This window comes from Anolis carolinensis, chromosome 1 (genome assembly GCF_035594765.1).
Source record: "Anolis carolinensis isolate JA03-04 chromosome 1, rAnoCar3.1.pri, whole genome shotgun sequence".
In the NCBI taxonomy this organism is placed as follows: Eukaryota; Metazoa; Chordata; class Lepidosauria; order Squamata; family Dactyloidae; genus Anolis; species Anolis carolinensis.
Window position 1 is genome coordinate 307,758,214 of NC_085841.1, and position 136,081 is coordinate 307,894,294.

General features: G+C 39.6%; 1 protein-coding gene across 2 annotated transcripts; it reads left to right on the forward strand.

Annotated features, from left to right (window-relative positions):
- The first annotated feature begins 25,352 nt into the window (after positions 1-25,352).
- On the forward strand, positions 25,353-119,435 carry smoc1 (SPARC related modular calcium binding 1). Of its 2 annotated transcripts, none has more exons than XM_008118146.3 (13): positions 25,353-25,704; positions 56,148-56,319; positions 57,362-57,474; positions 64,072-64,171; positions 65,527-65,574; positions 83,354-83,443; positions 86,650-86,730; positions 100,974-101,166; positions 101,873-101,955; positions 102,211-102,316; positions 113,438-113,685; positions 114,723-114,773; positions 116,736-119,435. In XM_008118146.3, the coding sequence occupies exons 1-13, from the start codon at positions 25,534-25,536 to the stop codon at positions 116,750-116,752; spliced, it is 1,473 nt and encodes a 490-aa protein (XP_008116353.1). In that variant the 5' UTR covers positions 25,353-25,533; the 3' UTR covers positions 116,753-119,435. The 2 variants fall into 2 exon arrangements, with proteins under 2 accessions (XP_008116353.1, XP_003225708.2); XM_003225660.4 differs by having other exon boundaries at positions 83,387-83,443.
- Positions 119,436-136,081: the final 16,646 nt, after the last annotated feature.

Consider the following 136,081-nt stretch of genomic DNA (forward strand, 5'->3'; position numbering starts at 1 on the left):
ATCAATAATAAAACCAAGAAACTATTTTAAATGAGATTACAAAACTAAACCAATTGATATAAATCTCCAATAATTTCTTTAAATACGAGCAATAAGGTAGCAATAAGGTAAAGGTAAAGGTTTTCCCCTTACATTAAGTCTACTCGTATCCGACTCTGGGGATTGGTGCTCATCTCCATTTTTAAGCTGAAGAGCCAGCCTTGTCCATAGACACCTCCATGGCCGGCATGATTGCATGAAGCGCCGTTACCTTCCTGCCAGAGCAGTACCTATTGATCTTCTTCTTTGGATGATGGGGAGGAATCTCAGAGTGGGAGCACTAGCTTGAAAATGTATTTATACTTTTACATTTTATTTATTATCTTGATTTTTTTTTAAAAAAAAGCTTAGGTAATTTAGCCTGATTCAATTTGGCATGTTTAATAACTTCACCAGGGGCTGTTGCATATACCATCACACTTGTTACATCACCAGGGCCAGTTTCCTGTGATATCGGGAAGTGGCCATCTCTAGATTGCAGGTTCTGGTTGCAATTGTATCTTCCAGTATGAACCTACATGAGAGGTTTTCATCATTTACTGAGCTTTTCTTTATGGTTTTTTTTTTCCATGTCAGGAGCGACTTGAGAAACTGCAATTTGTTTCTGGTGTGAGAGAATTGGCTGTCTGCAAGGATGTTGCCCAGGGGACGCTCGGATGTTTGATGTTTTACCATCCTTGTGGGAGGTTTCTCTCATGTCCGTGCATGGGGAGCTGGAGCTGATAGACGGGAGCTCACCCCACTCACCAGATTCAGTCAGCAGTTCTGCCAGCACAAGTGTTTAATCCACTGCACCACCAGGGGCTCCACATGTTGTGGTGATGACTAGCAAACATGTGTTCTTGGTGATGGCATTGTACAGTAGAGTCTCACTTATCCAACACTCGCTTATCCAATGTTCTGGATTATCCAACGCATTTTTGTAGTCAATGTTTTCAATATATCGTGCTATTTTGGTGCTAAATTCATAAATACAATAATTACAACATAACATTACTGCGTATTGAACTACTTTTTCTGTCAAATTTTTTGTATAACATGATGTTTTGGTGCTGAATTTGTAAAATCATAACCTAATTTGATGTTTAATAGGCTTCTCCTTAATCTCTCCTTGTTATCCAATGTATTCGCTTATCCAACGTTCTGCCGGCCCGTTTATGTTGGATAAGTGAGACTCTACTGTATTTCTGAAATATTTCCCCTCTTTCCATTTTGCAGGTATCTAAGCTCTTGCCTTTTTAACAAAAGTAAATAAGTTTTAAAATTTATCTAGGTAATTTAATTCAGCATTTTAGCATAACACGTTAGCCCTTTCCCTAGAAGTTAGGCAATTTCATGGGTAAATTGCAAAGGCACTAAGGACCTGGACCTCCCACAGCAACCGCCAGATGATGGACCCTCTAAAGGCTGCTCACATTATCCCATTTGTACTGGTAAACAACCCTATTGTTTTTCTTTGTCCCACTTTTAGAGAAACAGAGCAGCTCTGTGAGGTTTATTGCTTTGAGGCATATAATTAACAGTCTAATTTCTGATGGGGCTCTCAAGCCAACTGATATGATAAGAGATCTCAGCTATTTCTAAGGTCAAAAAACCAAGGACTCTTCATTTATTGCATATACTTCATGCTGGCCAGCAGGTTTCTTTCTGGCTGATTTGTTCTGCAGCACCCTCATGATGAAGGAATTTCTCATGACCAAAAAGCTCCCCAAAGGGTTGCTGTGAGTTTTCCGGGCTGTATGGCCATGTTCCAGAAGCATTCTCTCCTGAAGTTTCTCCCACATCTATAACAGGCATTCTCAGAGGTTGTGAGGATTTAGAGAAAGTGGATAGAAAGAGAGATGGCAGCATTGGCTTGATCATCAGTCGTCTGTGTGGCAAAATATTGAAGAGAGTTACTACCTTTGGCTTTAGGTTCAGAGAGTATTGGGGTCATTGGGGATGCTAAAGATACTGGACACTCCCCTCCCCAGCTTCATATAGCTTGTGGGCTGTGTAATTTCCACCAAGGACCTAGCACTTGGCCATGGCAGTTGGAAATCCTGGGAGTCTGGAAGCAGTACTTTCCCACATTTGCCTTATCATACTTAGATTACTACCCAAGTCCAGCCCTGGAAAGTTCCCAGAAATTCACTGGAGTCAAAACATAATGAAAATTCACCACAACATGCTTCTTCTAAGCAGAAGCAATTTGCGCTGACTAAAACATATAATTCTCCCAATGTCTGTTTTGATCGTGGGTGGATAGTGTCAGCCATTATTGCATTGCTTGAGAGCAGCTGAAATAAACTCTCTAAAATGAATACTGTTTTGATTCTCCTTTTAAAATGTAAAATAGTTTTAGTACCTCTTCTCTTGCTTTCTGAGAACTCTTACATTAATATCATGGTGACCTCCTGTCTTTTTCTATCTTCCTTCCATGTCACCCCCCCCCCCCCCCCCACAATTCTTTATTTTTCTCCCTTCCCTTTCTCACATGCTGCCTCTTCTCTTCACTTTCTTCCACTTGTCCTTCTCGCTTTTCTCTTCCCTCTTCCTTGCCTTCAATCAACGCAAGATCTCAGTCCAGATATTAGCCCCAGGGACTTCATTCCCATCTGTCTTTGACTGTTCTGAGTTATATTTCAAAGTCATTGATAATATTTTAGGAAGGACAAGACCGACTCAAAAGGACAAGATGTCATCACCTCCACTTCTAAGTAAAGAAGTGAACTGGAATAACTTGAATTTTACCTCAGTGCTCTACCGGAAGGCAGCAGGACAGCTCATTTGATCTCCAACCTAGCTGTTCAGGAATACCTCTGCAAGCATCTGTAACAGTGCTATTGATGGGAAATGCAACAACAATAAGATGAAAACACTTACGAAAATACTACATATTGGTGTGTAAGAATGGGATATTATGCTAAATAATATGCTGTTTGAAGCCTAAAGGTTTAAACACATATTAACTTATCCTGACCACACTTCATTGGAGCCGTGGTGGTTAAACCCTTGTGCCGGCTGAACTGCTGATTTGAAGGTCAGTGGTTTGAACCCGCGAGATGGGGTGAGCTCTCATCTGTCAGCCCCAGCTTCCCATGCAGGGACATAAAAGAAGCCTCCCACAGGATGCTAACACATCCTGGTGTCCCTTGGGCAATGTCTTTGTAGATGGCCAATTCTCTCACACCAGAAGCAACTTGCAATATGTTCTCAAGTCACTTTTGACATGTTAAAAAAACCTACACTGTATTCTAAAACTAAACCTTGTAAAAGGGCCATCTGGTTTTTCAGGTGCCTTGAGAGTAGAATTCACAAGGATGCCAATTTAAGGTCTTGCGTGTAGTTCAAAGTTAAAATGAGCCAAGCATTTGAATGTGTGTGCTGGCATGGGCATGGGCGAGAGACAAAGTGGATGTTATAGTAGACTCTTCCTTGTAAACAAGAAATCATGTACTGAGATTTAGGCTACTCACATATATACATCTATTTTGATGGTTCACAGAAGGCAGGAGTTGAAATTGATGATGAAGCAGGTGTGGAAGCATGAGTGTCAAAAAGAAAAGATAGTGACAGGATCCCGCTGCATACTTTCTAACACACAATCATAAAGGAAAGTCTCAATGGATGTTGGTTTTAAAAATACAGTTCTTTGCACAATGGAATTTTATGTACATTTGATCTGGATTGATTCAATACACATACTTGACAGATGACAAAGCACAGACAGAGTCTTCATATTACCTCACATTATCTTAAAGGCAGTGTTTTCCAGTTAATAGTAAGCACATTCTATCAGTCAGCCACTATATTGAAAGTCAGGTGTGCCATATGTATCAACATTACTGATGTGTGAATATGGTAGAATTTTGATTGTCTGCAAGGCAATTTAAACACCTGGAAGCTTACTTTGAAACTGTAGTATCTCATGTTGAAATTATAACAGAATGTGCCCTGATTCGTACAGATTATGAGTTTTCACACTCACTAGCTTGTCCATAACTTTTAAGATAAAGATCAGAGAAACAATAACAGCAGAACTGAATCCATTGCACACTGGGAAGGGCATAATTGTCTGAATCCATCTTGTGTTACATACAAGTTTTATATACACACATACATACTTTGGGAATTCATACAAGCCTAGTACATGTGTTGTTATCTTAGAGCCACTTACTTTTTTCCTATGTTCAAAGCGAGGTGCTCTCTGGCCAGATGTTGTGTTATCTATCTGAGATACGTCTCTTAAAATAAAAAATGAACCTTCTCCTTGTACAGCATTTAGATTCTGCTCTTCCACCAGCATACTTCTCCCCTCGGAAAAAGTCATTGCTCTGGAAGAACTGTTGTGGATGCGGAACATAATAATGTGTTGGCCTCATTTGACCAAAATAAGACCTCTGAAATGTCACCAAAATCATTTGAGAGGAAGTGGGGTGGGAGTGGGGACAAAAATAAGGTTTACATTGATTCAATACAGTTATGGCTAGGTCTCCTTCCTAATACTATTCATTGCTTGAAAACCGAATGCCTGGAAATACTATAATAAGGAGCATGTACTGTATTACATGCCTCCAGTGGCACAGTGGGTTAAACCTTGCTGACCAAAAAGTCGGAGGTTCGAATCTGGGGAGCGGAGTAAGCTCCTGCTGTTATCCCCAGCTTCTGCCATCCTAGCAGTTTGAAAACATGCAAAGGTACCATTCCGGCGGGAAGGTAACAGCGCTCCATGCAGTCATGCCGGCTACATGACCTTGAAGGTGTCTGTGGACAATGCCGGCTCTTCGGCTTAGAAATTGAGATGAGCACCAACCCCCAGATTCAGACACGATTAGTCTTAATGTCAGGGGGAAAACCTTTACATTTACTACTGTATTATAGTGACCAGTGCTGTTTGGGAATTCTGGAAGTTGTGATCCAAAACAGCACCATTTCAAATCTATGTTATGCTACTGATTAAAATTTACAATCAAGATGCATCCTGGCAAGTAAGACCTCTAGCCCATGAGACATAAAAGTACAAGACTGAGGGTTATCCTGTTGATCCGAATGCCGACCTCAAATTATGGCAATCTGGCTTTCGTTTCCTGTTATTAAAGATGGATCAAATCATTATTCTTCACAGTACCCAGAAAAGCCTGTGTCTTCATGAGTCCTGTCATCCTTCTGCACCAGGCATTTGACCTGTTATACCTGGTACATGTGGAAGCACTCTGGGGTATCTCACATCAGCCCTGCTCCTTGCCCTGAGGAGATAAGAAAAGGCTGTCATTTCCCCTCTCCCCAACATGCCCAGGATTTGAAAGGAAAACAAAGGCACCACATGTTTTGTTGTTCAAATGATAGTGTTCCCCAAGTCTTAGTTTGGGCATTATAGTCTTAGAATTTCCAAACTCAGTTTGATGCGGGTGGCATGATTTCATGCAATATCAATACATTTTCATTCCTTTATCGGTCCATCTGCAAAGTCTCCTCTATTAGGCCATTGATTTTCAAGGCTGATCTGATAACCCAGCTCGTGACATATTGGGACAACTGAAACACAACAAACATCCAGGATGTTTTGAATGGGATTGCCTGACATCCCAGAGTTCTAGTATGCAAAGGGATCTTGTAGCACCTTTGAGACTAAACAAGAGAAAGAAATCATAAGATAAGCTTTCGTTAGATGCATGATCCTTGCATCTGAGAAAGTACGCAAAATCTAAACATGTTTATGCTATAACTTCTTTCTTCTTGTAGTTGCTGTCCTTCCAGATCAGTGCTGGATCTTTGACACCTCCTCCCTATGCCTTCAAGCTAGGTTTGCATTGTTTTGCCCTTAAACTCAAGGCAGCAACCCAGGAAAGATATCCACCTCCCTCTGCTTGCTGTCAGAGCTCACACTTCAAAATGTAAACCTTCCTCCTCCACACATGGAGAGCCTATAATTACCTTTGTACTCCATTGCCAGTCACCCTCAAACCGGCATCATTACTGAACCCAGAGGAAAAGAGGAGGGGGAGAAGAAAAGAAGAGAGGGGGAGAGAGCGCCACAAAACTTAATTTAATCATGGTGCCCCATGCTCAATTTAGCAGCCACAACAGCTCAGAATGGGGTCCCTGTGCAACGGGAGGGCAATCAGCAGAGCGTCCGAGGAAAGAATTAATTGTGGATGACAATATGTAAACAGTGCCCATGAATAGGATGTGCAGGTGTGAGCCACCGGGGCCATCCCAGAGAGTTTTTCACACGAATTTCAGTTCCTTCACTGCTGACCTGCTCCCTAAAATGTGATTAGTGTCGGCATTGGGGAACCATTCAGAGTGTCAAGAGTTTGCACATATTAATAGGGGGGTGGGAATGGGGTGGGAGAGGTCTAGGAAGGGCAAAATTCCTGTTAAAGGGACAGAACACAAGAAAGAAGAGTGGATTCAGTGTGCTAATCTTTAAAGGCATCCCTATCCTTCTTGAACATTATGCTTGTCTTTTTTTCAGAGTACACAGAAGCATCTATAGAGATAAATGTATGCCTTCTTCAGCCCAAAGCAGACATCCTTGGCAGTCAATGTTGTTGAAATCAGCAAGTTAGACTCATAACTAAATGTAAGTTGTGTCTACATAACCACAGCGTGATTCCTCCATTAAACCTATCACTCCCTACATGTATAACTGTTTGGGGAAATATTTAAGATATATTGTATTGACTTAACTCTCTGCATTGCCAGCATTTTAGAATTGAGTGTGAATTTGAGGGCCGAGAAAATTGGCATGAATCCTCTTGTTAGGATGTTTTTACTTCCCACTGGTTCCCAATCTTGGGTTCCCCAATACTGCTGGATGGCAACTATCGTCATGCTGATAAAATTGGTATGGCATTATGATAATGGTAGTCCAATGATAACTGTGGGACCAAGTTAGGCAACTACTGTTTTATAGCATATCCTCTCCTATATCAGATCCCCATTTTTCTTAAATGATTTTCAAAAAAACCCACTAGAAAATATATTACAAATTTGGCTGCTCCTGATGCCAAAATAATTGAATTAAAACAAATTATTATGAAATTGACTAGGATGCAAGGATATGTAAAGGACAGTTGCTTATTACAGCTGAAACAATATATCTTGGAACACCTTAAAAACAATGAAATCATATTAGAGCATAAACCTCCATGGACTAGAACCCACTTCATCAGGTGCTTGGAGTTTATCCTTAGTTGTCAAGTGTGTGTGTGTGCGTGTGTGTACTATTTATTTCATGTATGTGTACATACAAATACAAAATAAATGCATAGATCTGAGTTAAAGTAGTAACAGAATACAAATGTGGTTTATGCCAAATCACCTACAGCTTAAATGTGTACAAAGTATCCATCATGTAGCAATTTTCGATTGTAACACAGTCATTCAGTTTCTTAGGATTACTAAATAAATCAGCCCCCATGCTGAGATATGAGACTATTGTCTCTAACCAGATCCAGGTGAATAAAACTGAACTTTTTGATAAGTTGTAATTATCAAAAATTATTGTGAAGACACTGTTGTGTGTTCAAACAAATAAGGTTAATTCAGTGGGCAATACAAATTGTTTAGTCATTAGGTGAAATACTCAGAAATTATATAACTAGGAGCCCCCAGTGGCGCAATGGAGTAAACCCTTGTGCCAGCAAGACTGCTGACCTGAAGGTTGCCGGTTTGAATCTGGGGAGAGCGTGGATGCGCTCCCTCTATCAGCTCCAGCTCCCCATGTGGGAACATGAGAGAAGCCTCCCACAAGGATGGTAAAAACACCCTGGCATTCCCTGGGCAGCATCCTTGCAGACGACCAATTTCTCATACCAGAAGTGACTTGCAGTTTCTCAAGTTGTTCCTGACATATCTATCTATCTATCTATCTATCTATCTATCTATCTATCTATCTATCTATCTATCTATCTATCTATCTATCTATCTATCTATCTATCTCTATCTCCTACCTGCCTGAAACAATAGGAAGAAAGTCTGTGATGATTGTGTGTGTGTGTGTGTGTGTGTGTGTGTGTTGTTTATTTCCATAGAAGAATAGATTCTCTGGGTTGTGAGGGATGGTAAGGGCCATCTAGTCTAACCTCTGTCATGCTAAAGTACTCCTGAAAATGCCCATCCCACCTTTGTTTAAGGACCTCCAGAGTCTTTTCTGTGGCAGTCTTGTTCTATGGTAAATAATTTCTTCCTAAGGCTTAGGTGGGATTTGATAGTCTCAGGAGCAGCAGAAGCCAAGCTTTATAATTCAGGGACAATATAAAATCAAGGACTGTTCCCAGTTACTTTTGGGAGCCCCTGCCAAAACAAGCTGAATCCCAGTCTCTAAACCAGTTTGCTTTTGTTCAGCCTATCCTTTCTACATTTTTTGCCAGCTTGTTGTTCACTTTCATCCAGAATGTCCATTTTTGAACTCAAACAAGACTCAGAGCTGTCAATAGCTTCTTGATTAAGAAAAACAACAAAATAGTTAATTTTCAACAGAACAAACTTTCCTTAAAGTAGATTGTATTACCTTAACATTTCAGAGGCAATTAACAGTCCAGCTGCTTTGTATATTAGTTTTACAAAGACCAGGATGTTTATGCTAAACCAGAACATTGAAGGTTTATGACAAGAAGAACTAGCATCATTATTTGTCTCCTATCTCATACTCACCCCATATCTATATCTATGTGTATACGTACATAAGGCTTAAATGTTGTTCTTTATTATGCAACTCGGGACATGCTAGAATAAATATGTTAGTCTTAACATTGAATTTTTCTTTTTATCATTGTCTTTGGTGCCCTTCAAAATACTATAAAGGTATCACTTGTATCTTCTGCATTTTTCTCTCAATCTCCATGACTCCATCATATTTTTTAGCTCCATCATCATTTTTGACCACGAGTATTAGGTTTGGGTCAGCTTTGTGAATGAATTTGAAAATGTACATATCAATTTCTTTATAGCTATTATGCTGCAAGTCTGAAATACTTGGGACCCAAAATATTTTGGATTTCAGATTTTTTGGAATTTTGGAATACTTGTATTTGCTTATAGGTATATGATGACATATTTTGAGATAGTACCCAAGTCTAAATATAACATTCATTTACATTTCCTATACACCTTGTATACATAGCCTAAATGTAATTTTATATGCAACATTTTTCATAATTTTGTGTATGAAACAAAGTTTGTGTACATAGGACCCCCAGAAAGCAAAGGTGTCACTATCTCAAATCCCAAATTTGGACAATGATGGATTTTGGAGTATTTTGGACATTGGAATTCTGAATAATAGATAGATACTCAACCTGTATTTTATTTTCAAATTAGGAGAAACAGTCGAGGACTGTGCTACTTCATAGAACAACTCTGTATGTATTCAGTTAAGTTTACGTTTAAGTTAAAGTTTTATTATTTATTAATTTAATTTTAGTTGTTAAGTCATAATCTGTTTTTATATGTTGGGTTATCAATTTTCATTATTATGGGTGTATTGTTGTTGTGTTTGGGCATTGAATGTTTACATTTTATGTTTGGAATCTACCCTGAGTCCCTCTGGGGAGATGGGGTGGAATATAAATAAAGTTTTTATTATATTATTATTATTAAGTTTAAGTTAGGTGTTGATCTGGGTTCCAGAAGCTTTTAATAAATGATGGTTGAAGGCATGTATGTCTAAAAATTTGTGGGTCTGAATCATATATCCACCCAGCATATAACTACCAATATATTTCATTATTGGAAAAATACATGTTGGAAATGTAAGGAACAAGATGGAATTTTCTCCAACATGTGGTGATCTTGCAAACAAACAAACAAACAAACAAATGTATCACTAGGAAGGAAGGACATAATTATATATAATTGTCTTCAACTCAAAGGATGGGAAGTCAATATAACGGGATGGGTAGGGGAAGGAAATAGCACAATTGGGAACAAACATTGTAAAAATTCAAAAATGTATATGTTTATGTATACATATATATGTGTGTAGGTTTATATTATTGTTCCTTTTATCAAATGTGCTGATTGAAACTTGAAAATATTTTTAAAAGGAATTCTCACCCACAAAGCTTTTGGGCTTCACCAAAACAGAAACTGCAGGATTACATTGGATACAGTCATGATAACTACAGTGTAATCATAGCATTATAATTTTATAATGTAGAAGGGCCCCGGTCTAGAATCTAAATGTCTTCCTCGCTGTTCTGTGCCTCTGCACCTAAAGGAACACAGTACACCAACCATGCACTGTGTTATGCAGGTGCTTGTTTAGGAGCATTGATTTGAAACCTGATGTTGTTTATTCATTCAGTTGCTTCTGACTCTTCATGACCTCATGGGCCAGCCCACACCAGAGCTCCCTGTCGGACCTGCCACCCCCAGCTTGTTCAAGGTCAAGCCAGTCATTTCAAGGATACCATCCATCCATCTTGCCCTTGGTCGGCCCCTCTTCCTTTTTCCTTCCATTTTCCCTAGCATCAGTATCTTCTCCAAGCTTTCCTGTTTTCTCATGATGTGGCCAAAGTACTTAATCTTTACCTCTAATATCCTTCCCTCCAGTGAGCAGGCAAGCTTTATTTCCTGGAGTATGGATTGGCTGGATCTTCTTGCAGTCCAAGGCACTTTCAGAATTTTGCTCCAACACCTGATACAAAAGAAAAATGGAGGATCTGGGAGTGTAGAAGAGAGGCCACCCTCCTTGTGAGCTTCTCCAGTTTTTTTAGGGTGTATTACACTAGTTTTAGTATATTGGGGCTTTGGTATCTGCTAAGATTTGGTTCCAGGATACCCCCCCCCCCCCCCAGATACCAAAAATCTGTGGATTTCAAATGCCTTTACATATAATAGCATCGTAAAATAGTGACCTTTCTATAAAATTGAAAAAGGAAAGTTTACTTTGATTGTGTGTATAATATATATATATATATATGGACAGGTGGTGGAATACATAGATGTAGAATCTGTGGATATGGAGAGATAATTTACGCTCTCCTCATTTGTTAGCTGACAGCTCTTTCTGACCCTCTAGTCCTCTGTCAAACAGAGAAAGATAAAGTGTCTCACTGTTCAGAAAAGCACATGCAAAAAGAATTGACGCAGATTCTTAATTGCACCAGTTCAGACCACTCAATAGTTCTAATTAAGGACCGTGAAAAGTAGACAAACTGTCATCTCAAACAATTAAATTACGGCATTATGACTGCATTGTATCTCCCCCTCCCTTTTGTTCAAGTGCTGTTTCTTATGTGCAAAGGAGTAATTGGGGGAAGATTAAGTAGGGCTATTGTGAACTCTGAAGGGGAAATATCCAAAAGAGAAACCATATTGTTTGGTCACAATTTAAAACGGCAAAGGCCCTTTTGCTGCCCCCTGCCCCATAACCCTGCTATTCTTTCCTTGCCTGATCTTAACACCTGCAAGCAAAGTGCATATGCTTCTCCGCTTAGAAGACATTTGGACACCACCAGCCAATCTTTGTGAAAGGGGGGGGGGGGTGTTCCGCTCTCTGCGGCTTTATTTCTGGGGGCTGCTGTCTCAACTTTTCTGTGTACCATAAATAACTCAGCAATTACATTAAATGGTTGCATATTTGTTGACTCTGGAGTGAGCAGGGAAGGGGTTATAGGTTCTTCTCCCCCCATGCTCCCTTCTCTTTCAGTGCAATTTTATATTGCTTTCCTCAGATGTTCCTTAATCCCCAAACTACCTTTCCCACAGCTTTTAGATTCACACATCTTTTGGAAATAGCTTTGCAAGTGTGGGGTTCAAGAAAGGGAGGGGAGCATTAAAATTCCTTTGATGGCACTCCCGCTCCCTGCACATCTGTTCTGTTAAGTTTCCTTGGCAGTATCTATCAATCATAAGATAAAGGTTAATATGTACCACAATAGGATATTCTAGAAAACCAGTTAGAAGCTATTTCTATTTGTAGTGAATGGTTTTGCTGTTTTTATTGTTAGGGGCAGGGGGTCAAAGTCGGGGGGGGGGCAATTTTAACAGAGTTTTTAAAAATGGAAGCAAAGCTAAAACCATGACTTGATTTCTTCCCTTTAAAAGGTTATTTATCCAACTTGTTTATTTCAGCAATTGACTTAGGCCAAGAAAAAAAAGTTAAAATGGAAAACTTTCAAAACCTCAAGCATGATTATACCTGTCGTTTTGGTTGACCACTTGTAAGCACAACATTTGGTTTTAGGTATGCTTTTGTACACAAAACAGTTGGGGCAACTTCATCCAACTCAGTTTGTTTAATGCAAGGCTTGCCAGTGTTAGTCTATGGGAACTCTTTCAAGAGCCAGCCTAAGTCCACAAACTCTCAAACCTTCTCAGCATGCATTATATGGAACTGTGTTTTTCTTCACCTGTGGCAGAAGATAATCTTTCTGAGTTGCAAAATCTGCCTTCTTTTGTCATATAAGTAATCAAAGTAACTACCTCCCTATGATTTGGAGGGCAGAGAGAAATATTCCTTTCATGAAGATAACAGAGAATGATGATCTCTTTTTATCAGTTAAATATTGGCTTTCTTGTCCATCCAATATCTGACATTGACCTGGAGATATCTAGCTGATGTCCTTCACCTAAGAAGACAGCTTCTTCCCCAAAGCAACCATATCCCCAATATCTGATTTACGGAGTCCTCCAACCATTTAGAGGAGATATGAACACAGAGCATAAGCATATAGAGAAAAGGTGTTGCAGAGATTTTTAAAACATTAAAGGATTCTTGTGATTCTGTTTTTTTTAAAACAAACAAACAAACAAACAAACAAAACAAGAGACACTAATCTCATTAGTGCTACAGTCAACCTTCTGTATCCATTCAACTATCAAGGACTTAATTTTTTTTTCTAATCACTAGAGCAAACTTTGATTTTGCCTTTTTACAGGATGTTATTTTAGTTTGCCACTGTATGTAATGAGACTTGAGCATCCACAGCTTTTGGTATCCACTCCAGCAGATAACAAGGGCCCACAGTATTAACACTGATGAGGAAGCAGAAAAATATAGATAACCTTATCACTGAACTAAGATAGATTCCAACATGAATAGTTTCTGTAGAGTAGAAGCATAGAATAATAGAGTTGGAAGGGACCTCATGAGCCATCTAGTCCAACCCCCTGCCATGCAAGAAAAGCACAATCAAAGTACCCCCAACAAATAGCCATCCAGCCTCTGTAAAAGAACTACTGGCTCTTTTGGTGAAGTTGGTACTGATATCAGGACCTAAGGAAAGATAAAACCTGTTTTATATTCGTGCGCACAACCCCCCACCTTTCCAATGATTGGCAAGTTCTGTAGCTGGAATTTATAAAAAAAATTGCATCACTTACTGGGAATTTTCTCCTCTATGCTTTTGACAGAAAAGGAATCAAATGTGTGACCATTACATACAAAGGGTATTATGAATGTACTCCTGGACACTGTCCTGCTTATGAAGGATGCTATAACATGAGTAACTAGACTTGACTTCATGGGTAGGAAATTCTATTAAGTCCAGGAGTCAACTTTTAGCCACTTTTTTTCTTTTATGGTAGTTTTTGTGGACCCCATAGTGACCTAGGGTACATCTACACTGTAGAATGAATGCAGTTTGACACCACTAATAACTGCCATGGCTCAATGCTATGGAATCCTGGGAGTTGCAATTTATTTATTTGAAATCTTTATATTCTGCCCTTCTCACCTCGAAGGGACTCAGGGTGGATCACAATGTACATATATGGCAAACATTCAATGCCATTAGACAAACAACACACAGACAGACACAGAGGTTATTTAACTTCCCAGCTTCTGGCTTTGTGAGGGGATGCTCAATTCCGGCCACAGGAGGAGCTGCTGCTTCATCATCCACTGTGATGACGAGTCCTTTTTTTTTTGATGGAGTTCTTCCTCATCCGGTGTTGTAAATCAGTTAAATTAGCCTCCCCCGCATAAGCGGTCCCTAAATTTTCCTACTTGACAGATGCAACTGTCTTTCGGATTACTTAGGTCAACAACGAGTAGGGCTATTTTTTATTTTAATTATTGGGTGCTCACTCCGACACGGGCTGGCCTCGAACTCATGACCTCTTGGTCATAGTGATTTATTGCATAGTGATTTATTGCAGCTGGCTACTAACCAGCCTGCACCCCAGTTAGTGAGGCAGAAGCACTCTTGGCCAAGAAGGCTAAAGATCTTGTAAAACTTTCAACTGCCAGGATTCCATAACATTGAGCCATGGCAGTTATTGTTGTTAAACTGCATTTATTCTACAGTGTAGATCTATCCAGGAGCAGAAACTGTACCCTTCTCTAGTTGATAGAACTATAGAACACTGCTTCTTAAACTGTGGGCGCTGACCCCAAATGGGGTCCTCTTAGCTTAATGTTGGGGGTCACAAAAATGGGGCAACAGTAAAAAGTTTTTGAATGCTACCTGTTTACACAAATCTGTTAGCAACAACATGTAGTGTTTACAGTGGACTCTACAGAAAATGCTTCAGCTATGCTCCATCAAAAGAAAAATTAGCCTATTTAGCAAGCCTTGCAAATACTGATTTATTTTCAGTAAATGTTTGGCTTTTATACATATTTTATATACATACAGTGTTCCCTTGCTACTTCGCGGGTTTTCAATTAATATTAATGTACACATTTTTGTGGTATTTTCGCTGTTTCATGGGTTTTTGCAAAGGGTTTTGGAAGGGGGAGAAAGGGAGAAATAAAGGGAGGGTAGGGAAGGGTTGGAAATTTAAAAAGGGCTATTTAGCTTCCATTCTTCTTCTCTACCTGTGTCCTGTAAAGTGCAGTAAAGTGCAGACTGCATTGTAGTAAGTGGTCTGTGGTTTGCTCTCCTCCACACATAGAATACATATAGTGTCCCTACTTTGCGGATTTTCACTTATTGCGGGTGGTCCTGGAACGTAACCCCTGCGATAAGTGAGGGAACACTGGATAATGGAGTTGTGTTAAAATGTATCAAGTGGAATGGACTAACAAATGGAAAATGTTGAAGAATCCCTGTTATAGAAGAACATACACATTCTACTTCTAGGCAACTTGAGGACAAAACTGGCCCGAGAGGAAATATCAAACTCCATGTTCTCTAAAACTGAACAGAATACAGATTAATTTGCTGGTGTCCTTACTATACATATTGATTGGCCTAAAGATTTCTTTCCTGGGCCTTCATAAATGCTATCACAGATCTGTCTACAATAACTCTGTAAGCAGGATTGTCAAGTGGAAACAGAATCCTTAACCAATGGTTTGCAAAAGCAGTGAAGAAATTTGACATCATGAGCTCAAGAAGCAAACTCTTATATTAACGAATATGTTTATTTATTTAGTAGCTCAAAGCCTCACATCTCAAATGCACACTTTAAAATGGCTCATTCACAGTGTGCAACTAGAATTACACACACACACACGTAAGCACCAGCCAAACAAAAATAATCAACGTCATTTCAACAGAAGATAGAGTTGCTCAGAGCTTCAAAAGGACACTATTTAAACAATCAGTTCCAGGATTATTCAATGAACATAACTCAGAGAAGTTACTTCTGGATGTCAGTTTCCAGAATCCCGCAGTTTAGCATGCCCTTTGGTGTTCATTGAGGATAGTCCTCCATTTAAAGCCGTTTTATATATGCTTGAAGGGCCTTGCAGTTCACATTTTGTTGAAGAATAAAAGGTAAAGGTTTTCCCCTGACGTTAAGTCCAGTTGTGACCGACTCTGGGGGGTTGGTGCTCATCTCCATTTCTAAGCCGAAGAGCCGGCATTGTCCATAGACATCTCCAAGGGCATGTGGCCGGCATGACTGCATGGAGCGCCGTTGGTTGAAGAATAAAGGATCTCAAAAGGAGAACAGGGGCTCTGAAGGTAGTGCCTGGCCAGCAGACTCAATAGGCACAGAGGCCATCTGGTCCCAGTCTAATCCTTTGTGCATATGTTTAAATTATTATTTCCAAATGTGCACCTATAAATGTAATTCAGTGTGTCTTTTGGGTGACTCTTTTGAGTGATGCATTTGCTTTTGTAGTGGTAAAGTGTGCCAATGTGAAAATGATCACATCTTAAATGAACTACATCTTAATATTCTTCTTAAAAGGACAGTTAATGTTAGATGGCACCATCAATACTAGAGGCAGACTGCAGCTCCCACCATTCTTCACCATAGCCTATGTTGGCTAAGGCTCATGGGACGTGCACTCCCAACATCATTTGCAATCCTGTTTTAAAATGTGTAATCTCTCTTTTTCTCTTCATTTGATCCCAAGGCACAAGCATTCACAAATGTGACATTTGTAATCAAACACCTTTATACTTTGTTTAAAGCCAGCATGGGTGTAATGGTTTGAGTGCTGGATGAGAATGCTCACTGACCAAGGTTTCATGCTAAGCCATGGAAAAGTACTATGTAACTTAGGTCAAGTCACACTTTCTCAACTAAGACAAAGGCAAAGGCAAACCCCCTCTGAATGAATCTTGCTAAGAAAATCCTGTGATAGGTTCACTTTAGGGTTTTCACAGAAGCCCCCTTAAGATCTCACCCTTAAGAAACAGAGTTGTCTCAAGATGGAATGCACTTGACTTACAATGCAGCTGGTTTTAAATAAAAAAGGAAATACAGGATAGTGTGGCTGGGCCAGGCTCCAAGGCTGCAAATACATTCCAGGATAGCGGTGGTGGGTGCTCGCTGGAGTTGGTGGGATGGAGGGCATAAGGTCATAAATGAAATGAAAACTAGGAAGCATTTTCAATGGTTTGCCTGTCAGTTGTGAATTGGAAACTCTGAATACAACTTGATGAAAGCATTGCCCTTAATCACATTATGAATTATTTGTCTTCCAGTGGCAAGTCATACATTCAGTTGATGAATATCAGGGGAAACCTTGCCTTTGTCTGTACTTCACCAGTGTTCAATCCAGGTAGATAGTTATTTCTGTAGGCAGATTCAATCTTCCCTTCATAAAACCACCTGCTGCAAGGAAGTCAAAGACAGCAATCAGCATCTTGTTATGAGCTTTTCAATTTCCTCCAAGGTGTCAAGCCCTCTGTTTGTAACTCTAAAGCAGCCTTTCAACTTGATAATTATGTCTTTTGATCTATAGTTCCATGCAATGGGTATGCAGTAAAATGCATCCGGTGGGGAAGAATTACCGTACTTCCAGTCAAAAAATTCTGGAGGTCTTCAGTTGCTCATGCTGGTTTCTTTCTTGTTGCACAGTTACAGAAACTTGATACCACTTCAACTGCTATTACTCAGTTTTATGGAATCCTATGATTTATAGTTTCATGTGGTAAATAAAGCAATTGCATTGAAGAACAACAGTTCTCTTGTATTGTATGTTTAACAGAGGAATAGAATAATTATAAGAAGGAATAGCTGTTCTTATCTCTAGAGATCAGTCCCCTCTGCTGCTCTTCTAGTCACTATGTAACCCTTTAAGAGAGAAAAAGTGGTATACTATAATACGAACAACAACAACCACTACCTTTAAAGCTATTGATAGTAAATGCAACAGTTTTGTCTTTGTCTGCGGCAGCTCTTTTGGGCATTGCCTATTTAATGACCACGTTTGTTATAACTCAAAATCTTTGGAAATTGGGGTATGTATTGGTGTGAATTCCTGTGCTATGGTTATAGCTGGGGAAAGATCTACCGTACTTTCCCTAATTTGGTGTAGCACAGTACAGAAACGAATAGGCACATACATCTCTGAAATCAGGACTGGCCAAGGGTATTTTGCAGCCTAAATGGGAGAACCAATTTCCCCTGTCACTGTCCAGTTAAGATGTTTGGCGCACAAGGCCAACCATGTTTTTAAGGACCTGAAACAGAAAGTACCACAAATATTTCTCCTCATCCGTGGCAGTAAAGGCATAACAATAATATACTAAATAAATAACAATTAGCTGTCCTTACAAGGCATCCGAAATCAGCTGCCTGGGGCAACCATCTCTCTGTCTGTTATTCAAATGTTGGGTAAGTTTTATGTGTTTATTTTGACTTTCTTTGGTTGTTCTGTTATGGCTTTTAAAACTGTAAATCAGTCCAAAAACTAAAGAAATCAAGTTCTCCCTAACATGAAGTCTGAGCTCTGAAGATGTCCTAGCCTATTACATTTCTATTACACAGAAGACTTTCCAGAACAAATACAGCAATCCTAACTCCAGCTATAGAATGAAGCCACCAATGGGTAAAAATGTTGCCTATTAAATATCTATTACACCACTGTTAAAGGCACAGGAAGCTATGAAAGTATTATGATCCAAAGAAGGCAGAGCCACCAGTTGATATCTGGCAAGCAGGGAGTTAAGTTCCAATTGTGAACCGAAAAAGCAGAGCTGGAGAGTGCAGAACCAATCAGAATCTTAATTAAAAAAGTCGAGAAGAGAAATACTATAATAGCCATGAGGAACAGAAAAGTTAAAGCCTTAATTTCTTAATGTTGGGGTCTGTTGTGGTATAGTATATTTTGTTTTTAAAATGCTTTTCATGATTAGCCTATAAAAAGCCTCAAGAATGTGGATTTTGGTGTAGAAACTAGTGGCTCAAGGCCCTTTAAACAACTTACAGCTTTTATTAGTTTCTGTGTAGATTTAAAAGAAAAACTAGTAAATTAAAACCAAGTCCATGGAAAGAGGCCTTTACCTTCTGACTTTTCGGTGCTGGTACTTCACTTCTGGGAACACATGTGTCAAATGCATAGAGGATGATTATGGTCAAAAATCCTTTCTGATCCTTGGATATTGGCTGATGAAGGGCGATGACAACATTAACAGTGTAAATGCTTAAGGGAAAAGTAAAAAGGAGACACTCACTCCCAGTGGACAGATCCTAACTAAATATTTCTCGTATGTTCCCAAGTTACAATCATTAATACAGCATTCCTATTTTGATTCATTGATAAGCATACGTGATTTTAATGCAGCTCACTACCCTAGATTACTAGTATACCGTACTTTTTAATAAACTTCTTTAAATTCCAGTAATGGTTCATCCACATGATAAAATTTCAAACACAGAAGTTTGCACAAATTGTTACTTTCAAGTATCTTGTGCAAATCTTGCAAAAGAACCTTGTAATCATTTTGCAGCTACAATCACAACCACTTATGCTACTTAATTTCCAAGGAATTCCATTCATTGATGCGTTTACCAACAATGGATAGTATTAATGAGTCTTATGTAGGTAGAAATCTGAGGCTGATGATTTCCACAAAGTCTTGCAGAGAATGGATGGCAAAAGAAAGAGAAAAACACATTTTCTCAGGTATTTTCTAAATGAGTCTCTATAGAATTGCCCTTGTCTTATACATGAAGTCGACTTATATACAAGCATATATGGTCATTTATATTGAGCGCATAGGGCGGTAATATCCTAGATTGGATAGTATATCCTCTCTTCCACCCTGTCTTTAAATTATTCTGATGTATGATGTCCTGTCTTCATCTTATGCAAAGTTTTAAGTGTGGCAGCCTGATCTATACTACAGCCTAAGTATAGCTCATTCAATGTGACAATTGCATCCAAGATTGCCCACAATGCATTCATTATGCATGAGAAAGCTAAGGGATAACCCAATGTTTCAAAAAAGCTATAAATAGGAGGTCCCAATGTGTCTTACTTTTTAAAATGGTGATAACAACTGTGACAAGATGCAAAGGGAAATCTTCAACTCCTGTCTTTTCATAGTGCTGTAGTTCCAGTTCAATTGACTTACTATCAACACATCTTTAAAAACCCTGATATTTTTTTTGTGTCAAATCTAGTTTGCCTCCAGATTTGCTCCATATTATATATGTGTGTGTGTGTGTGTGTGTGTGTGTGTGTGTGTGTGTATATATATATATATATATATATATATATATATATAAAAAAATGTTCTGACCATTTCTGCCTTAAAGTAAACAGCGAAACTAAACACCCAAAACCCACAAAACATGGCCACAAAAGACATGGTCATCCCTGCTGTGTTTAGACATCAAAAAATGAAGAAAAATAAAGTCCTAATTGGAGGGAGAAGAATAATTGTTTTTTCCCATTGCTGCCAGTTAGAAGGCTAAGCTCCACCCACTTTGTCTCCTAGCAACCCACTCAGCCATTTAATGGCGCACAGGGCCTCTTCAATCAGGCCTCTTCCACACTGCCTATAAAATACAGACTATCTGATTTGAACTGGATTATATGGCAGTGTAGACTCAAGGCCCTTCCACACAGCTATATTACCCATTTATAATCTTTTATTATCTGCTTTGAACTGGATTATCTGGAGTCCACACTGCCATATAATCCACTTCAGTGTTCATTTTATACAGTTGTGTAGAAGGAGCCTCACATAATCCAGTTCTAAGCAGATAATATAAGATTATAAATATACAGTAGAGTCTCACTTATCCAACATAAACACCCCGGCAGAATGTTGGATAAGCAAATATGTTGGATAATAAGAAGGGATTAAGAAAAAGTCTATTAAACATCAAATTACGTTATGATTTTACAAATTAAGCACCAAAACATCATGTTATACAACAAATTTGACAGAAAAAGTAGTTCAATGCATGGTGATGCTATGTAGTAATTACTGTATTTATGAATTTAACACCAAAACATCACAATGTATTGAAAACATTGACTACAGAAACATTGACTACTAAAAGGCCGACTGCGTTGGATAATCCAGAACATTGGATAAGCGAATGTTGGATAAGTGAGACTCTACCGTAATATGAAATACTTACTGTGGTATAATAATACAGAACAATATAATCTCTAAAACCAGGACAGTAAATAAAGAGCAACACTCTGAAAGCAGGGAAATTGGGAATTCCAGAAAGGAAACACTCAGGGCCAGCTAACACTTCCCAACAAAGGATTCCCCCAGGCAGGAAGCAAACAGGATTTGAAGCTGCAAGGCCATTAAATGCTAATCAAGGTGCCTAATTGCAGCATTCATACCTGCCACACTGAGACTATTCATTGCTATTCAAACTGGCCAACCAAGGATTCTGCAAGGTAGAAAGCGGCCAGGCTTTCAAGCAGCAAGGCTATTCAGTGCTATTCAACCTGGCCAACCAAGATTTCCCCTAGATAGAAAACCCCCAAGCTCTCCACAAAGCTACTCTGTCTCATACAACCAGGCCTAGAAAGGATGCCTTATGTAGAAAGCGGCCAGGCTTTTAAGCTGCAAGACTATTCAGTGCAGTTCAAGCTGGCCAAACAAGGATTCCCCTACTAAGGAAGGAGTCAGGCTTCAAAGCGGCTCTTTGCTTGCGGGTGCTACTCCAGCTACTCCAGAAAACGGCCAGGTTTTAAGGCTGCAAGGCTATTCACTGTTATTCCACCTGGCCAACAAATGATTCCCATAAGCCACAGCAACACGTGGCCGGGCAAAGCTATATATTCACACAGAAGAGCAAAACAAGTGTATTTATTACCAGTGGTAAACTATGATGTGTAGGTATTCGTCATAACAGCATGCACAGCTATGACCCCCAAGGGGAGTCCAAACTGTAGACACCCAATGTAGACCCAGTTGTTGCAGTTTTATATTTCCAACAGTAAGTTTTTTAAAAAAGAAAGCTAATGTATCTTAACTGCCAGTCAAAAGCCAAAATACCAATAGATGTTTTATAATACAATAGGCTTGGCTTATATAGTAATACAGCAGGCCTTTGCTAACTCCTGGAGTTTGGATCCATGACTTAACCCCTCACCACCACCCTGTGTATCAAAATCCATGGGTAATCTAGTCACATTATAGACAGTAGCATAGTAATATAATGTCCCTGATATAAAATGGCAAAATATGGTTTGCCAATTGTATATTGTGGCAGATAAAATCCCTTTCCCTTTTAGGTTTGCTGTGAAGATTGCAACCAAAATCACAGGAAACAGGAAAGTGTGGATGGAGGTGGCAAATACCATTCTTCTTACTTGTTTGAAAAAAAAAATACTCGGGATGTTTGACCTTGCAGGTACTGGCTCTGCTATGCAGTTAGCAGACATGACAAGAGACAGGTAAACTGCATGTTATTTTAAACACTGAAAGTAATCACCCAAAAAGCATCCAGCTTTTTATAAATGCATGTGCATGTTTTATATGAGAACCCCTCTTCATGTTTTCCTTAGCATTTGTAACACTTTCCTTAGCTTTTATCAACTAAGATGGAGCCCCTAGCGGCACAATGGGTGCAGGGACATGACAGAAGCCTCTCAAAGGGATGGTAAAATATCAAACATCTGGGTGTCCCCTGGGCAACGTCCTTGCAGACAGTTAATTCTCTCACACCAGAAGTGACTTGCAGTTTCTCCAGACAAACAAACAAACAAAAAATCAACGATTATTACTTGTTTTTCTTGAACAACTCTATGAAGCCTAGGAGTACAGCTCTTAATTATCACTTCACTGTCTTTGTGCTATAAATCACTTCTAAGTGTTTGCCAGTAAAAAAAATGAGAAGCTACCAGATTGATCTGCTTAATTCAGATCAGGATGTGAAATTCACTATTGTGTCGTGCTGATTCTTTCATCTCACTAATTACACATCTCAATGCAGCATTTATTACAAACCATTTCTCAAATGTCTCATCAGTTAATTAATAAAAGGCAGGAAGCCTTCTTAAAAATCTCAATTTGGCATCCCTGTGATAATTCATTTCTAGGTTGTAAGGGAGAGAAAGTTGTCTTTTTCCTGTCAAGGACTTTTCCCTTCAGGGTTCACTACAGAGTCTACCCTATTATTAGGTGAATGATGCAGCCACTTCAGGCAGTAGGTTTTGGGGTGCCATGAAAGATCAGCCAATGCTTTTTCATGCATTGCTGCTGCCTTTCATACTGCCAGGAATAATGTGGGTATTTGTGCTTCATGTACCCCAATAACATGGCTAGCTTGAGTACATAAGGGCAAAGGTAAAGGTTTTCCCCTGATATGAAGTCTAGTTGTTTCCATCTCTGTGGGTTGATGCTCATCTCCATTTCTAAGCCGATAAGCCGATGTTGTCCATAGATGCTTCCAAGGTCATGTGGCCAGCATAACAGCATGGAGTGCTGTTATCTTGCTGCTGCAGCAGTACCTGTTGATCTGTTCACATTTGCATATTTTTGAACTGCAAGGTTGGCAGACGCTGGGGCTAACAGCAGGAGCTCACCCCACTCCTTAGATTTGAACTGCTGACCTTTTGGTCAGCAAGTTTAGCAGCTCAAAGGTTTAACCTGTTGCACCACCGGAGGCTCCATACGCACCTTGACTTTTGAGATTCCATTTGAGAAGAAGCAATGTATAGAGATGTCAAAATTGCAAGAAGAAAAATCAAGAAGTTAAAATATGCAAATAACATCATATTACTTGCAAACTTAGAACAGTTATGATGAAAATTAATTGGGTGGTGGTGGAGGAGGAGGGAAATGTAGGATTATGGCTAAAAGTTAAGAGAACAAAAATAAAGATCACTGTAATTGGTTGGGAAATTGTGCTCAAAGAGTTGTCACCAGAGGCTGTGCTTCAGACTGGAAGGGATATTCTGTCCCAAAACTGATACTTTTCAATATTTTTATCAATTATTTAGGATGGGGTGGAGGGAATCCATATCAAATTTCCAGATTATACAAACCTGGGAGGGATAGCAAACACATTGAAAGACAGGAAACCAAATTCAAAAGGACCTCGATAAATTAGAAAATTGGGCTGAAATTAATAAAATCAAACTCAACAGAGACATATGAAAAATTCTACACTTAGGGCCCTTTCACACAGCCCTATATTCCAGAATATCAAGGCAGAAAATCCTATATTATCTGAGTGTAGACACAGACAACCCAGTTCAAAGCAGATATTATGGGATTTTCTGCCTTAATATTCTGGGATATAGGGCTGTGTGGAAGGGGCTGTAAACCACAAAAAGTAAATACACAGATATAGGATGGTGGAATAATTGGTTTAGCAGTACTACATGTAAAAAAGATCTTGGGATTATTGTTGGTCATAAATTAAGCACAAACCACCAATGTGGTGTTGCACAATGCTATGTTAGCCTGTATTAATAGAACCATAGTTTCCAAGTCAAGGGTAGTAATAGTCCCAGTATAGGATTGTTGTATGTTATCCGGGCTGTATGGCCATGTTCCAGAAGTATTCTCTCCTGACGTTTCGCCCACATCTATGGTAGGCATCCTCAGAGGTTGTGAGTCCCAGTATATTCTGCACTGGCTACCTGGCCTTATCTAGAGTCCTGTGTTCAGGTCTAAGAACCTCATTTAAATGGAACACAAGCAAGATGGGGTGGGTTCAGAGAAGGGCAACAAGGATATTAAAAGGTATGGAGAACTAAACATATAAGAAGAACTTAAAGGAGCCAGGCATGTTCAGCTTGGTGAAGGGAAGACTGAGGCTGACAAAGGGGGTTGGACTGGATGAGCCTTGTAGCCTCTTCCAACTCTATTGAGTCTATGACATGATTGTACTTTTATAAATACCCCAAGAGCTGCCTCAAAGTTGGCAGATTTGTTCTCTGTTGCCTCTGAGAGCAGAACTAGGTCTAATAACTTTAAATTACAAGAGAACTGATTTTTATTAGACATTAGAAGGAACTTCTTGACAGTAAGAGCAGTTTGGCAATGGGGCCAATAGCCTAAAGAGGTGGTGGAGTCTCCTTCTCTAGATGTCTTCTGGTACATGCTGGACAGCTCATTCCTAGGTAAAGGTAAAGAAGTAAGTCTAGTCGTGCTGACTCTGGGGGTTGGTGCTCATCTCCGTTTCTAAGCCGTGTCCGCAGACACCTCCAAGGTCATGTGGCCAGCATGACTGCATGGAGCGCCTTTACCTTCCCGCAGACGCGGTACTTATTGATCTACTCATATTTGCGTGTTTTCGAACTGCTAGGTTGGCAGAAGCTGGGGCTATTTCCGGGCTGTATGGCCATGCTCCAGAAGTATTCTCTCCTGACGTTTCGCCCACATCTATGGCAGGCATCCTCAGAGGTTGTGAGGTATATATCACACAAGCTCTGAGGCATATACCTCACAACCTCTGAGAATGCCTGCCATAGATGTGGGCGAAACGTCAGGAGAGAATACTTCTGGAGCATGGCCATACAGCCCAGAAAACACACAACAACCCTACATTAGAACTAATTGTCAAAAAGCTGCTCTGGCTTCAAATTACAGCTGGGGAGAAATAGTTTATCCCAGCTTCAGGGAGGCCAGCCGGTGCGCGCGCCCCCTTCCCTTCTCCCTCGCGCGCCTGTGCGCCTGTCCGTCAATCCTCTTGACCCCGCCTCCCGGCGCTGCCGGCTTTATAAGCGGGGGATCCTTCCCTTCAATGGATAGAGTTGGGAGCAATTAACCTGTTGCAGCTGGAGAGGGCAGAGCGCGCCCGGGTTTGGGAGGCGAGAGCGGGAGGGAAGCAAGCCGGCAGGCAGGCAGGCAGGCAGGCAGGCAGGCAGGCAGGCAGGCAGGCGCTGGGGAGAGCTGCCTCGCGCGAGGGTCTCGCCCTCTCGCCGCCTTTAATGTTCATTATTATATGTCTCTAAGAAAGAGCGAGCGAGAGGGGAGCTCCACTCCTGGCCCTGCCTCCCAGAGACAAGCCGAGCCCCGTTGGCGGCATCCTCCCGGGAGCATGGCTCCTCGCCTGCTCTTCCTGCTGCTGGTGGCGTTGCCTCAGGTCCATCCTCACAGAGCGACGGGACCCCGGGTGAGTCCAGGGGCCCTGCTGCCTCGTGTTTCCCAAGGGAAGGGTTGCATCAGGGCGACAGGGATGCTTGAGGCTTCGAAAAGTCTTCTTTATCGTTTTACTAACTTGGGTACCCCGCGGTGCCCGAGTTATTGGAAGAGAACATTGTTTGTTTTGGGGTAAAGTATTCGGTATTATGGGTCTGGTAATGTGTAACGCTATTTATTAGGGAAAACTCACTCTTTACTTTTGTTTTTTTTTATTAATGCTGTCATTGGAAAATGCATAAGGATGTGGGTGAATTACAATTCCCAGAATTGTATGTCAATCCTTCTCAAACTCCGTCTGTATCCAGAGTTGGCCATGTTGGGTCTGTGTTTGGTCCAGATCCGAGGTTGGATGGGTTCAGTGCTCTCTGGATAAGGGTGAACTACAACTCCTAGATCCTAGGTGAATCACCCCCAAACTAGACCTGTATGCACAGTTGACCATGTTGGGTGTGTGTGACAAGTTTGATCCAGATATGAAGTCGGCTGCATTCAGTGCTCTTTGTACAAAATGCATAAGGGTGTGGATTAACTGCAATGGACATCATGCCACGTTCGCCCTGAGAAACTCCATCACTACTTAAAGTGTGATATGTTGGGCAAGTTTGCTCTGGATGTATCATCAGTGGGGTCCAGTGTGCTCTCTGGCTGTAGGGTAAACTACAACTCCCACGATGGTAAGTCAGTCTCCTCAAACCCCACCAGTAGGTCCCATGGGGGTTCTTTGTGCCAAGTTTGGTCCAGGTACATCATCGGTGGAGGTCACAGTTTCCCTGGTTGTGGGTGAACTACAACTCCCAGAAAGGAAGGTCAGTTCCTCCCTAACCCCTCCAGTAATCAAATTTGGTATGTGTGCCAAATTTGGTCCAGATCCATCGGTGTTTGGGTTCACAGTGCTCTCTGGATGTAGGTGAACTACAAGTCACCCAAATCAAGGTGAATTTTCCCCAAAGACTTCCAGTATTTTTTTGCTAGTCATGCAGGCTCTGTGTGCCAAGTTTGGTCCAATGCCATCTTTGGTGGAGTTCAGAGTGCTCATTGATTGCAGGTGAACTATACAGCCCAGTACCTACAACTCCAAAATGTTCAGGCCAATTCCCCTCAAAACCTACCAGTATTCAAATTTGGGCATATTGGGTATGCATAACAAGTTTGATCCAGAGCCATAATTGTTTGGGCTCATAGTGTGCTTTGGATGTAGATGAACAAAAACTATAAATCCTTCCAAAGACCTCCAGTATTATTATTTTTTGGTCATGGGACTTCTGTGTGTCAAGTTAGTTCCAGGTCCATTGTTGGTGGAGTTCAGAGTTCTGGGATTGCAGGTGAACTATACATCCCAGGCTTTACAACTCCTATAAATCATGGTGAATTCTCACCAAACCTCTCTAGTATGTTCAGTTGCTGATCATTTCCTCTGTTTGCTGTGTGGCATAGAAAAGAATAGGAAAGGTTTATGGGAGAGACAGTGGGCAGGGTCATGCAAATTTCACACCAATGGAGCGAGCCAGAAGCACTTGGATATCTGTGATGGAGGAAAAACAGAAAATCTAGGATGAAATTGTCCCTGTATGAAAGTTTTCACTTGGGTGGTGGGCAGTATGGTGTTTGTGGAGGACATTGGAAGGGCCCTTGGACATGTTCATGGTGTTCTCTATAACCTGCAATGTCATTGGAGGGAGGGACATTGGTGTCTCCTGAGTAGTGGGAGCTATAGCTATTTGTGGAAGTGGGAACTTGTTTGTGTAAGTGGACACCCAGCCACACACATATATACATATATATATTCACTTTTATTATGTGTATAGATTTGCCCTTTCACAAGTGACACCACTTGCTAAATCTACTCCTTGCTCAGGGATATGCCTTTAACCCTCCTAAGGGTGCATCTATTCTACACTGTAGAATTAATGCAGTTTGGCTCCCTTTGAATCTCCATGGCTCAAGGCTATGCAATGATGAAAATGAGTTTTCTACAGTCCTCTTCGCCAAAGAGTGCTGGTGCCTCTCCATACTACAACTCCCATCTTCCCATAGCACTAAACTATGGCAGTTCGAGTGATGTCATGCTGCATGAATCCTAATTCAATGTGGATACATTTTGTGCAGCCCTTGGTTTTTGGAGTGGGTGGTTGCTTGGTTGGTGTGTGTCCTTAAGCCGGGCTTTTAATGGGGGCGACGTGTCACCCAGGATCAAAGCCTGGTCCCAGTTTGTGAGGCTCCCCTTCTGGCGTGAAGGACCATCTGGCCAGGAGTCACTAGGCAGGCCCTTGTGAAGTTTGTGTCAGGTGCAGGGACCACGTCGCTGCTGGAGCTCTTTCCCTTTTATGTTCCAAAAAGGGGAATTAAATGAATCCCTTGGTTTTGAAAAACGAAATCCCCTCCTGTTACGACCCCAACGCCTTGAGTCCAGGCTTGTAAGGATTGGGTTTAAAGCCCCGCAAAGATTCCTGGTGGGAGAGAAGCTTGGCTTTTTATGGCAGGTGATTATGTTTCAAAGAAGCCTTGTACCTTAGGCGGGCGGAATGGCCCTCCTTCCACAAGTTTTAAGGTTGTGCAGTATTTAGTTGGAGATAAGTCTCATTAAACTTTGTGGTGCTTACCTCTGAGTAAACAGGGATCAAATTAAGCTCATAGTAACTACAGTAGAGTCTCATTTATCCAAGACTTGCTTATCCAAGCCTCTGGATAATCCAAGCCATTTTTGTAGTCAATGTTTTCCATACATCGTGATATTTTGGTGCTAAATTCATAAATACAGTAATTACAACATAACATTACTGCGTATTGAATTACTTTTTCTCTCAAATTTGTTGTATAACATGAAGTTTTGGTGCTTAATTTGTAAAATCATAACCTAATTTGATGTTTAATAGGCTTTTCCTTAATCCTGCCTTATTATCCAAGATACTCGCTTATCCAAGCTTCTGCCGGCCTGTTTAGCTTGGATAAGTGAGACTCTACTGTAGTCTCACCCTCTTATAGCTATACAGGCAGTCTCCAAGTTACAAACAAGATAGGTTCTGCAGATTTGTTCTTAAGGTGAATTTATTTATAAGTCGGAACAGGCACATTTTTGAGGTGTAACTCCTATTGGACTTTTGGATTATGACCTGTTAGGATCACAACCTAATAGGGATTATGACCTATTATGATCATAACTATTGAGTAGCAGTGTTTCAGGAAGTGTTCCTTTAGTTCAGTGGTTCCCAACTTTTTTTTGACCAGGGACCACTTTGACCAGGGCCCACACTCCAGTATTAGTACCAAAAGGGTTACGAATCAGTTGTTGGTCAACTTTAGATTCGGTTTGGATATTTGGGGTGCTAATTCAGAAATTGCATTGGATAGACCACATCAGCTCTATTTCTGATACAGAACATATGTCATCCAGTAATTACAATCTGCTTGCCCACAGAACACCATATTTAATAATCTAGAGCTGATGTGGACTATCCAATGCAATTTTCTGAATGAAATTTTGTGTTTGCCAATGGGAGCTAATAATAATTGCTTTGGGGGACTAAACAGGATCTTACAAAGGGCTGCTTTCCCATTACAACTGATGTGTGGCAATGGGAGCTGGCGCTGGCGGTGGTGGCGGTGGTGGTGGTGGTGCTGCTGCTGCTGCTCCTCCTCCTCCTCCTCCTCCTCCTCCTCCTCCTCCTCCTCCTCCTCCTTCCTTTCGGGGACTAAACAGGGTCTTACAAAGGGCTGCTTTCCCATTACAACTGATGTGTGGCAATGGGAGCTAATAATATTTTCCCCTCATGTCTCATGGACCTTATTTTAGATATCGCTGCCCACAGGTTGGGAACCACTGCTTTAATTTATTGGGTAATGAATGATCATTGGCCATGTAAATATCTTGTTTCTATTCCACACTGTCAGCAGGCAAAGATTCAAGTAGATTTTTTAAAATAACATGTTTGTTTTATTCATAACTTCATTTATTTAATTATTCAGGTGGATTTCTTGTCAGGTTAAACTTTAAAATGTTTCTGTTTGTGTCTTTGACTTACAGTCTTTAACAGTCTCTTTAAAACAATATTGCTCTGCACAGCTCTCTATCATAACAGTCTACTTCCAAGGGACTCAAGCCTTAACTGACATTCTAACTTCTAACACTGGCTTCTGTACTCAAACAGACTTAAGCCTCAACTGTCATCCTTTTAAAACTGGCATTCTAAACAGTCATATGGTCTGCAGCCCCTCCCACTGCTTCAACTACATAGAGCTAAGAAAACTGCAAACCATATATAGATATAGATATAGATATAGATACACACACACACACACACACACACACACACACACATATACATACACAATTTGAATATCACAGGGAGGGGTTAACACACCTGTGATGTTTGTTTTGCTCTCTGTGCCCTTGTTCAGAAGATTTCACCACACTTTCTATCCTTGTGATAATTGAATTTTGAAAAATTTGGCTTGGTGAGGATACAAGGATGGGTGAAAAAGCTTCAATGGAGACACCTATAGGCCACGATAACTCTCCCAGGAGTGAATTTCCCTTCCCAGGGGTAGAATCTCTCACTTGTTGTTGTTTCACCCCTGTTCTTTACTATGAGTTATTTGTAAGTTGGATGTTTGTAACCTAGGGACTCTCTGTATAAGGATTAGAGATGAGAAAATTACATGTATCTGATTCCTTTGCTGGAGATATATACAGGATATTTCTGAATGATGGATATAACTTCAGAGCAGTATGTTTTGTGATGGCAATTTGTTAAAATTATGCTAAATGGTACAAATGCGTGATCTAGGACCCTTCTACAATACCATATAATACAGATTATCAAAGCAGATAATCCACATTATTTGCTTTGAACTTGGATTATATGAGTCTACACTGCCATATAATCCAGTTCAAAGTAGATAATCTGGATTTTATATGGCAGCGTAAGAAGGGGCCTTAGTTTTACTTACCATTTTGAGCCAGAAACAAATCTAAAAAATAACTGCCAGTGGAGAAGACCTCATTGGGACTTATGTTGCAGTGACACCATCTTGCAAATGACTGAAGCTAGGTGCTGTTTGTATATCTAGCGGTAATCATTAGAAACTTTATGCCCCACCTTTCCAAGTGGTATGGGTTTTATTCATGGGCATTTTGCAGTTGTAGAGCTACAGTGATTTCAAATCAGGCCCATCGTTTTGAAACACTCTGTATACATACTAAATCTAATGGCCCACCCAAATTTGGAAAACCGGGGAGCGATTGTGACAGAGGAAAGGGATCATCACAGGTAGAATCCTAAAGCAGCCCTTTCAGTTTTCAAGAATATGATGTGATGAGAATAAAATGCACCCTTCACGCTTGCTGTGCTTTCTAGGCATTTCTCTGAGCAGATGTGTAGCACAACAACTAAAAATGTGGTTGGTTGGATCCAGTTCATGACATATATCTTTGGGATTCATGGATTTCAAAGGCAGCTGAAAATTGACTTTTCTTCTTTTGTTCATCCAATGAGAGCTTTTACCCAACCCCCTCTCTATACCCAGGATGATTCCCTAGCTATTCTGATAGATTATGATGCTATCACCTCCAGTTATGTTTATCCAAAAGTATCTATAGCCTGCTATAGAACAGCTATACACTATTCAGAATTTGAATACTGAAGGTAATGCTTTACAACCTGAATGTCTATAAATATTTGTATCCATAAGGGTCATGTTTTGTGGTTCCTGAAGATTTAGTTAGGAAGAGTTGAACTGGAAAAGTAGAAAACATGGATGGCAGCCCATATAAACCACACAGGCTTGTCTTTCAAACCAGATCAATGTAGACCATTTTTATCACTTAGTCACTTACGATCCATTCCTCAGTTTTCAGGTGGATCACAACATCTTTTCTAATTGCCTCCATTCATATCTATTTTGAGCATGAGTTGACCAGTGTACCATTGTACTGCCATGCTCGTGATTCACATTATATGCCATATGTAATTTTGCAAACTTGGAAGGGCCATTAGATTTAGTGCACATAAAAATGGTTTCAAAAATGGCCTGAGGCCATTTTAATATGTGTACTAAATCTAATGGTCCATCCAAGCTTAGAAAATCTGGGGAACAGTTGTGACAGGAAAAAGGTAGAAGTACCCAGTTGTATTGCACTGATGGTGAACATCATAGATTACTGGGTGAACACTGAGACAACCCTTTTAATTTTCAGGAATGTGGTGTGATGATAGAAAAGTGCATTCTTCACTCTAGCAGTACTTTCTAGCCCTTTCACCAGGCAAATGTGTAGCATCAGCAACTTAAAATGTCCCAGGTTGGATCCAATGCACACCATAAATTCTTGCGATTCATAGATTCATAAGGGAGCTGAATGCTGGCATTTCCTCTTTGAGTTCATGCTTTTAGCAAAAAACTTTACTATATACCCAGGATATTTCTCTCACCATCTTGATAGATTATGATGGTGGCAACTCCATTTGGATATTTAAAGTGATGCATTAGATCTTGAATATAAGTATTTCCATCCATAGGGCTCAAGTGTTGTAGTATGTGAGGATTTTAATCAGGAACATTTGAACTAGATAGAAGTGGAACCCATGAATATAAACTGCACATACTTGTCTATCAAACCAAATCCATGTAAACCATTTTTGTATGTGTACTAAATCTAATGGCCCATCCAAGTTTAGAGGGAAAGGGTAGAAGCTCCCAGTTGTCCTGCACTGGTACAACTGGGTGACCAGTCACTAGTAGTTTACTGGGTGAGTAATAAGACAACCCTTCTAATTTTCAAGAATGTGTTGAGAAAAAATCACCCTTTTCAATCAAGGTGTACTTTCTAGCTGTTTCTCTGAGCAGATGTGTATTAACAGCATCTCAGAATGTGGTAATTGGCTCCAATGCATGTCATAAATCCTTAGGATTCATGGATTTCAAAGGGAGGTGCAAACTTTTAAGAAAAAAACCATTCTACACCCAAGATGCTTCTCTAGCAATTTTGCTAGGTGTGGTGATGGTAACTCCATTTGGATAAAGTAATGCATTCGGCCTTGAATGTCTAAGTATTCATATCTATAGGGCTCAAATGTTGTGGCATCTGAGGATTTTAATTAGGAACAGTTGAGCTGGAAAGAAGTGGAACGCACGGATGCCAGCCCATATAAACTACACAGGCTTGTCTATCAAACCAAATCCATGTAGACCATTTTTATATACTTGACTTTACAAGCCTCTCTAATTGCTCCCTGCACTGTATCTTTTTGGGGAATAGAAACTATTTCAAGAGCTTGCTCCCATGTCCAATGAAAAGCAGCTGCTGCTTTGTCACCTTCTTGCTACACTGATTCAATAAATGTTATATTCAGGTGGCATTTAAATTCAAGGTTCTTTCCCCTATTGGCTTGCAGTGAAACTTATGTCCCCTATCTTTGTAAAAGAAGATCTATGTCCGTTAAAACTCTTTTACATGCTTACGCATCAGTGTAAAACTGTGGATTTAATGGATGTTTAACTCGTAAATCCCATCTCCTCCTGCTTCCCAAGTGATTTGTTTGAAAGGTATGGGGCTTTTATTTTTGCCTACTGGTTTGTTAGCATGTTGAAACTCAAAGGGGGTTATCCTATTTGATACACTTTCCCCCTGATGATTTGACTTTGCCAATAAAGCTGTCACTAGTATACTTTATGCTATGCTTTATGCTGCTATCAGCATAACAAAAACACCGTTTGAATAATTCATTTGTGGGCCTTTTTTGTGGTATAGCTCATTCACACTGCTCACAGTTTTCTCTGATCCTGTTATAAGATCTGCAAGAAGAAAGATCGAAAATATCTGACTTGCCAAATTAGATCCTCTTCAGGAATTGCATCCCACTTTTTTTTTAATGCGGAGGGAGCCCCACATGAAGCCAGTGCTGGAACGCAGAATAGCAACAGCTATGATTTGGGCAAATGAGTCCATAGAAGTGTACCATTCTTTAATTTTTTCGCATGTGTTATTGTTAATACAGTGGTGATACTGCCTCACCTCTGGGTCTCACAAATGTTATAATCTTTCTTTGTACATGGATATTGAAGTTTTGGCTGAAGAAATCGCCTAACAGCTGGGCTAATATAAGAGTGTATATTTAAAATCCAGGACGTTGTTTGACTAAGAAGCTTCTTTAGAAGATCAATAGTCTCATATCTCTTGTTAACCTCTCATTCATTTGAAAGAAGCTATTTTGTTATTTTGCATATGGTGGCAAGATGTCAAAACCCAGCTCCCACAGAAGCAGTTGGATCCTTTCTGGATTTTCCTCTTGTCAGCTCAAAAAATAACCCTCACTTGGGGTGATTCCACCATAAATGTAGCAAAGTGCTAGAAGAAACTTACCTGTGGTGAGCCAGGATAAGCTTCCATTCAACTGGATGGCACAGGATTGCAGAGTCACAACTTTAGGTTCAAAATATTTATTGAGGTAAAAAGAAATCCATTCTAGATAGGAAAGGTCTTGGAGCTATCTGGCTTACTAATATCATCTTCTAAGAAGGTAAAAAGGATAAAAGTATTAAATGTTCATGCAGCTACATTTTTCCCGGAGAGAGGAAAAATGTATCCTCACTTGAAGGAAGAAAGGGCAGAGAGAAAACAATGGAGGATGCCCTCATGACCAAAACTCCAGGGCAATAAAAATAGCTCTAAAGAGGAAGTAACCTCATACCTCAAAGAAATTCCATTGCTACATCTTCAAAGGGGAGGAGATAGAAAGCAAGAAAGAAGAGTAAAGACAAAAACCTCTTCTGGAAGTAAAGAAAGCATGCATAGGAATGTGGGGAGAGGGAATCCCTTACTCTAATCCTGTTTTCCTCTCTAGTTATTCATTGAGGTCTGGAAACTTGATGACACAAAAGACTTGTGTAGTTCAGGGATGAAACCCTACAATATCTAGATTGCTTTTTCTAGTAGTTAAGACATTACCTGCTAAGATATATTGTTCAGGAGCATGTTTTCTTTTATAGGAATGTTGCCTTTAAAATATGTATTTATTAATCAAGCAATATAGTTCAAGTTGTTGAATAGGATAGCCAGCCTGAGCCTTTTAAAACCATAAAATCTTGTAAAATACAATGAACGAGGCAGGATGTTTGCATGATAAAAGCCTACTTTGGAGGTGCCTCATGTTAGAAAAAAGTTATGTTGACAGAACTCTTTTGCAAGAAGATAGCCGTCTAAGTTCACAAAAGGCAAATATTTGTATAAATCTCCCATTTCTCCAATTTTATCTTTTAAAAAACCTTTGATAGTAGTTTTTGCCATGATTTTGAAATACAGTATCATGTTTAGGTCAAGCTAGAAAGTGGAATCTACTCAGTGATGGTAAAGCTATGCTTCTAAATTGGATATGGCTAGCACACAGAAAACCCAGATGTTCCATTATCGGTTTCAAGGGTTAACTGTTCTTGGAGATAAGAATTCAGGGAACTTCTGCCTGTGTATCAGTCAGGAAAGCAAAATGGTGGAATTAATCACACTTGAATTCAGTTATTCCTCCCTGCTCCCTTTACCTATTGTACCAGATTGTTCATTTACATTTTGGAGAGTTCTCCTATGCTTTCCACCAAGTTATCCTTGTTGTTCGTATTTTCCCACAGTACAGTCAAAGCTTTTAAAGGTAATCTGAGCATAAGATGGAAGTATAAGATAGGCCGCAGCATGGGATGGATGAGTAGGTTTGGCACTGTTTCTCTGGAGCTCTTTTGTGTGACAGTTTGTAGTGGTGGAGAACTGGGGTGAAAGCAGCTTCCCTGGTCCTGTATTGGAACTGACATATATACTTTATGTCCCGAAGAGTGACATGGTCCAGCTGACAGTATTGGGATTCAAAATATGCTGGGGTAGAAAGGATTCTGAAACCACCCCATCATCCAGCAAGGGACAAAGTATTTTATTTAATGGAAGTACTTCTTGATTATATTTTTGTATCATCTTTCTGAAACCATTTAGAACAAGTAAGTAATTGGACAAAAGTGTACTTCAACAGAAAAAGTAACATAAAACCCATGTCCTTACAAAAGATTTCTCTCTGTTTCGGATGAGAACTGCTAGACGTTGATTCCTTTAAAAGAGGGTATAGAGAACAATAGTACCACCTGCCATTGGAGGTGTTTTCACATGTCACTGTAAAGAATGTCAAGATGAAGACCTTCACTGCAGTATTTACTGTTATAGTGCTGGTTTCAACTTTCAAATTGAATGCACCTGATATTTGCGATCCTTTTTTCTATGAACAGCAAACCTCTCTCCTTTATTCTGTACTTCCATTAGTTTGTTAGAAAAACAATATTGTCCTTCCAAAACAATTGTATTTTTTCTTCATAAATTCTTAATATGTGTAAAGTAGAGGGAGGGCAGGTGACGCTACTCTCATGATGCGTCTTCCATAATTCAAGACTCATTCTCCTTTCCTAATCTGGGAAAAGATGTCATTCTTCTATCCCTTTCAGAAGTGATACTTATCAGAGAGGCATATGGTCTTTCCTTTGCAGACATTTGTTATCCCTTTTTTTGGCTAAAAAAGGGTGTGTGCCTAAGCCACCTAATTTCCTTCCTTTTGACTATGGCACCTCCTTTCGGATATGGTGCTTCATGCGGTTGAGTCCAAACGCACTGGGTTGAAGAAAGCTGGTATTGTCATTCTTTTCAACCTAGTGTTTTCAGACTCAGCTAAATGAAGCACCATAGCTGGAAAGAAATAGATGGTAGGTGAACGGAGGCAGAGGCATAGGTGAAACTGCTGATTTCAAGACACATGGAAAAGGAAGCCTGGAATCTTTCTTCCGCTAGCTAGATGGCTGTCTTCCTCTGCTGGCTACACTGTATACAGGTCATCTGCCTGCAGTACATTGGGGCCATGATTTATGACTGCAAGTATTATGCAATGAAAGTAAAATGCCATGGGGGGGGGGGGCAAAAAGGTAGTGCGATTATTACACAGTGGAGACTATTTTTACACAGTGAAAACTGGGCATGTCTGCACTGAGATGCTATCCTGCTGAGCTTTAAATTCTGGAAGTTTTAATGGTTTTATCTTAAAATAAGTATGGTTTGAGACTGTACTTTAAATTACTGGCTCTGAAGAAATACAGTAAATGTTCAGTTGTTGCTGAATGCCATGATCTTTTGGAACTCCTGTAGGAATAATGTAATTTTTCTTTCAAGTGTCAATTTTACTGTCCAAAGGCTTCAACTCTCTGCCATACATCTATAACCAGTTTTATTTTTCTAATCATTCTGTGAAAGTGGATTCATTCATAATGCTAACTTACAGAAAGCCAATGTTTTATGTTAAAGAAGAAATTACAATATTTCATTGATTTAAAGATGCTATAAGATGCCCTCTAATTTCAGCACCACCGTAAACACACACACACACACACACACACACACACACACATGTATATGTTTTTAATACACACACACACATATATAGATTCACTCTGGTTCATCTTAGAATTGATGAAATACGATAACTCACAATCATGCTGAGAGTGGGATTCACATGAGCCCAAAGGTAGGGAGCCCCCTGGCTTGCTAAAAGCCATTGGCCTGCCACACACATTATTCAAGTGTCCATGAAGGCAGAGCTGATAGGAATAAGGCCCTGAGAACATCTGGAGGGTTGGAGGCTCCCCTCTGAACTTAGTATTATAATGTCAGTGTTCCTAGATCTTTTTGCTCATGCTAAATTAAGCTGACCCACTGAGTGATATTTACACAAGCATTAACTTGCTATTCATCGGTTGATCAAATATATTCACTCTGGCTAAGACTAAAATTGGATTTAGGAGCCCCTGATGGTGCAGCGAGCTAAATCGCTGAGCTGCTGCACTTGCTGACTGAAAGGTCAGTGGTTCGAATCCAGGGAGTGGGGTGAACTCCCACTGTTAGCCCCAGCTTCTGCCAACCTGGCAGTTTGAAAACATTCAAATGTGAGTAGATCAATAGGGTACCGCTCTGGCTGGAAGGTAATGGCACTCCTTGCAATCACACCAACGCCGTCTACAGACAACGCTGGTTCTTTGGCTTAGAAATGGAGATGAGCACCAATCCCCAGAATTGGACATGACTAGACTTAATGTCAAGGGAAAAACTTTACCTTTACCTATGTCTTTCTAGTTATGGGCTAGATTTGTTACAGCTTTTGATGCAGTGGTATATAATTGGCCCTCCATATCCATGGATTCTGCATCCACAGCTCCCCTTGCCCCCAAAAGCAAATCTTGCCATTTTATTTAAGGGACACTGTTTTACTATATCATAGTATATAATGAGATTTGAGTATCCATAGATTTTGGTATTTGTGAGGGATCCTGGAACCAAAGCCCAATAGATACCAAATGAATATTATTTTTAAATGCAGTGAATTTTTAGAGGTAGGCAAGGGGCTTATGAACTGGTGGGAGAACAGGGATAGCATTATGTTCCTGCATAATGTTTTGTTGTATGGGAGTTGCAACAGAGGTGTGCTATATAACAAATAAATTGGGATTTCTCTTATTTTTCTTTTCTCTAATATTCATTCTTAATCAGGAGACCAAGCTATTTCACTTTTTAGGGCATTAGGGGAAAACAGACTTATTTTGCAAGTACTACTGAATCTTAACTAGCTCTCAGTGCAAAGGCATAACAGTTTTTCTGCATCTAGTGCAGTGATTCCCAAAGTAGGTGCTATCGCCCCCTGGTGGGCCCTGCAGAGATCCAGGGTGGTGGTGATGGCACCTATTAGGACACGGGGGCGGGGCCAGGGGAGGGGCGTGGCTTCTTCCCAAGAGCCCGAGACAGGGCTGAGAATCTATACCTCTCCTGAGGCGCTTGTTGAGACACAGAGGGCGGAGCTAGGGAAGGGGGCGGGGCCTCCTTCCAAGACAGGGCTGAGCCTCTATACCTCTCCTGAGAGGCCTTTTAGAACTAAAGGGTGGGGCTGGGGCAGGGCAGGGGTGGGGCCTCTTCCCAAGAGCGTGAGACAGGCCTGAGCCTCTGTATACCTCCCCTGAGGAGCTTGTTAGAACATGGGGGTGGGGTATAGAGGTTCAACCCCGTCAGGCACTTGGGAAGAGGCCCCGCCCCCTCCTCTAGCCCCACCCCCTGTGTCCTGGCAGGCGCCACAGGACAGGGATAGAAGCTCAGCCTTGCCTCAGAGTGCATAACTCTGCCCATCCCAGTCCTGGACGCTCATTTGTGGCCCCGCCCATCTCCCCTCACAGCCCTGCATCTTGGACTAGGGGAGAGGCTCAGCCCCACCCCCTTGAGCAGGAGCCACACCCACCCCTATAATCCACGCCCCCCTTTCCAGGGGGTGCTGAGTAATATTTTTACTGGAAAGGGGGCGGTAGGCCAAATAGTTTGGGAACCACTGATCTAGTGCCTAACACTGTAACAAGAATTTAGAGAAGGCTTAGCTGAACAATATTCAAGAAGCCAATGCTGTAAGGTTGAAGACTGCTATGCCTAACTACACAAGGCAGAGAACATGTTCTTGGTAAATACATTACATTTATTAATTTGTAAATCCTCCTGTTGTTTTAGTGTGTTAATAGTAATTAATTTTATTTCTTACTCATTTCTTCTCAAGGCTTGAGGTGAGAGATAACATTTTACAAGGACTAGTTTTTCTGGATACAGATTTTGGAACTATAGCCCCTCCCCTCACATCCACCTGAAGAAAGCAGAAGTAATACTATCTCCTAAACCTGTACCGAAGCTGCTCATTATGTGGGAGGGGTGCTGCCTGGATTAAGGTAGCTACAAACTACATGTTAGGCATTTTTAGTGAGATCTTAAGTGTTTCGAAAGGCACATCAATTCTGCTTATCACCTCCCAGCCCAGTAGGGTTCCCAAGGTGAAGCAACTAGAGATAACTCTAAAATAGATCAAAAACTACTATTAAACTGTCTTCACAAACACTCTTAAGCCATGGGGATGAAAAACAATATGTAAATGAAGCCCTGCTGCCTCCTGGAAACTCACTATGAACAGAACCTTGGGAAGAATTTCTACACCTAGAGAGTAGTTCCAGGAAATGTACTCGCTCACCAAGCTAGTCTCTCAATATGATGGGACATACAACAAGGCTTTAGCTAAGAATTGCAAACTTCAAGCAGGCTCATATATGATGAGGTGGTCTTTCAGATATCCATTTAGGGCTTTGCAGAACAAACAGACCTTGAATTAGCTTGGAAGCAGCATAGGTGGCATAAGACTGGTGATAATATATTGTTATACAAGTATAGTAAATATTTTCTCTTAACACTATAAAGAGCAGAAACCTTGGATAATCTTTGAACTGTGCACATCTGCAAGTTTTATTTCTGCAGGAGTAAGCACCTTCTCCCTGTGCAGTGATGTATGCCTAGGGGTATGTCTGCTCCCACTTTCCTTCAAGGCTTTCATCATTGCCTCAACTTGTGTGTCTGCTGTCAAAATATCATGTGCCAAAATGTGCTCTGGAGACCTACACGTGAATTTTCTGTTCCATGAAATTAATGTTAATTTCTGTTAAGCAAAAGTTTACATATAGTGTCAACAAAAGCAAAGGATAAATGCCGTAGCAGAACACACACATTCGCTATACTGAAATGAGTCTTTCCATGCATGCTAGTTTGTGAGCATGGAATTTCCTTGCTTAACTGTTCCCAAACTTAGTCTGAATGTTTATATGTGAAAAGGAGTTGCATGTATTTCTTCCATTATAGTATATATAATATATTAAACAGCATGGATAGGTGTGTTGAGAATTTGAGTGTGTTTGTTTTAAAAATGTTTTGAACGTAACCTTTCTAACAAGTTTCTTGATCCCAGTTGTGATGGAAATGTTTTGCTTTGGCATATTGAATAAACAAATGCATTTCCTCCTGCTCATGGCCCATAGGACTACCTATACAAGAAAAAAATCCTGACAGAGAGCCAACGCGAAGGTTTTAGGTATAACAAGCAACAGATGAGGATAGCAGGAGAAATGGATTGTCTTGCAGCTTGGTTTCAGGAAATGCATTAAAAATTAGACAGTTGTTAATAAGACATATCCATCATATGAATGAGACTGTCTTTTAAGATACATATTTTTCTTTGTTTGCTATTGAAATGAAGCAGTGGACTGCAAATTTTCTGTAGGACATAATTAAAGGGTCATCCTTTTAATAATCTACACAGGATCGCAATTTTCGGTTCTTATAATTTTCACTCCAGTATCCTAAAACTCAACATCTTCACAGTGGCTTCTTGTCTTGGTCTAATAACAGCCTTATCACACTGGGACTGTAACGTGGGCAGCCCGGTTCTTTTGTTGTGAGCAGAATTCTGGGAAAGGTAGTTTGGGAAGGCAAGGACCTCTGTAGCAGAGTATTCAAAAGGTCCCACCCTAAACTACCTTTCCCAGAATTCTGCTTGCACCAGAAGAACAGGACTGCCCACATTAAAGCCCCAGTGTGATTAAAGGGGTTGGTGCTGTCCCATTATCTGAGCAGAGACCACCATGGGATGGTAGAGAGAAAAGAATTGTCCAATTTATGGGAGTGAAGGGTGGGTTTGAAGGAGGAAAACAATTTTCCCCTTTTTTCCTGTTATTCCCCCCCCCCCCCCCCACCCATATCCCCATTGTGAAAACACCCCTCATTTGTGATATGGGAAGGCGATGGGAATGACCAGAGAAAATGGGGAAAATGGTTTTCCTCCAACCCCCCCCCCCCCCCCCCCATAAATTGGACAATCCTTCTCTCTCTTGCACCCCATGGTGGAACAGTACCCAAGGGTTAGTCAAAATGCAATGCCTATGCTACCTACCTGAATCCCAGCTTTAGAAGAGAAGTGGGTTATAAATGAAGTGACAGACCATTTTGCCTTACCAATATTACACAGAATTCCTGCATCTATGCAGGGATGGGAATTGTGCAGTCCTCCAGATATTGCTGGACTGCACTCCTAGGGGTCCTAGTCATTAGTAATGATTACTGTTAGCTGCAGTTCAGAAACATCTGAAAGATTCACACTTCCTAAGCTTATTGGTAAACTGGCTGGGATTTCTGGGAGTTGTAGGCGAAAACACCTGGGGACCCACAGGTTGAGAACCACTGATCTAGATCCTTCATGTAGACATAGCCATCTTTTCCCTATCCTTCTGTCTAGAACTCTTTTTTTTTCACCACCCTAACTCCATTCCCTATTCTTTAGGCCACTACTTATTGTGTACCTCTTTCCTTACTTCTGCAGACACCTAATCCCTTGTTCATTTGCCCTCGCTCCCCTCTCTCTGTCTTGCCATTTAATCAAAAGTTTGTAAACAACAATTTTGAAAACTGAACTCTGAAAAGTTCATTTTAGGAAGTGCTTGTAGATATGGATTATGTAATTTGAGAAACGTCAAGCTGTAGAATAGGATTAGCAATTTAGCATGAAGAGGGGAAAATGACTTGGGCTTCTAAGTTTTCAGAATACCTTTGGGAGTTTTTTTTTTTTGAAATGCAGCAATTTCTGATGAAACACCTTTGAATGAAAGTGCTAGCTTTTGTAAAAGGATGATTTTTAATTTATAATTTTATATGGTGTCTTTACCACTTACTAGTTTTGCAGCTTGATTATTTGAAATTGCTGTGGCCAGCTAGAACTACCTGCCATTAATGATGATTTCTTTAATTCAACAAACTGTTGCTGTTTTGAAGAAGTGAATCAAAGTCTACTTCAGAGGCACTCAGTGCAGAATTCTAAATGAGTCATAGCAGCTGTTCAAGTTTATATGGTCAGCTTAGGCACTTTGATTTTAAACATCTTTCATAAAATGAATTTTATTTTGAAGTACATAAATTTCAGGCTGCATTAAAACAGGTGACATCACTAGCATTCACTGATGGCATCAGCGTTCCCCTACAGCCTTTACTTACTGTTAAGGATTCAAAGATTAGTTGATTTTAAAAATAATTTAGTTCCAGTTGTAGTTAGAAGCCTTAAAAGTAGTTCATGGCCTCTTAATAAGGCTTCAAAATGGTAAAAATAACACAAATGCACAAAAAAAATTAATTAGAGATTCACATAGAAAATTTTAAACATAACTTTATTTAAAGTTATTATAAAATTGCATATTTTTTGTCTAACTGTAGTTCAACACTCAAACCATCACGCTGGACCCTTGCTACTGGAAATGAATTAATTACAAATAACTACCTATTTCTAGTTATCACCAAGCTCTGTAAGGTTTGTGTTTGGGTTCTCATGTATCCAGTTGAATTGCATTATTTCAAATAGACAAAGAGTGAAACTGGATCTTTGCAGGGATGTGTCATTCTTGATCTGTCATTCTTGATATGATACAGCTCCTCTTTGGAGGAAGCATAATATAAGGTAGCATGATAAATTAAAATGTTTTAATACGTATTCATCTAGTCAGCAAGAGTTTTAGATTGACTATTTGTACTGAAAGGCTTGGTGATGACCAGCAAAATCAACTGAGAAGAATGCTGGGGATCCAAACTCTGGAGTAGCATCTGGAGGACCATGCTGTTCTCACTTGGGCTCAGGACTGTGAGACTTTTTTTCTTGGAAGATTTATGGAGTTGGTAAACTTAGGATACAAAAAAGGGGGGTAATCCCCCCAAATCCCCCAAGATTCATAAGGGACATGCATTCCTCTTCATTTGGTTCGACCCTACCCTGCTTTTTAATGTCCCTCACTCAACAGAAACTTTAGTGAAGTTCGTGATGCATCATGTGTTCTGCCATTGTGCTGCCAAAATGCAGATACTTAGGATTTGCCTCCCAGTACTTGAACTCTTCAAAATGACATAAAATGACACTTAAGATCAAAATTAAGCACATGTGCAGACACATTATAGTGATTTCACCTAGGACTGTGGTTAAGAGATCCGTGCCCAGTGACCATCCACTAAGCCAGATCAGCTAGGACAGAGAAACAAGTTCTCCAGATTGAAGGCAAGCCACAGAGGTTTATTACGATTTGGCCAAAAAAGATGCAAGTACAAGCAATTTGCTTCAAAGGGTACAAGTATAAATTCACAAAAATACATTCAGAATTCCTGTTCCCTCCCAGATTGGCTGAAAAATAGGCAGGCTAGGATCTGTTCTTGGATTGCTTGGGGGTTCCCTTGATGTCACAGCCTGTAAGAAATTTCCATGGTGGGACGAATGACAGCTGTTGATTGGTCAGTTCAAGGAACCAATCCATTGCAGAGACACCTCTTGGGAGGGCACGGTCCATGAGGAAATAGTGGGGTGGATATGCTGATGAGTCCCTGATTAACTCAAGTGTCCAGTTCCATGAGATGAAAGTGCAAGACCCAAAAGACAAAGGTGATGATTTCAGTCAATCAAGGGTTTGGCTGCAGGCATAGAGCATTAATGAATACATATTTATTAAGCTTCCTCTTCAGCAGGAGTGGCAAAATGTCAGCCTCAAGTTAAATAGACAAACATCCTGAAACAAAGAGGATAATCTATCTACATTCACATACAAAGAATCTGATAGCTATCTGGTTTGGGAAAGAGCTGGAGGGATCCTGGCCATCATCTCCTTTCCCAAGGGATTATGGAAATTGGGGGGCACAGAGAGGTGGGTGTCTTCAAAAGACATTTTGATACACACATTTGATTTAGTTTATGTACTTCATATTGGTAGGAATTGACACAATACATAAAATATACAAATTATACAGAAATAATCAAATTGATACATTTTATTAAAAGGTTAGATATGATAGCATTTGAAGGGACAGCTGCTGCTAGGTCCATTCTGGAACATATAGCACTATGGCATTTCTCAACTTGGGGTCTGGAAAATGTTTTAATAAAAAAAGAAAAATATATTTTCTTGCAGCCTCTTGATGAACTATTTATCTTCTGTGTGTAGGGGAAGCAGTGGCTTGACAACATGAGGAAAATGTACAGGTGTGATGTAGTTACATGTATGCATTATATTTACATGCTACTTTATACTTTCTGGGAGCCTCCAGTGGCTCAGTGTGTTAAAGCGCTGAGCTGCTGAACTTGCAGACCGAAAGGTCCCAGGTTCAAACCCGGGGAGCGGAGTGAGCGCCTGCTGTTAACTCCAGCTTCTGCCAACCCAACAGTTTGAAAACATGCAAATGTGAGTAGATCAATAGGTACCGCTCCGGTGGGAAGGTAACGGCATTCCATGCAGTCATGCCAGCCACATGACCTTGGAGGTGTCTACGACAATGCCGGCTCTTCGGCTTAGAAATAGAGATGAGCACCAACCCCCAGAGTCAGACACGACTGGACTTAATGTCAGGGGAAACCTTTACCTTTTTTTATATACTTTCTGTGGAAAAAATTATGTGGAGATCCTCATAAAGTTGTTTAAAGTACATTTTCTCTGTAGCAGGAACCATTTATATATTGACACTAGCTGTGCCCGGCCACGCGTTGCTGTGGCAAAGTGGTGGTGGTATTGGTTAAAAATGGTTGTGTAATTTTTATTTGATGTTATTTGTATTTTTTAATTAATTTTATTGTAAGTTATCTTTTTATTTATTATATTTTATTATTTTCTTGTATTATTTTTAGTTATTTTCTGTTATTATAGTATTTTATTGTATTGATTTTTTAGTGTTTTTAATTATTTTTAGTGTTTTTAATTATTTTTTATTGGGTTGCTAGGAGACCAAGTTGGAGAAGCTTAGCCTTCTAACTGGCAGCAATTGGATAAAAGCAATTATTCCTCTCTCTCTAATTAGGACTTTATTTTTTTTTCTTTTTGTTGTATCAACCTAGAGGCGTGGATGATGGGTTGTGTTGTCAAATTTCGAGGTTGGGGGGCCTGTAGTTTTGTTGTTTTGTGGGTCACCGTGATGCCATCACTCTTTTATATATATAGATGATGTGTTGTGAATTAGGATGGAGATTAATAGGATTCAAAAGGAATGAATGTTATAACATTCTTCTAAAATTGAGAGTGGTAGACAAGATGACGTGTAGCCTTTTTATTAATCCACCAACAAATTAAAATAATTGAAAACCATAATGGGAATTATGTCTTGCAACTTCCAGTTGTGATGGAAAACATGATGTAGTCTGTAGGGGCAGCACAAAAGGATATCCCTTTTTACAGTTACCCATCCCTTTTTAGACTTTTGTGGTACACATTTGTTTTTAAACCCCTCACTGATATAAGGTTTTAGGGAATTAGGCACATGATTGATTCAGTGGATGGGAGACCCTCTATATTCTTTATTTTGGATTTTGTGATGTTGCAGTTTGCTAAGATTTCTTTAGGCTCAAATGTTGTTCTCAAAGGAAGAAACTGAATCAAAGGGTAGATTCTATAGCAATTGAAAATCTGTTTGCACTCTCAGGAGAGGGAAAACTCTGGATATCGCTTTGCTTACAATCATACCTTTTTTGTCATTCTCCCATCTTTTTAAATCCTTGCCAACTTTTAAACTATGAATTTCAAAGTGCAGAACTGGACTTATCTGCTGTGCTATTTGCCTTGAAAAGCTGGGGTTGTAAAGGACATAGATTTTCCTCACTTCTTCCCAGAAGGACTACGGTGACCACAAGAGTCAAACTCAATTTTTGTCTCATCCACAAAGCAATAAATATTCCGTTGGTGGTCCCCTGTACAAAATGTAAAACATGTGCCGCACTGTTACCTTTGTGCAAGCTTGAATAGGCAGTGTTTAGTGTGAGCGCAGTGCAATGAGCAAGCTATGTAGCATTTCAAAATATTTCCTTTACTAGCAGAGGATATATGGCCTCCTAAATCATGTTTTGGCTGGAGACAGATTTTATGCATTCTTGGCACATTGTTCTTTGCCATCCTAAACTTAGGGAAAGCCTTCCCCCCAAGCCATCCCATTTACCCTCTTTTGAATATTGGGATTCTAATCCCAGGATATGTAGTGAGTACCACGAACAGATAAAATACAATTCCTCTGAAAGAGAGGGAAAATTCTCTTATACCTTTGCTCTGTGGAAAGCTGGCTGATGCTGCCCCAAAACTGGAATCTGTCAAGCACAACAAAAACTAGAGAGGAAAAGGATTGCTGCAAAGGCCCCTTTCCTGTCCCATCAGTGGAAAGTAACACACTGTTTAAATACCACTTTTGGCTAAATCAAAAGCAATGAATAATTCTACTAATAATAGGAGACGGTCTTCTCTGTGGTGGCACCCCAGTTGTGGAATATGTTCCTCTTTAGAGACTTTTGGCACCAAGTTAAACATGGCTTTTTACATTGTTTGTTATATTGTTTTATAAATGACATCATTTAATGTTTTAGAATATAACTTATTTTTTGTTTAAATTGATTTTATTGTATGCCATCCTGAGATCCTTGGAGGTATGGGTAGGGCTGTAAATATTTTGGGATGGATGAATAAACTGTGTGAAAACAGATACCCCCAAAGCAGTTCCACTGAGAAACTTGCCTTTAATTGTTGTTGTTATGTGCCTCCAGGCCAACTCAAACTCATACCCACCCAGTCATAGGGTTTTCTTGTCACGATTACAGTAATTCAGAGGAAGTTTGCCATTGACAGTTTTAATGATGAATTTTAAACTTGCATCTTATGTTTAATCTTTGTTTTGTGCATTTTAATATGTATTTTGGAAATCTGTAGTAATATGTATATTTTAAAGAATATTTTTAGATGAATGTGTGTTTTAGCACCATTGTAACCCATCTCAAGCCATGAGGAGAGGTGGGCAAGAAATAATAATAATAATAATAATAATAATAATAATAATAATAATAATAATAATTTTTATTGTTGTTTTCTTCTAAGGGTGAGACTGGATGACTAGCCGATAGTAAGGAATGCTGGAAGTCACATTGGGAACACTCCCCTTTGGGCACACTGGCACAGGTGTACATAACAATAAATAGCTGATGCAGTGAATGTGAAACTACAATAACTGCTTGGATAGAAGTGTAAAGATCTGCCTTTTACCTTTCAATCATGTCGCCTCATGTTTTTCTTTGGTAGAGATGAACTGCACAGGTTAAATGGACAGCATTAATAATCTACACTAGGCCCCATCTATTGGTGCACCTGAAATTTATGTTTCTGCTATTGACTCAGAGTTTGGAAATAAAGTACTTGCAACATACAGTATCACTTGTGGCACATGCGTGGGGAAGAGTGTTAAAATTTTAGCAGTCTTGATATTTTAAAATTTTTACATAACTGGATACATCATTTTTATTAATAGCATTTACTCATTATTTTCAAAAGCTGATGGAAGGGAGATCATGATTAAAGGTATTATTGGTCATTTTTCTATTCTTCCCCTTGTGTATATGTGCTTTTGGTTTTTTTATATAAAAAGGGAAACAAAGACTTTCTAATTTAATAGGAACAATTAGGTTATTTTTAATTAATAAGTGAATTCTAGTGTGTTTCTGAGAGAGGTGTTCCAGGTTCTGTTTTGGCTTCACATTTTAAGTTTCATGCAGAAACCAGAAATGTTTACTTTAGTAAATAGCAGTTTTGCATAGGTAGGTAGTTTCTGTGTATCTCAGGGTGTAGGACATGCGTAGTATTTCCAAGACAAGGATCTTGTAAATGTCATAACATTACACAAACACAGCCTTATGGCTCAACTACTTTCTTACATGTTTATTTTAGATGTTTACATAATATTTTTGAGGTAAGAACAGCAGTAGCTGGATTTTGTAAAAATGGTTGGACAAACTTTCCTGAAACTGTCTGGTCAGAACCAGGATAAAATCATTGATCTCACTGAAATATAAGACCAATTTAAAAGTTTCAGGAAAAGACAGCAAGGCTAGCAGTGGACAGGCAGACCTCTTTGGGGAGAACATTCAAAGGTAGCACAGAAGATGCGTTACAGCGAGAGATTAGAAAATGGCTTTTTAAAAGTAGTTGGAGTTGTTGTCCCTAGTGGTTAGGTAGTTAGCCCCAATAATTAGGTAAAACCTATTTGTCCCCAGTAGTTAGATAGCCCTAGTAATAAACATTTCATTTAAAAGAGTTCCCATTTTTTAAAAGGAACATATCCTGGTTATCAAAAGTTACTCAAATAAATACATTTTGGTTATTTCAAGTAACACCTTACTACAGCAACACTGGGAACAATTTGAGTCAGTTCAGGCAATCCCCAAGTTGGGAACAAGATATGTTCTGTAGGTTTGTTCTTAAGTTGGATTTGTACATAAGTCGGAACAGGTACATTTTAAAGTGTCTTTAGCCAGATAGATCAATAGATATGCAAGCAAGCTTTGGATAGCATAGGGGAGGCTTAACACCCCTGTGGTGTTTGCTTTGTTGTCTGTGCCCCTGTTCAGAAGATCTCACCTCACTTTCTGTCCCTGTGATAATTCAGTTTTGAAAAATTGGCATGTCGTGGAAGCAAGGATTGGTGAGAAAGCTTCAGTTGAGACACTTTCCCCCCATGATAACTCTTTCAGGAGTAAATTTCATTTCAGAGGAGTAGGTTTTTCTCACTTCCTATTTTCTCAATCCTATTCTTAACTATCAGTCATTTGTAAATTGAATGTTTGTGACACAGGATTGCCTGTATAGTCAAAATGTAAGATTTACTATTATCTATGGTTTCAGAAATCCACAGAATCTCTGGTAACATATCTCCAGTGGGTAAGGGTGTCATACATTTAAAGAAGATAGCTGTCAAGGTGATGTGAGAGGACATCATAGATCCACTTCACTGTAGCTAAGGAGGTCTAGACAACCTATGGGTGCTATCTCCAGTGATGGAAAAGGGAAGGATTGGCTCCTGATCAATGAATATGATATGTGTTTTCAACTTTCCATTTCATGGATTAGGTGTATAGCCACATGGTGCAAGTATAGCATTTTGATGCCTTTTCAACTGTCCATTTTCAGATTAGAATGTTTCAGAATTTTGTAGGATGAGGCCAAGGATGGCCCTTGTAGTCTTTTCCAACTCTGATTCTATAAAGTTGTTTGAAAGTGCTGTGATTGTGTAATATCAACACACATTAATTCTAGCATATGATTTTTTTCAACACTGAGTATTGGTTTTAGTAGACCCTTGGTACACATGAACTTTGTTATATACTTTACCTTCTCTTAGGGTACATCTATACTGTACAGCTTAACACTACTGGGATTTGTAGTATAGTGCAACACCAGCACTTTTTGGCAGAGAAAGCTAAAGAGCTTGTAAAACTCCAACTCCCATTATTCCATCATATTGAGCCATGGGATTTGAAGTGGTATCGAACTGCATTAATTCCTATAGTTTAAAAGCACTTTCACGTTGTGTGCAATAATTTAAGAACAAAAGGAAGGACTGGTATTCAGAGTTGTGCAATCTGTGCCTGACACATAATCTCTTTTATAATCTGCAATTTCCAATAAAAATGGTATTTTGTACTACAAATAAAAATTGGAGCAAATAAATGCATTTAGTGAAATGATTTTAAGTTACTTTTCAGTTAAAAAGACTTCTAGAGTATAACAATATAAAAATATAGCAGTGTCGAGAATGAAGCCAATTCTGTTAATGAAAAATGTTTTAATTTTAATTATTGATATAAAGAAAACATTAACAACCTGCTGAGATATGTATTTGGGCTTACTATCTGATAAGGTCCCTGGGATTCAGTCCTAACTAATGTAATAGGAATGATCTCTAAATAAACATGAAAAAGATGAAACTCTCATAAACATACTGTATTTGTATCTTATGGTTTGTGTAATAGTCTGAGGGAGATACTTAATAGCATTGAATTAGGATAAACTGCCAAACACAGTAATTAAACTTCAAACACTGTTACTTATTTTGCAGTAATATACTGTATGTGCTTAGAGTTTGTTTCAGTTTTCTCTTTGTTTCTGGTTTCATTTTCACCAAGTTGAGTTGGGAAACTATTTGTTTAGACAGTAGTAATGTCACACAACAGCAAACTGTAGCCTTGCCAGTACTATCACTGCATGTTCATCGCCTGCTATCTATTTCATTGCAGTGCCTTTTGGGAAGGAGTTGCATGTGACTGTATTATGTAGCTAATGTGCTAATAACCAATATAAATCATCAAAATAACAGTAACTGTCACCACTTTATTTATAGTCTGCATTTTTCCCAAACTGGGACTCAAGATGACTCACCTTGACAGAAAATCACACTAAAAATGTGTTTCATGAGGACTAAGTTTCAAGAGGATCAATGTTACAAAACAGGCCTATGAATTCTTTCAAAATGTTTTGATTTAACCTTATAACTAATTCATGTAGTAGAGGCAGTGGAAGATGGTGGATTCATGGTCTATGTGGCAGTAAAAATGCTCTTTGTTTTCACCGAAATTTAAAGGAACAATGTAAAATGTGAAACCTGTTCAGATACATTGGTTTCAGTATCTTGGACAACTCCTTTCAAGTGTGGACCAAAACCTAGATGTCATTCATTCATGCCAGTAGAAGTACCAGCCCTCAGTGTTAGAGATTCAGAAAATGCTGATTATGGAATTCCATCAGAAGCTACCTAAGGTTGTATTAATCTAAAATACCTGTAGATTATTATACTTAGGTACCACTGAGCCTGGAAAGATCTGTGAAGTCTTCCAAAATAGAAAGCATGCCTGGAAATTTCTGCTTGTATATACTGTATCTGTCAAGAGTCAGACGCCAATTAGCGAACAAAAATAGAGTTTATTCAGCAGATAAGCCAAAAAGTAATGTTAACACAGAAAAAACCTTGAAACACTTCACTATCAGTGCTACAAGGGCAGTTCAAACAAAAATATAATTCAGCAACACAAGCAGGTAAAAACAAAGCTAAACAAACTTAGTGCAAACTGCACTTTCTGAGTCCAAGCCCTGCCAGCCGGCTCTGTAGTTTTCAAAGGAACAGTTTCCAAAAGAAAACACCAAATTGGTCAGGAAACAAACAAACAAACCAAGAATGCAGTAGACTGCTTCCACAATGTGGATAAGGCCGAAGGCTCCAAAAGGATGGTGAAAAGACGTCGTCCGGGATTCCAAGGTCAGGTCAGGAGATAACAGCGGTGTCCAAAGAGCAAGCCAGGAGTCAAAAGCCGATAGTAGTCATCAATCACAGGGCAAAGGCAGTAGCAAGGTCAAATTCCGATTCAAGGTCTGAAGAGGGTGCAGTCATCCAAAACAGGTCCACGATAAGACACAGCGAGAGCCAAGCTAGGTGATAACAGCAGATTCAAATCATAGTCCAAGTCCAGTCTTCATGGAAACACAGAGATCCCAATGGCGCCTCAGCAACACCTTGCCACACGCAAAGTGCAGTGGCCAAACATTCCTATTTTATTCCCCTTCCTCCTGGGTGACCAAACACTCACACCCAAACACCAGGTGTCCCAAATCTACTCAGAGTCTGAGCTCCACACAGCTAGAGCTCTTGGATCTGGAGTACCTAGAAATTCGTCGGAGTCCCAATCATCCTGCCCACACTTAGCCCCATGAACACTTAAAGAACCATCCTCCCTTCTCCAAGCATCCCAATTGGGATCAGCTCCTGCAGAAACCCCAGGTTCAGAAGTATCCATAGACCCCAAATCCCCAGACATCTCCGGTGGCTGTGCCCATTCAGTGCCCGCTTCCCCAGCCACCACCTGTTCCTCAGCATCCATCTCCCCATCTGAATCTTCCTCAGAAGATCCCCCATATAGCTCTCTAAGTCGCTTCCTGCACAACTCCTCCAGTGAACCCTCATCACGAGGGTTTTTTCTTCCTCTTCGAATTCCATCCCCATCAACCATAATCCCCGAAGGCGCAGTCACAACAGTATGTACATACAAATACTGGGTCAGTTTATCATGATGCCACCTTTCTGTTGAAACAAGGACTGAAGGAAAGAATATGTGAATACTGAAAAAGCAGTCAGTTACAGTTTCTCAAAGGATGAGTATGGCCGTAAAGCAACAGAATTGGAATAAGTATACTTTGATACACTTTATTCTTCTCCTTTTGCATCAAGAATCTCAACCTTTGAAAAGAGCACAGAACTACCTTATATGAGAACACAGATGGCTTTAAAATATATATGACTTAATATTTTGGAAGTTGCTGTAAGTCCTGCACACTGTTTGCAGTGAGAACATTTGAAGAAAAAGAAATCCAATGGGATTTCTTTGTTTTTCTCTTTTCCTAACTTACTTTTTCCTTTATGAATGATATTGATCTACATCTGTTTTCTGCAGGGAGGCCTTTTTAAAGCACTAATTGCTGTTTCATTTAAGCTGGTACAAACTGTTCAATTGTATGTTATGATGTACACAAGTAGGAAGTGGCAATAGGTGACCACTATACCTATTTTCCTTTTTAGGGACAGGACGTTTCTTTCCCAGACCAGATTCAAAAAGTGGTTCCAGCTGTTGAGCAGCTGCAAATGATCTGCTTTTTCTCTCAGACCTTTAAAGTTCTTTAACCAGTGTTTGTTGTTTTTGTCAGCAGTGGTGCTGAGGTGTGGAGAGACAGAGCAGATGCACTTGGTTCGCAAATTTAGCTTTATTCTGACCTCTCTTATCTCACTTCTACTGTCTTCTCCAGGTCAGAGGAGGAGGGAATTAGTCTGGGAAATGGCTGTAAAAGTGCACCTGTGTAAATGCACGTTCAAATAGGAAGGGGGTTGAGGCAATTGCTTGACTGGAGTACTTCAGAAAGACTTCCTCTCCTCTATCAATCACACAAGGATTTGTGTGTTTAGAACATAAAATGGACTGCAGTAAAATTTCCACATTACACGTGTTGCTATCTGGAATTTAATGCTGCATTATAATGGTGTTCAAAGCTCTTGATACTGTATTATAGGAGTGACCTATTCTGTTTTTTTCATGAAATAATTAACTCTTTTTGGTACACTCCCTTCTCTCCTTTTATGTGCAATTTTTTTTGAAAAAAAATCCCAAACAGAACATGTAGAGTTGCATTCCAAAATGTAGGTATAGAACCTAATCCTAAAACATTCCATACTGCCCTCTATTTGGTCTGTTGCTGTTGCTGTCGTTGTGGCTTTGTGCCTTCAATTCATTTCTGGCTTATGACATCCCTCATATCATAGGTTTTCTTGGAAGAATTTTTTCAGAGTGCATTTGCCCTGAACTTCCTTTCTGGCTGAGAGAGTGTGATTTGTTCATGGTCACCATGGATTTCCACAGCCAAGTGTCTCCCAGTGTCCCAGTCCAACACTCAAACCACTACTACATGGTGGGTTATACTCTACTGATCCCTACAACATCTGCTTCTAACCTAGAATTGTCCATCCATGAATTAAAAAAACCCCTAAATAAATCAGAACTGGGGTAAGTGTGGCTCTCCAAATTTTGTTGGACTGCAGTTTCCTTCATACCTAGGTAACAAAAACAATTTTATTGTGTCAGAAGAGACTTGAGAACATACTGCAAGTCACTTCTGGTGTGAGAGAATTGGCAATCTACAGAGACGTTGCCCAGGAGGTGCTCAGATGTGTTACCTGCTGGGAGATTTCTCATGTCCCCGCAAGTTAGAATTGACAGATGGGAGCTCACCCCATCTCGTGGATTTGAACCTTCAGGTCAGCAGTTCAGCTGGCACAAGGATTTAACCCATTACAAAGCAATAAAAGCTCCGAAATGTTTTCGAGCACTTTGTTCCCCTTCCTAAATAAATTACAGCTTTCATTTTTGCTTGTGTTACCAACAATATTATTCAACAATACTGAAGTCCTAGATATTTCAACACCAGTCTAAACTACTAATGAAACATTGTCATCCTAGTAAATAGAAATACAGATTGAGTCTCCCTTACCCAGAAATCTGGAAACCCCAAACTTTTTGCTACCAGCTCGCCAATTCCATCATTAGAGAAAGAGCTAGTTACATGTTCAGCACCCGCAATGGTGTCATGTGATGTGGGACAAGTGTTCTAGAAATGGGCTACGAGGGTGAGCACAGAGTTACCCCATTAGCTGCCATCTGTATTCAGCCCAGAGAGAATAAAAAAGATCCATACTGGTGGGGTTAAGAAATTTCCTCCCCTTTCCCAGCTTCTTTGCTAAAAGGATTGATAGTGTGCTGATGGCCAGGGAAGCATCTGTGATGTCTGCTTTTTTTGCAGGGACCTTGTGTAAGCTGCATCCTTCTCCCCTTCCCCCTCATCAGGGCTCCTTTCAGAGAAATGGAGTGGGCCTTTTCCTCCATCCCTCATTCACTATGTATATGCATATACAATTATTCCAAAATCCAAAGAAAAAAAATGAAATATGAAAAAGATCTAGTCCCACATATTTTGGATAAGGGAAAGTCAACCTTTAATTTATATACTGATAAATCAAGAAACTGCATTTGGTTTACAGATTAAAAATCAATCATACATCTTTTGGAGAACTGATGTTATGAAAAATGACTCTGTGGTTTAATTCTCAACATATCCAAATTTTCCAATGGGATATTCACATTGGTTTATAGGGAATTTTATTTAAAGGGGGGGGGGGAGACCTCTACTTCTGGCCAATGTATGGAGTGTGTTTATATAGGCAAGCTGCAGAGGCTTAGATCAAATATAGCAACAGAGAACAAAAACATAATCAAGGTCTAAGTCTAAGCGTGGGCCTCGTGTGTCTCCTGTCAGCTCGTGTTTGCAGATTCTTTTTCCAAAGGAGTTTGTTGACATATAGAATAATTTGATTTTAATTCTGTGGAGCATACTTTTTAAAATAAGTTAAATGGGATAAAGGATATTTAGTCTAACCTGCCAAGATGCATACTTTAGATATGTGAGTTTCAGACTGTTAAAAACCAGGCCAGCAAGCCCTGGAACCTTTGGCATTGTTTTTAGCTGTTATACTTGGAGAATCTTTAAAACAAAATCTAGGCAACTCTTACAACAAGTTGATTAAAGCAGTGGCTCAAGCTTCTCGTGTGAGGCATTAGTTTTCCAAATGCTGCTCTTTTGAGGCACTTCTAACATGAATTTGTTTAGACTCTGGAGAAATCAATACAACAGTAAAAGCAAATGCTCCCACTTTATCGGACAATTTGCTTTTTGGTATCTGCAGAGAGCATGTGACTGTTTCTAAATGTACATCCTTCAAATTTGCTGGGCTACAATGCCCACCATTTCCAGCCAGCCCTGACAATAATTGTCCAGGTTGGGGATGATGGTAGTCATAGTCTGACACAACTGAAAGTTGCCAGGTCTTTGAAGGATGCATGAGTTGATAATGTCTCCATTAGTATAATTAGTGTATCTTGCTTGAGGATCAAAAAGTCTTTTCTTCATGACGGAATGCCTTCCTTTATCCATTGGTTATATGTGGATCTAAAGTTGTTGTTGAGCTTTAGAAAGGGATGATATTATATGCAAACATTAGCACAGAGGCCAAAATATTGTAAATAGAAATAATTAAAGCTTATCTCTTTAAAATTCTATGGATAGTGGCTAAAATTTTCCTTTTCTCACTTTCTTTAGTTTTTAATAAGTGATCGTGACAGAGATCCACAGTGCAACCTCCACTGCTCCAGATCTCCAACCAAGCCCCTCTGTGCCTCCGATGGCAGGACGTATGAGTCAACCTGTGATTATCAGAGAGCAAAGTGCAGGGATGCAAACCTGAGCATAGCTCATCGAGGCCGATGCAAAGGTAAGGGAATGAATGGTGGATCCTTTGGGACAAGAATATGTCATGTATTTCTTGAATGAAGAAGCTGCTTCTGGCATTGAACAAGGTAAGTGCTTTAGAAATGCAAACTATTGCTTTAGAAGAATTGTGTGGCCCCCTGAATGTTATTGAATACCTAGCATGCCTACCAGATTAACCTTAGTTGTTAGGAGATGCAGTTTGACAAGATTTGGAGGGCTGCACATTTTTCATTTAGATGTATTTATCAAATAAAAAGCCAGTGACAGCAGACTGAGAATATTGGTAATATGCAAGTGGAGGTGGGGGCAGTAGCATTGAAAAGTATTTTCCTTCTTAAGTGGAACACATCATTATGTTCATGTGAGCCATGGAGAATTTCCCTGATGCCTTTGGAGATATGCCCCCACCATAATTGTTTGTATTGTGCTTAGAGATGTAAAATTCTGGAAATATGCAAGCCATGGAGATTTTTTTTGGGGGGGGGGTCGGGGGTGGGGGAGAGAAGTTTGAACAAATGGAAAAATGTTTCCGAAGATATTACAAATTGAATGTTATTCTGTTACATTAGGAAAACGAAAGGAATTATGTATAATTTTTATGCAAAGAGAACTTGTAGCAGCTTAGAAAGTCACTGAGAGAACAACGCTGGCAGCATAAATTTATGTAGACTAAGTCCACTTCCTCAGATGTATAATTTGTCATAAAATTATCATGCTTAGTAGTTGAAAAGTACAGTTTATTCAGAAAACTATTACAAATGCAATGTACTTTTTAAGATTTCTATTTTTGCTTTTAATAATAGAGGTACACAGTCCTGAATGGACTGAATGGAGAGGAACCCCCTTGGTTTTGGTTACTTTATCAGGGAAAACCTCCCTCACAGGCAGGAATTATTGTTCGTACAAATAATATGTTACAAGAAAATAACACTTTGAAGGGTTTCCCTATAGACATTTTCACAACATTCTCATACATTGGTAAGATTTTTTTCCCCATTGCTTTTATTACTTAAATTTCATTAGTTTTTCCTCACTTATCCCAGATGCTGGTCAAAGTAAATGCAGATTAGAAAGAGCTCAGGCATTGGATCAAGCAAAGAAGCCACAAGAAGCAGTCTTCATTCCAGAGTGCGGTGAGGATGGATCATTCACCCAAGTAAGGTCTTCATCAGTGCTTGGACTGAGCACTCCTATATAGACATTTGTAAACAATTCTAAAAGGTACAGTGAAAAAATTCATATGGGGGCAGTGTGAGAAAGCTTACGATGGTGCCTTCAGGAGAAAGGTAATAGATAAATGTTCTGTGTACTGGTCGCTTCATATGTAATAGGATGTGCGATCGATTAATAAAAGTTACAAAAATAATTACAAAACAGTGGGGGTATGCACTGGCATTTAGTTTCTAAAGTATAGTTAGTGAAAATTTCTTTACTATAACAAGAATAATGACATTTTGTTACTATTTTGTTATAGTAATTACTTTAATTGGCGAAACTTCAGGGGCTCCTTTCTCCCTCATTTTTAAAGCCACTGTGTTAAAGAGGTATTTTTATTATTATCTGAAAATATACATATGAATATAAGGACCTTTTAAAACACCTTGTTTAAAGCAATATAAAAGTCAAAATGGAATTGCGAACAGATTGGCATCTTTTCTTATATTTTGTAAATGTTAATTTAAAGTATATCATTGCTTGCCCCTTCTGCTGCAGCAACTGGAAAGTGTAATAATATGGCCTTTAAAAACAACAATGATGGCTTTTGAGAACTATGGTTTGGCTTAGTTGAGAATGCTCAACTTTATCAGTACAATGTAAATTCCACCTAAGAGCAAACATATAGTAATTTTTGTAACTCTCTATTACAAAATGTATTTAGAAACTACAATATAGAAATTACCTGGATAAATTAGATTGAACACATACTAATAAAACAGCCACTCTGCTCACTGTTTTATCTTTTTATAATTCCTTGGTTTTTCCAGGTTTTCTCCTTGGTTATACTTTTATTCTAAGATAGATTGCAAAAATGGAGATTTATTCAATTATATTAATCCTATTATAGTAAAGTAAACTTAATCAACAGAACAGCACCTTATTCATACCAAGATGTGATTTTGACTGTAATAATCTGAGACATAATATGCACACTAACCTATTTCCTAACGTATGCTTGAAATTCTCTCCTGTGTATATCAGTAAGTTTCACAAGTATGAGACTCTATGGTTCTCTTCCTTGATGAATTTATATGTATGTATGTACTGTTGCAAATCTACTGCTGTTCAGTAGTTCTGCTGAGAATTCCTTAATTACAGTGGCTTCCAAAAAAGAATTGTTTTTCCTTCTTGTGGCAAATGTTTCACTGAAAGCAAAATGAATGTTTTTCTTTCCAAACCCTCCTCCCCTCTTGCTATTGAAAGAGCCTGGGCAGATGTTTTTCTTTCATTTCTTATCACTGGAAGTGATTCTTATCAGAAACCTTGCATGAATGGAAGACAATGTGGCTCTTGAGCATCAGTACCCCCTCTTTTTATGTTTGCTTGTGGAAGAACTGCAACGTATGAATGTTTTAACACCTTTCTAAAATGAAAATGACTTCTATATAAACTATAGTCCTTCTATGGTATCTTCAATAGATAGCAACAAGTATAAAACTTATTTCTGTTTCATACAACTGAGAACACCCTCTTGATGACAGCATAAATCAAGCAACTGAGGAGGATGACTAAAATGATCAAGGCTCTGGAGAACAAGCCCTACGAGGAGTGGCTGAAAGAGCTGGGGATGTTTAGCCTACAGAAGAGCAGGCTGAGAGGAGACATGATAGTCATGTATAAATACAGTAGAGTCTCACTTACCCAACATAAACGGGCTGGCAGAACATTGGATAAGCAAAAATGTTGGATAATAAGGAGGATTAAGGAAAAGCCTATTAAACATCAAATTATGTTATGATTTTACAAATTAACCCAAAACACCATACTTCACAACAAATGGATAGAAAAAGCAGTTCAGTACATGATAACGTTATGTAATAATTACTGAATTTATGAATTTAGCACCAAAATTTTACAATTTATTGAAAAATTGACTACAAAAACATTGACTACTAAAAGGCAAACTGTGTTGGATAAAACAGAACCTTGGACAAGCGAAGCTTGGATAAACGAGAGACTACTGTATATGAGGGGAAGTCTTAGGGAGGAGGGAACAACTTGTTTTCTACTGCCCTGGAAACTAGGACTCGGAACAATGGCTTCAAACTACAGGAAAGGAGATTCTACCTGAACATCAGAAAGAACTTCCTCACAGTGAGAGCTGTTTGGCAGTGGAACTCTCTGCCCCAGACTGTGGTGGAGGCTCCTTCTTTGGAGGCTTTTAAGCAGAGGCTGGATGGCCATCTGTCGGAGGTGCTTTGAATTAGATTTCCTGCTTCTTGGCAGGGGGTTGGATGGCCCATGAGGTCTCTTCCAACTCTATGGTTCTATGATTCTATTCTTTCTGGCTTATGACCTATTTGTTTTTACTTTCTCATCCTCTGTTCCCCTCTCTATTTTTTTCTTTCTCTCTTCAGTTCCCCACACTTCCATTTCCCCCTCCATTTATCTCAGTTGTGTCAATTCTTTCCTATGCTCATCTCCCTAGGGAACAGCCATTTGTTTGCTCTCTGCTCACAACCACATGCCTTATCTGTTGGTGTCATCCAATTTGAACTCTGCCCACTCTTATCTACTTGCCATAACCCATTAGAACCCCATTCTCTCTTTCAGCCTTTCAGTGAGGATGCAAGCAAGGCCTGTGTAGTCAGTGTATGTGAGGATAGAATGGAAAGAGACATTACAAACTTTTAAATTCGTAACAGCAAAGTGAGGGACGCAGAGAGCCTGGGAGGTCTGTGTGAGCACACTGCTCCTATTAGTACTGAGTTAGAGACTTTTATAAAGACTCAGGATGGAATCCTCAGCAACCCATCTGATTCTCCATTCACTGTTGGCTGCCAATATTACACATCTATATCACTCAGTGGTATAAACATGCCCTCAGCTTCCTTCTAATAGGATAACAACTGTCATATTTTGAGCTATGAGGAGCTACACAAGAGCCCAGTGCAAGGAAATGAGGATTGGGATGACTGCATTACCGCCTGGGCTCTTGTCAGCATCATGCTGAGCCAGATGATTAATCCAGACTAGTTCCTGCTTTTCCCATACATACACAATTCTGTGTTTTCGCTTCTCCAGAAGATGGAGTGGAAACAAATCACCCCTTGATTTTTCTCTGTCAAATTATAATGGACAATCCTGCCAGCTTGTTAAGATGTTTATGTAGTCCTTTGAAACTTCATTCTGGCATCTTCAGTGAGGAATTGAACAGACCCCAACAAAGCTCCCATTCTCCCAGAGGAGCATGCCAGTGGCTACAGTTTTAATGTTTTCATATTCTAATGATTTTTATGGATGCAGGAATTTATTCAAGGGCCCAGTGTCTGAAGTGTTGGCTTTTGTTCTGTTTCACACACTGTAATTGATGTGTCTGACATGGGGGAGAGGGATGTAATAGCATTTCTAATTAATTTGGGGAATGGTGACAGAGCAGTTCTGTTGTACAAATCTTTCTTACTATTTTGTCATTTTGAGCAAGAAATTTTGATGTGTTTTCATCCAATCCAAATTTGATATAAAAGAAAAAGTAACGTAACTTCTTATGGAACAGAGTGGTCATGTTTGGCTTTCTGTATAAAAATGTATGTAGAAACCTTGCTAGCTATTTTAAAAAGTGCTTATGTAGTACAGTGGTTACAACAGTGAACTAGGAGCTATAGTGGATCTGTTTCAATTCAGCCACAAAGATGGCTTTAAGCAGGGCACTCTTTACCTATCTATAATGTGATGTTGATTTATTTATGGTATTTATGGTTATGAAAAGACATTCACTTTTTTGCTTATCAGTTTTAATTCTCTGGGTATGTAATTGTCCTGTGGCAATAAAGTCAAATAAATGTAATATATTTAATCATTCGGGCACTTAGGGAATGTTTTGTACTATTTCTAGTTATTCTGAATACGGGATGAAATTGGGGATTTGGATATGGGGAAGAAATAAAGGCAATAAGGACATAATTGATAAAAATGTTGATGATGTGCTGCAATATTAGTTGAATGGGGTGGTGTGATCTATAAAACTTAAGAACTTGAAAGCAGAATCCTATGCATGCCTACATAAAAAAAATTGTCTTGGGTTCAGTGGGACTTGCTCTTAGGAGTTGTGTTCTAATTTCTTAGATTTATTTAGATTCCTTTCTAATCTCAAGGACTTTTTGAGATGACAAAGAAAGTTCCAATGAGAAGGGACTGTTAATACAATGTACCCCCAAGATCAGTGTGTGTATGCATTTGAAGGGCATTTGTGTCTGGGAAGCTCTGGAAAAAGATAAGAAGCATTGTGAATCTCTTTCAGATGCAGTAGCATATTCAATTTCAGAGATGTTTATTTGGAGGGGAGAAAGACTGTATTTCAGTGGTGGCTGAGTCCAAAGGCAAAAGAGTGAGATAAAAGATGCTAGCATATTTCAGACTAAATACCTTATTGGAAGTAACTGACAATAAGAGCGGCATTTCAATGTTTTGAAATTGGAATGGGAAAAGACAGCACAAAAGCAAGACAACTGTTGAATTATAATATTAAGAGCAAAGAGGGAGTCCCTGGGATTGGATTGGGACCAAAGGAGGGCTGAATTTGTTCCCTACCACCTTATATTCCATGCCTCTGGCTTTGACTTGAAGAGTCTTGGCAGCTTATTAAGAAATTGAACCTATCTACACATCATGCTTTTCACATTGTCATCAAAAGACCTGTTCCTGTCCTCCAAAGCTGCTGATACCCCTCTACAAACAATAATGGTCTTTTGAACATACCATTATATACTGATATTGGTGATTTGATGATAAACTGTTAATTATTAGAATGATATTTATAGTTTAACAAGAAAATTAGTCAATTAGAGTGCACATCAGACATTTCCCTTGTTTGTTTTATTATCTACTAGTTTGAGTACCCAGTGATACCTGCGTTATTTGAAAAAGATATTGTTTGTTTTTGGATGTCATGAATGGCCCCATTAGAAATTGGTGCGGATCCATGGCTGATGGCTGGTGAAGGTACTGCAAATCCCATCTCTCATGGTTGATCCTCCCCAAACCTCACCAGGAAGTAAGGTGTGGGTCTGTGACACATGGGGGGGGGGGGGTCTGTGTTTGGTACAGGTTCGTCATTTGTGGTGGTCACAGTAGACTTTGGAAGTGGGACCCAATCGGAAAGCAGAGAGAAGCATCGCCACACCGCCACTCACAAACGTACATACATACATACATACATACATACAGACATTTACTTTTATTAGATATAGATAGAAGATTTATTTGAATTCCACCTTTCTTCTAAAGTTTCTTTGGCCACCTTTACTATCTGTAGAGTATGATTTGCATGTAGATGTTAACAAACTACTCCCCATCGAAGTACTTGACTTTAAGTGGCCAAGGATCTGACTCAGTAGAAGGCAATTTCATGTGGCGGTAGGTTTTTCCATTGCTAATGTTCTTCATAATATCTCATTCATATGGATTTTATTAGCTGCTCCAGTGAAGGATTTAACCAAAGTATAATAGTTTAAATTAATCCATCATGTCCAGGAGATTTATTACTTCAACTTTTTATGCTCTTAGTTTATTTTGATAATAATCACAGAGTCAATATTCTGTTTATCTTTATTTCATAATTATTCTAATCTAATATTTATCAAAAGGATCCTTTTTACTAATTGTTCAATTATTTCTTTATTAGAGAAGGTGTCCTCCACTATTTCCACAAACATTCATGTGTGGTTTGACAAGGTTAGGGAATTAGTGTGCAGAACTGTAGCACAGCTTTTGATATAACAAGGGAGCTGTCCAACCAAGATGTCACATGGATCTTTGCAGAAGTAAGCACTGCAACAGCAACAGAGGTTTGTAGTTCTTTATAGTGATCAACCTCCCACTAGTGTCAGTAAGGTCCTGATCTTGAGCACTTCCTAAATTTGTTCTCGCTTCCTGAGTAATGCCTGATGTCACTAAGTCCTCCTTCTATTTGGACTCATCAGCTCTCTGCTTCTGAAGTCTTGTGGATGATTGAACACAAGTACATTGTTTTTTTAAAGTGAAAGATTAACTCATTATAAATGTTCACAAATCAGTTTCAACTTTGGAGAATATAGAAGCACTCAATGCACAATGGCAAGCAGTCAGTACAATGTGAACTATAGTCAGTAGAATCTCGTGAAACAGGTAAAATATAAGTCATGTCTGATATTTTAACCACATTTTAATTTTTTCCCCAAATAGATTAGTTAGGATAAGGGTTTTTTTTGACATATCATGCATTAATTATATAATCATGCATACAAAGGGAAAATAGTACAACTGGTAGTATCAAAAAGCATGCTGCAGCATAAATAGCAGCTGAAATACCTTTTTCTTGACTATAAACACTGTTTTCAATTATTACTTAGATGTGGTTAAATAATTTAAAATTAATGGAAAAAAACTTATTTTATCTGTAAATATTTATTTTCTTAACAAGATGATCCCTCTGCTGGCATACAAGTTCTCATGCTCTCTTTAGCTATTGCACACACACACACATACACACACACGTGTATGTGAAGCTGAATTCTGAGAAATGAGTGACTAGTAAGCTTTGTCTTTTCCCAAACAGGTGCAGTGCCATACCTATACTGGATATTGCTGGTGTGTAACTCCAGATGGCAAACCCATCAGTGGTTCTTCTGTACAGAACAAAACTCCTGTATGTTCAGGTACTAAGGGATAAGAAATGGTTTGTTTGCTTGTTTGTTTTGATGCAGAAATATTGTTGATGGTGGTAGAGGGAAACCAGCATTTTGATTTTTATTTCAAAAAAATTCTGATTGTACCCTTGTAACTCAAAATTAGCTTTTTCCCATGGGAATCTGAAGAGGCCATAACTGCTCCATCTTGTGGTCAGATAATTTTCAGTTCTGTTTGAGAGCTGTCCTTTAATTCCTTCTGTTTTTTTAAATGCTGCAAATGCATCTGGCCATTAGATGAAAAGGGGGAAATAAAATAACACAATGAATTTGCTCAGAATTTGGCTGAGACCAAGTTTTTAATTATAATTCTCATTATTGGATACCTGGTACAGGTGACTCGGCATTTTGTGGCACATAGCTCTTGGAACATCAGGGTGAGGATATTTTCAAATATAGCCTTTTGATTCTGTTCTAGGGTTTATCTATACCATAGAACATATGCTGCTTGAGACCACTTTAACTGCCATGGTTCAATGTTATGGAATCATGGGAGTTGTAGATGGCGAGGCACCAGAAAATGTTGACAGTGAAGTCTAAAAACCTTGTAAAACGTCAGCTCCCGGGATTCTATAGCATTGAACTATGGCAGTTAAACCATGCATGAATTCTATCATGTAGATACACCCTTAGTAGTATTTTCATCCTTAGAGACAAAATGAAGGTTCATTTGATTTATTGCTTGTCATAAGTTGGTTAGAATATTTCTGGATTTCCTCCCAGAAATAATTAGGAATAAAATAAGTTATATGGCTTTAGGTTTCCCCAGGCCTCAGAAATTACTTTCAGTGGCAGATAGTCAACAGGGAGCTGGTCTTCTGTCCAAACCTGAAATAATTTTTCATCATTCTGTTTGACCCAAAGAAATTCTGTAGGAGAATTCCACGGTGGGTGTTGGACAGAGAGCCAACCGTCTACTCTTCCTGTCCTATCAATGTCAAAATGTGCACACCTCTATATCAAACATTCATGCAGCATTCAGTTCTTCCACCCTAATGCATTGAGTCTTGCATTTCTAACTTTTCCATCAGGTCACACACACAGCCTTCATATGTGTGAGCACTCCTTTCTCTCTACCTTCTTCTTGCAATGAGTAACCTTATTTATCTAAAATTGTATCCAGAAAATGATTGGTCCAATACAATGCTGACGGGGAAAGCAGCAACAGATTTGAAGACTGAATGTGTGTGTAGGGACACTTGTCTGGATACTATTTTAGAACATGGTATCTGAGATACCCTGGACTGACTTTGAGGGCGTGTCTGTGAATATTTTGCACTTGTAGTCTCCTCAGCTACAAAGCTGTTTGTTTCCTTTTTTTTAAGGTTCTGTAACTGACCGACCAGTAGGACAGGGTAATTCAGGGAGAAAAGGTGAGTGGTGTTTTATGCTCTTTATGCTCTAAGGTAGTGGTTCTCAACCTGTGGGTCCCCAGATGTTTTGGCCTTCAGCTCCCAGAAATTCTAACAGCTGGTAAACTGGCTCGGATTTCTGGGAGTTGCAGGCCAAAACACCTGGGGAACCACAGGTTGAGAACCATTGCTCTAAAGGTTTGTTGGATTTGCTTACAGTTGTTCTTGAGCAATGTTGGATCTTTTCTCAACAATTTAAAGCAGTGGTTATCAGCCTGTGGGTCCCCAGGTGTTTTGCCCTACAATTCCCAGAAACCTCAGCTAGTTTACCAGCTGTTAGGATTTCTGGGAGTTGAAGACCAAAACATATGGAGCCTACAGGTTGAGAGCCACTGATCTAAAGGGTAGGAAATTTCAAGTGGCAAATGCTGCTTTCAAAGGGTGGCTGTTACATCTGACTGGGAAAACCATGATGGATAGGCCAGGAGAAACCGAGGATGGAAGCCCAGGCTATGATGGAGAAGCAGTGGCACTTCCAAGACTCTCTGCCCCAGAGGATGAAGATATAGCCACTTGCCTCTAGATACTGCATTTTTCTAGTAATAATAACATTTGCAACTATGCTTGATAGTTGTAATAGTTTATGACGAGTTCCAGTGGTTGCTCTGGTGTTCTGCTTAATTGTAGGCTAGCCACAAATTACTTGTAAAAACCAAAAGGGACCTTTTAATCTAGGTAACAGTGAGCCTCAGAGGGGCAATCTGATTGTTGGAATTGAAGTCATTTGGGAAATAAAATTCTTGAAAAGATGTAACATTAGTCTAATCTATCAAGGCAACATTTCTTGTGTTAAACACCATATCATGAGCATTGCCTATTTATCATGCCTTTCAGCCTCTTGAATGATTCTCTCACAAAGATGTGTTACAAATGCACAAAGCAGTGTGTGATCCCTCCTGCTGATCTGTCACAAGTTATTACGAATTATATATGAATCCAAAAGATTCTAATCTGCTATTGAATCACAAGGAGGTTCTTTAGACTGAAGAAATAAAGTGATGTTTTGCTTAAGTAGGAAAAAGTACTTTTGGGCTTAAAATTCCCCTATGTGATTTATTAATTCTCATGTTCATTCTTTTGTAAGAAGTGTATTATTGACTGCAGAAAAATTAGTATTAATTTCCTCATGTCCTTTCAGTTACTGAGCTGATTAAACATTAACCTGATTTTTAGCTGTATTGTATTATTTGTCTCACTGGGGGAAGAAATCATTCTATTTCAGGTTGAGTCTCCTGCCATTTTGTAATTTGCCTTGTAAAAAATAAAATGCTTATACTGCCTCATCAGCAGAATCGGTTCAACTCTGTGATGAAACATTCATCGCCCTGGAAGTGCAAACTACAATTGGGGTTTATAGAACTTCTTGCTCATTCATCTGCAGTCTTGGATTAACCACTTATGACCTTTAATCCTTCTTGTATATGGTTGATGCAAAGCAGAGCAGCTCAGCTCTTTTTTGCCATGTGCTGAATGGTGAATTGACAGAAGCTTGACAGTATTTTTATGTCTGTCTCCATGCTTTTGGCAGTGCCCTTTCATTGAACTTTCCCATTTGTTTGCCAGGCTATCAGTCCTGAAAATTAATTGTCATGTTTTTCCCCCCCACATAGTATTTTTAACCACTTTCTCTCCTTGTATATAGTTAATAAAGATAGTCCACACGTCTGTGTTAATCTCAAACGGGAGCCGGAGCAGTGAAGTTTAAGGTTCCTTCTCTTATATGTTCCATCCTATACTCTCCAATGGAGCATAATGGATTCTCTGAGGCTGGCTTAGAGAGAATGTGATGCTCTTACCCTTTGATAATTGTACTGTGATTGCTGCTTGTATTTCCGAAGATTACTTCTAATTTTTTTTTGCTTTGTGTCAGTCCATTTATAAGTTTGCTGAACCATTCATAGTGATTCTGTGAGTTTAAAATGGTGTTAATTATTTTCAACACTTTTCTTAGTTTCAATGTTGGACTTTGTCCTCAGGGTGATGACCTGCCTTGAACTCTGAGTTTGCTTTGAACACTGTATTTGCTCTATTCTCAGTTCTGTTCTCCCATGCCTTGTCCATTTATCAACTCATCCTCCATTCCCTAATATGACAGGTCACTGTGCTTTCTTCCCTGTTTTATCTAGATTTCACCACATCTTCTAATATGTTGCTTTGCTTCATCTTACTTTTGGTTTTTTGAGTTCGGGCTGTGTTTCTTGCCTGATCATAGACATCATTTAATAACTGTCTTTCTGAATTTTACTTGCTGTTAAAACATTTTTTCCCTATTCTTGACTGGTGTTTTGTTTTATTATGTATTAAGTTTTACCATCATTGATCAAAATTTTTGAATCTAGCACATACAAAGTGTAACAAGTATCCCTCTGTTTCATGATGGGAACCTAAGAAGGGGTCTTGTTTTTCTCTCTCGTCTAGGTGAATCAGGTCATTGTGCAATCTGTATGGCAGGGTTAACTGACATTCCTTCAAATAGAATGTTTGTAAATATTGAGATAGAGAGCTGGGACAATTTATACAGGATTTTAAAAACAAAATGTGGAGAGGAAACAGGTGCATGCTTCAGGCATGAAAATATCCACTCAGTGGGAATCTAGCAATCCACCTTTGCGGAGGCTAGCAAATTCCAAAGGTTCCAGAGTCGCTGGATAATCCTTTTGGCTACATCTGGAGAGACGTTTCACAAAAGGAATTGTGTATTAAACTGAAATGTGATATGTTAATTCTTTCTCCCCAGGGGTTCTATGCCAAGGTGAGATCACTCATTCTCCCCTGGATTAAACAAATCTACCAGCAATTCCAAAGATGCAGTTAGAAAATTCAGTCATAATGTGTCATCATGTCTCAGATACCTTATGCCAAAGTGAATATTAAAATTTGAGGTGCCATAGGACTTTTGATCTGTTAGTATCTGAAATAGGTGTTATTGCTGTGTGCCTTCAAGTAATTTCCAACTTAGGTTTGTTTTAGGACCATCTTATCACAGGATTTTCTTGGCCCAACTTGCTCCAAAGAGTTTTGCTTTTTGCCTTCCTCTGGGACAGAAAATATGACTTAGCCAAGGTTTCTACATCTCAGCAGGGATTCAAATCCTACTCGAGTCCTAGTCTAACACTCAAACTGCTGAACCACATTGGGTCGAACTTAGGCATATCCCTTCTAAATCTCTTTTTCTGTAGTTTGAATCCAATGCTTTTCTGGAGCAGCAAAAAACAAACCGGCTCTGTCTTCAATATGGCATTTTACCAAATATTTAAACATAGCTATCATGACATTAACTTTCTCCAAGCTAAACATACCCATCTCCCCAAGCCATTCATTAAAGGGCATGTTTTCCAGATATTTAAACATTTTGGTTGTCCTTTTCTGGATGTCAATATTATTTTTGAATTAGGGTAACTAGAACTAGAGACAGTATTTCAGGTGCTGTTTGACAAAAGCAGAACAGAGTGATACTGTTACTTTCCTTGATCTTGGCACTATACTCCTATTGGCTTTTTTCTGTTACTGCAGCACATTGTTGACTGTTGACACCTTGTGGCCTACTAAAATTCCTAGATACCTTTCACATGTATTGTTTCAAAGCCAACTGTCATTCATTCTATATCTATGCATTTTATTTTTTTCTGCTGGTGTAATATTTTACATTTCTCCTTGTTGAAATTTATTTTTCTTGTTTTTGTAAGCATGATTGACTTATAATGCTGCTTCTCCTACCCTGTTTGGTCTATTTCTGAAATAGGTTTTCGTCCTATGTTACTCCATTCCAATCATGAAACTCATTTCACCAGGTTTCAGCCATGCCTAATATATCATATTTGCTTTGTGTTTTAAGAGTTCAAGTCCATCTTGTTTATTTCCTATGTTCTGTGTATTAGTGCAGAGACACAGAAGGTCATGGGCAATTTCTCTTAGTGGCTTATTTAAGACCCCTCCTCTCCATTATTGTATCCTTGCAGTTCTCTCATTCAGTTCTCTCTATCAGGATATCATCTCTAACACTTGATGAACTTTTTTCTCAAAATTTCTGTCCTCCTCCCACACATTACTCAATTAATACCCGGGGTATAGTTTTTATCCAAATAGTTTGTCTTAAAAAAAACAAAAGATGCTTACAATTATTTAAAGAAGAGTTTATTCACTTCCAAGTAAAAAGACCTTTATGTTCTCCATCTTTAGTCCAAGCAGTGGTAACTATATGAGACTATCCATGAGATGTCTGTGATAGTCGTCAGTAATACATATCCTATTCATATGTGGAAAACTAATGAAAATAATTGACTTGTATTATCTTCTTCCCTTTATTTCTTTCCTCTTTAAATTGTCATGGATGTGGCATGAGACATCTTCCGAGGATGAGATGCTTCATCTCATTGAGGTCCTCTTTATCTCCCAGTTACTCTGTTGCAATGTGACAGTTTCTCTTTTGTATTTTTGTTGTTTTGTTTTTCAACAAATTAGATCAAATTAATAACTGTGAACCTAAGCTGTTGCTACCAGTTGAGCCCCATGTAGTTTTTCTCTCTCCATTTAGGAGAAATGTTATGTTGAAAGAAGTAATCTAATTATGTCCATGCGGATTTCAGCCTGTGCTTTTCAGTCTGCTACTCTTCCCTCCCTCTATTTTCACTCCATCCTGGGTTTCTCCTTCCCCCACATGCAATACAGACATAGTTGACGAGGTGTCCATTCTCTTCTCTGAGGAAATGAAAAGGCATATTGTAAGCCCCAAACTCAGTCTGGTTGTCAGCCAGGAATTAGTTTTCTAAAGGAGAGAGGTGGGGGAGGGAGGAGGGCTGAAAAGAGAAAGTACACTTTGCAAAAGTTTTGCCTAGGTTCACTGCACATGGCTGAAGATGTAAAGGGGGTATTATGGCTCCTAAGCATGCAGGTGTCAGAAGGAAGGCAGATTGTGTGTCTGGGAGGAATTAGGCAAAAAATTTGGACTATTTATTTAATCCTCTAGAGCAGCCCTTTTTCTCTTCTGTTTTTCTTTTTGTGTTGAACAGACTGCTTTACAGGGGGCACGTGTGGTAATTAACACATGCAGCTGTAGGGCTTCAACCATATGGTTGAATTTCAAATGGCCATTGATCTGGGAAACTTGCTGCCATCCCAGCCCCCACCCTGCATCCAGAAGCCTTGAAGATGTGAGGGAAGTTTTATGGAAAGACTTTACTTAAGAGAGAGACTGTGGTGCTGAGGGGAGATTAGCTTAAAGGCATAGGGTGTTCTCTAACGTAACTTTTACTGCATTCATCTACTGAAAACTCACAATAAATAAAAAAAATGAGGTTTTAAAAATGTATTCATTATTGGCTGTGTCTAAATAAGGCATATAGGGTTTGCTTACGTTAAAACAATGCCTATTGAACACTAATAATTTTACTGATGCCAACCATGTTTAGTCTTTTGCTGACCCAACTCTTCTTGCAAATGAGGAACCTCAAGGGGCAGAGTATGAAGAAGAAAAGCTATGACCTTGAGTGGGATAGGCTGGGGTACAGAACCTCTGAAGTTTGTACTGACATTAAGAGTCCACATCTGCTGAAACACTGGGATACTGCAAGAATAAGCCACGAGAGTAAAGACAAAGATCCACCCCAGAAGAAAACTGTTCTTACCCTACATCAAGGAAACCACTGACTGCATAGGGAAACTGATGAAGAAACACAGCCTACAAACAATATACAGACCCACCAAAAAATTCAACAGATGCTACATTCAGGGAAGGATAAGAGAGATCCTCTAACCACTTCAGGAGTCTACCGTATACCGTGCAGCCATGGACAAGTCTACATAGGAACCACCAAATACAGTGCCCAAACATGAATCAAAGAAAATGAAAGGCACTGCAGACTAGTTTATTTTTATTTATTTATTTACATCACTTTTACCCCGCCTTTCTCCCTGAGGGGACTCAAAGCGGCTTACAATAAATAGGCAAAAATTCAATGGCTAAAAACAATATAAAAACAACAATTCATATAAAACAATCTACAAAACAACAATTCATATAAAACAGGTTCAACCAGAGAAGTCAGCTATAGCAGATCACTCGATGAACCAACCTGGACACAGAATATTATTTGAGAATACAAAAACGCTGGACCACTCTGACAAACATCATGCTAAGACTACACAGAGAAGCCATTGAAATCCACAAGCTTGTGGACAATTTCAACACAAAGGGGGAAACCATGAAAATGAACAAAATCTGGTTACCAATATTAAAAAACACCAGAATCAAGACAGTAAATAAATAGCACCACTCAGAAACAGGGGAATTCCAGAAAGCAAACAATCAAGTGCCAGTTAACATCTCCCAAACAAAGTTAACATCTCCCAAACATCTCCAGGCACAACAGTGAGGCTACCTCTATGCAAATACCCTCACTGATTGACTTTGCAGCTACAAGTCTACTCAATGCTAATCAAGCTTGCTAATTGCAACATTCATACTTGCTTCAAACAGACAAGGATTCTTTCTCCCACCCTGGACATTTCAGATATATATATATACACACACACACACACACACACATATATACACATACACACACACACACACTCTCCACTGGCCTTATTTCCAACAGACCTCTGAAGATGCCAGACGCAGATGCAGGCGAAACATCAGGACAGAATACTACTGAAACATGGCCATACAGTCTGAAAAACTCACAGCAACCCAACACTGGGGTACTTCGTTTCAAAAATCATGAACAACGTGTATGGGATAACCGAGAGATGGTGACAGGAATGAGGTCAAGAAATGTTTGTATCAGCGTCTCTTTAGTAATCCCTTTTGCCTTTCATTAAAGGAAGACCACCAGTGCCTATTCAATTCTGGGCACTATGGCTTTCAAAGACCGGTGGGTATTCTGAATGAGGAATGTGAAAAGTGTTCTCTTGGTTTTAAATTGGGAAGTATATAGAGATGCTGTGCTAAGCAAGACAATATAGGTTGAGTATTGCTTATCCAAAATTCTTGAGCTCAAAAGCATTTTGATTTTTTTCAGATTTTGAAATATATCTGTATTGGCATATGCATGCATAAGGAGATATCCTGGAGATGAGATTCAAGTTGCAGACAATTTTATGGTCCAGAAGGTAGAAGAGGCAACAAGGGGATTGGCTACTCTTGATCTAATCTTAACAAATGTGGAAAACCTGATCAATACAGTACAATTGTCGAATCTTTAGGGGCAAGTGACCATATGCTCCTGCAGTTTGCGATACAAAGGAAGGCTGAAACTAACACAAGTCAAACACGCATTCTGGACTTTAAGAGAGCTGACTTCCAAAAAATGAAGGAAATACTGAGCGGCATTCCATGGATGCCAATATTAAAAAACAAGGGAGTTAAGGATGGATGGGAGTTTTTTAAAAGTGAAATACTCAAGGCGCAAATGCAAACAGTGCCAACAAAGAAAAAAAAAATAAGACAAGTGCGAAGAAGCCAGAATGGATGTCCAAAGAACTTCTAACTGGGCTAAGGCTCAAAAGAGACATGCACAAGAAGTGGAAAAGGGGAGAAATCACCAAAGAAGAATTCAAACGTATAGCCAACTCCTGTAGGGAAAAGGTTTGCAAGGCTAAAGCGCAAAATGAGCTCAGGCTTGCCAGGGACATTAAAAACAACAACCAAAAAAGGCTTTTTTGCCTATGTTGGTAGAAAAAGGAAGAACAAGGAGGCAATAGGGCCTCTGCGAAGAGAAGATGGGGTGATGGTGACAGTGGACAGGGAAAAGGCAGAACTACTTAATGTCTTCTTTGCCTCGGTCTTCTCACAAAAAGAAAGCCATCTTCAACCTCAGCAACATGGAATGGACAAAGGATTGGGGAAAATCCAACCCCAAATAGGGAAACAAGTTGTCCAGGAACACCTGGCTGCTCTAAACGAATTCAATTCCCCAGGGCCAGATCAGTTACATCCAAGAGTATAGAAGGAACTAGCTGAGGTTATTTCAGAACCACTGGCAATTATCTTCGAGAGTTCTTGAAGAACAGGAGAAGTCCCAGCAGATTGGAGGAGGGCGAATGTGATCCCTATCTTCAAGAAGGAAAAAGAGAACGACCCAAACAATTACCGTCCGGTCAGCCTCACATCGATACCAGGCAAGATCCTGGAAAAGATCATTAAGGAAGTGGTCTGCGAACATCTAGAAACAAATGCGGTCATTGCTAACAGCCAGCACGGATTTACCAAAAACAAGTCATGCCAGACTTATCTGATCTCTTTTTTCGATAGAGTTATGAGTTGGGTTGATACAGGGAACGCTGTGGATGTAGCCTTCCTGGATTTCAGTAAGGCCCTCGACAAAGTTCCTGACGACCTTCTGGCAAACAAACTAGTAAAATGTGGGCTAGACAAAACTACGGTTAGGTGGATCTGTAATTGGCTAAGCGAACGAACCCAAAGGGTGCTCTCTAATGCGTCGTCTTCATCTTGGAAAGAAGTGACGAGTGGAGTGCCGCAGGGTTCTGTCCTGGGCCCGGTTCTGTTCAACATCTTTATTAACAACTTAGACGAAGGGTTAGAAGGCACGATCACCAAGTTTGCAGATGACACCAAACTGGGAGGGATAGCCAACACTCCAGAAGAAAGAAGCAGAATTCAAAACGATATTAACAGACTAGAGAGATGGGCCGAAATTAACAAAATGAAGTTCAGCAGGGACAAATGCAAGATACTTCACTTCAGCAGAAAAAATGGAAATCAAAGATACAGAATGGGGGACGCCTGGCTTGACAGCAGTACGTGTGAAAAAGATCTTGGAGTCCCCGTGGACGACAAGTTAAATATGAGCCTACAATGTGATGTGGCTGCTAAAAACGCCAATGGGATTCTGGCCTGCATAAATAGGGGTATAGCATCTAGATCCAGGGAAGTCATGCTACTCCTCTATTCTGCCTTGGTCAGACCACACCTGGAATACTGTGTCTAATTCTGAGCAGTTGAAGGGAGATGTTGACAAGCTGGAAAGCGTCCAGAGGAGGACAACTAAAATGATCAAGGGTCTGGAGAACAAGCCCTATGAGGAGCGGCTTAAAGAACTGGGCATGTTTAGCCTGCAGAAGAGAAGGCTGAGAGGAGACATGATAGCCATGTACAAATACGTGAAGGGAAGTCATAGGGAGGAGAAAGCAAGCTTGTTTTCTGCTGCCCTGCAGACTAGGATGCAGAACAATAGCTTCAAACTACAGGAAAGGAGATTCCACCTGAACGTCAGGAAGAATTTCCTAACTGTGAGAGCTGTTCGGCAGTGGAACTCTCTGCCCCGGACTGTGGTGGACGCTCCTTCTTTGGAGGCTTTTAAGCAGAGGCTGGATGGCCATCTGTCGGGGGTGCTCTGAATGCGATTTCCTGCTTCTTGGCAGGGGGTTGGACTGGATGGCCCATGAGGTCTCTTCCAACTCTATGGTTCTATGATTCTATTCTATGATTCTGTAAGCCTAAACACAAAATTTATTTTTTATATATGCACCTTGAAGGTAATTTTATATTGCATTTTAAAATAATTTTGTACATGAAACAAAGTTTGTGAACACTGAACCATCAGAAAGCGAAGATGTCATCGCGTTTGAAGGAGTTTGGAGTGTTCTGGATTTGGGAATTCTAGCTAAGGGGTGCTCAAACTGCAGTCCAACATACTACTTCTTAATGAAATCCCCAGAGAGCACCTATCATACACCCACAGATGTTGCCTATTTGGGGGAGGAAGAACAACTTCATGGCTGTTGTTAATTGTCTGACTTGAACAAGGTGCTTCTATTTTTATGTTACAAACCAAGAATAGGTGTAGGAAGTTGTTAGTGTGATACGTTGAGGTATACATAAACCTGAAATACATTTTCTATCATTTTAGGATTTAATATGAGAGGTGTTCGGCTCTCCAATTATGAATATTTTGTACTTTGAAACTCTAACAGAACAAGTTTGTGTGCAAAAAAAGCAGCAATCCAGAGTTGGCCATGTAACTAATTTACTAAAATGACCCCAAATGTGGTGGTGGTTTAGTAACATATGAGAGCAGAGGCAAACATAGCACTAAACTGAAAAATGTCCCTTACCTTGATAGCAACAAAACAGAACTTTCCACTGTCCCATTGAAAGCTGTCATGATCAGGAGAAAAAAATAGTCATAAATGATGTACAGAAGATTATCCGCAAACAACTTTTACAGATTGTTGCTTTATACATGATGCTACACATTCGTCTGAGCACAGCCATCACGAAATTCTGATTTGGCTTGTTGATGCTGACACTGCAGTGGTACCAGTATTTGTGGAACAGGAGTGGTTACTAAAGACTAAACTGTGGATATGATGTGGAACTGCCAAGAATTTTTAGTATCGTTTTCGCTTTTCCTTGTTTCCCTCTACTTTCTGGAAGCAGGAGTTTGGCAACACCCAACTCTTAAGAAGGGAATCTTCTCTCCCTTGTAGCATGCTGGCAAGACAGAGTACCACAGGTAGCCACCAGAAGTGGCCACGCCTCTCTGAGACTTAATTTTGCCAGCATGCAAAAACAGAAAACACAGGGGCAAACATCTATGTGATAAGGCCCTAAGAACTTGGTTTCAAAATAAAGTCACACAGGCCCGGCCCAACACGGCACGCTGGCCACGCCCCCGCGTTGGGCGCCACCTTCCCAGGGGCGCTATTGAGCCCCTGGGAGGCGGGGCCACACCTGGCGGAGGCGGGGCCGTGTGACACGGAGGCGTGGCCAGGTCTGGCCTCACCTCCCACGGGGCGCGCAATGGCGCAGCCAGGCCAGGGCGCACCCTGCGGGAGGCGGGAACAGCCACGCCTCCCACGGCGCGCACCCGCTGCAGCGGGAGTCCTTTCAGGCTGCGGCCTGGAAGAACTCCTGCCGCAGCTTGGCTGCACCACGGCGCACCCCGCGGGAGGCGGGGCCACGTCTGGCCCCACCTCCTGCACCGCACACCCTGGCCCCACCTCCCACGCCGCCCGGCGTGGGAGGCGGGGTTAGGGCATGGGAGGCGGGGCCAGTCCTGGCCACGCCTCCTGCGGCGCAGGGGAGGGGGCGCAAAAAAATATTTGCGTACCCCTTTGAATTTCCTCGGGCCGGTCCTGAAGTCACAATACTGCAGAGATCCCAATCCTTTTTAGTTTGGCATGCCTACCTGGACTTGTTGTGTCAAGAAACTTAAGTATGGTACACAAGTTAGAATTTCAAAAACTAAAACCACAGAAGGTAAACAGATGAGACTTTATGAAGCAAGTAACTCATTTTATTTATTTAAATGATTATATTGTACCTTATATCAAAATTTCTTTGAGTGGCATACAATGAAATAAGTTTATACTACAGTACTTTCCCCCATACCCATGGAAATAAATTTCTGTCAAAATGCAAAACCATAAATAAAAGTAAATTCTGTTGAAATGAATAACCTCTAGTGGGAGTACTGTATACCATAGAATTATGCTGGAAGACCTAGAAATGCTTAGAGATAATGCATTTTTTTGTACATTGGTAAGTGAAACTATGGGTATTGCGCCCACAGATATGTAGGTCCTACTCAATTTAAAAAGGGGCCTCTGGTGGCACAGAGTGTTAAAGCGCTGAGCTGCTGAACTTGCGGACCAAAATGTGCCAGGTTCAAATCCCGGGAGCTGAATGAGACCCTGCTGTTAGCCCCAGCTCCTGCCAACCTAGCAGTTTGAAAACATGCAAATGTGAGTAGATTAATAGGTACCGCTCCGGCGGGAAGGTAACGGCACTCCATGCAGTCATGCCGGCCACATGACCTTTGAGGTGTCTATGGACAACGCCGGCTCTTCGGCTTAGAAATGGAGATGAGCACCAACCCCCAGAGTCAGTCACGACTGGACTTAACATCAGGGGAAACCTTTACCTTACTCAATTTAAAATTTTAAAATAGTAAAAGATTATGTTAAGAATCTGAAAATATACTAAGCATTATAATTTAAAACATGTTAAAATAATTTAACATCATGTGCATAGACATCGGCTTCATTAGAATCCAAAAACAAATGTTTCTACTGTCTGTACCAATTGGGTCTTTCAAAGAAGGATATTCAACAATCAAGGCACCAGGAAAGAGATATTCCTGTGTTCTCTCACAGTGCTACTCCTACTGGATTGTCTCTAGTAGATCTAAATTGCCATGTAGTGTGCATTACAGTCATCTAATTGGGAGACAGCCAATCTATGAACCCCTATGACCAGGTTATTCCTGTCCAGGAAAGACTATAGGTGGTGGATTAAACAAAATTGACCTTGGAGTCCATTTGAATATCTAGTGGCAAAGACGGATCTCAAACTACATACCAGATACCTCAGGAGGGAGTGTCTCCCATCCAGCTAACATCCTTTTCTTACCCAATTCTTTCACCTGGGATTTGCCAGTTTACAAGATTTTTATCTTATCTCAATTCGTTTATAGTGTATTTCTTTTACTCAGCCTAGTGCACCATCCAAGTGCTGATGCAGCCCATATCCAGTTTCTGCTGACTCTGAATAACAAGAAAAGCAGAGCTGAGTGTAATCAACATACTGATAGCACTCAATTCCCAGACTAATTCTTACACAGCAACTTTATATTAGCAACTTGTGAAGCAGGATGGAACCTCCAATGTAATGGTTAATGGGAAACCCCTCCTCTGAACCTGTCCTATAAGATACGTGGATCAATTGTGTCAAAAGCCTCTGAAAAATCCAGGAAGTATTAGAGTAGTACTTTCTCTGTCACATGGAGTTATGTTGGCACCCTGCGCTAAAATCAGATGGAAATTACACTAGATGATATGTTTCCTTCAAGAACAACTGACGGTACAATAGCCATAGCATTCATAAGCACTTTGTAGCAATGGGGTGACAGTTCCCACTTATCCTAGGAGGTCCTCTTCAGAAGAGAGCAGCACATGACCTCTATAGTAAAGAGTGCAATTTGAAAGCAGCAGGCACTACCTGCTGACAAGAGGCATTTAGTACTCTTTGGATCCACCTAATTGGTTCACTCTTATAGTCCAGATTATATTATCCAAGAAAGGCAGGGATCAAGCTTACCAGTGGGTGGGATGGGGCAAGTACCTTGTCTTCATTATCAGGGTGCCTCATTTGGCTTTCCTGACTAGAGTCTAAACATCTGTAATGCAGTCTTATTCTTTCCCTACTGTTTTCTACCTTACCAAAGAATATCCATGTGATAATTCACCCTTGGGAGCTGGATGATTCAGATGAAAAGAAGGAGACAGAATGCCAGGAAGTTGTAGCTCTTGATAACAATGATCTCTTGAGAGTCAGAAGAGTTGTAGGCAGTCAGACGCCTTGCTCCTCAGCAGGGCTGGCAGACATTGAAGACATAGAAGACAGACCCATGTCATTTGTTGAATGATAGGGAGAAAAACACAGACCACAGGGGCTATTAAATAGGCGATACTGACCTACTTAGACACCTGTGTGCTGCCAGCAATCTTCCAGCAATCCTTGGTAACCTGAAACAAACCCATGTGACCATCTTACTGAAGATAGAACATGGGAAAACTGATGTGCAAAATTTCTGTCATAAAGAGCAATATCTCTAGTTTGCATTTTTGGTGAGCAATTTATATAAATCCAAATGAAATTTGGGAACAGGTTTGTCTTTTGACATCTCTTCCTAGACACAAAACAAAAGATAAGCCGTGAATCACACTTGTTACAGTTATTCAAAGTTATCAGATTATCTCTTAGCATTAAAAAAGGATATCCTCTCAATGTGCCATGCAGTTTAAAGGTGTATAAATCAATATAAGCACTACAGTTGGTCTTTAATGGAATTCGGTTTTGTTGATGCAGAGATGTGCTCTGTACCAGGATTTCAAGAATCAAGGTTTTCAGAGCAGTACTAGAGAAGAAACCCAGAAGCTGTGGGTCCTTTTGGCATATTCTTTTGAAGGAACTGCTACCGGGAAAAGAGAGTGCTTTGTCTGTGGTCAGAATAAACTCTTTGTACACACAGACAATTAACTCTTCAAGTAACTTGCCAGGCTCTTTAAAGCCACTACACTCCTCTTCTTGTCTATCTTGAGCTCTATTCAGATACTTAAGCACACCATTTTTGTTTTGTTTATTATTGCGAGGGGGAGTCCTTCACAGGAATAGCTGGAGCGGATCAACATTGTCCTCATGATGGCATTTATCTCCAGCCGGCAATGAATGTGTCAAAAAGCCAAACAGAAGAGGCTTTGAATCGTGTCATCAGGGGTCGAAGTGACTTCCAGCTGCCTGCTCATGGGACATCCTTTCTTACACACCAAAGAATTGTGTTGTCTATTGCAGAAGCACTCTCACCAGCTATGTTGGTTCACAAGCCCTTTGAAGCAATGAGGAATAGTTTCCCCACCTCCTTCCTTCTAGCACACCTGCAGGAATGATATTAGGGGATAGAGGAGAGTGGATGACTTTACTCCAGAAGCTCCCATTTGTATATGCATGACGATTCTTTAGGCATATTGTTGTAATTAACATAAGCAGTATTTGTAGAAAACAGCCATAGTTTACTTCAGAGATGTTCAATTCTCAGCTTTAGAGCTCATGACAGTCTTGAATGTTGAAGCATTTCAATTTTAATCCAACTTTTTCATGTTTAGAGCCTTTCTCAGACTCTCTTTGGGACTGAAGTCGTGGAGGCTTGACATCTATATAGCAAGGTGATATAACATAAAGCAGATCTCATTTATCAAAAAGCTCATTGATTAGAATTCACATTACCTCTTTCTGTCATCACACATCACTTTAATTCCCATGTAACTAGCTAAATCATGATTTTATTTGCATTTTAAAAACATTATCCAAGTGGTCTGTTTCACATTTATTTGCAACCTAGGCACAAGAGTAAAGTGAATAAAACTGGAAGCATCAAACTTAAATGCACAAAGGTTGAGCATACTTTGTCCAGAATCCTCAGTTGACCAGAACATAAACAAATAAAACTCTCAAGTAATCGGCAAAAAATAAATAAAAACGTTTGTACAGATCAAAAACTATTTCATGATTATATTCCAATTCTTTCACTTTTTTCATTGAGCATTGTATGTAGCCATGGCATTTATATTTTCTCCTCCTGTATAAAACACAGATCATTTGTAGTACTTTACTTTCTTGATCCGTTTCATGTAACATGAGATACTTGTCATGTATACTCAAACTGATCCGCTTAATAATCCAAAGTACTACAAGTGACCCATGCAGAACTAAAAGTGAGTGTTTTATTCAAGCCAAGATAATTCAACATGCTATCAAAATGAAAGCTGGAAATGATAGTTATTATGGCTGTTGCACTACAACTAGGCAGCACAATAAAATATTCAAAAGTTCTGCAGTGTTACTTCCTTGGAATTATTGAAACAGGGCATATGTGTTTAATATGTACATTGCTATACTGTTGTTAAAATATGAGGATTTAAAATGTGATTATGTTTACAATATTCAATGATAGTTGGCCCATAGAACCCTGCAAGAGATACATTTCCATCTCATTAATGCAAAGGGGAAAGTTCATCTGAATGGTTTTTGGAGCTATGAAGCAGTTATGAAGATAAGGTTTGTGAATAGCAACACTACACTCCCCCGGGCCGTGGTGGAGGCTCCTTCTTTGGAGGCTTTTAAGCAGAGGCTGGATGGCCATCTGTCGGGGGTGCTTTGAATGCGATTTCCTGCTTCTTAGCGGGGGGTTGGACTAGATGGCCTTTGAGGTCTCTTCCAACTCTACTATTCTATGATTCTATGATTCTATGAAAGGATCGTGGTTCTGTTCTTCTACTCACTATCTGTTTTCCAGCTGTAGTTTTTAATGTGTCAATCTTACTGTGGAGAAGGTTTGTTTCATTGAAGCCTTCTTTGGGTGGGAATCTTCAGAAACTTGTAGGAACTCATCATTTGTTAATAACCTGAAAGATAGGACTATTGTTTGGCAAAGAGCATGGAATGATTTCCCCCCCGCAAAACACTGGCCAATGTAGTTGATTTCATTAGGGCTGAAATGTAATTGGCTTTCATTGTATCTGCAACATTCATCTTCTTATTCAATTGGTTAATTGGTTTTTGTTTCTCACATGTATCAAAGTTCTAAAATTTAAGCTTGGATTGTCATATCATGTGCCCTGCTGAATGTTTATAGCACTATAAAATACTGCTAGAATACTTCAATCATATTTTATCATTGATCTATCTATTCTTTTAATGGAGATGCCCATGAGCTGAATAAGGCAATGATGTTACTTCCCCCATTTCTGAGAACAACAGCAAAAAAAGAAGTATTTTTAGGATTACTCCATCTGGAAATTCAACATTGCAAATTACTGGACCTAATTCCTGTTTTAAATTCTGCATAACATTGCAACATCATTCTACTATGGTTTTGTAACTGAGATTTTCTTTCTATTCTATATATCTTGTGGTAGGGCATGAGGACACAGAGCATGTGACAAGGTATTTAAAGCCACGTCTACTGTATTTATGCAGTAAAAATACTACCAAACTCATATCATGACATTGGAATGTTTCATGCCCTACTGAGCTAGCCGGGCATTGCCTGCTCCCTGATCATTCTTCCATTTTTTTACTGTATATAAGGGAAAGGAGGACAAAAATGGCAGTTCTAGATGTCTGAAGAGGGCACTTGAAATCTGGAACAAAAGATAGATACAAATGTTTATTATCTGGAACTCTCTGCACAGTGGGATAACCAGGCCTTAATTCTAGGCATCTGTGCACTACAGCACCACCAGGGCATGACTCATTTGCTCTATTATGTGACCAGATTTCAACAAAGACTATTTTTCTAAATTGGTTTAATTTGTTTGGGATTTTACTTGGTTCAAGCTTTTATTAGACATATTTCACTGTTGTCTTTGGATGTAGAAAATTTCTGAACAAGGGAAGGCAATATGATCGTGTTTCTTCTCAAGATTCTTCTATTACAGCTATGTTGGTATTAGAGATCTGCCAATGTAAACAATATAAATAATATACTGTAGTCATGATTGTGGTCTACTTTCTTTGCAGTTAATTGTGATGCCAGAATCCCTGCTGATGGGTTTCAGAAAATTAAGATTTTTCAAACAAAGGGAATACTTGGAAGGCCTATAACTTTGCAAACATTCTTGGATCCAATTTCTTTCCTCATTATTTATATGGTAGCCTTGTGCTGAGCTTCCATGAGTTCAGTTTATAGTGCAGTGGGCTGGGAATGGACCTGTCAGTGAACCAACACTTCTTGAGATTGTGACACTGCATTTCTCCAAAGCTTCAAGATGTGAATTATGCTACATGGCAGTATGGTTTCCACACCAATAAAATAAAATGAAACAGAAACATAACCACCAGATTCAAATTCGCTTTCAACTAGGAGGACCATACTGTATGAGATATGTTCATTTGATATGAAATGCAGTTATTCCTTTCACCCAGATGCTCCATCCACTTGTACTTCAACAATAAATCAGGGAAGAGATAATGTTATTTGGTTTTGGTGTGATGAATATGAGAGCTGTCAAAAGCCTAATTCTAAGAATGATTGTAATATTTTGAATGCATTATTTATGTCTAAGCAAAACTCATTATGTATATTTTATTATACCTTCTGGTTCTTGTCTGTCTCTTTCTATGTGTTATCTTCTTTCTGATGGACTTGGCCGGGCCATGTAAACCCCCAATCATTCAAAAGTACTGGAGAGTAGATAGTATTTACCTCGATAATGGTAGTTTCTTTTCGATTCTTTTTAACTCTCAATTCAGATGATGGTTCAAAACCAACACCTACCATGGAGACCCAACCTGTTTTTGATGGAGAAGGTAAGAAAGTACCTTTGATTTTTCCCTTTGTATCTTAATTTATGTTGGTATTTATTCATTTAAAACATTAATCATTTTTGTCTATTATGACTTCCAAACTGATGATGCTATTCCATTTAAAAAAATAAGGAGCCTCTGGTGGCTCAGTGGGTTAAACCCTTGTGCTGGCAGGACTATTGACTTGAAGGTTGGGTTGCTGACCTGAAGGTTGCCAGTTTGAATACAACTCGGGGAAAGTGTAGATGAGCTCCCTCTATCAGCTTCAGCTCCATGCGGGACATGAGAGAAGCCTCCCACAAAGATGGTAAAAACATCAAAACATCTGGGCGGCCCCTGGGCAGCTTCCTTGCAGACAGCCAATTCTCTTACACCAGAAGCAACTTGGAGTTTCTCAAGTCACTCCTGACATGGGGCAGTGGGGAGGGATAAAAATGATTAGCTCTTGACATGATTCTAAATCAGTATATACTACACGAGTAAAACTCTGAAATAGCCTGTGCTTTTAGGAGACAATAAGCATATTCCCACTTTTTTTTGTCTTTTTGTGTATAATTTAACCTGACAACATTATCAAATATGAGGATCATCTTCTACAGTTTTGCGCTAAAGGCAATAATATCTTGTAATACATAATATCTTGTAACTTGTTTAATCATTTTTTAAATTATTGAATGTATTGGTCCTTATGGAACACCTGTACAGTATTAGTATTGCTTATTTTAGGTTAGTGATCAAATATCAAAACACATGATCCAATTTGGGGCTGACTTAATGAAATGAACCAGAACTATATGGCAGAACAATGAAATTACCATTTCACTATGTAAGGATCTGAAATCTGCACCAAATATTCTTACTATATAGTCATCATCCACATTCATTTACTTTGAGTGACCCTTAGCATCAGTATATAGAATCACAGAATTAGAAAAGACTGCAAGGGCCATCCAGTCCAACCACCAGACAGCACAGAAACAAGAGTACACAGGGTAGATGTAAAATAAGGAGAATTACCATTGTTTTAGTTTCATTAGCTGGATTATACAGATGTATGACACTGTGCTTCTGGCACTAGAGTAGTCATTAAAATCGTTTTGCTTTCAGTCACTTTAGCTGAAGGGTGAAAATCACGCAGCCCCTCTAGTTGATGCTGAACCGTATCTCATCTCATTTCCTCCCATTAAGTGTGTTGACGAGGATCAATGGGAGGTATAATTTAACAACGTGTGGATGGGTACATGCTTGCCATCTCTGTTCTAGTGTTTTGATATCTGTATTGATCAAAAAGAAAAAAAAATGCCAGTCTTACAAAATTATTTGGGGCAGCTGTTCAGGTTGAGATTGCTAGAGTGCACATTCAAACTTTGCTGATTTAAATGACTATGATGCATCATCCCATGTTGTATAGAAAGTTGCCTATGACATAGCAACAGCTAACTTCACTGTGTTGCTTTGGGATTAACCAGCTTTAAAAATTGACATGAAGTTTGTAGCTAAGTAGGTTCCTGAATTAAATTTTTCACTATGTATTTGATAGTTGAACATATCTGTTGAGCTGAAGGGCTTCTAAGGTGACAAATTTTTCAAAAATAATCTATTTTGTTCAGTCATCCCATGGGAACAGAATTAATAGGTAGAATAACTTATCTAAACTAGTTCTGCAGTATCTATACTGCCACTATCATCATATTTTGGGCTTGTTTTCTCAAGGTAACACCTACTGAACCCCAAGGCATTTCCCTAATCTACCCCCTCCCCCCCCCCCCCAGATGTGTTGGATGATAACTCCCTGAGAAGGACCGAATAATTCTAAATAATATTTTACTTTTCACTCTAGAGAACTAAAAAGTGTTTTGATATTCAGATGTTATTCTGTTTCTCTCCCTAGTACTTTTCATACCTTAAGAAAAGTAAAGCAAAGGTTCCATCATATGACATCTTTGTTATGGGATGGATTTTAAAGGTTCAGCCAATGATAACTTTATTTAAAGTAACCATGCCTGAGAATATTTTTGATTTTAGTTGCATTTGTTTGTTAGGTGTCGGTCACTATGAACTACTGGAGAGGCAAATTGATCCAAAATTAGTTCAAGTGAATGTGTGTACACTTCCATCTTAATAGAATGCCCAAGGAAACTTTGCAGAACTTTTGGAAGATTTTTTTTTTTTAGTATTGTTTGCATACATTTTTTTCTACCTCTGGACCACATAGTGTCAGAAGAACGCTAGTAATTCAAGTCTTGGGATGCAGAAGTGGATATTTGGGTTTCATTACACACATTTGCATGTAATGTGGAATTGGACTGACTTCTGCATGAAATAAACATTTTTGTCTAAGGCCCATCTGCACTGCCACATAACACAGTTTCATAATGCAGTTTAACTGTATTGAACTGCATTATATGAGTACACTGCCATATAATGCAGTTCAATTCAGTTAAACTGCTTTATGAAACTGCATTATATGGCAGTGTAGATGGTGCCTAGGAAATACTGTTGGAAAATGCCAGTCAGCCACATCAGATAGTTTGAGAAATAATTGTTTAGCACTTTGCTATATTCAATGCAGAGCAGTTAAATTAATTTCTTACGATGGTAGGCTCAGATCTTACCTGGCAAAAACTGCTTGGCTGAATCTGTTAGGACATCCTTAGAACTCCAAGGTATTCTTTAAAAATGCCCCTTTACCTGTTATAGGGAAATCAGCACTCCTTTCACAGTCCTTGACAAAGCAAGGAGATTAGTCCAGTTTTTACATCATTCGAGGAATCCTTGAAAGATCCCATTCTGAGATTTTCCTCCCTTTCTTTTTAAAAGCTTTGATGACATTGGGCCTTACGCCATTGCCACTTGCTGCCCAGACATCTTCAAGGGAAGCAAAGTAGTGCTGAGACCAAGGACAAGAAATGTAGTTGTTGTTCACAGCCATCAAGTTGACTCTGACTTATAGCAAGCCTATTAATGAGAGACATTTAAGTGAATGCTATCATCAACTCTGGTCTTGCAGACTCAAGGCTGTGACTTCCTTGATTGAGTCTCTATATATATTTATCTGTAATGAGAGCTTCCTCTTTCCTAACTGCCTTCTACTTTACAGAGGAGTTAGAACTTCGTTGAGAAAAGTTTATTAATAAAACTGTCATTCTGTTTAACACATTCTTTTATGAACATGCATTCTTCTTAAAATGCCTGTCTTTACTTTCCAGAAATCACAGCTCCCACACTTTGGATTAAGCACTTGGTCATCAAGGATTCCAAACTGAACAGCTCTAGTATGAAAAATTCAGGTAATGCTTGATTTGGAAAAAGGAGAAAGATACTGAAGTTTTACTTCTATACCACTTGGTTATTTTTAATTAGTAATGACAGATCTGGAAGTATGGAATGACTATGTAAAGGCCTGAACTATGATTATGGATGGCGTGATTTCTTATGTATTGTAATGTTTTTAATTGTGTAATATGTCTTTTTAATCTAATTTAATTTAAATGTCTGTATGAAATCTTTTAAGGTATTTAATAATTGCCTGTTTGTAAGTTGCCTTGAGTCCTCTCCAGGGTAGAGAAAGGTGGGGTAGAAATAGAGTAAATAAATAAATAATATTACAGTTACTTTTGAACTGAAGTCAGTGCTGGAACAGTACTACCCTGTTCCATTTTAAAAACATAAATACATTATATTAAGCTTTTATTTCCCATTCTTTCTATAGGTTTTCTATTGTTAGCTTTTATGATCTGATTTAGTTGAGAGATTCCTTTTCACGCAGACAGAAAAGCTGCCAGGTTACATGTGATGGACAGTTGCCTTGGCTTAACTAAACTAAACTATATGCTGAGCATGTTAAACCTATACTCAGTAATCTTCCATCTATTATGAGATAAGATCATGTTTAATGCCTCAACATTCTTTATGTTACTTCATTCCTGATTCTGCTGGTATAGTGATTCTTGAATGTGCGACAAATAGAAGCTCACAGTTCTTGGAGTTGGATTAAAAATTAAAAATAGTAGAAACCTTTGTTATGTAAAGTAATTTTGCATTTGGCAGAGAAACAACACAGAAAAGCTGTTGACATCCACAAGCATGTGGACAATTTCAGCAGAAAAGAAAACCATGAAAATGAACAAAAACTGGTTACCAATATTAAAAAAAACACCAGAATCAAGATAGTAAATAAAGAACACCACTCAGAAACAGGGGAATCCAGACAGCAAACAATTAAATGCCAGTTAACACCTTCCAAAAAAAGGATGCCCCCAGGCAGTTACAGCCAGGCTTTGCAGCTGCAAGGCTACTTAATGCTAATCAAGCTGGCTAATTGCAACATCCACACTTGCTTTAAACAGGCAAGGGTTCTTTCTCCCAACCTGGACATTCCATACACACACACACACACACATACCTCACTTGCCTTATTCCCACAGACCTCTGAACAAACCTTTGAGGATGCCTACCATAAATGCAGGCAAAATGTCAGGAGAGAATGCTACTGGAGTATGACCATACAGCCCAAAAAACTCACAGCAACCCAAGCTTTAGTTTCCTGTTAGATTTCATCATTTCCCCCCTTTTTCAAGCAAACTAGTTAATTTTGTAGCTGTAAGTCAAGTTTTATTGTTTGTTTTTTGCTTTTTCTATCTCTACAGGGAAAAACTAGATCTAGATTTATTTTGCTATTCTTTCTCAGGAGTTTCATAGAATAATATGTTTTAGGTATAAAATATATTGATTCACATTTGCCATATTCTTCAAAGGAAATGACTGTTTGTTTCTAATAGTATGAAGCATTGATTTAGGATCTCATCACACGAAGTTGCCCAACAAAAGCGACAACAGGAATTCTCCAGGCAACATGGCAAATCTGGGGGCAGCAGGGGTATCCGTCCCTCTGTGCCTACGGGGGAAAGCATCGCTGCCTAACTTCCCCTTATGCTTGCTGGCAATGAGAATATGGGAAATCTACTTTGTTCTTATTGCTCTGTACTACACTTTCACCAGTTCAGGAACAGATCCCTATTGGAAGTAGCTCTACATCATTTGATGGGATCCGGTGGGTTCCATCCCCGAACTGTGGTGAAAATGTCATAGGACGGGTAAATTTGCTCATATAATGAAGTCCTAAATCATCTGAATGTATAAATACTGATCCTTCTCCCAGAAGAATTTTTGAGTTTCCAGTTGATCATATTGTAAAAGATGCCTCACACATTTGCACAGTGACATTCACTATTATTATACATTATTGGACTAGACTCAAGTGTCACCTGATAAATCCTATTTGTTGACCAAGTAAGATCTTGCAGGGTGTGCCTCACCTTGGGAAAATGAGCATTGCTCTCTGATTCTTCTTAGCAGAATAGTCAGCTCTGGCCATCTGTCAGGAATGCTTTGATTGTGCTTTTCCTGCATGGTAGGGGGTTTGATGGGCCATGTGGGCTCTTCTAACTCTATGATTCTATGAACTCTTGAAATGTAACATGTTGATGTCAGAATTCAGGATGGATCTTTTTGTTCGGATAGACCAGTGGTTCTCAATCTGGGGTCCCCAGATATCTTTGGCCTACAACTCCCAAAAATCCCAGCCAGTTTACCAGCTGTTACGATTTCTGGGAATGGTAAATGATGTTAAATAGAAGTTCTTACATCCACCTGTGAATCAACATCACCCTGCAGGGTAATGATGTGCCACTCAGCTTTGTAGAACAATTAACAGAAACTTTACTGAATTCAAAATGGTCAAACAGTGCAGTTGTATTTACAATAGTCTCTCTGATTGCTTACAGAGAACAGTAGGAATAAATAGTCATTTTAAAGTCCATAAAATTGTCTCAGCGCCTTAGAAATAACAGGGCCTCTGAGAGCCAGCAGCCATCTTCTCTCCTGGCTGTTTCCAGTCAGCATACAAACACTTACTATGAGGTAAAAACCTGCTCAAACCAGTTCCCCAGTAGCATGGCAGAGAAACTGACCAATCAGATTCCTAGCCGTTCGCAGGCTCAGCCAACCAGCTTCTTACACGTACTTTTCCAGTTAACCCATCCATAATGGTGTCTTTACAAACCCCAACAAAATTCAGGGAGTGGGAGCTGGAATGGTAGTGGTCTGATCATATACAAATGGTACATAATTTCTGTTGGTTTCTCAATACCTTGAAGTACAGAAGTTACTTTTTGGACAGATCTAATTTAAAAGCCAAAATCTGAAAAGGTTGTGATGTACTACATGAAATAAAATCTCAGGAAAAGCACATATTCAGCAAGGGCTGCTTCACTTCCAAGTCTTTGCCCTGGTCTTTTCTACTATGAAATTATTCAGTTTTGGATAAAGAGATGCTCCAACCATGTAGTCATTCTACACTGTCAACCTTTTAAGAAAACCACAAGGTGATGTAATGAGTAGATAGATGGAAACATAAACAGTTCTGGGAAAGCCAGAAGTTGAAGTCAAGTAAATACAGTGAGTAGAAGTTTGTACATGACGTTATTTGAAAAGAGGAATGAGTAATCTATTAACAGGTGAGGCAGGCTTGTATGTGTTTGTCTTTTTCAACAGCAACAAAATCAACCCAGCCTTGGTGTTTATTTCTAAAAGCTGTCTCTTGGACTAATGCCAATACTGTAGCACTTGCCTGCATTCTGTCCTGCTACCTAGAAATTATCTGGACACCTTCGACAGGTGGAAAGTTTCATTATAATGTGAAATAACTGCACAGAATTCAGTTTTATGACTCCTTGTGTAGAGGTTCAAAATGTTCAGTCACCTTACATTTTATTTACTGTCAGATGTGTCTGCCTAAGAAAACTAAAGAAAGGTTCACAGGATGCCATTGTTTGTGAAACTCAGTGTAGGAGAACCAGTCTAAGAACAGCCTTTTCCAATCTGGTGTCACTTAGATGTTGAACTGCAGCTTCCATCCAGGATGACAAGAGAAGTTTCCCAAAATACTTGGACAGCACTAGATTGAAGAAAAGACACACTAAATTATTTGTTTCTTTGTTGTATTCAATGATTACATTTTCCCAGGTCCTTTTCAGTTACTCCCCAGAACTGCATTGTTAAATCAAACTCATTCCATCCACAAAGTTGGCATATGAAAATAAGAAATGTAAGTTATAGCCATTATATGCTCAGGCCATGGGTCTGATTTGTTTTATCAAGCAATTTACTGAATAAATTATAGTAGTTTTTTCCAGATTAACTCCTTTAGTGCAGCTAGTTAAAGGTTGAGCAGCCGAGGTAACAATTATCTGTACAAGTGGAATGGTCTTTCTGTTCATTTTGTTAGAACAGTTTGCTTTTGTTTCAGAGCGAGGGAATTGAGCACCACAGGGGAGGACACATTGACGCTTGTGTATGGGGAGCCTTATGGGGAGCCAGCACACCAAAGGGCTCCATGCTTGCAAAGCACTCACAAGTTCTTTTTAAAATCAAGCACAGCTAACATATTGGTGAAGTTCCATACAGCTTTTAAGAAAATAAAGCAAGCGAGATCATATGTACATGAAGCCCCAAGCCATTTGAATGTGATCTCTTTCCCATCAAGGAGGTTATACTGTATCCCTAAACCTCAAATAGATTACCTATTAGAGCAGTTTCATTACTAGGGCCTGAAATTTGCATGTGGATATTCTCCCCCCCCCCCCCCCCCCAAAAACTCACAAAAATACGAAGAGGAGCAGGAATAAAATCTACAAAAAGAATGGTTATTGAAGTCCAAAGATAAGGAACAAATGGTAAAAGGAGAGTTGTATTTTCAGTATATCGGACAGCATATTTTAATTGTACTAATCTGATCATTTGAATGTATGCTGTTTTTTGTTTTTCACAAAAACAAATTTAAGAAGTACAGTGGAAAGTATTGGTGTTTATTCTGTAGTGTTCATCCTTTCGATTATAGGGGAATGATCTTAACATATTCCTCTTTGAAGTAGGTATGTACACAACTCACAGGTGGGAATCTATTTTTCAGGTGTTGGTTTTCTACAGCAAAGCCATACTTCTTCATGAATTTTAGCTGATTCCAGTTAGACTGCTGTTCCTTCCATTAAAATTCTACGTGATTCATTCACATGCCTATTTTATGCATGGAGACACTGGCTTTAGAATGTTTATTTAAAACATTTATATGTCGCTCTTCTCACCCCAAAGGAGATTCAGGGCAGAGCGCAACGTATATATGGCAAACATTCAATGTTGGAACATAAAATAAATTATAAATATACATAAACACTAAAATCAGTTATCTACACTTTAAAATCGGTTGTTTAAATCATCCCAGGTTAGCCATACCAAATCCTGGTCAGCAGGGTAAAGTTTCCTATTGTTGCCTTATTGCACTGTCTCAAAGGCTTGGTCCCACAGTCACGTTTTTACCATCTTTCTGAAGGACAAGAGGGAGGGGACTAATCTAATATTACCAGGGAGGGAGTTCCATAGCTGAGGGCCAATCACTGAGAAGGCCCTCTCTGTCGTCCCTGCCAATCACGCCTGTTATGGTGGCGGGACCAAGATCAGGGCCTCCCCGGAAGATCTTAATCTTCACAGTGGTTTATAGAGGGAGATGCATTTGGACAGGTAGATGGGGCTGGGGCCGTTTAGGGCTTTGAAGGCAAAGCCAGCACTTTGAATTGTGCTTAGTAGCAGGCTGGCAACCAGTGGAGCTGATGCAACATGGGAGTTGTATGCTCCGTGTATGCTGCCCTAGTTATTAACCTGGCTGCTTTGGACTATTTGAAGCTTCCCCATGTAGAGCACATTGGCAATAGTCTATCCTAGATGAAACGAAAGCATGGACCACCATAGCCAAGTCTAAGGTATGGGTGCAACTGGCGCACAAGTTTTTTTTTTTAAAAAAACCTAGCCACCGCCGAAATCTGAGGTTCCAGGCTCAGCAATGAGTCCAGGAGGACTCCCAAGTTGTTAACATTCATGTTCACATGAATGTTCACATTTTTTGCACTTGCATGTTTTAATTTTAGAAGTGATAATTGTTTGGTGCAAATGGGCTGAGATGAAAAGAATGGCACCACTTTCTTGTACATATATGTGTTGCTAGAGTGAAAATATTGTATTAAAAGTACTGTATACAGATTTCTTTGGATCATAGAAATTAAAAGCTTGATATTGCAAATTCATATTCTAGGAAAAAATTAAAATACATAATCATATTATATGTAAACATTACTTGTAAGCAGATTTATTGCAAGCATGGGAGATTTTGGAATGGATGCCAGAATTTTAACTGCAAGAGATGGAAAAGTGGTATTTGAACCATTAAAATGGTGACAAATATAATTTTCAATTAGAAGTGGTGTCGTTTATCATCAGAAACTGCAAGATTTAAATTGACTTGTCTGAAGGCAAGGTATGGTTGAAGTAAGGGGAAGGAGTGATGGAAGGCCTAAGCCCTTCCAGACATCTAGCAAACAAAATAATGAATAATATGCAATTGGGAACCAGTTAATCTAACCTTATGAAAAGGTGCAAAGTATACAACTGGGAAAAATAACACCATATAATAATCGTAGAGCAATCATAGGTGCTAACACCATATGCAGCTAGACAAATAAATGAGGTTCACTCCTGCTGCCATGTGATAAATCATTCACAAAGAATCCAGTCTCTCCCCTGCCTTTAAAGAAAGAAAACAAATGACTCCAAGCACAAAGTCATAACAGCATCCCGCACAGCTGTGGCTGAGGCACATAAGGGCAGGAGTGGGGGGAAAGAGAGGAGGAAGAAGCAAGGTGACCAGGGAGCAAGCTGTCATGAAACGTTAGACAGAAATGTCAAAGCACTTCATTGGGAGCCCCTGGATTGCCACCGGGGTTAGGATAAAAATTAAAAGGGTCAAATTCCTTGGCCACTGTGGGTATAGTCTACTTCATTTCAGCAGTGGTAAACTTGTTGCAAGAGAAGTTCTGGAACTCACGTCTTTATGGAAATAATACTTTCTCACCTGGGAGCTTTTGTTTTCTTCTCTGCCACAGATGTGTGAGTGGGCTGTGTATTCATATGATGGGACAAAGGCACGGTTCCTTCCTATATGCTAAGATATAGTTTTGGAGCTGAGGCTTGTCTGAAGCCAAGCCCACACCATTAATTAATAGTGGTGTGCATTTGTATGAATTTGCAATCTGTTTTGTTTTGCTTCATTCATTTTGGCTCATTTTAGTTTTCGTCTCCGCTTCTGAAAATGGGGCGCCTCTCTAAATGGGATTTTCATCTCGTGTCCGTAAAAAACAAAAAATTTCCGACCATTGGGAGAAAATATTTATAGTTCTCCTAAGGGCCAGTTTTAGAGATAGAATGAAGGTTTGAATAGGGGCAGGAGGCCAAAAATGTATTTGCTTTCAAAATATATGTAATCTATAGCAAATAATAAGACTATCCTATTGCATTTGTTCTCTATACAGCCCACAGGAAAGGGAGGACCAAGCCATAGGCAAAAGAGATAGGAAGAAATAGTAGTTTTTCCAAGGGCCAGTTATATAGAGAGAGACAGGTTTGATTTCTAAACAGAGAAGGGAAGCCCAACAATTTCTTCCCTTTGAAAAATATTTCTTTTTTTAAAAAACCAATAGGGGGAGGGAGAAGGGTTGTTTTTTTACACAAAATATAAAGAAGAAAAGCCCCACACGCACTCCCCAGCCAAACCCACTCCTACCCTACCAACTCAAAAATCCCAGCCCCTTCCTTTTAAAGAAAAAGTGCCAAGCAGCCAGGCAAAAAATAAAACCCAAATCTTTGTCCAGTGCCCAGTGTCCTCTCCAGCAAAGCAAGGAAGCAGCAAGGCAAGGCAAGGCAAGGCAATCAGCAAGCCAAGCCAAGTGGAGAGAGAGAGCAAGCCAGCCAGCCCACCAGCATCCAGCAGCAGCAGCAAAGGACGCAACCGCAATGGCCACTTTAGTCCCCCCCCCCCAATATACCCTCCCTGTCCAGTCTACAACACTGTTTCCTTGGCCTCCAATTGGCCAAGGATCACCTTCTCCCACCTCCTTCTCTGACGCATGAAGAAGTTTGCAGGAGTGGATGCCACACGACCCGAAAACGAAAGCAAAGCACGGTGTTTATGCAGCTTTCTCTTCCGTGTTGCCTTTTGTTTCATCTAAAAATTGCATCTTTCATTTCATGTATCCAAATGGATGGTACGAAACAAAGACATGAACTAAATAGATGAAACAAATACCGCACACAATACTATTAATTAACTAGGTCTCTAAAGGCAGGTAGTGCTAAGTATGTTTACTGAAGAGTATTGTATATTGAAACAGCTCAAAGAAACTTACATAATGAACATCCACTTGGGAAAATAAAATTTCGTTCTTCACTGTGCCCCATACTTTATGCATACTTAAATTCATTCTGGAGCCAAACATGGTCAAATGGAACACTGAGTAAGAACATTTTACATTGCAATATTTTGTTGTAAGCACATGCATGTGCATCTGAATAAGTGTTCCCTCGCTACTTTGCGGTTCGCTTTTCACGGACTTTCTGTTTCGTGGGAAAGTTTATTATTTATTTATTTACCCCATTGCTGCTGCTTCTCCTCCTCAAGGCTTTCCCCTTGCTTCGGCCCTGCCATGTCGCTCTGGCTGCCTCTGCCAGGGAAGAAGGAACGCGGGACTCGTGGAGGACTCTGCCCCTTCTTCTGAGTCCTCCATGTTTCCTGGCATGGCCGGGTGGAGTGGTGGCAGAAGAGGAGTCTGGCCACCTCTTCCAGGCTCTTTTGCCGCTGTTGCAGCCCGCCGTCCCTCCCTCACTCACTCACTGAGCGGAGTGGCGTTCCTTCTTCCCTGGCAGAAGCAGCCAGAGCCACATGGCAGGGCTGAAGCAAGGGGGCAGCCCTGAGGAGCAGAAGCAGCAGCAATGGGGTAAACAATGTATTAAAATTAAAATAGCGTCCCTACTTTGCGGATTTCCACTTAATCCAGGTGGTCCTGAAACGTAACCCCCGTGATAAGTGGGGAACATTATATATATAAACATGATTCTGGTAAATGCCTTACTTTACTTACATTTGTGATATAAGTATGAGCTTTCCCTGTCCATTATTAATGGGTATAGAAAAAAAGTATTACCGATACTTCAATACTTTTCTACCCCACCGTTTGGGGATTTCTACTTAGAGCTTTTATCACTGTGGGATTTTGGTGGAAGTGAAGTACCCTTTCTGTATTAGTAACAGTACAGATTTATTCTCGAGGATTCCTAATAGGGTTTGAGCAGACTGGGCCAGAACCAGTTGAAAAGTCTGTAATTTACCCTTAGGTTACAGTAGTGAAAAGGGTGCTGTTAAAGGACATCAGACACCTTCCCCCTATAAATCAGTATATGATATGATATAGTGTATCAAGAATTAGTTGGACCTTTGTGGAAAGAAATATTGCTATTTAACACTAAAACAGAATATGCATTAGGTGGTATTCTTCATATCTTTTATGCTATAACGCTTTTGGAGACTGGCTGAAATGGGCTTGTAATACTGTGTTGTGCTGGTATTATGGTTTGCATGTAATGTTTTAATAAATTTTAATGTGTAATGTGTAAGCAATTGCTTCTTTTTACATAAATTCTATACAGCACTCACCGCCCCCATATGCAGGACCAGTATCCGTCATCCATCATTTCCTTTAATCAAATTTGACAAAATATGTCATTTCTGGGCATTTTCTAGGCCTTCCATCATGACTCTGTAGTATTCTGGGGCTAAAAGTCCTTCATTTCAATAGGATTCACCATTACCTGTGGTTTTACATATGCATACAAAGTTCAGTAATGTAACTTCCTCAGCTGCCCCCCAAAAAACAAAAGCCTTGGAGGTGCCAGTAAGAAAATGTGCCCCTATGGTTAATGAAGACAACATCCATACAATTCCCTGTAAATTCCTACTTGTCCAAGAAACTGAGATTTTTTTTTCAAAATCAGCTACTCTTGTTTAATATTTAACATTCTCAAATTCATTTCCAACTTTGCTCAGAATAATAGAGAACAACATACATCTTGTATTCCTTGCAAGTTTGGACTTTATATTGACTTCTCCTAATAGATCATGGTTTGAAGTTTCATTGTATTACATTCATACAATTAGTAGAAGTTGATAGAATTCATCAGTGAGTAAATATTATCTAAAATACAAACTGAAAGCCCAAATCTCAAACAAAATCAAGATCCAGAAATGTATTGTTTTACATGATTTACAAACAGTAATTGTTCTCTCGTGGCTTTTGGAAGAGGGACAAAAATTAAATGCAGTTAAATTTTTAGAAACATGTAGGTGGTAATCTGGGAGTTTTTTAAAAAAATCAGCTTTCAAAAGGAAGTGTTTGAGTGATTGCTATGCAGCCCTAGAGGGTATGTCATGAGAAGAGCAGATCCTCTCCTACAAGAGCAGTGAGGATAGACACTTAAGAATATATTCTTCCCAATGTTTGCACAGCTGGTGTTGGGCTCCCATTGTAAAAAGGAGGTTTTGCCTCCCTCATTTGATGCTTGCACGGTTTGTAGGCTTGCAGGAAAATACCTGTTTCTCAAACTGAATGGAAGGCCTGTCAGTCTTCATGTTCTTTGGAGAGAAGGCAAGGACTATTTATACTGCACCAGAAAGAATATTAAACTGTTTCTGATGTGTTTTTGCTTTGACATTATAAATCTCCATTGTTGAATGTGCGAATTTTGCCATTTCACACCTGAAATACTATTGTCAAAAAAGAATATTTTAGTGTTTAAGGTAGAAAAGTGTTTTACCCAAAGCTGAAAAACAAACTAGGTAATGTAGAAACTGCCTTAAACATTGCCATTTGAGATGGGCTACCTTAGTATTTCAAGTTGTTTCAAGATACATTGGTCAGCAGTTAGGCCATCATGAAGCCATCAGATATAGTACACCCTCTGTACCCCTGATACCAGTACCTATGGTTTCACCTGCCCACATCCAACAAACTTGTCTATGTCCTTCTATGGCATCCTTCAACCAGATGTTACCTATAGTTGCTCTGGGAAACCTAGCAAATTATTAGAGAGGACACCTCTCTAGGAATTTTCTAGGTCTTGCAAGATGACTGTGGTAACGAATGGAGGAAGTAATTCCTTATAATAGGGCTTGCTATTACTCACAGTTTTTTGTTTCCACAGTAGTTCAGGAATGTCTCCCCAAGGGTTGTGCTCTAGTCTACTTCTCTTAAACTATGGATGCATATGTGCCTTTAGGTCTGCTGTGAACTTATGGTAACCCCATGAATGACATAGGGTTTTCCTAGGCAATACTCAGGGTGGTTGCCAGTTCTTCATTGTGAAAAGTAGTCCACAGCACCTAATATTCATTGGTGGTCCACCATCCAGATACTAACTAGTGTGACCCTGCTTTGCTTCCAACATCAGATAGAATCTGATGCCTTTAGACTTCATTTTAAATTATAGTAACTACTTATTGTTACATCTGGATGTAAGTATTAGTATTGGATGTAAGTATTAGAGAAGGGGAGGCCCTTCTCTCGCTCCCACCACCCTCACAGTCACGGTTGGTGGGGACGAGAGAGAGGGCCTTCTCCGTCGTGGCCCCCCGGCTTTGGAACTCTCTACCTAGAGAGATCAGGCAGGCCCCTACCCTCCTCTCCTTCCGGAAGAGCTTAAAAACCTGGCTGATTCAAAAGGCCTTCGATGTTTAGTTGTTGATGGATTGATCTATCTGTCCATTCCATAATAGTCCCATTGTTGTTGTCTTGCCATTTTATACCGCACTTTATCGTCCAACTGTGAAATTTCCTTTTCCCATTTCGTATCACTCTGCATTTCGCCTGGGATCTACGAATTAGTCTCCTGTTTTTAACACTGTATCCTGCTTGTTGATTTTAATGATTGTTTTTATTGATGTTGATGTTTTTTACTGGGATAATTGTTTTATTGCTTTGTTACTGTTTTGTTTGTTTTATCGGGCCTGGCCCCATGTAAGCCACCCCGAGTCCCTTCGAGGAGATGGGGCGGGGTATAAAAATAAAGTTATTATTATTATTATTATTGCAATTTTAATGAAATGTAAATTATGGTCCCTAATTTCTCATTGGATTTCCTCAGCAGTCTGAGGAGCATGAAGTTTGGTTTATTGAGTTTCATCACATCACATAAGCAAGTAGATACCTCCTTTTAAAAAATTAAAAATAAAACCAATTAACATATCAAATAAAACCATGCATCTTTGCTAAAGATTGCTCTTTGAAAATCTTTTAAAACATAAGCCACCCCAAGTAAAAATATATAAATAAGGAATGCATCCATATTAATACTCCTGATTTTTTAAGTATTTTCAACCATAGTATTATCCTAAATGACCTAGACAGGATGGATTGATGCTAAATAAATCCCAGACTGCTGGGTACACATGTGTATGTTTGTGTATTAGCTGTGGTTTTGATTTGCTTTGGACAGTAGAGAGTACCTATCCATCATAGATGTATCCTTTGATAAACATGAGGTATACACTTTAGGCTGCATGAGCCTGATACACTGTGGATACATCTCTATGAATGAAAGTATATATTTCTCAAAAAGATCTTTGTAGGAAAAATATAATTCACAAATAAGCCACATGTATTGAGGGGTTGACTTTATATATTACCCGGTGGCGTCAAAGGGGCTCATTCAATTGCACTGGGCATAGAAACAGGTTAGTGTTTTGGGCTGAGTAACTCTGACAGAAAGGAGATTGCTAGCAGTCATCTTTTTTCTCATTATCTCTTCCAAAAAAATGCCATCAAGAATTTTAATCTCTCCAGAGGCATTTGTCCTTCATTCGGCTGCAGTTTGGGGTTGGCAGACTTGGTGATCTGCTTTCTTGGGGGCTGTCAAAAGTCAATGCAAAATGGGATAATGTGACAGCGCAGTTCTTTTAAAAATGGTCTCAGCTGTGCTTTTTTGGCTACGTTGTCACTCCGCAACTCTTTCCCTCCATCTGTTCTGTACGTTGGAATTGTTCTCTCTTCATAGTACAGGAATCTACAATTAATATTCATTTAGATTCAAATTTCTGTTCTTTCACTTTTTCTTATCAAAATCTCAATTTTCCTAAATAATAGTTTGTTTAAAAAATTCACACTGACATTGATCATTTTTCTTTTTACAAAACTCTCTGGATGAGTATATACACAGAAGAGGAGATCTCCCCATACCAGTGAATAGATGTACCACACATTTACAGTGCATCACTAAATATTATTTTTAATGTTTTTGAGAACTGTTTGCACCAATTGTGTGCATTTATTGGTCATTTCTATATCATGGAAAAAGCAAGCTGTATTAGACTGAAACCACCATCAGTTATAGGCAGCAGAGCAATGTAATGGTATGGGATGATGGAACTTGAAATCTGACAACATCTGGAGAGCCAAAGTTTTCCTACCTCTTGCCATATTACAAGGGCTTTTTTTTCATGTCAAGAGCAACTTGAGAAACTGCAAGTCGCTTCTGGTGTGAGAGAATTGGCCATCTGCAAGAACGTTGCCCAGGGGACGCCCAGATATTTTGATGTTTTACCATCCTTGTGGGAGGCATCTCTCATGTCCCTGCATTGGGAACTGGAGTTGACAGAGGGAGATCATCTGAACTCTCCCCAGATTCAAACCAGCAACCTTCAGGTCAGCAACCCAACCTTCAGGTCAGCAGTCCTGCTGGCATAAGGATTTAACCCATTTTTGCCACCGGGGCTCCTTATTATAAGGGTATCTACAAGCAAAAAGCCCTTTAATTCATTGTTTACTTGTGCCCTCAAGTATTTTTTGACTGTTGGCAACTGTGAAGTGAACCTATCACAGGTTTTCTTGTTTAGAGGGGCTTTCACTGAGGTTTAGAGAATCCAGGGTCATTCAGTGGGTTTCCATGGGATTAAAACCTTGGCCTCCCGAGTCCTAGTCCAACACTCAAACCACTACACCACATTGGCCCTCTATTATTTATTCAGTTTATTAAAATATTTATATCCTGCTCTGTATTCTGAGTGTTTATGAAATTGTTTGGGCAACTTAAAACAATTAAACACTTTAAAACTGTAGCAATAATTAAACAATCTAAAGGCATATTGAAATATTTATCAGTTTAAAGGGAACTGAAACAGTGCCAAATCACAAAAATTATTCTGCCTGGCACTTTTTCTCCAATTCTTTTGACCCAAATCGGGATTTTAATATTATTGTGTATATTGACTTTTATGACTGTTTTTAATCATGTTGAAGTTTTACTGCTCGGTTTAATGTTTTATCTGATTTGTGCTGTCGTGTCTGGGCATGGCCCCATGTAAGCCGCCCCGAGTCCCTCCGGGGAGATGGGGCGGGATATAAGAATAAAATTATTATTATTATTATTATTACAGTCATGTAAATGCCTGAAATTTTGGGTTGTCCATAGACCTACGTTATTGGGCGTATATAGGCGTGTACACTAGAATTCAAATAGAGAGTTCAGTCCAATAGGCAGTATGGGAGAAGAGGGCCTCTTTTTATGTCATGGATAGTGATATCTAGATATCTTTTTTTTCCAGAGAAAGTTAACTCGTGTGACCAAGAGAGGCAAAGTGCTCTTGAAGAGGCCAGGCAGAATCCCCGGGAAGGGATTGTTATTCCTGAATGTGCTCCTGGAGGACTGTACAAGCCAGTGCAGTGTCACCAGTCTACTGGATATTGCTGGTGCGTTCTAGTAGACACAGGTCGACCTCTACCTGGTACTTCCACCCGGTAAGAACCATTTCCTTTCCATTTTCCCTCTAAAACAAGTGAAGTAAGTTGTGATATGAGAGAAAGGATACACCTCACTATTTTATGTGTCACGACGTTCCATATGCTCTTCTATCCCCCACATACATATAATTACTTTCCAATGTGTAAGGGTATTTTTCTGTTTCTGTAATACATACATTCACCCTTACTAGAGACGATCTATAGCTCACACAGGGCAATGCCACGGAACCAAATTCTGTACTTCCCTCCTTGTTCTCTGTTAGTTGTCTAGAGCTGGCCCTAGTGAAAAGACCTAGGTAACCAGTGTTAGCACCAATGGCACAACCAAGGCTCTCACCTTGTGTCATATATGTAAAACTGATAACAGAAAGGGACAAAAAAACAAAGCACTGCTGACCCTGTGTTTTGTACTAGCACTAAGACAGGGCTCTCAAAGGATGAATGTTCAGGTGGGTGGACTCCTTACTTTTAATGAGTTCATTGAGGTCTCCCCAACAGCCACTTATTAGTCGAACTGTTTAAGCTTAGTTGTTGACTTCTTCAAGTAACTGGGAAGTATGCTACGTGAAGATGTCATACCCTTAACCAAGGGGGATGTACAAATTTACTATGTCCAGTTGAGGTCCAGTGGGAAAGAGGAGTGTGAGAACTCTTGAAATTCCATATGAACAATGAACTGTTTTTTCATCTCTTCCTCCTCTAGCTATGAGACCCCAGTGTGTGAAAGTGATGCCCGATCAAAGACTGCAGAAATTGATGACCCATTCAAAGACAGAGAACTTCCAGGTTAGTCAGGAGAACTGTGTCTTATTCTATCTAAGTGGATTTGTCTTGCAACAAAATCCAAAATGAATAAAAGTGGGGAGAAAATGTTGGTAGGATTGGGGAGTGGGGTCCCAGATGGAGTTTAGCTCACCTGCAGCAACAGCAGTCATCCAAACAAAATGTGGCAACTCAGTAGACCACAGACATGACCCAGAAAGAAAAGGAACTGTTTTTGCATATCATTTGATCAAACGAAGCTTCTCTTCTTTTCTTCAGGCTGTCCAGAAGGGAAAAAAGTGGAATTTATTACCAGTTTACTGGATGCTCTCACCACAGACATGGTACAGGCCATTAACTCGGCAGCACCTGCTGGAGGCGGGAGGTGAGTTTTGAAAGGCATTCAGGCTGAACAGAAGCAGGGAAGGACAACTTTTGTATATACATCTAGTTTTTATTATGAACAGTGAGTAATTCCAGTAAAGTAATGCACAAGTAACATTTATCTTCTAAATTATGTCATAGGAAAACAAAATGGTCATACTGATTCATGCATCCAAGTGTCTGAAAACTTTCATGCCCTGTTTGTGTTGTGAAATTGATCATCTCATGCTATTTTAAGACCAAAGTAGGACAGGGATGTGCAATTATACTGGTTTTGTTTATTTATTCAACTTCCTAATAGTCCTGCTTTAAAAAAGCCAAAATGTTATTGTTCCTATTGTAGTTGTTGTTGCGTGCCTTCAAGAAATTTCCAACCTATGGGAATTTTAAGGTGAAGCTATTGTAGGGTTTTCTTGAGATTCGTTCAGAGGGGATTTGCCTTTGCTTTCCTTTGAGGCTATGAGAGAGTATGGCTTGCCCGAGATCATCTAGTACAGTGGTTCTCAACTGGAGGGTCCCCAGATGTTTTGGCCTTCATCTCCCAGAAATCCTAACAGCTGGTAAACTGGATGGGATTTCTAGGAGTTGTAGGCCAAAACACTTGGGGACTACTGATCAAGTGGGTTTCCATGGCTGATTTGAACCCTCTCATAGGCCAACGCCAAACCAATACATCATGTAGCCTAATGCGAGGCAAGGTACATGGATGTAAAAGAAAATGTAATACGGATTAATTAAATATGTCTATAATAACAGAGAGCAGCCAAAAGCATAATTTGAAAGTGCAGAAAAAATATAAGCAAAACATTTTAGAAAATTTTAAAATAATACTAAAGATAAGAACACTCTCTCCAATGTAGGTTTAGGATACATTTGTGTAGTAGAGACCATGGTAATACAAATGTTTGGAAAAAGCAATGAGTTCTTTGTCTAGTGTCCATTAAAAATCAACAAAGTAGAGATTGGCTAGATTTCCATAATTCAGGTAGCAATCATTGTCTGCTCACAAGTAGCTACTTACTATTGCTCAATATACAGGGAGCCTGAAGAAAGGACTTTGATGATGATCTTACATATCAAAACCTTGAGATATTGTGGTTCTAGGCCACAAAGGGCTGTTTCAGCTATAAAGCGAGCCGTTCTCTTTACGTGAAAAGTAACAGGAAAAGGATAACTGCAAAACCTGCCCTTTCCTCCCTTGATCTCGTTGCATTATCTTGTTCTAAGCATTCCCCCCCCCCCCCCCCCCGTTCTTAGTTCACTTCTAAGTACTTCTAGCTAGACTGAAAGAAAACTGGTTGAAGCAGTGGAACACAGTGAGCTAAACTAGAGGAAGAGAATAGACTTCTTTTTGTTCCATATGAGTTTCTTTTCATGTAGAATCATTGATGTTTGTACTGAATACATTGGTGGAACTGTCACATTGACTTTGACTTTTTGAGTTGGTTCAGACAAAACTTCATCACTTTGCCTCATCCATAGAAGCTTATAGGGACTTCAGATAACATTACTTCAGAAAACCCAGCAGGTAGAGCAATGCTAATTTGTTTGTATGATGCCTGTCCACTTATTAAACCTTTACTTTGAAAAAGGAAAAGGAAGCTAAATTCCCATGGGTAGTTTTGCACAGCTTGATCATATGTGTATTGATTCATTGGTGTTTACCATCAGGTTGATGTATATAGTATTGGAATTGGTGACCCTTGACCTTGAATAGGAATAATAAGAGCCAGAATGTGTAATGTGAAAGGAATACCTCTGACTAAAATTAGTTAAGAAGTCAAGTGCAAGGCCTCAACACATTCAGTAAATGAAGGAGGGGTCCCTTTTGTGTATGTGTGTGATTTATATGGGAAAATTTAATCAGTTTAAAGTTTTTGTCCTTAGGGTACTACTATGTCATGATTCAAAAGCTAGCAAAGTATTAGGTTTTAGGTAAAGGTTTTCCCCTGACGATAAGTCCAGTCGTGACCAACTCTGGGGGTTGGTGCTCATCTCCATTTCTAACCTGAAGAGCCGGTGTTGTCCATAGACACCTCCAAGGTCATGTGGCCGGCATGACTGCATGGAGCGCCATTACCTTCCCGCCGGAGCGGTACCTATTGATCTACTCACATTTACATGTTTTCGAACTGCTAGGTTGGCAGGAGCTGGGGCTAACAGCAGGCGCTCATTCCACTTCCAGGATTTGAACCTGGCACCTTTTGGTCTGCAAGTTCAGCAGCTCAGTGCTTTTAACGCACTGTGCCACCAGGGGCACCAGGTTTTAAAGATTATTAAAGTGAGGCCACAATTCTTACTCGGAAATGGAATTCAGATATTTTATCTTTCTGCAGCATTCAATCTGTAATGGCTTATTTACTCATGCAGATCACCTTAATTGAGGACATTGGGCAAGCATTTAAGACAGTCTTAAATCCTGTTTTTCCTGCTAGCATATCATGAAGAGAAAAAATTGGAGCATGGTGAAGAATAAGCAATATGACCTTTAGTTTCTCTTAAGACAAATATTTTCTGGGAATATTTGATATATTATTTTATACAGGCTTGACATCTTCAGTGGCCTCTATCTGATTTCTGCCTTGTTAAACACACTGGTTGCTGAATATCTACTAATGGAATATTTTGCATTCCATTGGTACACCAGAATGTTCAATAGGCAAGAATAACAAGTATGTCTGCACAGCTGATAAACACTCTTAATTTAAGAAATAAAAAACCAAAACTACTATAAGAGGTCATGGTTGTTTTTCTGGGAGGTCCTTTGTGAGGCATTTTAGAGAGTGGGTCGCACTGCCCGGGAGAGGAAATGGCATGTGATGCCACATCAGTGAGAAAGTGTAGCCCCCTCCCTCTTTTTCGAGACCTTCCCTGTTTGCCTGATGCAGGAAAACTCCTACAAGCCAATCTTACAAACTTCTACTCATTCTTACCTCCTTCATTTCATAATCATCCTTTATTTATTCATTTGATAAGCCTTTTTGTTTAAAAAATTCAAAGGTCTTTGTCTTTCACTTCCCGTTCTCCCACCTCTGTCCAACATCTTAGGTGCTGTCCCACAACCTGTTCTGTCCAACATCTTAGGTGCTTCAATGTTCAGGAGATACCACTGCTCCTGAACTGTTGGTGGTGGAGTGACCAGGACCTAAAAGATTTGGTAACCATACCTTAGTGGCAGTGTTAGGAGCTTAGGCGTTTTTGCAAGGCTATAAAGTAGCCCAGGGAAGGAGAAGAAAGTAGTTAGAGAAGGTGGTTCCTTGGGTTTTGGAGCTTTTGAGACTCAGCAGACTCTTTCTTCCTCCAATGACTTCCTAGACACTCAGCTATTTTGGACTCTTTCCCCACCCATTAACCTCTAAATAGGATAATTTCACAGTAATCAAAGCCTGTTTCAGTTCTCTCTCCCCCCCCCCCCCATGCCTAGGCCCCCTATCTTCACCTCATATCAATAACAGCTTTAGGGCTTTGAATAATCCTCTAAATCAGGAACTTCCCTTTAAAGAGGATTTATTGTTAGAGACTTAACACTCTTGAAGCCACACAAATTGCGAAGCAACTTTGAAAAAAAAATTAAAGCCTTCCACTGTATCACAAGGAAAAATAGTGTGCATGTCTATTTCCTCTCCCCTTTACCTCCAGTGGCTATTTCTACATCCACTGGCAAATGTAGAAGTAGATGATTATTGTAAGGACAGGTTATTCAATTTTGATCTTCTACAATTGCTGTCCAAAGCCTTGGACCAGCTGCATAAGCTGCCCCTCGATTGTTAACCTCTGACTCTTAGGGTTGTGTTATATATTTTTTCCAGTCAACATGGGGTTTCCATTGAAGAGTGTTCAGAAAGTTCATCTGGTCTGAAGAGCTGCAGTTGGAATGTTCAGACAGTTTACAGGAAACATACAATTCCCTTGTAGCAACTGCTACACTGGTTGCCAATCTGGGTCAATTCAAAGTATTAATCTACTGTATAAATCCCTGTTTTAAATTAGTATTTTTCTGTTGATTGTGTTCAATGCTTTTCAAATTTTGGATTTCAGATTTTTTTAAGCTTTATTGTTTTAATGTTCAGTGTAAGCTGCCTTGACCCATAAGGGGGAAATGGGATACAAATTAATTAAATAGATAAAATCATAGTCAAAACTGGAGATGGAGCCAGCAAATACTGCTCTCATTGATATGATGTCGCATGTCCCTCTGCTGGCATCCTTCAGTTGTTTAAGTTTCAATCATGTGCCATATTCATTACAATGTTTGTCTCTTGATTTTCATGTGCCTTTTATAATTTGTAATTTTACTGTAACAGCAAAGAATAGAAATTGAGTGGTGCAGTGATGACGGAAGCCTTTTAAGTACAGTTGTTCATGTAAGTCCAACACCTTTTACTCCCTCAAGGATGCTCAGCTATCGGCTTCTGTTGATTTAATTTATAGAATAATTTTATATATGTACATGGAAGGTTTATATAGCATGGTGATTCTTCCAAGAACATGCATTGACCATTCCATACTAGAAGAGAGTTATCATATTTATTCAAATCTAATGTTCACTTTTTTTGGCTAAATTACATAGCTAACAAGGGAGGTGTACTTGCATGCATGAACCTGCTTTCACCCCTCCATCAAGCTTAGGCTAGCAAATTCTCCTGCCTCAGCCTGATAGAGGGGCATGGCTTCCGAACTTGCCTCATTGACGAGGCTTTGGTTTTCTCGTGAATGAGACCTTAGTTGGAAAGCCACCACCCGTCCATCTGGCTGAGACTGGAGAGTTTGCCAGCCTCAGCCTAACGGAGGGGCACAGCTTCTCCTTGCCTGTCAGCCATTCTGAGGCAAAAAGCAGAAAAGCTGACAGGTAAGGCTGTGTCAACAACAAATCTTTTTTTGCAATCATAACTTCAGAATTGAGGTGTGCATTACAATCAATGGCACATTATTCTCGAGTAGATACGATAATGACATTCAGAATAATTTCTTCCTGTTCTTTGTTGAAGAAAAGATGGGTTGTCATATTTCCACCACAAGTTGGCTGTCTCTTCTCTGAAACGTGTGGAAGGTCTGGAGAAGACCTTGCCAGTTGGAGATCATAGGGATGTGCTTCAAACACATTCTATTGAAAGCATTTCTATATTGCCTCCCAGCCCATAAGGGCTCCTAAGGCGATGGACAAATAAAATCAATTAAAACAATACAAAGATAAAACATTTTAAACCATATTAAGACGCTCTTTAAATTCTCCCAAAAGCTTTTTAAAACTAATCACAAAAAACAGTTTTTAAACAATTAGACCCCCTCTTGGCATGTATCTGTTTGGTGGTGTTTTTCCACAAGCACATATAGGTACTTTGTTTTAGACAAATAAAACTTCTCAGTACATGATCAATATGTGCATTATTAACCTTTCCTCAAATATCTGAGTAATTTCTAGATTTTCTTCAGACATTTCCAGTTGTTTCCTTTGCTAACATTATAATTCATGTCTGTGCTACCCTTATAGCATGGTCAAATAAACCTATGCATCACAGTTTTGCAGCAATATAGGATTTCTTTTTGGCTTTTTTTCCTGAACAGCTATTTTGTCTAACTCATATGTCAGCTTTTGTGGGTATGGAGAGGTGACAGGAGATTTGGCCTGGTTGGCACATGCCATAGTTACATCATGTCTGGCTTATGACAAATGCAGCGACAGGGCTGCTTTTGAAAACTCCAGTTGATCCTGAATGCTCTGGCTTGGATATTAATTGGGGCCACATATAGGATTCACAGATTTGCTTATTGGAACAGTGGCACTGGCATCCAGTTTGTTTCTGGGCCTAATTAATGGTGAAATATCTGATGGCGTAGACAGTCTATGAAAGCTTGTGCTATGGGATTCTTTCTTTTAATTTGTCTTATTTGTGTTAATTTCTTCCTAATGCTTCAGGAGCCTTGGATTTCGCAGTGATTGCTGTAGTTTCTCTTGCACCCTGGGTGAAAGTGGTTGCAATTCAGCTGTGAAGGCCATTGCTTGCAGTATGGTTTGCAAATTCACATTAGTATTCCTTGCAGCCCCCTTTGGTTGAAATTGGATTGATGTAAAATGAAATGCAGTAAGCCCTCTACTTTCACAGGACATCCACAAAAATTGAACAATTACAATTTTTTAAAAATTAACCTAAGAGAATATCTATCTATAAATTTCTTTTCAGTGTAATTCTGTGGTCAACCTCTTCTGGAAGTTGACCATGGAATCATACTGGAGGGACCTACAAATGCCTACAGAAGTGTCTATTTGGGAATCTCTAGATGAGAGGTTCCCAAACTTATTTGGCCTACTGCCCCCTTTTCAGAAAAAAAATTACTCAGTCCCCCCCCCCCCCCCCCTGGAAATTGACCTTCTTTAAGAGAACAAACAGAAAAATGCAGTGATAAATTTGCATTCTTTTATGTATCTATATTTCTACCTAAAACCCTCAATATAGTAAAGAAAGATGATGTCGTATTTTTTTGTTATTAGAATACTGCTCATAACAACAGGTAGATAGCAGTAGTTGTGTAAGATGGCAAAAGACAAATAAACTAAAATATTAATGAAATAAATTAGGTTTTGTTCTTTTCTCTTTGCATATATATATATGATATTAAATTGTCAAATATCAAACTACATGCACATTTTCCTGCTGATGTGGGCTGGAGTTCCCGATAATGCACAACACTCTTGCCTGCTAACACCTGCTTGTTAAGACCTGTCAGTGGACCACTGATTGGTTTTAACTTGCAATTTGTGTCTGTATTTGGAAAGTAAAGTAATCACTATGACTTTAACCCTATGACACACAACTCTATGTTAACTCCATGTTACTAAGTTTTTTAAAAAAAAATCTCTTTTTTTGTGTTTCCACCATCCTCTCATTTTTATTAAATGGCCCCCTATTGCCCCTCATGCTACTACTGCTCCCTGGATCCTTCCAGTGCCCCCCAGGGGGGTAATATTGCCTACTTTGGATAAGACGATTCTAGCTCCTTCAGGGTGACTCTACAGTCAAGATTTGGCAGAAGCTGACCACAGACTTTCGTTGGAGTACCTAGAGATTCCTAGGGATAACACATTAATCAAACCCACAAAGGTGAAACCCAGATTGTTCTGGTTTTCTAACATGGTAGAGCTCTCTTAGCATGAGAACTCTAACAGACAGAAATCAAGATTCATGCCACAGAAGTCAGTACTTCAATAGCCTACAGGCCAGATACTCCCAGGTCTGCATGTGTATATTATTTTTTGCTATCCCAGCAAAAAGGAGAAAAATACTAACTTTTGCCTACTCCCTTTCTTGTCAAAATGATGACACAACTAATCATAGAGGAGGTGACATTTTCTAGTACATTCAGTTTCCTAATTCTTTTTTGTGAATAGTTTTTATGTACAGCTTTAAAAGAGCTACTGGTTTTGCTCTGATGTGGTAAAAAGCAGGACCTTTAGATTTCTCGTGCTATTACTTAATTTATTGTATTTTACTATGTGGTAAAAGACAAGAACACTAATCTTTCTGAACAAATTTACTGTACTTTTCCTGCAGCACTTGCAATTTGGAAGATCTTTCATGTGGCTCATATTTAGAGATGATGTCCTGCAGGGAGGCAGTAAGCTAGTAAGAAGCTGACATTGTATTTTTCTCCTCTTCCTTTTTTTAAAAAAAATGATTTTGCTGAGAATAAGGCAATTGTCTAAAGTTTCTGGTTCAAAATACTGACTATGTGCACCTAAAATGTGCTAAGATAGATTCTTTCTTGATCTGATGTACATTGTGAATGTGCTGCTTTTTGAAAAGATGTGTTACAAAAAGACATGCAAAGAAACAATCTTGATTTCAAGTTAATCTATGACATTTCTTACATTAATTTTCTACTATTTTACAAAGAAGAAGGGCCGTTGCCAGTATTACTCACTTCCATCTGTTGCTTGAATTATTTGTAAAGTCCTAGGTGCAGTTCAAAGGGCACTTCAACAATTTCAGTACAGAAACAGCCCGGATCTCAACGGAACTTGCTTGTCTGTTGATAGTGGAGTTGAAATGTTATTACCTGGTGCTTTCGTGCTCTTTGTCCCCAACCCTCATATGTCCAAGAAGGGGAATGGCATCTGTCTGTACTGAGATTCCTCCAGACCATCTTAAGTGACAATAGAAGGAACATTTGAGACAAAATGTAGATTTGAGACACTGTCACTTTTCTTCTGTATGATATTTAACATCTTTGCCTAATGAAGAAGCCCATGAAGTTTTGAAAGCTTGCATGGTGTATTTTGTGCTTTGTAGCTGGCCCAATAAAAGTACCACTGTTTGTGGATTTTGTATTTTGTTGCATTTTGCTGAATGGCCAACATGGCTACCGCTGAATAAATTTCAGAACAGTATCTCATGGATCTATGACACTGGATCCATGAAGTGCTTGATTAACTCTTAGGATCTTTTCATACATAAATTTCACATGTTATACAATTCCTTATTTCCCTCTTAAGGTATTCGGGCTGTGGTGCAGGCTGTTGAGCAACCAGCTGCAACAAATCACTCTGACCAAGAGGTCATGAGTTCTTGGCCAGCTCGGTGCCCCGTGTTTGTCTTGTCTTTTTTCTATGTTAAGGCATTGAATGTTTGCCTTATATGTGTAATGTGATCCACCCTGAGTCCCCTTCGGGGTGAGAAGGGCGGAATATAAATACTGTAAATAAATAAATAAATAAATATTCAAGATGTATCAGTATACAAAACAATCTTATAACACTTTAGAGACTAAGAGAATGGAGTTTTCTTAGACCAAGGATGCATTAATACTATAGTGTTAATGTAGTTTGACACCCACCTTAACTGCCATGGCTCAAAGCTATGGAATCGTGAGAATTATAGTTTTACAAGGTCTTTAGCCTTCTATGCCAAGAAGTGCTGGTACCTCACCAAACTACAAATCCCAGGATTCCATAGCATTGGTTCATGGCAATTAAAGTAGTGCCAAGCTGCATTAATTCTACAGTGTAGTAGATACACCTTCCACTTGCTTCCTGATGTAGAATCAGCCCCCAAAATCTTATGCTACCAACATGGTATTCCTTTAATCCCTAAGGTTGTAAGATCCCTTCTATAGCAGTTCTCAAGACAGATCTGATTCCTGTTTTCATGCATTTGGTATTCACAAGGGAGGAAAGAAACGATTAAATCTGTAGTATGTTGGAGCCACTTAGCTTTTGGTTACAGCATATCTTTCAAGCACCTTTCTTTGCTGACAACATCTAATTCACAACAAACAGGAGCCAAAGACATTATTTCAATACACAGCCCTACCACGCAAACAGTATCTGTTGTCTGAACCCTAGTGATGTAATGGCATTCATTCCGTTACTTGATCAGTTTTCTTTTTCAGTTGTTGTATTAGTTTTGGTTGAGGTTATATAATTCAATACTGGTTTGTTTATTTGTTTTTACTTCAATGCTAGTTTTAAAACTTCAAAATGTAATCTCTTTATATGCACAGTCAGTTGGCAAAGTATGAGAAGTATGAAAGCTAATATCCCATTAAATATACAGTGATTTGGACATAGTGACCTTTGTCCTGATCATTTTCTACTATACTTTAATTTTATTTGAAAAGCTTTAAGAATGAAATGTAACATCACTGCATATTTCCACCTATTAAGCAATTTTAATCTATCCACTTTCTTTCTTTTTTGTTTTTGTTTTCATAACACTTTGCCATTCTGCAGGACTGAAGAATTTTCTGCCAACCCTCCAGTAATTATGTTTTCTCCCCCAGAAACTGACTGTGGTTATTTTCTTGAACTTCTTTGAAATATTCTAGCATCTGTAGGGGCACTTATCATTTGGGGTGCTAGTTAAGGCCAGAAAATCTGCTAGTTAAGGCCAGAAAAGATATATTCACTTCCAGTCACTTCCAGATGATATTTGTCTTTTCTAATTGATTTTTTCCCATTTCTGAAAAGTTATAAAAAAAGGTTTAACAGTTTTTTCTAGAACCAGATACCTGATATTGACATCTGTTAAGAACAAAGGTGTTTAGTGAGCTGGCAGCAAGGGTGGGCAGAAATATAAGAACAATAATAATGATATTATATGATGATTATATAACAGTCATTATGAACAACCACCCAGAGGACATTAGAACTGATGAGAAAGCAATTGGAAATATTATGAAATTGGGATTTTGTGCCTCTGGGAAAAGAAGTCAATTATGATTCTACATAATAGCAATAGATGACCTAGGGAGCAATTCCATAAAACCAAAACATCTGAAATAAAACTGCTGTAGTTAGGACCCACAATAGCATAATTGCAAAAAGTGACACTACTTTGAATGTGCCACAATATCTAACAGATTCCTAGGTTCTGGAATAAAATCTGAACCCTTAATGGTATGGTCTGCTAAACATTGTACAGTAAGTCAGTGTGTGGGGCATATGTTCCCTGAAGTACCAAAAAATGTGGATAATTTGGAACACCATTAAAATAAATGATTTTTGGCCACAGCCTAACATAGTGTTGCAGTGAGTGTCCTAGGACCTCTCACATGGAGGTCCCAAATGTGGTCGACATTGGGGGGATTCACCAGGCAGTGTGGCAAATCTGTGGGGCAGTGAGGGAAACCTTCACCCCATGACTCGCATGGCCCACATTTTTGCTTTCAGTATCACCCGGGATAAAGCATTGCCTCCTGGCTTCCCCCTTTGCTGGCGCCATTCTAAGCAATGACAACATGGAAAGTGTCCCATGTTCTCTGGGCTTCATCCTAGGATGCTTCCAGGATGAAGCCAGGATGGAGCCTTGCCCTGCATTGTGTGAGGGGCTCTGGCAGTCTCCGTCCTGGCAGCGTCCTGGAAGCATTTTAGGATGGAGTCAGAAGACAATGTGATGAGGTTCCCAAGAGAGTCCTAGAGAGGAATACACTGTAGACATTTGCTAAGTCCTCCAGTGTATTATATTCAGGGGAAGCATACCATAGAATCATTCTAGAGAACCGAACAAATGTCTAGAGAGACTATTTCTCCCCAGGGGCAGATAAGTTAAATTTATGGGGGTGTTACTGTATATGCATATGTGAGTCAACATCCACGTTAAAATCTATGAATTTTCTCATTTTCAAGATTCTCAGAACCTGATCCCAGTCACACCCTGGAGGAGCGAGTAGTGCATTGGTATTTCAGTCAGCTAGACAACAATAACAGCAATGACATCAACAAAAGGGAGATGAAGCCTTTCAAGCGCTATGTGAAGAAGAAAGCCAAGCCCAAAAAATGTACACGGCGCTTTGCTGACTACTGTGATCTTAACAAGGACAAGTCAATTTCACTACAAGAACTGAAGGGTTGCTTGGGTGTTGGAAAGGAAGGAGGTAACACTTTTGTAAACTGAATTAATAACAATTTCCAAAGTAATTTAACAAATTAGTCTAATTTAGTCATTAAAGTTGTATTCTTTTGTTAGGCTATTATGCTCCGTAATTATGTCATCAGTGTTTAGGATGGGCAAAACCATTTATCCTGGCCTCTAAAATAAAATATTTTAATCAGAGAAAAATCCAATTTAAAACGTGTTTGCCTTTTCCCTAATAATATTCAGTAAACTATTAACAGTAACAGCCATTCTGAGTCTCCTTGTGGAGAGAAGAAGTGGGGTATAAAAAATAATAATAGTGACAACAACAACAGTATTTTCTCATTTTTCACTTAGGACCTTATCAAATGGCTCTTTGTAAAATGGGGGACAGTGGGGGAAATTGTGAGGCAGAGTAGGGAATCATTTTGCTGTGTTTCCTACCGCTGGAGTTTGTGCCATCCCTTCCCATGAGTTTCCTTGTTGTTCCCCGCTTCCTCTTTGGCTGTTTTCTATGAGGAGTTGGGTGTACACCTACTTCCTCTGGGCTCCTCTGCTGCAATGCTGCCAACATGGAGCCCCAAGGAGTCCCGCTGAAAGTAGCCCTGCGTCATGTGATGGCTCCAGGGAACTCTGTGTCAATAGTGAAGAGAAGCAGGAAGAAGACCTTCTCACCCTGCATGTGATGAAGTTGTAAAACACATTGTTATCTGAAACTGACATTTTAAAATGTTTTAAATGCTCATTCTATAGGTTTTCTTTCCGTTATTATAGTTAACAAAAACCTTCAGTCTCCAACATGTCATACAGGAAATTAGTTTGGGGATATTATTTTCCTTAAATGTATCTTGTTATGGAGCAAAATATTCCTTGAATGCAGAGGTCTGCCCAGTCTGATCAGAAGAATATAAACTTTCCATCTTCCCTTTTATCTACCTTCTGATTGCAAGACATCAGTTATCATCAATGCAAATCAATCTTGCTACTTTCCTAAGTTTGAGGCTTTCATAATACTTCAGATCAACTAGATTTAAAATACTCTTTTATATTTTGCAGGTAGCACTGTCCATTTCCCCCATGGAAAAAGACAAGGTGCTAATCCTTTCAGTAAGTAGCTTCTATAATTTCATTTCTGTCATCTTGATTAACTGTTATGGACATCATGAATTTTCTTGGAATAGTAACAAGAGCTATTCAGCAGTGTAACAGGCTACTTTAGATGGTGGTGGGCTCTCCTGTATTTTCAGATGATCATTTTCAAGGATTCCTTAGTTATGGTTTTAAGTTGGACAAGATGGCATTAATATGCTTAAGGCCCTAGATCCTATCTGATCTTGGGAGTTAAGCAGGGTCAGCCCTGGTTAGTACTGGAACGGAAAGAGGAAGGAAAGGAAATCCTTGCTTAAGAATACCCCATAGGTGACTTGAAGACACATAAACACAGAAATTGCTATTAGTATTCCTTCTATCTCTACAGCCCTGATTATATGATTCAGTTCCAAATTACAGAACATAGTTCAGCTAACTATACACAGTACCTAAAGTTGTATGTCTTGGAGTTTACTTCATGAGGGGGAGAGGATGGATTTCATTCCAATTTTCCTTCAAATGGTACTTGATTTAGTGAAAGGCCACATTAATCTAAGGAATATAGTGTTTAACTGTTAAAAGTGGAAAGAATGAAATAAAGTGTAAAGTGTGAGTGTTGGCATAAAATAAGAGTTAAAGATTCAGCTGTATGCCGTTCTGTTCTAATGAACCTAATAAACTCCATTTTGACAATAGTCGACATCTCACCCATAGCCTATATTGTTTTGTTGAGCTCTGCAGTTTCTACTAAACGTTATCTGTCTTGGTCAGTGCTAAGAGAAGTCTGGACTTGGTTGGGCTTGGTTGTTTCTTTGGCCAAAGTTATTGTTTGGTGTCCATTTGCCCTCCTGCTTGGCTTCAGACTCATTGTGGCTTTATGCCTTACCTGGGGGAAAAAGTAGGGTGTTTAAGTCCTATCCTACAGAAGTACATAAGTAATTTGCACTTATCTGCACAAAAATAATGTCCATCAGAACCAAAAGAACATGTTCAACTTCGTGAAAAATTAAGGACACTGCCTAATATAGGGTACAGGGAGTTGGTTTTACTAGAAAATGAGCCAGTTTTGCTTATGTTTATGTTGACAAGCCAGGCAAGACAGACTTCTTGTACATGGTAAGTCAGATTTATTACTGGGATGATCTGTGTATTTTAATGTCCTTTAGGGGTCTGCAGATATATTTTAAAAGCATTAACTCTCCAATAATTGCCTCACTAATATATTTTGCCAAATTCATACAGTCATTTTATTTTATTAATTTATTAAAAAGTAAAATAAATTTTACTTATTTAAAAGGGAAGCCTCCCACAAGGATGGTAAAACATCAAACATCCAGAATCCCTTTGGTAACATCCTTGCGGACGGCCAATTCTCTCACACCAGAAGCGATTTGCAGTTTCTCAAGTTGCTCCTGACACGGGGAAAATAAACTTATTTAAAATACTTACATTTTAATGGGGTGGAAATAACTAATATAATAAATTCAATTCTTGTGCTGAAAACAGAAAAAAAACAGTGATAAAATCACTCCCAGGGAACAAAGTAGCCTACCCAGCAGATCTTAATACAGGTTGAGTATCCCTCAGGTGAAATGCTTGGGAACAGAAGTGTTTTGAATGTCAGATTTTATCACTTTTTGGAATGCCTACATTTGCAGAGTTAGGAATTTGTCTGTATTAAATGCAAAACAGAAATGGAATATTATAGAGAAGCATTCTTTAAACAGGTTCTGTGTGTATATGTGTTTGTGTGTTTTCAAAATTATGGTTCATTTGCATTAACATAGTTGGTTTCAAGTGGTTGGCACTTATTGTGAAAACATAGGAATCATTTGTTTCTTTGTCAGGTAACGATTAATGGGGAACTTTGTTGACCCTTGTTAATTACTTTCAAAAAGATTTTAATTGAAAATTTCACCTTTTGTTTCTCCTTTCCTACAAACTGTCCATGTTCGACACCCTATCCCTCCACAACTTTAGTTGGACGCCTTGTCTAAAAAACTGAAGAGAAACTGCAAGGGAGGAAGGACCGAACACATTGCCATCTGAAAACACTCATGTGGGACTGGCAGTATGCAACATAGCAGAAGTAGCAGCCACAACATTTTGCACTTTTTAATGAAAAAAATAATTGAAGAAGGGTGAAAGTGGTCTATTTTTAATGCCATTATCTAGTACCTTGGAGAAGAAAAGAAAACAGGAGAACATTACATCTGAGAAAGAAAGAAAACTGAACAGCTACTGATGATTTAAATTCTGGGGATTGCTTGGACTTGAAATATGTTTAATATACTGTATATAAATGTAAATTGTACAGTGCCCTTGTATGGGCCTTAGTGTAACTATTTCGTTCCTGTCTAGTACTTTATCTTAGACTGATGGGGCACCACAGATTCTGAGATCCAGGAATACATTCATTTCTACAGCTATTCAAAAATTTAACCTAAATCAATTTCTTTTGACAGCCAGCATCATCACTGTATTATCTTCCATTCAGCCTCTTATTTGAGCAGCATGCTCCCCCCCCCTCACTAAAACTGCTTTTTAGGCCCAACCACAATCAATTTTCTGTTAGTTTCAGTTAAGGATGGGGTAGGTAGTTCAATGAAGCGGTCACCTTTGTAGGCAGTACATTTGTCACATTGAATGAATGCAACAACAGGTGCTAGTTTTATGAATCTATTTCTGAACACATAGTAGGAAGTCCATGTTGAACATCATCATTAGTCCAATGACCACTTGACTCTGCATGGATTACCACACATCTTTACTTTTTGAAATCATCACCAGTGCTTACAGTACTACTGGCATATAAGGCGGTAGTGAATGTCGTCTGAAACCAATTCTGTGTGTCTCTGATTCTTATCTGTAAAGAATTACATCAACTTTGAAATGGAAATGGAAAAGAAAACTGATGGAAATTTATTTCAGCAGTCAAGTAAACTGTATAAGCCTGGATAAGAATACCTAAAGTCATTATACAATTGTAGCACTTTGGTACAACTTTTACCATAACTGCTATGATTCAACCCTATAGAATACCTTGATTTGCAGTTTGGTGAGGTGAGCTCTATTGCTGTAATTCAGGAAAGTAGAGAATTCTAAGGACCTTTCCAAACTACCAATCCCAGGATTGCATGATCTGAACCCATGGCAAATAATATTGCTTTATGCTTCCAAATAGTTTTTTTTACTTATGGCAACTATAAGACGAACCTACATATTGCAAGCCTTTTTGGCAAGACTTATTCAGAGGGGTTTGCCATTTGTTTCTTCTAAGGTTGAGAGTGTGTGATGCGTCCAAGGTTACCCAGTAGTTGTCCATGGCTGAAGGAAATTTTGTACCCTGTCTCCGGATTTGTAGTCCAATGCTCAAACTGCTACACCATGTAGGCTCTCTCCATGTCACTTAGGGTCCTTCCAGACAAGCCCTTTATCCCAGGATCTGATCCCAGGTTTTATGCTTTAATCTGGGTTATATGAGTCTGCACTGCCAGATAATCTGGGATAAACAGAAAACCTGGAATCAGATCCTGAGGTATAGGGGCTGTCTGGAAAGGCTCTTAGTAATACCAAAGTGCTGCGATAGCGCAATGTGGATACACTCTTACTTAAAAAAAAACCCTACCCATTATAGACAGTACACCTGACAAATACCAAGTCACTACACTCAGGCCCCTTCCAGACAGCTGAATAAAATCCCACATTTTCTGCTTTGAACTGGAATATATGGCAGTGTGGACTTACATGACCAAGTTCAAAGCAGATATTGTGGGATTTTCTGCCTTGATATTCTGGGATATAGGGTTGTCTGGAAGGCTCCCAGTGTGGTGCCCCTTCAGTTCTGGTTGACCACTCATCTCCCATCTTTCTAGTTAGCTGTGTTTCTGGACTGCCAAGGGGCAAAGTCAGAATCACACCTGGAAAGCCATGTTGCTTGAAGTATTCTGGAAGCTGTAGTCCAAACAGGCAACGTTTCCATGCTCTGCCATAAGTTAGTGAAACACAGGATGCAAGGACTGCTTTATTGAGTAGCACTTTTATGTAAAAACCCTTGCGTCTAAATTTGGTGGCAGTGATCAGCAGGCCATAGTAACAGTTTTGTGAAATAAACCCCACTCGTGGTGATATCATGCTGCTGTGAAGCAGGGCTGCATTATATCTCAGAGGGTATATCCTGATAGGATAGATATATTCTATTTTGGCCACACGTTCAGTGATGGCTTTTCCCTTTTTGATGAATATCTCCATTTTGTTGGTCTTGGCTCCTTAAATGTTCAGAAGACGCAAGTCTGCATTGTACAAATAAATGATTCCTTGGATTCTAGATTGGTGGGAGTGGGAACTTCTAAGTAGGTAGAAGTTCAAAACTGCCAAAAATATTTTTCTTAAAATCTGTGCCAAATTTCTTTTCTACAAGCATATTGTAAAGTGAACCTTTGTCTTATGGAACAGCAGCACCCACTGCTGGCTTCTTTAGCAAATCGCATACAGTGTATGTGCCTTCTTTTTACATTCTTCTCTGCATATTCCTTTCTTCTCTCTTTTTTAAAATACATGACATCCTTTGTATATATTCCAGTTACTTGGTTTTAGTATAATGTGTAAAAAGTCTACTTTCTCCCTCTGACACTATTGTAGAAATGAAGAACAATTCATAAAGGACCTGGTAAAAATTCACTGTATTTATGTACTCTTCCCACTTATCCCTAAGACGTTTTCCAGCTTAAACATATTTTCTGCAACAACAGTGAACAAAAAGCCATGGCTTGTTCCATTGTTTACATCAAGGTGTTGTTTACATCAAAACCCTTACATGCAACTATCATGTATACCTTGAGTAAAAGCAGTGCTGCTTTAGATTAATATTTACTCACAACCCAATCTTGCTCACAAGTCAATCTTTCTCACAAAAACTAACAGGAGAGAGCATTCCAGGAGTATCTACTCCCAGTTGTTGCCTTCTTGCTTCTGGTTATTCGACACATTAGAAAAATATTAGGACCTATGCCATGAGTGTAAATGTGCTCTTGTTGGATTAAGTCAAGGCTGCTCTATCCTGTAATTCTGTTTTCAACAAACAAAAGAAGATGCTGCTGTATATATTTGTAAGCAGGGCATATAGCATCAAGCAGCCTTCATTTGTTGTTTATCCACACAAGTAATCAACTGCCATCAACCTGCCATGATGTTTTGATCTCAAATTGTAACTCATGTTCTGCTAGGTTTCCAAACAGGAGGATTGGGGTTGCCAAGTCAGGGGTATCCAGGTTAAGATTTCATGACAAAACCCTAAGATCTGGGGTGTCCCGTTATGATATTTCAAGGGATAGGTCATGGTGAAATCATAATATATCAAGCATCAAGTACAGTTGAAATAAAAAGTTTACGTCTGAAAAGTTAGGTACATTATATTCATATTCCTTTTAAGACACTTTTGTTCCCTTCAGATTCCTCTCCTTTGCAGTTATGATAGAGTCATAGAGTTGGATGAAACCACCAGGGCCATCTAGTCCAACTCCATGCCATGCAGGAACATAGAATCAAAGCACCCTTGACAGATGACCATCTAGTCTCTGCATAAAAACCCTCAGCAGTGAGTCCCACTGTTAACATCAAGAGGTTCTTCCTAATGTTTACATGGAATCTTTTTCCTCTACAATTTGACTTGATAAGGTTCAGGCCTTGGACATTCTGGAGCAGATGCTTGGTTGGTGTTGAATCCACTGTACATAAAAATTGTATTTGCACACAAAACCTGTGGCGTGGGTACACCAGAAATTATGGGCTTATTCACTTTGTATCACTTTCCACAATATTTTTTCACTCTAGGTATAATATATTTCTTCTTCATGGTCTCTGTGAAATCACACATATGGCTCTTTTGCGAAGGTGCAAGACAACTCAGATTTCATAGCTTTAAGAAACTCCTGATGGTAGCCCTGCCCATCCTGCCCTGGAGGATATAGCGATCAGATGGGGCTAGTACCTCAGTTTTTTTGTCCACATTGTTAGCAGCAGCAAGGACTTTCTCTTAGATAAATCACCTTATTAAGTGTTTGATTCTTCTGCAGCTTTCTTTTCGTATTGATCTTTGGTAGTTTGACTTATTTTCAGTTATTCCTGCTTGATGGGTTTTTCCCCTGTGCTTGACTTTCACTGACTACTACTATGAATACACCAAGTTTGGGACTTATTCCTTCCCTGTATTTCTCTTACCTGCTTTCTATCATGATGTCTACATTTTTAAAGGAATGTGTGGCATGTGGAGGAAGGTTTTCAGACACTGGTGGTCACTCAATGTGTCTACTCTGCTTGGGGGAGGCTCATGTGATGAAGATGTTGCCAAACTTTCACCCCCAAGCATGGAAGAATCAAGAAGCATGCCTTAAAATGCTCCTCTATGAGCTGGTACTTACGCTTTGCCTTCCTGGCCAAAGGAACCTTTGTGCCTTCAGACTACACCCCTTCTGCCCCTACAGCAGGAGGTACAGGCCTTGCTCCAGAAAGACACAATGTGTCAGAATATCTCAGATGTTCCTTGTTTCTCGAATCAAAAGGTGTAATGGAAAGACAGTGGCCTTCATCCGATCCTGAACTTCTGCGGGTTTAATCATTACATTAAACCATGCAACCTCAATATAGTGAAATTGCCTATCATTCTGCCGTTGCTCAAGTAGGGGGCTTGATTTGCAATGGGACTTCTGGAAGAGGCTTAATTTCATATTTCTATCAGGCCTCAGCAATAATGTTGATGGGTTCCTTGTGGCTAACTTTAAATCTCAGCTCTAGGCTCACCTTGCATCCACCTTGTCTCTTCCCAGAGACTTGACTTGGTTGTCAACCACAAGACGTCCACTCTCATGCTGACTCAACACACCCGTTTCATGAGACCATGTTGGAGTCCATCAAGGAAAAGGCCGACCTTCTGGAGACCCATTTTCTGGCCTTGCAATTGGCACTCCTGTAAGCATCAGTATTTTGCTATGTTCCTGCCGAAGCATACATTCCATTTTGGGCCATATGGCATTGGCCATCACTATCACTCCCTTCATGAGGATCCACTTGCAAACAGGTTCTTGGGAGCATTCAGTGCTGTCTGTGACAGCCCAAACACAGTGCTGTCTCTCCCTCCCAAGCTCATGCAATCCCTTGACTGGGGGTTGCACTGCACCAACGTCTGCAGTGGAGTACAGTTTTTAGCAGGTACAGCCCTCTTGAACTCTGAAGACATACTCTTCCCCATATGGATGGGGAATGCATATGGACCACCTGATGGTCCAGGAACTGACAACTAATCAATTATCTTGAGTTGCTTGTGGTGCAGAAGGTGCCTTGGGCATCTGAGGATTCCCTGATGGGCCAGGTGGTTCAGTTGTTGTAAGACAATACAACCACCACGTTCTACATCAACAATCAAGGAGGGATGCAGTCCCTCAGTCTATTCAGATCTGGACTGGGTGCATCCCACAAAGAGTTTGCCCTAGTGCACTCCATCTCCCCGGAGAGGAAAATGTTTGGCAGGTTCCTTGAGCAGGACTCTGGCCCCCGTCCAGGAGTGGCAACTGTACCCGCAGCAGACTCAGCTCATTTTTCACCACTGGGGAATTCCACGAGCGGACATCTTTGCTTCCTCCCTCCACACTCACTATCCCCTGTTCTGTACCCACCGCCACCTGCAAATAAGTTGCACATATTTGCACAATGCCTTTCTCTTCACATGGTGGCTGGAGCTCCTCTATGTTTTTCATTCTACACTGTTAATAGCGCAAATTTCTGACTTGCCAGGCTGAGCGGGTTCATCATCTTGACCTTCCATCTCATGATGGGGAAACTCTGGCCACTCAGGGCCTCTCACCATCTGTAGTGTGTATAATCGCTGACACTCAAAAGGACTCTACAAAGTGTTCTTATGCCTATAACTGGAGACATTCTCTTCTTTCTCACAGAAGGCCTGTGATCCTTTCACCGCACTTATGCCCATAGTCCTTGATTTTTTCTCTCTCACTATCAGAGCAAGGACTCTCCTTTCCCTTTTTGAAATGTTATCTTGCAGCCCTCTCTTGGCATGGCATTTGTCCTATTTTCGGGGCTCCCTCATTCAGCTCTTCCTCAAGGGCTTGAGACCATTCACCCACTGGCACATCCAGCATGGGGTTTGGAGCTCATCTTGTCCAAACTATCGAAACCCCATTTTGAGCTCATGGTATCAGCAGGGCTTTCCCACCTTTCCTGGAAAATGACATTTCTTCTTGCCATCATATCAGCACACTGGACCAGTGAGTTTTGTGCTCTTTGTGCAGATCACCCTTATATTTGTTTCCATAGGATAAGGTGGTTCTCCAAACCAATATTGCCTTTCTAGCCAAGGTGATTTCCCAGTTTCATATGTGTCAGGATGTTGTTTTACTGGCTTTTCCAGACCACGAAGAAGAAATATATTATACCTAGAATGAAAAATATTTTCTTAAAGCTATAGAGAATTCTGAGCTGTCTAGCACATGTGCACAAGATCCATATGTGCGAATTTCACAGATGATCACTCGAAGAAATATGGTTACAGGTAAGCAACCCAACCTTCTCTTTCTTGCTCAATGATGGCTGCTGGTATTATTTAGTTTTAGTATTTTATTTACTTCTGCTTTTAATGGCTGCTTCACACAGCCCTTTTTAGTTGCTCAGGAGAAAAGGGTAAGCATAACATCACAGACATATTCACGTGGAAACAATTCACATGGAAATCAGATATTTGTTAATCTGCTCTTGAGAGACAAACTGGTGGGGTGGACATTTATAATCAAGATCATTAATGTACAGCAAGGCAGATATCAGGCAGTGGCTTACCATTTGAATTAGCTGATTATACTCACCCCGGATATCTTTCGTAATAAAAAATGGGAGACTTTTGAAGAAATGCTGTCAGTGATCAAATACAGATGTTAAAATGTGCCAATGTTGTGAAGTAGCCACTAACATTTAAATAGTCGAGGAAACCAAATTGGAGTGGAAGGCACTTAGTTCCAACTTTTACTCAACCTTTCAACAGAGGACCGTATCAGACGGGTAGAGGTACAGTGGGGAGAACCATCGGGCTTTGTTCCCTCTTGTCAGGGTCTGTGTTCTTTCTTCCCACGTTGTTTCCCCCTCTGTCCCTGCTCCCTCTTTGCCTCCTCTTCCCTTCCCTTTGGGCTCTGCTGCCTCCACGGAGTCCTGCTGGAAATAGCCATGTGTCAGGTGATGGGTTTCATGGGACTCAGTGCTGGAAGTGAGGAGAAGACGCTGCTCTCCCTGCATCTGATAAGGTCCTTAGTTCCATTGAAATCCACAGGACAAGCTGTCAGGACTCTGCAGTTTCTCTTATCTATCTTTTTAGGCCTGTTATAAAGGCATGAGGCCAACTGGCACATTGTGAATTTGGAAAAATAAGCCCTTTATATGATGGGAATCTAACTGTGACTTCCAGTGCCTCCAAATCGATCTACATTTGAAACTGCATTATTCTAGAATAAATGGGAAAGGAACTTTATTCTCTGTAGGTGGCACTGTTTGCTCTCTTGTTAAACTAATATCATTGGAGCCCATTAGAAAATTTGGAAAATGTATTGTTGAAGGCTTTCATGGCCAGAATCACAGGGTTGTTGTGTGTTTTCCGGGCTGTATGGCCATGTTCCAGAAGCATTCTCTCCTGACATTTCACCCACATCTATAGCAGACATTCTCAGAGGTTGTGAGGTATACCTGAGGATGCCTGCCAGAGATGTGGGTGAAATGTCAGGAGAAAATACTTTGGAAACATGGCCATACAGCCCGGAAAAAACACAACAAATTTTGAAAAATTATCCCAGCCATACTGCATCAGAAAGGAAGCTAGAGAGGGAGAATCTGCTGTATTTGCCAAGTTAGGAAAATGAAAGATATAAACGATGCCCCAGTTTAGTTGTAAGAAAGTCCCACTGCCATGAAGCAAAATGTCAGTTTTTGTGTCTTTAACATGCATAGCTTTGAATGAAACTAATGCATAACTGTCTCAGCTTTAGAGGAAGGCAATGGCAAATGTCTTCTGGTAAATCTTGTCAACAAAATCTTGGCCTTAGGATTGCCAAAAGTTGGAAAAGGACTTAGAGGCACACGACAATAATAACAATACTTCACGATTAACATGTATCGGAATACAGCTGTTTTCAAAAAAATAGTAATAATAGCATTTCAATACAAAAGGGAGGTGTGTGTGAGTGTGGTGAATCTAGCAGCACTTTTAAAGATGGCTTTATTATAGTATGGGCTTTCCTGGATTTCGAACCACTTCTTTAGATGCAATCATGCAGTATTCAGACCCCAGGTATTTAAGCATAATTGCTTTAGTTATAAAGGTGGAACCAGAGTGTGACAGGATACAAAAAGATGTAAATTGTGCCCATAATCATGGCTTGTTGAAATACTTTTGGTTTGAATATTCTACTTCATCTGTGCACCTGGAGAAGTGGCCTGAAATCCACAAAAGTTCATGCTGAGATAACTAGTTATTCTAAAAGGTGCTGCTAGATTGCCTTGTTTGCCTGATATTGGATTGGAGTGACCATACTTTTTCAGGTCTAATGCATTGTTTTTCAGACAGCAGGGGATGCTGGCACAGATACTTAGGAAATTACCTAATGTAGCTTATTTCAGGTTAAATCCCCTCCCCACCTTTCCTTTCCTTTTCTTTTCTTGCCATGGTGGTTTCATAATAAAATGATTTCATGTGATGACCTTTCCTCCCAAGACTTTCTAGGCCCCCCATAAGGTGAAACCTTGCCACGGCCAATTTAATTGAAAATGAAGCTTTTATCAGGATGTCAGTCTCAGCTCTCCTTATCCTCCCCCTCCCTTGCAAGGGCACATTTCAAAGAGAGATCACTATGAGAAAATGAAGATGGTTGATGCAAAGGCAGTAAAAGGGGTCCTATCGCAAAGCTTTTGTGCAAACATTTTACGTGTTAATAATCCAAAACACCAAAGAAAATTCTTGGTCTTTTAATTTAAAAAGGTCGCATATTCAGCTCAAATATGCTTTGTTTATTGGTTTTTACATTGTCATTTGAGGCTGCTTTTTGAATGTTGTGCATCAACAGCATTACCGTAAGAAGTCATGGCATGGGCATATAACAATGTCAGGACAACATTTAATTTAATCTCAACTTTCAATGACAAAAGAGCAATAAGGCAGAAAAAATAAGCAAAAAGAAGGCAGTTATCTATTAAAGAAATAATGTTGGATTCCTCAGCCGTATTCATAGGTTGTAATCCTTTGACTATCTAGTACTTGAAAGCGCAAAGGGCACAGTTTTAGCAGTTATATTTAAAGTCCTACATGGTTTGGGGCCCAGATTTCTATAGGATAACCTCTTCCTGTATAATCTGCCCTGTAAACTCAGGTCCTTTGAAGGACATTTGTTTCAGCCAGCCAGGCTTAGGATAATAAAGGTCACCTGGAGGATGTTTTCTTCAACCTCCCCTAGACTATGGAAAGTCCTGCCAGAAGGGATTCAGCATATGAATACACTATCTGAATTATAAATCATGGTATTAATAATAATAATTCACATACAACAAATCCTTCCTTCATTATTGTGTGAAAAGTCAATGCACACCCCAGCCTAAACCCAATTCAAGGAGACCCACAGAATTAATAGTAATCCCAGCTACATTGGTTCCATTGATTCAGTTTGAACTATGGGGAATTATCATTAAAAGCATCACATGCTAATTTAGATCCCTCACCACCCTAAATGATTTAGCTGAATACAAATTTTCAGACTAAATACTTGCAGAGAAGGCGGCTTTTTTTCACTGCATGTATGGCCACCTTATAAGAGCAAGGATATTATCTATATTGTGTCTTAGATATAAATTGGGGTTCTTGTTTCAGCTTACTGGGACTACTTGCATCAGTCAACTCTTGATTCCATCTATTGGCTAGGCTTCAACAGGAGTGTCAGTAGATACCAACCATAAACCCTCTAAACCTATCTGGAACCCTTACAGATACCTTACCTTAGTCCAGGCATGTCCAAAGTCCAGCCTGGGGCCCAATTGTAGCCCCTGTTCAAATTTCCAGTGGCCCTGTCTCTCCAGGCTTCCTTCCCTCCCTTTCTTGGTTTCCTTCCTCTATTTGTTCCTTCCTTCTTATTTATTTATTTATTTATTTACAGTATTTATATTCCGCCCTTCTCACCCCGAAGGGGACTCAGGGCGGATTACAATGAACACATATATGGCAAACATTCAATGCCAACAGACAAACAACATACATTAGACAGACTCAGAGGCATTTTTAACATTTTTCCAGCTTCACGATTCTGGCCACAGGGGGAGCTGTTGCTTCACCGTCCAGTAGTGGCTGTACTTCCGCATTCCTTTCCTCGTGTTTTGCTGGCAGTTTTATGGTGTTGTAAATTAGCCTCCCGCATAAAGCGTCCCTAAATTTCCCTAATTGACAGGTGCAACTGTCTTTCGGGGCTGCATAGGTCAACAGCAAGCTGGGGCTATTAATGGCCAGAGGCTTAACCCAACCCGGGCTTCGAACTCATGACCTCTCGGTCAGTAGTGATTTATAGCAGCTGGTTACTAGCCAGCTGCGCCACAGCCAGGCCCCTTCTTGGGGATCAGGGCCCCGGAAAAGGTGAGTTCCTTGTTGCTGCCCCAACACCTCCCTGACTTGAAGACCCACAACAACAATAATCCAAATCAACTTGACTCTTTCATCAGCCAAAAGCAGGCCCACACTTCCCACTGAAAGTCTGGTATGTTTACATTGGTTACAATTGTTCTTCCTTTTGTATATTGTATTGTTCTTTCATGGGTCTATTTGCCACTACAAATAAGACATATGCAGTGTTTTTTTTTTCAAATTATAATCTGGCCTTGCAACAGGTTGAGGAATTGTGAACTGACCCTTGGCTTAAAAAGTTTGGACACCCCTGCCTTAGGACAAACCATTTCAATAGGTCCACCAGCCCTGCAGGGACAGATAGCAACCGTGATGCTAACTCTGATCAGGAAATGATCTGTCCATGACAATGACTGCATTATATGGTCAGTGTAGACCCATGTAATGGATCTGACGTTATATGGCAGTGTAGATCCATCCAGTGCTGAGGTTTTAATCACCTTTGCCCATAGGTCCATATGCTTAGAACTGAAAAGAGTATCATGGGTATTACATGCTGAATGTGTGAGTTCTGAGGCCATTGGGATAGGCCCATGTTGATTAACTATGCCATGAACTGCCAAGCTGTACCTGGCCTCAAATTGAAGTAATCCAAGACCAAAAGTCTGGGCGACTCCAAGACCAGTTCTGTGATCTTGGCCAGTGAATCTGATAGGCAGTTGGTCACAAGTATATTCCTGGTCTTCAGACTCAGGTATACACAATAGGTGTGATTCAGTTCCCTAACAGATAAGGTAAGGGTTTTTGGGTGGTTTGGTTCACTCTCCAAGCTACCTGGTTGGCAGGGCAAGTGGAAGGTATGACAGGTGTTAAGTATCTCTTTCTCCTTCCTTTGTAATGATACCTTGTTCTGCCATTGCCGTATCTCCCTCAACCTTGGACAGCTCATAGTGCTGCCTCATTTCTTTTGAATACAATGGACAAGTAAAACAAACTTCACCATAAGAATAAATAGAATATACATAGTTTACTGAAACAATGTATCAGTCACAAGACAACGATTCCAAAATTGTACACACCAAGTTTTTAAAGCTGAATAGTTGCCCAGTCCAGTATAACTCGACTCATACTAAAATGAACCCTTGCAGCCAACTGAATGGTGCTAGGTTGTGCTTTCACCAGTGAATAGTCTTACAACTGCCATTCCCACTGATAGCTGGTTTATGAAAATGATTTTGAATATTATATAAAAATATCTAGTCAAGTCAACTCATGGGATTCATGTTTTGTTGATTGTTTGTGGATATAAGAATGTATAAACTTTATTATCTCAAATACAGTAGAATCACATTGACTAGCATGAAACCGGAGACACATACTTCATTTTGGGTTCAGACCAAAATGAAGAGGACATTTACACACTGCATTTGGATTTCATGTGTATTCAGATTAGAAATAGAGTTTTGTGGAGGGATTTGAAGGAAAAGAGAGCAGTCTTTTAAAAATTCATTTTTCTTGACATAATGAATTCAGGAGCATGAATCTCAAATATAGTTTATTCCTGTCAAACATTGACTTCTCCTAAGCTGCCAGAGGATGTTTCTCCTGTTCAACCTGGTCACTGTGCCCTCTATGTGGTATTTAAGGAAACAGGAAAATATTGACATTTAAGTGACATTAGCCATGTAGCTTCTAATACAATTTGAGACGGTGATTTCTTGTTTATACCGTTGAAAGAAAGCTGGGGTCTCTGCACACAAGGATACACCACCCAACATAAATTTAGACATGGTTCTGAGAGCACAGGGGACCTCCAGCAATTCAATGGCAAGAGAAAAATAAAAGTCCAGGCTGCTGCTAGGCTGCTGGCTCCCAGCCATGTCAGGAAAAAATACAGCATGTAGCTCTCTCACATCTTTCCTTCCTTAATGGATTACCTGTGGCAAGAAGAAAGATGAAAGCAACCGTGGGGGAAATGCAGGAGACTTTGCAAAAGGAAGGTAATATCTGAACCTCCATAATATTCTGTCAACGAGACCCAATAGGTGCTTCACTTTGAAGCAATAGAGAGTTCTGCACCAGTTTGAACTCGGCAATCAGACGAATAAAGATGCTGAGCAAATAAAATGCTTTCCACCCACTACATTAAGCTTGGCAACTATGTTCCTCTAGTGTCACGGCTTTTAAAATAATAATGTTAAAGAGCTCTCACACAAAGCCAGGAAGCATGGAATGTGCATTCACTGCCATTCTGTTGCCATCATCATTTCTTACTGTGTTTCCAACTTTTATCCAGGCTGGGCCAAAGGACTATTATACAGTGTTTGCAGTCTAGTATCTTCTGGAGTTCTACAGGATGCCTATCATTGGGTAAAAAGGAGCTGAAGGCTACAGGTGTCTAATATCTGTAGAAACATTGGAATATATATCTATCCACAATGGTGTGTATGCAGAAGGATCCTCCTTTGGAGTGCATCTACATTGTAGAATTAATGCACTTTGACACCACTTCAATGGTCATATTTCAATGCTATGGAATCTTGGGAGTTGGAGTTTTACAGGGTCTTCAGCCTTCTCTGCCAGACTGGTGGTGTCTCAGCAAACTACAACTCCTAGGATGCCATAGCACTTATCCAGGGAAATTAAAGTGGCATCAAACTGCATTCATTCTACAGTGCAGAATAGATGTACCCTTGATTACAGTGGGAGAAGTCATAGAATCATTGTGTTGGAAGAGACCTCATGGGCCATCCAGTCCAGCCCCCTGCCAAGAAGCAGGAAAATCACATTCAAAACACCCCTGACAGTTAGCCATCCAGCCTCTGCTTAAAAGCCTCCAAAGACGGAGCCTCCACCACACTCTGTCGCAGAGAGTTCTACTGCTGAACTCTCAGTGAGGAAGTTCTTCCTGATGTTCAGGTGGAATCTCCTTTCCTGTAGTTTGAAGCCATTGTTCCACATCCTAGTCTCCCAATGACTTTCCCTCACATATTTATACATGGCTATCTTGTCTCCTTTCAGCTTGCTCTTCTGCAGGCTAAACATGTCTAGTTCTTTAAGCAGCTCCTCATAGGGTTTGTTCTCCAGACCCTTGATCCTTTGTGTTGCCCTCCTCTGGACACATTCCAGCTTGTCAACATCTTCCTTAAATTGCGATGCTCAGTATTCCAGGTGTGGTCTGACCAAGGCAGAATAGAAGGGTAACATGACTTCCCTGGATCTAAACACTAGACTCCTATTGATGCAGGCCAATATCCCACTGGCTTTTTTAGCTGCCGCATCACATTGTTGGCTCATGTTTAACTTGTTGTCCACAAGGACTCCAATATCTTTTTCACATGTACTGCTGTCGAGCTAGGCGTCTCCCATTCTGTTATTGGAAGTCAAGCTCTTCCATTAAAACAGGAGTCCAGTGTAGCAATATAATCTGGTTAATATACTGTGATACTACTTCACATGAAGTTATTTCCAAATGGTTTCTGTTGTGTAAAAGAAACCCCTTCCTGACTTTCTGTGCCTGATTCTCTAAATTTCCAGGGCCGATTCCTGGAAATAATAATCTGAAACATGCCGCTGGGCTTGGAAAAAGCACTCCTTCTTCATTTTTACTGCTGAGTAAGTTGTTTCTTGAGCTCAAACTCTAGCACTGACTTTTTTTAAGAAAAAAAATCTGATTCTGTGGATGCCTTCTCTATAGAGTGATGTGGTAGCTTTGCTTTTAGGGATGTCCCTAAAACATGAGGCTTTCTTACTTCACAGGTAAATTCTCCCTTGATCTGTTTCTGATCACACTTTAATTTTACATAGGTTTTCACACTTGCTTCTGGTGAAGGGACTCCTTGCTGTCATCGGTGTGAGAGCACACTGGGATAAGAGAGAGAAACATGGCTCTCACAGGGCTTGGCATCTGAACCCTTTCTCCATTGTGTAATGCATTTGAATTGTTAATTGGCTAACTTATTGAGTGGATAGTGTGCCCTCTGCTCTTTCTACTTTCTTATTTAAGTATCATTCAGAACAGGATAGAAAGAGTCTTTCCCCCATTAATTTAATGGTAGAACTTGGAACATCATATTGGAAAATGTATATGTTCTTAATTAGCTCTTTTCTACTCAGGGAAGCCATTGATGTTGCTCATCCTATTTGAGAATTATATAATAGTAACATATTACTTATTACTTACAATTCATAAAATATGGGCAGTCAACAAATTTTTCAATAGTAAATTATTTTACAAAGCCTTTTTACCAACTCAGCCTCCCTTTGCCCTCATTCTCTGAATGATACTGGGTGTTTGATTGCTTTTTGTAGCACTGGTTGGTGGAAGATGACACAGAGTGGAATAAATGGAGACTTTCAGTTTTAGGTTGTGGTATGGCTACAGCAAACAATGCAATAAAGCTTGAGTTGAGAAAGAGCAGGGTTCAGCACTGGGCAATCCTTCTGTAGTTTTGTGTGCCACCGGCAAAGTAAACAAAGAGAAAATTTGATCTAGAGAGAAAAGTGAGGTACAAACAATGAAGATGATGATGGTAGTGGTGGTGGTGGTAATAAATAGCAGCTACTTGCAGAATCTCTTATTGAACATGTGTGAACAGCAAAAAATAAAATAAAAAATGAGTGAGTAGATAAGTCTGTCTCACCAACAACCCTCAGCATATTTTTTTTTACAAGTATCAATCTCTAAAAGTGCATCTACACTGCAGAAGTAATACATTTAATTGCCATGGCTCAATACTATAGGATCAAGGGAGATGTAGTTTTATAACCCTTTCTCCTCCCCCCAAAGAATGCTGCTGCCTCACCAAACTACAAATCCCAGGATTATATAACATTGAGCCATGGTAGTTAAAGTGGTGTCAAACTGCATTAATTCTACAGTGTAGATACACTGGTCACAAAAATGGAAATCATTTGGTGAGTAACATAAATCATCCTTTGATAGATTTTTGAAAAAAAATGTTCAATTGGTCTCCATAAGGTTCAAAATATATTTTTTATTGACTTGACCTACTTGGTTCATTGCCTATATTGTTAGTTTTGAATAAAACATTTGCTGAAACTTGTTCAACTACTTTTCTTTTTTGTGGCATAGCAAACTATCCCTATAATTTTTGCTCAGGGATCAAAATTTCAGTTATAGAAGTAATACTCAGGAATATATCAGTCCTGTTAGCTGATGTACACATGCAATACACAACAATTTGACACCCCAAAAAGCAGCACTTTAGGCATATATAAACCTTACTTATAAGTGAAGTTGATCTCATTTCTTTCAGTGGGTTTGGAATTCACTTTGCACATCTTGTTTCCCCAAAACCTAGCTAGCTGTGGACCCACAAATGTTAAAATGTTTCTTACTCTTACAGAGGTTGTTCAAAGGTAGGATAGTTCACAATATGGCTGACAAAATAAAAGTAGGTGGCTTCCAGGACCCATATGACATCATGATCAACTAGGATTGCAAGCTGAACATGGCTAGCTGCAGAGATGGCATTCATGTGGTTCTTGGACTGGTAGTCCATCAACTCTAAGCAATATTGCCAACAGTGAGGTATTCTGAGTGTTGAAGTTTAACATCTATATTAGTGGTTCGCAAACTTTAGTCCTCCAGGTCTTGGTCTTCAGCTCCCAGAATTCTTACATATTGGTCACTGAAACTTCTGGGAGTTGACATTCAAAACACCAGAGGAGCAAGGTTTGGGAATCACTGGTCTAGAAGACTGCATGAGATGTATCCAAAAACTAGTCTAAGGTGGGCAAATGCAACACTCCCAATGCTTGTTTAGTGCAGTTCCCATTATCACTCACCATTGGCAATGCTGGCTAGGGATGATGGGGGTTGCAGGCTGAAAATATTTGGAGAGCCATGTACACCCATTCTGGTCTTAGGAAAAATAGAGAAAGAGAGAAAGGGAGAGAGAAAGCAAGAAAAACTGAAAATGAACAGAAGAGAAAGAGAGAAAGAGAGAGAGAAAGCAAGAAAAATTGAAAATGAACAGAAATCGTTTGCTGCACTTCATCTAATGTTAGGCATTTGCATGTTGAACAACATGTCAAAAATGTTATCCGCAGAGCTGCTTTCATCCTTCCATCTGTTTAATAACATAAACTAGTCATTCCCAGGCAACCATGAGTAAGGATTTAAATGAACATTTGTTAGGCTGTGATTGCTTGAATCCCATCCCACAGTGGCTCTTGGGGCTGGCGCTAGCATCTGGCATCCTTGCTGAGTCTCAGTTTTCTGGCCTTCAAAAATGTAGAGCTTGAGGAAATGATTCTTTGTATTACAAATCCCAGAATTCCCCAGCCAATACAGTCTGTTACCATCCTTCTTTTTAAAAATATTCTGGTGTACCGAAGGGTTGCCAGATTGGATTCAGGACAGGGCTCCTGTGACTTTAATCTTTAACAGACCTTCAAGTAGTACTATAAAGTTCTGCCAATCAGCACAAAGGTGCCTGTCATCCTTCAAATCATAACTTTTAGATGTAACCATCTTTTCCCAACATGGCAAGGGGCATGGAGGAATAACCATGTATTTTCTTCATGCTGGTGCGTAGCTAGTTTTGGTGTGATTTCTTATCAGAATGTGCATTTGTTGCTCCTGAATATGTGAGATAACTGTCCACTCCCCCTCTGCAAAAATCATGAATCAACAGCTTTCTGCTTCCATGCAACAAACAAACCACTGAATTGCTTCTAGTGTCTGAAAGTCCCAAAGAAAGTCTCTTTTCCAGCATTGGTTTAAAATTGCAGGAAAGAAGATTCCACCCGAACATTAGGAAGAACTTCCTAACTGTAAAAACTGGTCAGCAGTGGAACTCTCTGCCTCCAAGTGTGGTGGACGTTCCTTCCTTGGAGGCTTTGAAACAAAGGCTGGAAGGCCATCTGTTGAGGGTGCTTTGATTGTGTTTTTCCTGCATGGCAGGGACTAGATGGCCCATGTGGTCCCTTCCAACTCTATGATTTTATGATTCTAATGCTATTCTTCTAAAGGATATTGGGTTGCTGTGAGTTTTCCAGGCTGTATGGCCATGTTCCAGAAGCATTATCTCCTGATGTTTCATCAGGAGAGAATGTTTATGGAACATTGCCATATAGCCTGGAAAGCTCACAGCAACCCAATGGCCATACAGCCGGGAAAATTCACAGCAACCCAGTGATTCCGGTCATGGAAGCCTTTGACAACACTAGGGATATTGACTGAGGGTAGACACATGCAGAATAACTAGGCTACAATAAATCTGCAGTCTAGGGACCTAGAGATTCCTAGAGAGGTGTTCTCTCGGGTAAAATAATACTAATTTCTTTATTTCTTGTTTTTCACTTTCATGCGGGTCCTGTGTCCATAACTTCAGCAAATATGGAAGGCTTATTGTAACTAGGCTTAAATACCAGGGGCTTGAATGCTGTATCAACACATTCAAAGAAGCAGACTGAAATGCAGGAAAGCTCATGTCAAAATAAAATAATCTTAAAAGGCGCTGCAAGATTCACCCCGCTCTACTTTACTTTCCATATGGAAACACTGATATGACTTTTATCTGCAAATAGCAAGTTGTTGAAAGAGTCTAACATAATTGCACTTACATGTTTCTTGTACCCTTATAAAAACAAGTTATCACAGAGTTTACAAAAGTTATTTTGTTTTGGACTACAGCTCTTGGAACATCACCTTGGTGCTTACGCTAGTTGGCTAAGGGATTCTGGACACTGAAGTCCACAAACTAACTTTCCGAGCTCTGTGTACCTACTCTTTATTCAATTTTCACTTTTAATTGAGTTGCGGTTGTCTGTAAACACCATGCTTTGTGGCAAGCTAGCTGCCTCTGGCATTGCGTGCAAAATGACGACTGAAATTAAAAACTTTCCTATCAATCTGGTCATTTTTATGCATTGGTACTGACAAGAGACTTCCAGCAGGTGTGCCTTCCCACAGCCAGGCTGGGCTCAAATAGGCAATAGAAGGAAGTTTTTCTTTTCTTTTGTGCTACGCGAATGCAGAAAAAAAGGTTAGCTGTGTCACAGCAAACTGAACCACACCATTTCCTAATTGAATTAATTCAAGTAAGCTCTTCCTGCTTAGAAAGAAAGGGCACAACTATTTCAGGTGAACAACAAAAGTGAAGCAATGCTTCTGGCTAGAACCGTGCTGGGAAAGGATTAAGGAGGGAGAGTGGAAGCTGCACCCAACTGAGTGGTTTTTTTTAAAAAAATGAGTGTCTACATGACCAAGTTCCTGTTTGTATTTGGTGTTGTTGCACTTAAAGTCACAAAATCCTACCTTGGAATTTCATGTGTCTGTATCTTTGAGTGAAGCTTGATTGCTTACGTGTCTCGTCCTTCTTTAGACGAGATGTATAAGGAAGAGAATGAGGATCACAGATTGGTCTTAGTAATCACATTGGAGGCAGGTTGTCCCCAGAGGATGGTACATCCCCAATAGTGTGAAAGTGATAAATGTTAAAGTGTGGATACTTATAAATGATAGTCAACAGAGGCATGTCTATGAGTGTCCCAAAACACAGACAGTCATGTTAATCTGTATTAAGAAACCATTTTCATCTCTTCTTGGAGAGGTTCTTTTGTAAAGATAATGGGTCTTACTTGCCTATTCATACCTGAATCCCTGAAAATACACTATTATATGTTCACAATGTATTTATATGGTTGC

Coding starts and splice junctions, on each gene's coding strand:
- smoc1 (XM_008118146.3), top strand. CDS start 25,534: ATGTCTCTAAGAAAGAGCGAGCGAGAGGGGAGCTCCACTCCTGGCCCT. Junction 57,475..64,071: donor AGGATGGATCATTCACCCAA/GTAAGGTCTTCA, acceptor TTTCCCAAACAG/GTGCAGTGCCATACCTATAC. Junction 101,956..102,210: donor CAAAGACAGAGAACTTCCAG/GTTAGTCAGGAG, acceptor TCTTTTCTTCAG/GCTGTCCAGAAGGGAAAAAA.